At 35.9% G+C, this 144,179-nt stretch overlaps 3 protein-coding genes across 10 annotated transcripts; 1 reads left to right on the top strand and 2 right to left on the bottom strand.

Moving 5' to 3' along the window:
• Positions 1-46,625: 46,625 nt before the first annotated feature.
• LOC136038166 (lamin Dm0-like) lies at positions 46,626-113,542 on the bottom strand. 5 transcript variants are annotated; one of them, XM_065721230.1, is made up of 11 exons: positions 113,447-113,542; positions 102,424-102,844; positions 86,361-86,493; positions 80,070-80,207; positions 77,305-77,487; positions 73,364-73,504; positions 68,804-69,009; positions 67,078-67,336; positions 62,035-62,256; positions 55,980-56,184; positions 46,626-48,830 (listed from the first exon to the last, which is right to left on the bottom strand). In XM_065721230.1, exons 2-10 carry the CDS (start codon positions 102,810-102,812, stop codon positions 56,008-56,010), a joined length of 1,848 nt encoding a protein of 615 aa, XP_065577302.1. In that variant the 5' UTR covers positions 102,813-102,844; positions 113,447-113,542; the 3' UTR covers positions 46,626-48,830; positions 55,980-56,007. The 5 variants fall into 5 exon arrangements, with proteins under 5 accessions (XP_065577302.1, XP_065577305.1, XP_065577304.1 ...); XM_065721233.1 differs by having other exon boundaries at positions 56,080-56,184; XM_065721232.1 differs by having other exon boundaries at positions 56,080-56,184; positions 113,339-113,488.
• Positions 113,543-122,342: 8,800 nt separating this feature from the next.
• On the top strand, positions 122,343-128,345 carry LOC136038164 (putative nuclease HARBI1). Of its 3 annotated transcripts, none has more exons than XM_065721227.1 (3): positions 122,343-122,484; positions 126,477-126,676; positions 127,290-128,345. In XM_065721227.1, exons 2-3 carry the CDS (start codon positions 126,477-126,479, stop codon positions 128,245-128,247), a joined length of 1,158 nt encoding a protein of 385 aa, XP_065577299.1. In that variant the 5' UTR covers positions 122,343-122,484; the 3' UTR covers positions 128,248-128,345. The 3 variants fall into 3 exon arrangements, with proteins under 3 accessions (XP_065577299.1, XP_065577298.1, XP_065577300.1); XM_065721226.1 differs by lacking the exon at positions 122,343-122,484 and adding an exon at positions 123,889-123,944; XM_065721228.1 differs by lacking the exon at positions 122,343-122,484 and adding an exon at positions 123,892-123,956.
• Positions 128,346-128,839: 494 nt separating this feature from the next.
• LOC136038163 (uncharacterized) lies at positions 128,840-136,143 on the bottom strand. 2 transcript variants are annotated; one of them, XM_065721224.1, is made up of 3 exons: positions 135,931-136,143; positions 131,193-131,361; positions 128,840-129,959 (listed from the first exon to the last, which is right to left on the bottom strand). In XM_065721224.1, the coding sequence occupies exon 3, from the start codon at positions 129,865-129,867 to the stop codon at positions 129,079-129,081; it is 789 nt and encodes a 262-aa protein (XP_065577296.1). In that variant the 5' UTR covers positions 129,868-129,959; positions 131,193-131,361; positions 135,931-136,143; the 3' UTR covers positions 128,840-129,078. The 2 variants fall into 2 exon arrangements, with proteins under 2 accessions (XP_065577296.1, XP_065577297.1); XM_065721225.1 differs by lacking the exon at positions 135,931-136,143 and having other exon boundaries at positions 131,193-131,368.
• Between the last annotated feature and the right edge of the window lie 8,036 nt (positions 136,144-144,179).

The raw sequence follows: 144,179 nt of genomic DNA, 5'->3' as shown, positions 1-144,179 counted from the left end.
ATAGATACACACTTACAGAAGTATCCTTTATTTTTCACCTCTCCGTTTGTGGTAGTGCACATATTCTATTTTTTCTCTTCGGAGAATACATAATAAGAAAGTATTCAGATGGCCTATGTTCAAAAAATTCAGATTGCCCATATCCAAAACACTTATGATTTCAAATGTGCTTACGGTATGTATGCATCGTCCTGAAGATTATTCTTTAACATCCTCCAAGATAATTTACAAGAACCATTCAGATAAGCCTACCCTTACAGACGTGTTATGGAGATTTGTGTCGTTCATGATACAAAGGAGTATGTCGAGCTAATGAAAGAGAGGGAATCTGCATTGGATGCCTTAGGAGATGTAGTTCACTGCAACATCTGTACAAACTGTACAAATGAACTGTACAAATGAACAACGAATGATGATTAGTTTTCTCTGTTCTTTTCTAGACTGATTTGGCTTCTCTAAAATGGTCGATACTCAAACACACTACAGGGAAACGGAGCAAACCTAGACAAGAAGCAGGGATATGTACTGTTGAATGCTTCTAGAAAGTGCTTGGGACTTATTTGTGTTACATTCGAGACTCCGGAGGATATTCAAGTTCTAAAAGATATTAAATTAAAACGAAATGACTATGAAGACCCATTGACTGCGTTCACAAGAGAAGCTGGAACATCAAAATTAATCAAAGTTCCAGGAACACTGGATTTTTCCGAGAGGCTGATAACAAAGAATTGGAAAGCCCAAATTGCACCTAGTCCTGAAGGCATTCTCTGGAACCAGCTCTATAAAATGAAAAGTGAAGAAGATACAAAAACAGTATGGTGGGGTTCTCTAAGGTATAGTGTTCATATTGGTCTGATGAGTTTTGCTTTTTGTTTTTTAATACCGAGTTTCATCATAAACAATCTGAATCTTGCTCCTTCCGAAAAAATGAACCTGGTTTTCGCGCAGCGTCTTTCAACTATTGTTTCATTGACATCAACTCCACTTGTACGGATTCCGGTGTTGTTGTTGAGCCAAAGGTTGTCGTTTCACTACACCCGTTCCGAAGTTAACAAGTCAGTTATGGTGAAAGTTTTCATTTTTTTGTTGTTTACGGTCCTATTGCTTCCCTCTTTTGGTCTACTGAGTATGGGTGGTTTGTTTGCTGGAATTCTTGAATAGTTTTTTTCGTCACATGAGGTACCAACCCGATGGTAGTGTCTCTTCTTACCTGAAAATGAAGCCTTATATTACATGATTAATTCCCTCTTCGCTGAGACGGCGATGGATTTGATTAGGGTTGAGGATCTGATTTATTATTTGAAATGTCTAGCATTTTCAAACATTGCCTGGCTGAGTTTTTGACTCCAACTCAGGGGACATGCAACCTCTTTGAAGGTATGGAGACACCTGTATTATCACCAAAAGAGGAATTCCAAGATGATCACGTTGTCGACAACAACAATAAACTAGAGTGCTCCGAGAAACTGTTAAAAGACTTGTATTGAAATGGTGAGTGTAGAAAATGTATTTGATAATAATTACCTTATTTACTTGCCCTCTGACAAAAGCGACGACGACATCCCAGAGTGAACTGAAAAATTCTTAGAAGAATACTTTGGAGATGCGAATGTGACTATTGTCACTATTTTAACGGAAATCACCCCAGCTCAACCAAGTGGGGCCTTTGAAGAGCAGGGTATACAAGAAACTAAATAGATAACTAGAATGACACCCTAGTCTGGATACCCTCTTTTCCAGATGTTAGCCTTCACTTAAATGTGCCGACTGACGGGATTCATTAATTAATGGAGACGCTTCAATATCTCTGAGCCCAGAAAGGTCTTTACAAAAATCCGCAAAAAGGGTGGCCATAAATTTATTAGGGAAAATGGCAAAAACAGGGCCCCTCTGGAAATCAGGGGGGGGGCAAACCCGTCCCAAAGGGTCCCGCCGACTGATAGACTATTTAATTTCCAAAACTCTAAGCCAATCTACCTTAGCTCTACCCTACGATTGGTGATAGACTATATAATCAGAAGCGAAATGAACCATTTTTAAACAATTCTAAAAAGTTATATCAGCTTTGCCACTTACAGAGACTACTTCTCTTTGCTTTACTCTAAATAGCCATCGCTTTCAAGTTTTTCACCACTTCCACCAAGTTGATTTTAAATCAAAAATCAACGGAACTATATAACGTCTTCTGAAATTGTCCCCCAAACATAGTTATAATGATACGTAGGAAAAAATATATACAAGGTATCTTTTACGATCCATCCTTAGATAAGAGGAGGGAATAAAGGGTCCCGTAAAAGTATAAGTAAATAGACAATACAAAATACTTTCTTTAGGAGCATGTACATACAAACATCAGTATGGTGAGATAATACGCCCAGAGGGCACGCCCTTATTTTAGCACTATAGAATCCCTTTCTTACAGACAAGACATCTCCGGCTTGTCCTACTTAAATATCAGATGATAATAAAGAAGGTACATCTCTTCCCATATTACTATGAGAACCTTATTTGTATATAGCTTTGAGGCCCTAGTAACCAGTTAGCAAATCTATATTAGCAAATCTAATATAAGGCTGTATTTTCAACGGGATCTATATTAGCTGAGAAGTAGAATTAAGAGATAGAACAGGTTGAATATATTCTTTATGATCAAGTTTTTATTTGACAATACATCAAGAGGATCTCGACTAAGCCTTTAATAAAATGATATGTATGAAGGATATGTGATAATATTGAGCAAGTTCAAGTTGGAGGAAGAGCAGTAATGTTTTGCAGCAAAACTTGGTATAGTGCATATACATAGACTTCAAGCGGTTTTAGATACAATAGTGAAATATAGTGAAGGCTATAGTGAAGACTATAGGTTGAATCAGTAAGTTAAAATGGGTGATATAGTTTTGTAATTATGTAATACAAATGGTTTGATATCCAATTTGTTTTTCTTGTTAAATATTTTTAGTAGGTTACCGTTTCTTTAGGGTTATTCTTGAAGTAGAAGGAATCTTAGTTAGTCCGTAGTCAGCAGTGAGAGTTTTAGAATTTAAAAATGGATGGATTCGAGAAACAAAAAATCACACAGAATCTTGTGATTTTAGAAAAATGTTTGATCCTAGATAATGATTTTCGGGAGTTATCTTTTTAAAGAAAATATTGTCTCAGAGAAAGCTTAACGATATAATGAAAAATTTTTTGTGTTAAATTTTTACGTTGTGGCCCAAACGCATTTACACAATTTATTGACAAAAAAAAGGGCTTTGCGAGTACTGCAACATGGACCCGAAGGTTTTTCCAAAAAGAAAAAAATGCATTTGGGTTGTCGAAGGGACATCTAGAGTATCCGTTAACGCTAGGCAGAATCATTCTAGATCAATAGGAAAAACAGACGAAGAAAGGAGAGATACAGCTAACTACCATTCGAGTGTAATTGTTGCTGAAATTTTTATAAGGATAGAAAGAAAAAGCACTAAAGTAGGTAAACTGCAAATAGGTAGAATTGTCGACGAAATGGTTATGGAGCAGTAATGGAAAAGAACATTTGAAGAAGAGTCGTTAATAAAAAATATGTATCAAAATGAAATGGGTGAATCAGAAACTAAAGATAATGTGGATTTGGATAGTTTGGTAGATGACACTAGAATTAATATATAAAAGTTTGTGTATTGTTCAAAATAATGTTTAATATACCCAATAATATTTAATATATCGAATAATCTTTACCTCATGGCTACCGCTTTATGTGATGTGTTATATAAGATTATAAAAGTAAGATTACGGTATAACAACTTCTGAAAGCTCTGCGTATAAACATATTAATTTTTAGTTCCTTTATCATATTTAAATCATGCTATTTTTCAGATCATAGAGATGTAGGACTCTTACTTATCAAAGCTATACAAATACATAAGAGGGATGCAGCAACGCTATAATCCGACACACTCCAAGCAAGGATAATTGAAAAAGGACAGCAAAATTGATGAAAAAGGAAACAAGGAATATTAGGTTAAGCTATTGATATACACTGGAGGAACTCACCATGGGTAATATATTGCAGAAGAGAGCGTGGATGTATTCAGAAGAGCAGTATTGGTACCCTTGGGGGTTTCCTGTTCTCTTAAATTGCGGGGCAAAGGCAATACAGGTCAGGCAATTCCCTTGAAATCTTCCTTAGTTCAGCATTTTCTACTAGTAAAGTCAGTGTAAATTAAAAAAAAAGGACAAATTTAACAAACTATTTCTTTGAAAGATATGTGGAAAAGTATCAGGCACCATACGAAGGATTTTTTTCCGAATGTAAGTTTTCTCCAGCATGAGAGAACTTTCATAGGCTCGTTCATAGCCTAATTAACATCAACGGGACGTCGGCGGAGAGAGCGACATTTCTTGCATTGCCAAGACTGTTTAAGAGCACATCAAAACTTGATACGAACAAACAGTCTTTAGACAAGTGTCAGGATGTTCAAATGAAAATTCCTATAAAATACGCCTAACCCACATCTTATATTTCCAATTCGGCATACAATCCTTATAAATTACCCCACCTCCCGATGTACATGAGGATAGAGGTGACTGAAAATACTCCAACTAAATTCAGGGTCTCAAGTAGTGAGGAGAGAAATAATCTGGTCACTACGCGCCCTGGCAACCTGATCCGGTTACTGCACAACCCAGCGACCAGCGGGTGTAATTGATTATTAATCTATTGCAATCACGTGCTGTTACTTAATAGTTTGGGGGATGTTTTTTCTTCAAGATTCTTTTCTTCTGGATACTTTCCCCTCAGGGCCTTCTTCAAGACGCTAGTCAATTGGAGAACTTCAAGAAGCTAGACCAGAGTGGTTCTTCCAAATTGAAAATGAAATATCAGTGAAACTTCATGACTCAGTAAAGGAATATATTCTCCCACTCATAAGCAGACCAATTTCTAGGGAGCAACTGAGACCATACGATTAGTCCCCGCAACCGCGCCAAAAGTCGGCAGCGCGCCACCGAAAAAAATTCAGCGGGCCACCACCGAAAACAAGTCGGCGCACCGGAGTGTCGCCGTGAGGTTCGGCGGTGACAGCCCGCAAATGAACAACTGCCGCCGATTTTTATTTAGTCCTATATAGCCTCTCCAAGTGAGTACAGCTGTAACTACGGACGCTCTATTGTCTGTGCCATATGTGGGATGATTTTCAGCGATTTTGCTCAAGCTACGTTTGGCACTGAAGAGGAAGAAGAAATGAAAAAAGCTGGAGAACAAAAGTGGAAATCAGGACGACGACTTTTTTAACTACAGAAAGAGAGAGAACAAACTTCTGTAAGTACTTTATTTTTGTACTGTAAAATAGAGCTATGCTTATTTGAACTGTAACTGAAACTTAAACGTAAACAGCGGAGTTTTAGGCTAAATGGCAGGATGATTTGAGCTAAATGGCAGGATGATGAATGGCAGATGCCATTAATTATCTACTCGGCTAAGTTGTTAACTTTAGTCACAGTAAGTGCATGATTATGAAAATGGCACAGTGCAAAGTCAAAAATGTTCAAATAAGCATACTGTACCATTACTGTATGGTACATTTCCATTTCTTTGTAAAAAGGCTGTGTAATGCAGTCAGAATGCAGTCTACCCTAGAGCAGGCCTATCCCTGAATACTGGGTGGAAGTCCTCATACCTTGGGGTACTATGCCATGCAACAAGGGCAGGTTATAGCACCAAAATGATTTAATTTTAATATGTAACATGTAAAATTGCTTTCAAACAGATTGTTATGGGGGTAGTGTGGGTAAAAGTATAGCAAACCATATAACTGGCTTTCGTATAAAGTGAATACACCACTCTTTGCCTTTTTTATGCTCTTTACAAATATGATAATCGCTTCTGCCACAAGTTCAGATTTAAGCACATTTTTAGCTCTTGAAAATGGTGAATTTTCAAAAAATTATGGCAGTTCATATAACTGACTTACCAATAAAGGAAACATACCACTTGATGCCCTTTCTTATGTTTTTTACGTATAAGATAGTCACATTTACCACAAATTCAAGTTTAAGCACTTTTTAAAGCTCTTAAAAATGACGAATTTTTCAACTAAGTACGAGTTGTCCGTCATTGCCGACAAAATAATACTACATTTTCTCCGCACCGCTTTTGACAAAATAATACTACATTTTCTCAGTGCAAAATTATTTATAATAAGGTTAGGCTAAAGAGTGCTTAAATCTGAAAATGCGGTAGAAGTGATTATTATATTTATAAAGAGCATAAAAAAAGAAATCGAGTGGTATATTCACTTTATGCAAAAGTCATTTATATGGTTTGCTATAAATTTACCGTAGTAGGCCCTTGCTGCCGGGCACGGTGGCTTATTGTACAAGCTCCATGACCATACATTAGGGAATACCCGGGCATTGGAGCACCATTGCTAGAAAAATTTAGTATTTGTGAATAGCAGGGTAGTATAGCTTTAAAATATACTGTTAGTAAGAGTAAACCTAAGCATAGAAACACAAAAGTCAATGTTAATTCTTACAAGCACATGCTACAAGGCTGTTCCAAATGAATGTTTATTTCAAAATACTAGTATGAAGTTGTTTGGAAAAGGAACATGCTGATATGACTATAACTGACTATAGCAGGATTGGGTGCTATTGGAACAAGGTTAGGACAGAGGAATCCAAAGGGAGGGAGGAGGTACTACACCCCCCCCCCCCAGGAAGGTCTGATGGTAAAAAATCTGGAAAATTTTGACTGAGAAGGCGAAGCCGTGACAGTCAAAATTTGATCAATTAACCTGAACTTGATGATTTTCAGGGAATCTACGAGATTATTGCTCAGAGAATTTTTTCCAGGTAAATCCTTGACCAATTCTGGTAAAATGCGGTAAAATCTAAAGAAAATCGGTAAAATTCTGAAGCTAGACCACCCAAATCAAGAAGGTGTCAGGACGCTCCTGGGTGGGGATGCTACTGAATACTACTGCATAAGTAGCACAGTGTGAGGCACATCAAAATAAAGCATTCTGTACTATTATATATCAAGACATGCAACTTGTTCATAAAATTACTTTAAAACTACGCAGGCTATAGTTTCTAAGGTCCTTGTAATAGGCCGACTGGTAATTTTCTTGTTTAACCAGGCTTCTTGTAGTATAGTTTCTCATAGTACAGTTTTGCTGTTACTAATAGCCAATTAGCTAATTAAAGGTCCTTGCAAACACCTGAGTAAGTATGATCGGTCTCATTTTACATTTAGCCCAGAACTGTATTGTTCAAAAAAGGATAATGCTATAGATATTACTTGAGGTGAATAATGACTGAAGCTTAGAGTACTCCTAAGATTAATGTTGGAAATAGACAATGAAGAAAATTTATTAAAACGGACCCCTGGATGGAGGGATCCCTCCTATACATCAGAGAGCTGAATAGCTTTGTTTGGGGTAGGTTGGAAAGAGAAGAAGTCTGTTGAAAATGTGCATTAAAATGGCATATAGCAGCAGTAGTGGTTAGAGCTCTTCTCCACTCACCAACCAAACAAATGATAAGAGCTATCATTCCTATAATTACAATGCAACCTGCTTCCTTAATTCCATAACCAGACTTTTAATACCAGAAGCCCAAATTTAATGTCACATTCTAAATCTGCTAACAGAACCCAATTGACATTTGTGCTCACCATGATTCAGTAGTTTTTATGTGCATTGTGCTCCCATAAGTGTTAGCAGCAAATCTTGCTATTGATATGTAAACCAGATATTTGAATTTTGCTAGAAGTTAATGAACCTAGAAAAAGGCTTAAAAAAGCCAAAGTTTTGGATAATTTGTATAAGCAGGACTTTGTTTTGCATTATTCCAATAGTTTAAAGGTTAGAACTTAAATAGTGAACAGTGTAAGGTGTGCTCTAAGGAAAGTACTGTTTTATCAGTTTTTACATGTTTTGTGGCCTAAACTTTTACTTGAAACTAATTTTTATGAAGCAGAAAAAAAAATCAGAAATAGCAGAAATAATGTGCATCGCTGTAGTGATTTCAGAAATTCAGAAGCAACAACCCACACATTTTAAACCCTTGCGTTCCTGACAAAAATAGTTGACTTACAAACTCAGAGCGCAATGTTTCTTCTCATTACCATTATATTACACTTTTGCAGGTATCAATGAGTGTGCTGTCACTATCGCTCAAAGAATTTAAAAATGAACCTCGAAAACTGTTCGAGATTATCATTTGAAAGCCCAAAAAGTCAGTGGCATGGACCTTTTTGGCGAACTTATTATGAAAAAGGATTCTGCTGTGAAAATTGTTGATTCAGAACATTAAAATTGCAAAGTTTGTTTTCATCAAGCAGACAAGGAGAAGGTTCTGAAGTGTATTTACAAGGGACTAGCCAGATACAAAAGGGGATTTAGCAATGGAAGTCTCTTAACCCATCTAAAGTCTATTCACGAATCTGACGCAGAAGTTCAGAGATTGATCAAGTTTTCAGACAAAGCAGGTGGTACAAACAAAGGAAAATCTGACATTTTCAAGTCATTTCGGGACACTCCCAAATCAAATGCAAGCATTAGCAAAGAAGCAAACAGTATCCTTGGACACGACATTGTACTTTTTTGTAGTGCTGATTGTTTACCATTTAGAGTTGTGAATAGGACAGGATTTGGAGATTTCTATGTGAAACATGATATTGTAGCTAATACAGGTGACCTGCCCAGTGACAGACACATTGCAACAAATTGTCTACAGGACATTTACACTTCTTGTTTCACAGCCATTAAGGAGCTGCTCACTAAATAATCTGAGCTCGTGAAAGACACAGCTGCTGTTACTCTTGATATTTGAACTGACTCATGCCGTCACCTTAGTTACCAGTGCCACCACCTCATATATCTGAATGATGAGTTCGAAATGCGAAATAGGTCTCTTACTACCTCGTGCTTCATGACTGATCGCCATACCGCCGAAAATATCTGCAAAGACTACCGTGCTACTTTGAGGCTATTTGACATCTCAGGAAAAAACTCGGCAATGGTACATGACAGAGGATCAAATATTGTGAAAGCTTGCCACCTGGACTGTTTAGACTCCAAGTCTCGAGACTGTATTGCTCATGGACTCCATAACCTCACCACAGTTGATGGAATATTTCAGGTATATGAGGTTGGAGAGGTGGTGGAAAAGGCAAGATTGATTGTCAAGGTCCTCACATATAAAGGAGCTGATCGTACAAAGGAGATTGACTTTGAACGTTCGGAAAACTTTTAATTAATTGAAACATTTAGTGATTTGGATGTGGCTCTTGACACTGAGGCTCAGTTAACAGGTTGCTGATGGGCTGCCTCCCATTTTACCTAGTCATGAGTATTACAAATCACACAAATGGGAGTTTCCCACAAGGAGGAACTCCACTTTCAGCATGAGCCAGAGCATTTTTCAACACAAATATCCTTTGTCAAGTGTTCAATGCTAAATAGGGAAACCAGAGCTTGTGCCAGGCGACTACATAGTGGAACTTATGAGTGTAAGAAAGGTGAATACAAGCCGATATCGGAAAAGGAGGAATATATGTCCCAAAGAAGAAAAACCTCACATAAAAGGCAAAGCTATGAAGGAAAAACTTCAATTCATCCCCGAGACTAGGAATACAAGGCAGATAGAAGCAAAAACGAAGTTTATTGGCAGAAAGAGAAGAGGAACAACCTTTATTATGGCGATAAGGTTGTTACATCTGAAATGGCTCTACAGCGAAATTTGGCAACCCTCCAAAGAAAAAGAAGGGTTACCTAGGCAAAAGAAATAGTACCTGTCCTTCCAGAAGATTTTCCATTTGCAGTCAATTCTCCTTTTGGACCTGTCTACGTGTACTATTTGTCAATACCGAAGATGCAACTTTGGAGCATTAAAGAATTTGGAGGCTGGCATTTGTGCGAATACGAAGATAGCTTATATCTTTTTTATAGGTAACATAAGCTTCTATCAAGTTTTCTAATCATTTTAAGTCCTCTTATCAAATCATCTAAGTCCTCGTCCAGGACTTATACAAAGGGGCATTATTAATTGTTTATACTCATGTGCTTAATTTTATATTTACATCGTGTTTTACAGGCCTATATAATTTATCTTAGATTCCCAGTTTCAGAACAAACACCTCCATTCTCACCCTAACTCTCGTGAAAATTTATCACTGGTGTAGATGACCGATTCAATAAATAAAACCGCAGCTTAACTGATTGCACAAAACAATTTTTAAGGATAAATCATTCGGTAAGTACGTTTGTCACAATTGGCTAGCGCGTGTATATTAAGATAAATAGACTTTCGAATCTCTCTGGCGTCACTTTTTTTAGTTGTTTTATTTTTTTAGTAGAAAAGAGTGAGAAATTGTTGTTCGTTTTAGATTTTATCGTTTAAGCAAAGCCTAAGTATATGAATTATAAGTTAGTACTATTTATACTTTATAAGTTCAGGTATTAGTTACCACGCATTAAGTTATATGTAACAATTTAATTTGTTTAATTTTGCATGTTTAAATTAAAACTTTTCAACATCCGTATTAACGTCACTCTCTACAGTCATCACAAATACTTTAACCAGAAAAATAAGAAGAAGGTGATATCTTTAAGAAGAAGGAATAGACCTGCACTGAGCTAGACTGCATTCTGACTGCACTACACATCCTTTTTACCAAGAAATGGTAATGTACCATACAGTAATGGTACAGTATACTTATTTGAAAATTTTTTAATTTGCACTATGCAATTTTCATAATCATCCACTTACTTTGACTTAGGTTAACAGCTTGGCCAAGTAGATTATTAATGGCATCTGTATTTTCGATAATCATCCTGCCATTCATCCCAAAAAATTTGCGGTTTGCATTTAAGTTTCAGTTACAGTTCAAATAAGCATAGCTCTATTTTACAGTACAAAAGTAAAGTACTTACAGAAGTTTGTTCTCTCTCTCTCTGTAGTTAAAAAAGTCGTCGCCCTGATCTCCACTTTTGTTCTCCAGCTTTTTGTATTTCTTCTTCCTCTTCAAAGCCGAACGTATCTTGAGCAAAATCGCTGAAAATCGTCCAAAGATGGCAAAGACAATAGAGCGTCCGTAGTTACAGCTGTACTCACTTGGAGAGGCTATATAGGATTATATAAAATCGGCGGCAGTTATTCATTTGCGGGCTGTCATCACCAAGCCTCACGGCGATGCGCCGACATGTTTTAAGTGGCGGCCCACTGAGTTATTTTCGGTGGCGCGCCGCCAACTTTTGGCGCGGCTTCGGGGACGAATTGTAAGGACTCAGTGGGTCCTTAGAAATCGGTCTCCTTATTAACGGGAACATATATTCCTTTACTGAGTCATGAAGTTTTACTGATATTCCATTGTCAATTTCGAAGAGCCACTCTGGTCTAACTTCTTGAAGTTCTCCACTTGACTAGCGTCTTGAAGAAAGCAATGAGGGGAAAATATCTGGAAAAAAGAATCTTGAAGAAAAAACATCCCCTAAACTATCAAGTAACGTGAATTTGGTTGGCTATAAGCTGAAATTTCTGAAATGAACCAAAATAAGTACCATAAGTGATATTTTTTTAAGTTTTGTATATGTTTGTATATGCTACTTTTTTTGTATGTTTGATTTATTGTTTATTATTTTTGCTATGTTTTAAATATTCAAATAAAATGAAACTATTATATATAAATGGCTGTTAAATCAATTGTAACTGTTATTTTTTATTTTAAGCCACGTAAACACTCCCTGCGTTAACCTTTGACGAAAAAGCTATCCATCAAGGTATTACTGGTGCTTTATGTCCTGTTGCTAGGCTTAGGCCAACGGGATATCGTTGGACTATCAAAGCAGGAGTGATTAACAAAAGAGAAATAGTAACACGCATGCATTCCGGGGAGGGAAAAGTATTTGAGGAAAAAGAATTCCACGTCCATTTCCATGATACAACCAGTATGATACAAGCCAGTGCCTTTTCAGGAAATGTGGATCGATTTTACCGTGTTTTAGAAGTCGGAAAAGTGTACCTTATAAGTAACTTGGTAGTTAAGAAAGTTAAAGTGGGTGGTTATAAGCTGAGATTTTTGAAATCAACCAAAATAAGCACCATAAGTGATATTTGTTTTACTGTTTGTATATATTATTTGTTTTTTTTTTGGTATATCTGATTTATTGTTTTTTATTTTTACTATGTTTTAAACATTCAAATAAAATGAAACTATTATATGTAAATGGCTGTTAAATCAATTGTAACTGTTATTTTTTATTTTCAACCACGTCAACACTTCCTGCGTTAACTATTGACGAAGAAGCTACCCATCAAGGTATTACTGGTGTTTTATGTCCTGTTGCTAGGCTTAGGCCAACGGGATATCGTTGGACTATCAAAGCAAAAGTGATTAACAAAAGTCAAATAGTAACATGCATGCATTCCAGGGAGGGAAAAGTATTTGAGGAAAAAGTATTCCACGCCCGTTTCCGTGATACAAGCGGTGTGATACAGGCCAGTGCCTTTTCAGGAAATGTGGATCGATTTTACCGTATTTTAGAAGTCGGAAAAGTGTATCTTATAAGTAACTTGGTAGTTAAGAAAGTTAAAGTGGGTGGTTATAAGCTGATATTTTTGAAATCAACCAAAATAAGCACCATAAGTGATATTTGTTTTACTGTTTGTATATATTATTTGTTTTTTTTTGGTGTATCTGATTTATTGTTTTTTATTTTTACTATGTTTTAAACATTCAAATAAAATGAAACTATTATATGTAAATGGCTGTTAAATCAATTGTAACTGTTATTTTTTATTTTCAACCACGTCAACACTTCCTGCGTTAACTATTGACGAAGAAGCTACCCATCAAGGTATTACTGGTGTTTTATGTCCTGTTGCTAGGCTTAGGCCAACGGGATATCGTTGGACTATCAAAGCAAAAGTGATTAACAAAAGTCAAATAGTAACATGCATGCATTCCAGGGAGGGAAAAGTATTTGAGGAAAAAGTATTCCACGCCCGTTTCCGTGATACAAGTGGTGTGATACAGGCCAGTGCCTTTTCAGGAAATGTGGACCGATTTCACCGTATTTTAGATGGTGGAAAAGTGTACCTTAGAAGTAACTTGGTAGTTAAGAAAGTGAGTGTGGGTGGCTATAAGCTGAGATTTCTGAAATCAACCAAAATAAGTACCATAAGTGATATTTGTTTTACTGTTTGTATATGTTTGTATATGTTATTTGTTTGTTTTTTTTTGTATGTTTGATTTATTGTTTATTATTTTTACTATGTTTTAAATATGCAAATAGAATGAAACAAATTACTGGGTTAACTTTTGGTGCTAATCAAGGTATTGCTGGTATTATGTGTCCTGTTGCTATGCTTAGGCCAACTGGATATCGCTAGACCATCAAAGCAGAAGTTATTAATAAAAGTGAAATACTAACACGTATGAATAAAGAAGAGGAAAAAGTATTCAATGTCCATTTCCGTAATACAAGCGGTGTAATACAGGCCAATGGCTTTTCAGGAAATGTCGACCGCTTTTACAATATTTTAGAAGTCGAGAAAGTGTACCACATCAGTAAATTGCTAGTTAAGAAAGTGAGTGTTATGAAACTCCTTGTGGATGGAGAAAATTATAAGCTGGGATTTCCGAAACCAACCTAATTAAGTCCCAAAGGTGATATTTGTTTTACTCCCATGCGTAATATTGAAGGTGCAGCCATAGGTACATCTGTGGATGTTGTTGGTTTAGTAACTTAAGTTTTAGAAATTACTTTATTCGACGCAGGAAAAAGTGGTTATGTACTAGGAAAACGTGATTTGAGTATTTTGGATACAAGTGGGGCGGATATCAATCTAACCCTGTAGGGAAAATATGCTAAGAGTTTCGATATTGAAGCAACTATGATTGCCAGATTCAATCTGAGAGTCACAGATTATGATGAGAAAGCTTTATCTACCACTAAACATTCAGAGCTGACACTAAACCCTCAAATGCTCGAATCTCATATTCTCAAGTTGGGGTATGAAGAAGAAGGTAAAAATATGACCATTGGTAGTTTGAGCTATTGCTGGAAACCATTTGCCGATGCTAAGCATCGAAATGATCTGCAGCAAGAAAAATTGCAGAATAATGTTTGGAGAGTAAGGGAGAGTAAGCTTTGGGACATCGAAGTGAGAGAAAGGAAGTTGAATTTGATTGTTCATGGTCTGCCTGTTGAAAAGCATAATCAATCAGTGACTGACAAAGTAAAGTGTCTTCCTTCTGACAATTTTCAAGTTACAAAGGGTATTTTTCTGACCAAGTGTTATCTACTTACCAGAAATAGCAGCTCAAACATCACTAGTAGGAAAACTAGTGGTCAACCGCCCCCTGTTTAATATCGCTAGACACCTAGGATAGCATTCAGGTGGTTCTCAGTGACGTGAATAAGTTGAAGGGCAGTAGAATTTGCATTTGCACTGATTTCCAACCAAAGCTAAATTTCCTATGGAATGAGCCATTGTCTAAGAAAAATGATATGTGTGATTGGGGTTCGGTTCACCTTATGCGTATTAAACAAGAAGGGAGCAAATTATGGCTAGAGTGTAAAATGTCTTTGTCTTCACACCAGGTTAGGATTGACTAATTAGGGTGGTTAATAATGATATATCTTTGGTGAGATAATTTTTATTACTTAAGTTTGTGTAATATTTTACTTCTCCAAACAGGATCCTATCTTCTCTTGTATGATTTTTGTCCCTGTGTAGCTTATTATGAGTTTATATTCTCTTTTTTTGTATGTTTCCATTTACATGAAGTAATTGAGTACATTAATTCTTTTTCTGTATCGGCATTTCATCTTAAAAATGAATATGTTCCATTTCTTTCTCTTCTATCTATTTATTTTCAAGCAGTATCTATCGATCAACTAAGTTTACAGTCCTGTGACACGAAATCGATTATTAACTCTTTTAAGTCAAAATCCTTAGACTGAACCCGCCAAAGAGATACTTCGCCCCTCTAAACTTCCTTTCCCTCTTGTGAGCTGAAAATACTGGGTGTCATTTTATCAAGTGATAGCACCATTATTACCCATATTAATAGCGTGACCCGTAAAGCAAACGCATCTTTGCAAACCCTTTCAAAAATGCGTGTCTCGTCTTGGGCCCGTCAGTAATAGGAACTGCCTATTAAATGCAGGAATTGGATTGAGTCCAAAAATAGGCAAAAAGGATCATAGAGACATTTCCCACCACGAGGCCCTAGCAACCCCTGAACTCCAAAGTTTGGAACTCCGTTTAGGTGACCTCCACCAGTTGCTATCCGCCATCCATAGTGAAGACACCTACACTCGTTTAACCAATGTAATAATTTAATCGTGTCATAACAGATGTAGGAAATTGTTTGGATTAGCCTATTGGAAACCTAATTTGGGTAAAAAAAAGCTCCCTTGCGTGAGAATCTTTGTCTCGTGTTAATTAGAGTTACTAATTTCTTGCAATAAATGCGAACGGATGTCAATGCTTGTAACGACCTTCTTAATCGGTGAGAAGATTTAACCTGTGCGGCTTTTTGCCAAGTTTCATCAGTGAAAAAGATTTATCTTTTTGGACTATTTGATTAGGAACTGTGCTTAAAGTGCACTGTTGAGTGCCGTGCATATTTCGTCGCTGTTACGCCTAAAGGTCGTAACTGAAATTTTTGGCGAAACTGAGTTAATCTGTATTTTAGACTCCTAGGATATTGTGCTACACGTTTGCGACCACAGGGAGACGTAACGTCCACTTGTAGCCCAAATGGCCAACCCTCACCTGGACGTATTTGCAAAACACTGTTACGCCTAAAGGTCGTAACTGAATTTCATCAGTTATTTGTCAGTTACGCAATTACGAAATCTGAAAGTTGGGACATACACAATCATAATTCGGAAGGTTACGGGGCTAAACCTGACCAGACTACGTATCTGGAGGTAAGAGACTTCCAAATTTTCCAGTTTTTTGAAAGGTTGATCTAAGGAAAAATGCAATATGCCTGAAACCTTCCCCCTAAGAGAAAGTATATACTTACAGTCAGGGAACTTGTAATTCCATATCACTTGAAAATTGTCAAACCCTATGCTTTAAACCATATATCTTGATTGACCAAATGCCAACCCTTTACTTTAAACCACATACCTTGAATAAGACTGAATCAGGATTCAAGGTATGTGGTTAAAAGCAAAGGGTTGGTATTTGCCCAATCAAGGTAAATGGTTAAAAGCAAAGGGTTAGACTGTGTCATATCACTTTAAAATGGTCTAACCCTATGCTGTACACCATATACCTTGATTGACCAAATACCAACCCTTTGCTTTAAGCCACATACCTTGAATCAGGTTGAATTAGGATTCAAATTGTACGGTTTAAATCAAAGGGTTGGCATTTGGTCAATCCATGTATATGGTTTAAAGCATAGGATTAGAATATTTTCAAGTGATATGGAATTACAAGTTTCCTGACTGGCACAATTAGGCCTATCTGTATTTTGTTTTATAATTTTTGTGCAGTAATCTGATTGAAGTCTTGAAGTCTGGTTTTGATTTATCTTCTTTCCAATATTATCTTGTTGAATAACTTTGAATGAAACAGAGCTCTCTTTCAGGCAGCAAAATGCCAAAGAAGATTGCACTTTCAGAGGAATAGCTTTTGGAGGCTCCTAGAAGATGACAGTAATGAATATTTGTCAGCTGATTCAATTGGTGATCCCAAGGACAAGGCTAGAGTGCCAGACAAGGATGGCTCAAGCTCAGACAGTGACGGGGAAACTCTCAATCAGGAAAGTTTTATTGAAGTAGACACTAGCGACTGTTCCAGAAGTGACTGCCTCAGAACTGGATGTTGTTAATGATCAGGCATCAGTTGAAAGAAGAAACACAGAACAACATCCCAAAAGAAGGAAAGAGACCTATATTAACAGGAAAAAGAAACATACTGCCGGACAAGAATACACAGCACAGAAAACACAAAAAGTTGTTCCAGTTAAAGAACTAAAGGAATTTAGTTGCAAATGCAAACTCGAGTATAAAGCTATTGATCAAGATGCTCAAAAAGCTATATTCAACAGCTTCTGGCTGCTAGGCAAGGAGTTAAGCTCCATGGAGTCCCAGAGAATGTTCATTTTGAATTGTTTGACGAAGAAGCCAGTTAGTCGGAGAACGACCAGTCCCAGCAGTTCACGGCGGCAAAACTCACTCTGTTACACATTAGAAGTGAATAGTACGTGTAAAAAAGTCTGCAAGAAGTTTTTCTTGGTAACTCTGGGGACTTGGTGAAAAGTTTGTTGCTAGATGTGTCGAGAACGAAACCAATACTGGAATCGCTGGCAGAGATAGAAGAAACATGTCGAGTCCCAAGAATCTAGTCTCTAAGGGACTAACGGATGATCAGTTAGCTTACGCCAGAGTTTTTCTGCAGTCGAGTCGCACAAAATGTCGGGCAAATTCTACGAGACTCTATCTAAGCTCTGAACTTAACCAGTCCAAAAAGTATAAAATGTACACTGATACCTGCCTGACCAACCGAAGAGTACCTGTGTGTAAAAGTATCTACAGAAATTTTTTCAAATGGTTGAACTTATCTTTCCACACTCCCAAAAAGGATCAATGCCATATATACACCCAATACTACTTACTTATTGAAGGAGAAAAAGAGAATAAAGCTGAGTCACTTCAGCAGCACCAGTCAAGAGCAAAGCGTGCTCGCGAAGTTAAAAATACGATAAAAGATGGTATTCTGCACAATGAGGAAGGACTGGAGAGTGCTATGTTGCTGAATATGGACTTACAAAGAGTCCTTGAAACTCTCAGAGCACAGACCGGTCCTATATTTTACAAAAGAAAACTATCAGTTTATAACATGACGATTTTCAATTTTCTGTCAAAGAGACTCACTGCAAACTTTGGGAACGGACGAAAGGGCAAAGAGGCGCCAATAAAGTCGCTACACTGATGTATAACATTCTAAAAAAGTGTACGAGCTACAGGAAATTTTGTCATGGATTACTATTTTGTTACTGGTGGCTGCTGTGGGCAGTCCAAAAACTGATTTGTTGCCTCCTTGTTTTTATATGCTGTTCAGACACTGTATCATGTCCAAGAAATAAATCATATATTTCTTGAAAGTGGCCATTCTCAGCAGGAGGGAGACAGCATACACTCATGCATCGAAATAGCAGCCACAAACTTACCTGTGTTTTTTATCAAAAACTGGAGAACCAGCTGCCTAATAGCCAGAACTAACCCTGAGCCATATAAGGCGCACGTGATCGATGACTACAGTTTTTGGCTGGACTTCAAGCAAACTGCTGACATTATCTTGAGAAGCAGAAAATGCACCTATGGGGCCGATCGGGAAAGTCTACAAGTGAAATTGAATTCGTTAAAGTGGCTCAACTACTCGATTGAGCGACTAACCGAGATCCATTTCAGGTACGACAACGACTCTGAATTTTTCAGTCAAAAAAGTGAACGGGTCACGACGTAGAATGACACCCAACGAAAACTCCTTGCAGCTCGTCAGTGCATACGAGGGACCGATTCCTTTTCCTCTAGCGAAATACAAAGATCTGATCGACATATGTTGTTCTCTTGTAATGTCCAGGATTTTCCACAAGTACTACGCTGCTCTTTCTTCATCAGAATCGACCAGGGACGCCTTGGATGAGTTAGACGTCAAACAAGAGCATCTGGAAGATCTTTAAGTGTATCTGCTCCAGATTGAGGTCCTTTTATTCTGTTAGCTGAATAACAAAAGAAAAAACTTGAATCCTGTTGCACTTTATATGTTTGTATTAAAACTCTTGTCTGACATCAGTCTAAAATTTATATTACAAGTAGATGTCGTATCTACCTTGTAGGCCAATCGGTTTAACTTAGCAAAAACCTCTGTTAACGAGCGGAAAGCCCATATTTTAAATACACAAAGTTTGACTGAACATACATTTCCCAGCTGATTCTCCCTTTCAAACAGCTTAGCAAACAGTTTTGTTGAATATCTCAGAAGTGTAAAAATGTCAGTTACGACCTTTAGGCGTAACAGTGACGATTTGAAGATTGGCTGACCTCACAAAGTTTGGATTAATATCCACTCGGATGCGCTAGTGAGGCTCGGCCCTTACTTCAAGCTAAGTTGTTTTATTTTTTCTTATTTTTATCTTATATTTTTTGTGGTTTATCCAGTGGTTATTCATCCCAGTTCCCGAATGAGTCCAAATGTTCCGGTCAACGCCAAACCAGGGCATCTCTTTCTAGCTAGGTAAACAGGGATACCCATTATGGCCAGTTCGGATGCTGGAGTCTTTCTCCACTTCGGAAGTGCCAAAAAAGTATCACGTTTTCTGCTATGGAAAAAAACATGACCGCTAATTAGTTACTTCTGAGGAGCTTGTTAGCTATGAAAATAATGCAACGGAAGCTTAAGCCAAGAAACGAGAGGAGTAGATGCTGCATTTGATAAATTACGTGATTATCCGGATGCTTATAAACAGTATCTAAAGGGTTCAAATACTGTCGCTGATTGTGCAGCAGAATTGCAAAATCTTGTTACTGCTACCGAGCAGGATTTGCTCGCTACAAAGAAAACTTTATCAGAGACAATTGAAAAGAAAATAGCCGAAAAACTTAAATTGGCCGAGTCAACTCCAGCAGCTAGTACTTCCAAGTTTCCGACAGAAACCATGATCTCAGAAATACATGATGTGATCATTGTAGAATTTAGCCAAAAGTTTAATATCACTGAAAAACAGCTCAAAGGTTACTTGCATGCTATTGAAATCCTTGAGAACAGGGTAACTCAACTACAATCGAAAGTTGACGAATATGAGCAGGACGCTAAGCTTGATTCTCTCTTATTAACGGTGTGAAACAAAACCCATCGCTAAAGCTAAATCCAGCTATTAATCATGTGATACGTGACCAAATGGGCTTGTCTACTATCGCAATTCTGATATTGTGAGTGTTCATCGGTTCCGTCTGGTTTCTAGTAACTCACAAATACCAGACAAGGTGGCTCCCGTGCTCGTGAAATTCCGTTCTAAGGACATTGCTAGCGCCGTTTTCAAAACGAAGAAAAATTTTGCAAATAGTGGAATTTTTGTATCTGAAAATCTCACAAAGAAAAAGTGCGAGTTACTGAATGGTGCCAGAGATAAATTTTTGGAAACCGATGTGTATGGTCAGATCAGGGGAGAGTTTTTGTGTGACAGTCTAGTGATAGTCCCATTCAGCGTATTTGGAGTATCAATGATCTTCTGTAATACCAGTGATAGTGACAATCATTTTCATTTCAGTTTATTTTTTTCTTGTTGTGTTGCTGGAGATTACAATATCTTTTGTTTTTTCCTTATCCCTCTTCTGCATCTTTCCTTATCGCCAAATGCGGTCTCTACTATGTTATGAATGGCTGTTCAAATAAATAATGATATGCAGCAGTCCAGTTTGGAATTGCTGCAAAATTCAATGTTTCGTATTGAAAATGTTTTGTCGTTATCGGTAGCGAATGATTTTGTGGGTCATCCATTTAAGCTGCTGCGGAGTAGCGAAAAGAGATATTGAAATGCTTGGGCAATCTAAGTCTTTGACTGGGGCTCAGTGGAATTGTCATTTGAATTCTAACCACCATGAGGTCACCCGTCTGCTAGATCCTTATAAAAATACGGTAGAAGTATTAAGGATTTGCGAGTCGTTTGTAGCTCAAGAAACTTTCTTCTCGTCATATTTTTTCCAGGTTATATACTTGTATCGAAATCAAGGAGTTTAATGAAAGGAGGAGGTTTGACTTTTCCGCTAGCAAATTCTTTGGATTACGTAATTCTAAATGATTTAACTCTCTGGAATGAAGGTAAGCCTGAAACTATATCAATAAAAATAGAGTTAGAGAAAAATAGAAAGTTCATCGTTTCTTTAGTTTATCGGCCGCCCAGCACAAACCCAGATGAATTTTTTGGAGAATTTGATGGATTTCTTCAAAGGATGTCAAGTACTAAACTCCAATGTATTTTTTTAGGTGATTTTAACTTTGAGCATTTAAATCTAGGAGGAGTAAACCTTGATTTTTTTTTTTTAGCCTTATGCTTTCACATAACTTTTATCCCGCAGTTTCAATCCCAACTAGGATAACAGATCATTCGGCAACCCTGATTGACAAGATCTTCCTTTCTTCGGATGGAATTGTGGAGTTCTGTGCTTACGTTGTATTACACCCTGGGTATTTGCACCAGTATTTTTGCACTAGTATTTTGCACCATTAAAATATTTGGCTGTAAACATAAGACCACTACTAAGCTTCAATTCAGAATGATGAAAGCTGAAAATCTCTGGAAATTTAAAGAAGAAATCAGCACAGTATCATGGCAAGAAGTTATGGCAGAGAAAGAAGACCCCTCGAATGCTTTTGATAAACTTATGAGTATTTTGTCTCCCATCTATGATCAGTGTTGCCCATTAAAAACTGCAACTAAGAAGTAAAACCAACCGCAGAGGTCATGGATTACGGAAGAGATACTGGATATGATGAAGAGGAGAGACCAATCTCAGATTATCTCAATTGTGAAAAAGATGACAGTTGGGAAGAGTACAGAAAGGCAAGAAATAAGGTAAATTCTGCACGATGAACTGAAATGAGAGAGTATTTCGGAGAGAAATTAAAATAGCAGAAACGAGACAATAGAGGGACCTGGCTGACTATTAAAAGCTTTACCGGTAATGGTAAGGATTCAGCATCAACTGAACAGTTAGCCATGGATGAAAGAACTGTGAGTGGGAGGCAAGAAGTTAGTGAAGTTTTTACCAAAGAGTTTTGGCAAGAAGTTCTTTTCCAAAATAGGATCGCAAATAAACCGAGAGGCAAAAGATTGAAGCGGACAGCTGGACACTGAGGAGTTTGACGAAGACCACGGTCTTCATCACTCATTTCACTTTGCTGAATGTACTATGGATGACATTACCCAAACAGTGAAATCGATCAAATCTAATGCAGCTGGTGTTGATGGCCTAAGCATTAAACCATCTAAAGCAGTTGCTGCATATCTCTTACCCGTGATATTATATCTAGTCAATTTATCTGTTCAAAAAGGGGTGTTTTCAGACGAAACAAAGCGGGCCAAAGATATACCCCTCCATAAAGGAGGCGATAAAAAGATTTCCATCTGGAGAGCAATATCTATTCTACCGCTCTTCTCAAAAGCTTATGAAAGAGTAGTGCATAAGAAAATATACGAGTACATGAATTCGCTTGGGTTTTTGTCAGATTCACAGCTTGGTTTTAGAAAAGGTCATTCTATAGTGCATGCCGTTCATCACCTTTTAGACTGTGTAAATAGTGCGTTGTAAAATAATTTGATCCCTCTAACTATTTTTATTGATTTGAAGAAGGTGTTTGACACTGTGGATTTTGAAGTTTTACTGAAAAGAGGGAATTTTGGAATTAAAGATCCAGCATTAAGCTGGTTTCGGTCTTATCTGTGTGGAAGATCAATAAAGGTGGTGATAAGTGATATATCTAGTGCAGCTATGCCTATAAATTGTGGTGTTCCCCAAGGATCTGTCCTTGGACCGTTACTCTTCTTGGTATGAGTGGATACTCTTCGATTTTATCTAAATGATTCAGTTTTAACCACTTTCGCCGATGATACAGCTATCACAGTGTTTGCCCCGACTCAAAAGCGGCTGTGCAAAAAGCAAACCACGTCCTTAGTCGGCTTCATGTTTTTACAGCTGTAAGCTCCCTTGCAGTAAATCGAAGAAATGCGAATTATAAGGTGAATAGTATCACTGGTGTGCCTGAACTTTTTGAAAATGTACTTTAGAATGGTGTTAGCATAACACTGGTGTTTTTTTGTAAACATGTCGGTTTTTTATATTGATTGTAATTTGTTTTGGAAGAAGCATGGTGAAATAGTGTCGGGAAAAGCAGTTAGAGGATTGGGAGTGATGAGGAGGCTGAAAAAATTGCTCCCTGTAGCAGTTGTCAAACTGTTATACAGTGCTATTATGCACCCTTGCATCACGTACGGTTGTTCTGTTTGGGCAAGTAATTTATTATAATAAAAAAGAAAATAATACAGAACAAAATAATACAAATGATGAAAAATAATAAAAAACAAAGCACTGTGTCTCATTGGAGAATTTCAAAACTGTCAGGATACTGCGGAGTGTTTTAGAAGGAATGATATTTTGAACATAGGCGAGCTACGTGATTACCATCTAGCGATTATTGCTTTTCAAAGTGTAAATAAGGTAAGCCCTGAGTACTTTTATGATTTTTTTTTCTAACTAATTCGTTTCATCGCCCTTATTTTACCTGAAATTCGGAGGATTTGACTCACGAGAGAAGAAATACAACGAGAGCAGGAACATTGTTCTCAGGAACATAAGGTGTCAGCGTCTGGAATGACCTTCCAGAATCGGTCAGAGTGGTAGTAAGTCTGGTATCGTTCAAGAGTATGGCAAAATTCCATTTTTATAAAAGGAGAGAAGTGTGATAAGAGGAAAGGGTATTTATTTATTTAGTATTTAATATTCATTATTTTGTTTTTTACCCCCCCCCCCCAGGATTTTTTCTTCTTTTTTGGAGGGGGTGGAGAAAGAAATGAAGGAATGATTTAGCAGATTCACGGTGGTTAGAATTGCGGCCACAGACAAGACTCTTTTGTCTTAAAAGTAACCGTTAATGGTAAATTGTTTGCTTAATTTATATATTTTGGATGAAAATAAAAAAATGTCTATGTCTATGTCTATGTCTATGATACCCTGACAGTCAACCGTATGAGACAGAAGCTAAAACTTGACCCTGTCCGTTTTGGGACAACCCGCTACCAGAACTCTTTTGTCCCTTTTTTTTACGTCAATAGATAATAGTGCGTAATAACATGTTCTGTATTTCAACATCAAATTGGCCATTTGAGCTACGATTGTTGTTTAAATAAACCTTCTCTCTCTTACTCTGTCTCTAAATAGTTTGGCCAAACAAACTGAAAAAAAATGGACAAGATAGGCAAAGAGTTAAGAGTCCAAAACCCCTACCCCCTAGATACAGCCTTGACAGAGGCACAAGGACTGCACTGATCCTAGTCACTGTTTTCTTTTTCAATAAGAATTTTGAAAACATGCCATAGCCATAACTTCATGGCTCTTTAGAGGGACAAATTTTTACGGAGATTTCAGCAATAATAAATACATTTACCGCTTCACCGTTGAATTAAAGAAGAAGCTGCACTCCATTCCCAGAAGAAGGCGAGGGAGCAACTGACATCAAAACCCCACTTTCATCTGAGGTGTGAAATTGAAGTTGAACTTCTATGCCTGCAGTGACCATAAACGTATCATTTTAAAAAGATGGTGTTATAAAATTGCCAGATCTAATTCAGCAAGAGCAGCCTACAAAGAACAATGCTGTGTTCGATAAGAAATTGGAATGAAAGTGCCTAAAGAAAGTAGTGCAATGCAGAACTTGCACTGGTAAGAGCAAAAACTGAAGTTTATAACTCATAAAAATAACGTCATCTACCATTATCTAGAAAGATCATTAAGTTAACTATGCCAATATTAATAAAAATACTATTCGCATGGAATTTGTTTAATCTTTTTTTTTACCTTTGTCTTCTCATTAAGGAAAAGATTAAACAGCCCCCTTCTCCTAAGGGACAGAAGAGGTATGTTACTGTATCTAACTAGTTAACGTTTTGCCCACAGACTATCAATATTACTAATGCTACAAACAACTCACTATAGCACCAAGTCCCCTGAGGTCCAAACAGCTAGGCATACTCCTCTTCCATTGTAAATTATTCAAAGCCTTCATCCTTACATCCTACAAAGAAGTTCCCATATCCTTTGAATAGTTCTTACATCCTCCCATCCCGTTCAGAGACGACTTGCTTTTCTTTGAGAACTAGATGGTTGGCTGACGAGGAATATTTTTGGTAATCTGTCATCCTTCATCAACAGAAAGTGCTCTAGCCATCTCAACCTTTCTCTCATTGTAGCCCTAGAAAGCAGGATTGAACCACATTTTGAACAGCTTACTGATTGAGATACGATCAGTCAGTCGGGTACCCAGAACTATTTCAAATATTTTATAGTCAGTAGTAATTAATTTCAAGATAAAGGTAACAACGAGCTGTTAGATTTCTCAGGTTTTTCAAAAAATTAGAAAAAAAGGTAGAATATATTTAAGTTCAAGAACATTGGAAAGGCACACAGAATGAAGCTTCGAGTATATTAGGGTAGGAGAGTAAAAGCTTGGAGCAGAAAGGGTAAAAGGAGCAATTGTGCATCAGACAGCTTGACTTCTTTGTAATGAAATGCGAGTGGTGGTAATAGCAATAATGAAACTCTAATTTTGAAAACTAGCCAGAAAACTGGCTGATAGTTTATCTATTACTTATTTAGGCCCGTCAGACTTTGTTGTGGTATACTGCATGTCTATGTTTGTTAAGAATAAAGTGAAGGATTTTCAGATGGGGCTAATGAGATTAAAAACTGCTAAAGGGCTGAAAGGTAGAATATTTGGTGCTTATACAACGATATTTATTAGAGATTTATTATTAGATTTTTGAACGGAAGTCATGGCCAATTGACGAAAAAAGCCAAGACAAATTGTCCAGGTTAATTTTACCCCTTGGATGGCCGTTGTTACTGTCTCCCATTTATGCTCCATGCAAACGTGTCTTTTTACAATGACGAACTAGAGTTGTACCGGTTGGAGGTTCTCGCTGGGGAACAATCACAGGTTGACTACAAGTTGACTTGGATGAAAATTTTCCTCTCATGCATATCACTCCACAATGCTGAACTAGAGTCAACCTGTTGAGGGTCTTACGTGTTAATTCACGGCGAGTGAGACAATATATTGTAAAATTTGACAATGAATATAAATGGAAATAAGAGTCCAATTCAAAGCCTACAAGGGCCTCCTACAATTTGCCTCGACTCTTGTGTCCACAAGTGTTCATATAGTGTCCACCAAACACGAAAAGAATTGCTGGAGATAAGACGCCTTCTAATTTACAGACAAAGAATATTGCATGCCTTAAGTTATACTCCTAATCCTTTCTGTTAAACAGGATATTAATATCATTAAAGTCTCGTGGTATGAAGCAAATTCATTAATAGATCGTTCTTAAGAACCTTGGATATTACATAGTCAGATGTTTTTATTATTTTTGGTTTTGTTATGTTAGTTTAAATAGTAAAGTTCAACCACTTTAGATTCCGACTTGGCCACATGCAAAAAAGTAACTGAACAAATTGCGCCAACCAATTTTAATTAAGGGACAATAAAATTCTAATTGTCGTTATTCAATTTTAAACGACATGCCAAAAAGAAGAATCATACACTAGTGCCAGAATAGTAGAGATTTTAGGAAAACATGGGACCTCCTTTAAGCTTTATGGAACAAACCTCCCAGGATGGGAGAGAAAGGCCTCAACCAGGGGCAGCTCTCCGAAATTCCGGCATATTTCAGTTCAGGCATTCTATGAGTAACTTCTAACCAGTCTGTTTGCTTTCGTTGCTATTACGTAAAGGTGTATTTAGTTTATTTAATGAAAATAGCAAAGGATTATCAAATATTTCGGATGTTGGCGTGTTATCTACACTTGACATTTTTCCGTAATTTATGGTGTTAGCCTGTGCCCTAGTAACGGTAGGATTAATGAAAAGTTGAGCTTCGTGGAGAATAACAAGCCTTGTTAAGAGATGAGCATTACTTTGATTTTACTTGTTGAATTCATTAGTTATGGATGGTAAATTGGAGTCCAAGAATAAAAAAAGTTAAGCGCGGGAAGAAAGATCGTAATCGGGCAAGAGGGTGATACTGATATTACCACAATGATGAATTTTACGCTGCAGTCTGTTAAGGATGCTACTGTAAATGCGACAGTATAGTCTAAAGCTGACAGTATTTAAGTCTAAAAGCTGACAGTATAATGAAAATTTTAAGACGTCGTAATTACAATTTAGTCTGATATTACAGTAATGAAGGAAATCATCAACACAATGATCGGGACGTTAATATTATCAGTTGATTCAGTGAACAGCTCAGAAAATAAATAGGCAAGACGTGATATGGGTGTACAGCTTTAAGTTGGTGAGCTGACACCCGTTAAGACAAAATGAATCTAATGGAAAAGAAAGTAAAAGGTTATCAGAAAGAAATGTAGCTTTTAGCCAATGAATCCCTTTTTTATGAACAAAGGCCAATCTTGTGTAGCTTAGTGCCATATAGACGAAAAACCTTTTAAGTGTGTTCAATTAAAGAAATACTTTTGATGAATGCGCATCAGAGATTGCATGCATATGGGAAATTTTATTAGTGAAATGGATAGGCATCAATGAGATAGATATATTTACACGGAGATGCATCAAAGAGTGTATACCTGCTAGAAACCTTTTTGATATAATTTATTTAAGATAACATTTTCATTTATTTCAACATTGAAGTAGCATCTGATTGAAGGAAAAAGTCTGATAGCGTGTTTCAAATAGACACTTCTGATAGAATGGCGATTTGCACTCATAGAAGAAGACTTGATAAGGAATTAAGGCTATTCCATGCAAGTTATTTCTCAGAATTGAATCAAGACATCAGGCTGTGCATCAAGCAACATTCTCTTACTTTGGCATGTGAGGGTCGATTCTTATCCAAAAACTTTTGAATAGAATAGAAGCCTTGAAGATCGCATAATATTTATTTTGTTTCAAAAATATAGCTGTAGAAATAGAAGCGAGAATCCAGTCTCATAGTTTGCAATTGGGCTTAACAGATTGTTGGTATTGTATTTTCACTCTTAGTTTTAAAGTAGTTTTTTCTTATTTGAAAAGGAAAAAGTGAATACTAATGAATCCTATGCTAAATGACATTTAAAGAAGCTGCGAAAGACCAGGGTTGCTCATACTTTTTAGGTTTCCTGTATATAATTCGAAAATTAACTAATATTGAAAATATCCCTTTATTAGATTCAAAGTTATTTAGTCACCCACCATTCTTGTACATCTCCAATGTAAACATTCCTTACCCCTTAATGAGATTCAAAAAAAAATTTCTGTATATCCAGCAGAATGGATAAAATTTATTCTGAAAAGAATAAAACTTTTGAAACCTTAAAGACAATTAAATCTGATGTTACTGGAATGAAAGAAATCATCAACACAATGAACGGGACGTTAAGTTTGACAATCGATTGAGTTAATAGTTCAGAAAATAAACAGACTAAATATGATATGGGTGTAGAGCCATAAGTTGGTGAGCTGATATCCATTAAGGTAGAAATGAATCCAATGGAAAAGAAAGTACAAGGTTATGAGACAGAAATGAAGCTTTAAGCTAATCAATCCATCTGGATAAAAATAGGCAAAACTTCTGCAGACTCAGTTCTTGGGGCCATCTAATGCTCTGAATATCATTCTTAATCTACTGGCTGATAGATTATCTATTACTTATTTAGGCCCGTTAGACTTTGTTGTGGTATCCTGCACGTGTATGTTTGTTAAGATTAAAGTGAAGGATTTTCAGATGGGGTTGATGAGATTAAAAACTGCTAAAGGGCTGAAAGTTAGAATATTTGGTGCTTATGGCACGATATTTATTAGAGATGATGTTTCCCATCGTGTCCACTAAACACGAAAAGAATTGCTGGAGATGAGACACCTTCTAATTTACAGACAAAGAATGTTGCATGCCTCAAGTTATACTCCCCATCCTTTCTGTTAAACAGGATATTAATATCATTAAAGTCTCTTGGTATGAAGCAAATTCATTTATAGATCGTTCTTAAGAATTTTGGATATTACATAGTCAGATGTTTTTATTATTTTTGGTTTTGTTATGCTAGTTTGAATAGTAGAATTCAACCACTTTAGATTCCGACTTGGCCACATGCAGAAGAGTAGCTGAACAAATTGTGCCATCCAATTTGTAATTAGGAACAACATACCAAAAAGAAGAGTCATACACTGGTGCCAGAATAATTGGGATATTAGGAAAACATGAGACCTCCTTTAAACCTTAAAGAACAAACCTCCCAGGATGGGAGAGAAAGCCCTCAATCAGAGGCATTGACTCGATTAAGTTTGAGGAGAAGCTTAGCGATGAGATAGGGGGGCATATGGGGGTGCGTATTGAGTATTTTTTCTAGAAAATTCTAAATATTGTTTCTCGGTTGATATAGAATATTTGCACCTTTGAAAAAAGGATTATATTCATATTTTTTATTTAATTGCCAGGGTTTAAATTGGAGTTTTCAATTCGTATCTGAGATGGCTAACAAATTCATTTTTCAGGTGATCATATTAACTGAAACTCGGATGACCCCTTTTATTGATTCCTTTAGTAATTCCTTATTGGAAGTTTGCATAATCAATTGTAAATTTTCAAAGTAGGCTTTTCCGTGTTAGATACATAAATAAATACACGACTAAACATCCTCTACCGGTCGAACCCCAGATTGTAGGCTATCGCTACAATAAGACTCTAAAGAAGAGAGCACACAGAAAGTCACACTTCACAGAGAGAAGTAGAAACTTTACATTGCGGTGCAGCGGTTTTTGCCAAAGACGATTAGAGTTCTTAACACTCTTTAGCTTTCAATCTACGTTTTTTAAATATCAAGTTGACATTTTATTTTCAGGCGCATCACCTACATCATCGTCGTAAGTTTATTTACCTTAAAATTTTGGTAAAATTCATCTTTGTCAGCTGTAAGTGTGGCGGAGAAACTATCCACTGAAAGCTGTTTCGATTCGTGTACACTTGTGTTATTGATATGTGCTATGAAACTTTTCATCGTTTGACTTCTGAAGTTGAGAATTGTTGCTGTTTTAATTGTTCAAGATTCCAGGTTCAAGTTCCAGCATCAGTTACAGTTCCAGTTCTAGTTCCAGGTTCCCGCTCTAGATTCAAGTTTTAGAAAAAAAGTGAAGAGGGTCGAAGGAATATTTACGATTGTAAGTCACACATTTTAGTTCAAATGTGAGTAAGAAATGTGTTAGGTGTGTTTAGCAACAATTTTGCCTTGTTTTTACAGCTTTGACTTACTTAATTTCTTTTAACTATTTTTTCTTTTAAAATGAGCATAATTCCAATTTTAGATGCTTCAGATCCTGAATTGATAGAACCATTGCTTCATCTTTTTTGAATGAAATAAAAAGTAAAGATTTAAAGGCCCTTTTAAATTTTGATTCTTCAAGTCGGGATTCTAATCCAACTTCAGTCATAAATTTTTTTTACAGCTGTGGGTAGTTTAATGTCCAAAGAAAGTGTCAGTGTAAATATGGGAGATATTTCGGGAGATAATATAATCGACACACCTATCGAGGGTAAGAGTGACCGTAGATGCTGAATTTCGTTGGACAGGACAGGATAAAAGACTACCTCAGAACTGGACTGACGTAAAACGTGACCAGGAGAGAGGTGTTTTTTTAGTATAGGATGCAAGGGCTAGATTAGTATTTAAAACAGACAATTTAGGTAAAAAAAATACTATGAGAAATTGGTAATATATTATATGGCACTGAGCTAGAGAGGTGTAGTGTCAGATGACATGGGAGATTTTTTATAAAGCACTGACGTAGAGAGGTGCAGTGTCGAGAAAGATTTGGCTGGTGAAGCGGCGGATCGCGGTCGACCGAGGGACCAGGTGTATCATCCAGATAATTCCTGAACTATCTGGAACGTGGCTAACAGGGGAGATATGATTTCTAGAAGAGAGTTTGGTACATGGGCATTAACAGCCGAAAGGGCGGAAGAGTTCCATGCATGGGGAATTAACGGCTGACATGGCGGAAAAGAGTTCCCTACATGTGATATTAATAGCCGATAGAGCGGAAAAAAGTTCCGTACCAGGGGAATTAACGGTTGAAATGGCAGAAAAGAGTCTCGTACATGGAATATTAACAGCCGATCGGGCAGAAAAGAGTTCTAAATGATGGTGTTCTTTATTGTTATCTGCTAGGAGGCGTTGGCAAGGACAAAAGAATCCCAAGAACAGCTAAATTAGTCTTGCCAAGTGTCCTCATAGACTCCACAATAAAACTGGCTCATGATATTTTACTCATTGGTGGTCACATGTCTGTGGAGAAGACATGAGACCGAGTGACCCGTATCTTTATATTTGAGAAAATGAGCACAAGTTAGAGAGTATTACGAAAACTGCAATTTGTGCTTGCGTAAAAATAAAATGCATTAAAATATCAAACAAATCTTAGGAAAAGAAGCAATAACTTTCCAGGTTATTATAGAGAGTATTGAAAATTATTATAGAGATAACTAGAGTAAGGCTAATATAGAGATTAGTAAGGGATTGATATGGTATTTTACTATAAATGGTGTCGGGAATAGAAGTTACAGTTAAAATAAGGATGTAGATAGATCTTGCGCTGATTAACTAGACAGAAGAAACACTTTCTTTGATATAGGAATAATAGAAAAATATATGTGGCAACCGAAAGCTTTGTAGCAACCTTTCTCAAATTTTGTATTTACTTCCTTTTGATAAATTATGAATAATAAAAGAATCGGATAATTTTCGGAAAAAATTTTTGGAAGCCCTCCCGCGCGCGTAAGTCGTTACGCGCAATATTAGTTACGCGCCATTGTAGTTGTGTCCCTGTGTCCCCTGTACCTGTGTACCTGTGAATATAGATAGATTTATATATGTGTTTCAAACTACGTAAACATTGCGAATATACAACATTCTTGGCTTTCCCATTGTCTGTGCATATACAAAGCCGTATGTACTAATCCGTTGGAATCATGGGAATGCGAGGAATAAGAACAGCCTCACCCTCAAAAGGCCCTGTCAAGATTGTGGCCTCTATTAGGTATTCCATTGTTTTTGTTACGGCAAGTCGCGTGCCATTGCAAAGCTTTGGTGGGTTGATATTTCTTAAAAGTATTATTGGTACGCCTATTTTTAGTTGTAGCACGTGTGGTGGAAACCCTGAAGGATCTATGGAATTTAAAAATTCAGATGGATAATTAACCGCTTCATTTGGTTCCAAAACTGTGTCAACTGACTTGTAAAGGACTGCCTGGTCTCGAATTTTGGTCAAAACAATATTGTTGATTTCGTGGACGTCTATATTTTTGGGTGCGAGAATCGCTCTTTCACTTAGCCATTTATTATTTTTATAATTTTTTAGAATATTCGGAAATACTTTTTCAATCAATTCATTTTTGGACGTCACTAAATTACAGAAATCAGCAGGTAGTTGTATACGTCCTGAAATTGAGTTTACTGGGAGCTTTCCGTTTCCAATTGCCAGCAATTGATCTGAAAATGTTTGACCAGAGTCATCGTTTTGCAATCGGACACGTATATTTGTAGTTAATTTTAATATTTTTACGTGTGCCCATAAATTAGAATTTTTCAGGCAAGCATTCATTTCGTGTGCAGGAGTTAAACTACGTAAAAATTGCGAATATACAACATTCTTGGCTTTCCCATTGTCTGTGCATATACAAAACCGTATGTACTAATAATGACGTCATATGCAAACGCTCTTTTTACAAACAAACAAACATGCATACACACAACTCGTTTTTATATAGATAGATAGATAGGTAGATACAATACAAATTAACTGCGAAAAACTTGCGAATATACAACATTCTTCGCTGTCCAATTGTCGCTGCATATAAATAGATTGTCAGGTTTACCGACCCTCGAACATGCAACGTACAATTGTCCATGGGAAAAACAATCAGTATTAAGATCTATACCACATTTTTCTAATGATTGACCTTGAGCTTTGTTAATGGTGATTGCAAATGCTAATCGAATTGGGAATTGCAATCTTTTAAATTCAAAAGGCAGATCTGTTGGAATCATGGGAATGCGAGGAATAAGAACAGCCTCACCCTCAAAAGGCCCTGTCAAGATTGTGGCCTCGATTAGGTTTTCCATTGTTTTTTTTTATGGCAAGTCGCGTGCCATTGCAAAGCTTTGGTGGGTTGATATTTCTTAAAAGTATTATTGGTACGCCTATTTTTAGTTGTAGCACGTGTGGTGGAAACCCTGAAAGATCTATGGAATTTAAAAATTCAGATGGATAATTAACCGCTTCATTTGGTTCCAAAACTGTGTCGACTGACTTGTAAAGGACTGCCTGGTCTCGAATCTTGGTCAAAACAATATTGTTGATTTCGTGGACGTCTATATTTTTGGGTGCGAGAATCGCTCTTTCACTTAGCCATTTATTATTTTTATAATTTTTTAGAATATTCGGAAATACTTTTTCAATCAATTCATTTTTGGACGTCACTAAATTACAGAAATCAGCAGGTAGTTGTATACGTCCTGAAATTGAGTCTACTGCGAGCTTTCCGTTTCCAATTGCCAGCAATTGATCTGAAAATGTTTGACCAGAGTCATCGTTTTGCAATCGAACACGCATATTTGTAGTTAATTTTAATATTTTTACGTGTGCCCATAAATTAGAATTTTTCAGGCAAGCATTCATTTCGTCTGCAGGAGTTGATCTAGGTATTATAGGTAATGTTTGCCTGAAATCTCCCGCAAGCAATATTAATGTGCTGCCAAAGGGTTTCGACTTCCCTCTCAAATCTTTCAAGCATTGATCCAGAGCCTGGAGCGATTTTTTGTGTGCCATTGTGCACTCATCCCAAATAATAAGTTTGCATTGCGGCAATACTTTACCCATCCCAGATGATTTGGAAATATTGCACGTGGGAGTTTCTGTAGAATGCAAATTCAGAGGCAATTTCAAAGCGGAATGAGCAGCTCTTCCACCAGGCAGCAATGTTGCGGCTATTCCGGACGACGCAATTGCCAACGCTATATCATTTTTTGATCGAATTGATGCCAGACTCAGTTTTATCACAAACGTTTTACCAGTACCTCCTGGCGCATCCAAAAAGAAAATTTCTCCAACGTTGTTATCGACACAATGCATTATCGTATCATAAATGTCTTTTTGTTCCGACGTTAACTTGGAAATGTTATTTTGTACATACGACAATAGATCACTCGTACTGTAACTTTGTTCACGATCCAATTCTACACATGTCGAAACAGCAGCGATACGGTTAGGTGAAGGCATTCCCAAATCCTGAAGAGGTTTGTTTGCCATACGTACGCACAAATCTTCTATAATAACCAAAGTGTAGTTATAAATTTCTGATGTAAAATCAAAAGTCATATCTGACGTCTCTAACTGTTTTCGATGGAGTATATCTTCGGACATTTTTGACTTATATTTTTCCCATAACTCTGTAGGAGCTGATGGAGAGCAAGTTGTTAAAATGATGCCAAACAATGCACGAATTTGACTTGGGGTTGACGTTTCGCACGCGTCATTGATGCAGTTATCCCAGTGTTGGTCATTCTCCAATAAATTCAGAGTTTGGCATGCACTACGGTATGTGTCGTGTATAGTACCGTTTACAGTTCTCAAATACTCAAAGGATGTCGGACCGGGTACATTCACCAAAAGCAGGGTAGAAAGAAGCATTCATGTTGATTGGGGTGAACGGTGTAGAGTCTTCCTATCGTGGTATCTTTGAAGATGGTAGGTTGGCCGTCGACTGACTTACCCTGTTTTCGACGTTCAAATACTTTATTTTTAGTATTCCACGTGTAATACGAAGGCACTTCAGTATACAGCCGTTTTTTTACAAAAGAATCATTTTTGCAAAGCGAAAAAAAGCTGTTAATGTTGTATCCGGTGGATTCAGGGCTCTTTGTTGCACGTTGGTTTCCGTGAAATAAACACGTTGACCATTCTGTAAATGTAACGCTAAGTGAACAACAGCTGGACTACGTTCATGTATCGGAAATGAAAGAATTCGCCAAACAGCTTCATTACTGCTTATGTATCTTCCAGCCTGATATTGTACGATTTCTTCGAAATCTTTGATTTCGGGCTGCAAGCCAAAAACTGCCATGTCACTGCCTTTGTTGACGTATTTACATATGTATTTGATTGCCTTTACGGAGTTACAGTATTCAATGTTTATGTGTGCATTAAATGTTTTTGATAATAATGGGGAATATGGAACAACCCACTGGTTATCTACTTCGATGGTGGTACCGTTACGCTTCTCTATTATTGCTATTTTACCGCCATCTTCAGCAGATCTTCTTCTATATTGTGGGTAACCATCATTGCCAGTAATTGTGTTTGATACTAAAAGTCGAGGATATTGCTGTGTGCACCTTCCTTTGGCCATGCATGGTGAATTTTCGTTCAGTGCGCCGCAAGGTCCATGTATCATATTTTTTACAATAATATCATGTAACCCCTTATCGACATTTTTATCAGGTATTTCAGCGGAAATCACATCATCAATTTCGTTCGAAGTAATTTTTTTATGTAGCCAGATTAGTATATGTGCGTAAGGCAAACCTCGTTTTTGCCATTCCACTGAGTACATCCAGCATCGCACTGACCCAAACACTTCAAGTTTTACTATGTAGTTTATCAGTGATTTAAACTTTTGCCGGAAGACACGGGCCGTAATGTCATGCCTATGAACCGCCGATTGTCCTTGAAGTAAAAGCTGCAGTATCTCGTCCCAAGATTGATTACATATAAATGTAATAAATAAATCTGGACGACCATAGAGACGAACATACGCAATAGCATCTTGAGCATATTCATGCATATGACGGGGACTGCCAGTATATGACGAAGGTAAAATTGTTAATCTTCCAACGTTTGTGGTATTACCGTCATTTATAACTGCATCTCGCAAATGAATGTATTGTTCAAAGCGGAGCTTGGTCTGATTCAGGCGGATATATAGCAAACGTTCTGATTCAATTTTAGCATACATATCAACGACAAATTGGTGAAACAATTCACGGCATTTTAAAATATAATTTTCTTCATCCTGCCGAATCATTAGTCTATAGGAATAATATTGCACTGCACTGCATTTCTTATTCATTTCTTTGTTAGTGGCTGGATTCATCACTTTAATATTAAAGTGATAGCCGTCGGCTCCATCCCAAAAAATGATAGGATATTGTAGGGCATCGTACCCTCGATGAGTTTCAGCAATAAACTGAGCGAAACTGAGCGTTTCGCTTATGAAGAATAATATCTCGAGGTAAAAACTGATCACCGACCATAACGATTGCAACTTCGTCGATAGTTGGAGCATTGTATCTACACACATGTTGGCCAGGAGACGTTTTGTCAGCGGAAATAACAATTTTATGCGCATCAGTAGGCATCAAATCGATGGCTGTTTTGAACAGACGCACTAAATTATTATTTTCGTGGAAAAGATGTTGCAATTGGGAAACGATTGTCCTTTCAACGTTGGGAGAAATTTCGCAACGTGCATTCAATTTGGAATTTCTATCACTGATGAAGTACAATTGTAAAAATTTATGATTCTCGCCTGAGAATGGTAGAAGGGACCCTGCTCTATGATAAATTTGCCCTTTTACTTTGAAAGTAGACATAAATTGATCTGGATTTTCGATTTGGGCTCCAAACGACGTCATTTGGAAACATGAGTTGTATTTTCTGATTTTTGACAAAAAACGCTTAGATTCTGACGTAGTTCCAGTAAGGAAAGTCTTCAATGGCTCTGGTGGTGCAGCCAATAGAGGAAGTTTAACTTTTCCTGAGGCGCAACACATTCCCATTGTTTCACCATTGAATTTCAAGGCCTTGCAATAGGGACAAATTTTAGACACTGTCCCGATTTGAACACATCTACTCAAGCTATAATCATCGACTGGGCTGTACCTGAATGCCAGGCGATAACTTTCAGGTTGCTCTGATTCCTCGGTACGCTTTCTTTTCTTACTTTCTCTATCAGCAGCAAGCCTGATTTCTTGCTGTTCTTGTGATTCCTCGGCACGCTTTCTTTTTCTTACTTTCTCTATCAGCAGCAAGCCTGATTTCTTGCTGTTCTTGTGATTCCTAGGCACGCCTTCTTTTTTCACTTTCTCTTTTAGCAGCAAGTCTGCTTTCGCGTTGCTCTGGTAGTTCCTCGGCACGCTTTCTGTTCTTTCTTTCTCTATCAGCCTCAAGCCTGTTTCCTTGCTGTTCTTTTGATTCCTCGGCACGCTTTCTTTTCTGACTTTCTCTATCAGCAGCAAGTTTTTTGGCATAGACTCTTTGAGTATCTTCATCGGCTTTTGCCATTGTAAGTTCATCAGTCATTTTAAACTTAAACATTAATAGATTTCTACGTGAACATATATGTCTTAAATATCTTTAATGACGTCACCGTCATAGCAAAAATGACGACAACTAACTTCATGATTAAATATCTTTAATGACGTCACCGTCATAGCAAAAATGACGACAACTAACTTCATGACGTCAGTCGACACAGAAACATGACGTCACCTGACAGACAGACACACAGACAGACAACTTATTTTTATATATATAGATAGATTATGTTCAAACACAAGTTATTCTCAGAGATATTCCTATCAATTTTTTCTATCAGGTGTAGTTAGGCGAATTTCATGAGAACATAGCGTGACAATATAAAGTGAAATGAAAGTTGAAAGTGTGAATTGGGAAAATATTTTCTTGTGTCTTGTTGTTCAGTTTTAGTACCAGTATTTAATTTTGTGTTCTTATTAAGTGTACCTTTGTTTGAGGATAGAAAATCATTTTTTTCACAAAAAAACGATTTTAAAAACCCGAGGGAAAATCTGTAAACTTTGAAAGTAGGTTTTTCCGTGTTAGATAAATAATTAAATTCTCAAGTTCTATCAAATGTCCATTTCCTAGGACATTTCGATTCTGTTGATAAAAGAGCTTTAGCGAATGTATTATCCTTCTATGGTATACTAGACAGATACATTAATGTGATTAGTGCAATTTACGAGAAAAACACTGCTGCGGTTAAGGTAGGAAATGAGGTTAGCAACTGGTTTTGTACTAAATCAGGAGTTAAGAAAGGCCAAGCTCTATTCCTCTTTATATGGACTATTTGATGGAACTTGTCTTAGTGGGCACAGAAAAGGCAATGAGAGAGCACGGAATCAAATGGGGAGGAAAAATTTTCGTGTAATTAGATTTTGTTGATGATTTAAGCATCCTAGATGAAAGTATGAGGAACATCAATGAACTTTTAGAGGTTACACGAGTTCAGAGTGGTAAACACGTTTGAAAATTATTGTTAAGAAGACCAAGTTGCTAACGTAGGGCGACAAAAAGATTTATCAGGTAAATAGCGTTGCTTACCTTTGTGTAGAATTATTAGTAAAGATAGTGGGAACACTGAGGATTTTAAAAGTAGAATATCCACGGCTCACTGTGTTTTTTTTTCACAGTTGAAAAAAGTTTTGAAGAATAGGAAGATAAGTCTTTAAACCTATATTAGAATATTAGAAGCTAACATTGATGACAGTGGCCAGATATGGTTCTGAAACAAGTGCAATCCGAAATACAGATTAAGATTTACATGATATTATCAACAGAGAAATTGCCGACAGATTGTTCTGAATACGAGGCTGACTGACCAAATTTCAAACCGAAGGTTGTGCGAAAAGTGCGGTTCAATCCCGCTTTCAAGGAATATAATGACAAAAAGGTCGAGATGGGTAGGGTACGTTTTGTGAATGAAGGATGACAGACTGCCATAGATTGTCCTTTTCGGCCAACTATCTAGGGCTAACCGGAAAGAAGGTCGTCTGCAATCGGGCTAGGGAGGATGTCATAAAGAAAAATTTAAGGTAAATAGCAACTTCTTGGGAGTGTGTAGAGGGAGGATTTGATAAGATTGTGACCTCAGGCGCACTGGTACTGCAGTGGGTTGTAAATAGTAGTAGTATTTTAATGCATCATAGATTTTAGGCTTTATTGTCTGTTTTTATTTATTGGCCCTGAAGTTGAATTTGGTCTTTTAGGTTTTGTGATAACAGTTTTTGAAATGAAAATCTTATTTTGTCTCCAGCCTAGGCTAGGGTCTAGAAAGGTCAATTCAAATTGTTTAATCTGCAAATACATTGTTTGTAAGATTTCGAAGAATATATTCGTGGGCAAAGTGCATAATTGTGGAGGGTTGACATACCCAATACCCCTAGAGACGTAGTTACTGGACCGTTCAACTATGTTGAGCAAAATTAATGTCTCAAAATTTTGATTGGAAATTTTTAGAAAATTATGGGCTAAGTAGGAGGGCTGCTTTCTGTCAAATCGGTTTTGACTCGTAAAAAGGGCACTAGAACTTTTGATTTAAAATCTATTTAGCTCCTTTAAAAGTCTCAAGATATTTCTATGTAGCGCTGCTTATGAAGTTGGCTTTTCGTTTGATTCAAACTCCCTCTACACGGTCCCTAAAAGTTTCACGTTAATACCCTTAGCGTCATTAGTTACAGTAACCATAGAGGTAGCATTAAAAATATACACATAGTGTTTTCTGGCTAGTTCAAAATCAGCCACAGCTTAACCTTGTCACTTTCTGAAATTTTCAATCAATATGCTCAGTCATTAGTGAGTTATCCCCATTTAGCAACACGTGTGCACACAACGTGCATTGATTTAGTTCAACACTCACCTCAAAGTTCTTTGAAAAGCTCACCTAAATGACCTTCGTCTTTTCAGAAAGTAAAAGTCAAACATGCCGACCTTTCTAAAGAAAATATACTACAAATAAATAATGGAAGAATTTCCAAATTTACTACACTTGCCTTGAGGACTGTGGGGAGGTTGACATACCCAAAAGACATAATTACTGGATCTTTCAACAATACTGAGCAGAATGGCTCTCTAAGAATTTTGATTGAACATATTTTAGGAAATGATGGGTGTGGGAGGGGCGGTTGCCCTCCAAGCACTTTGACTCTTAAAAAGGGTACTAGAACTTCGAATTTACAATCAAATGAGCCCCAACCGAAGTCTAAACGACTACCCTATCCATAAAAACATTATATGCACTGGGGCATAGCTTACAGGTCTTACTCCTGGGCTCTGGGAAGCCGTGTCTACCCTAAAGGCATAGTTATATGTTATTTGGTCAATGTTGAACAAAATGGCTATCCCACAATATCGATTAGATGTGCTTGTGGAAAAGAGGGTGCCAGGGAGAGGGGTTGTATAGTTGCCCTCCTATCACTTTTTGACTCTTAAAAGGGGAGAAGAGCTTTCAGTTTCCAATCAAATGAGCATCCTCTAAAGTTTATACGACCACCTCTTCGATAAAACACCTTATATGCCCCCTGTGCATAACTTACAAACCTTTTGCCCAGACTCTGGGGGATTTTATCAACCCCGATGCAACTCGATAAGGCCTTTTAATTTTTTTTTTAACAAAACGGCACTCTTAGAATTTAGATTGGATGTATTTTGGGAAATGTCGAATAGTTTCCCTCCAATCCCTTCAACTTCTAAAAAGGAATAAAAAGGAAACACTTCTAAAAAGGAAACACTAGAAATTTTGATTTCTAATCAAAATGACCCCCTCCAGAATTATTACGAGAACCACTTCCACAAAAACATTGTATGCCCCCGGGGCGTAACTTACAATCCTTGCCCTGAGGGTTTAAAGGGGGGACAGTTATCATCCCCAGACATAAGTTCTGGACCTGTCAAGCTATGCTGAGCAAATTGATCATCTCAAAACTTAGATTGGACGTGTTTGTGGAAGTGATTTGAGGGCTTGTTGCCTTCAAATCACTCTTGACTCACAAAAAAGTGCTATAAAATTAGATTTCCAGTCCAATGAGCTCTTTCGAAGTTTCTATGACTTCGAAAAAATCCTTAAATTCCTTTTATACGAAATGTCTTGGTGAGAAGATATAAAGAAAAAAAAAATAATACATTGTGCCTACATCGCTCTTTAATTACGCAGCAATATTACACTGCCTATGGTTTCTGTCCGTTTTAGATTTCACTTATTTATTACTGTTGATTTATGCTACTTTATTGCTTGATCAATTATTTTACTTTAGTTTTGCTCATCTTTGGTTTAGTTACTTTCTTTTAAAGAGTTTTTTGTAGAAAATAATTCTTGTTTAATTAATGTAGGAGCAAGACAGAGAGACCTATTATCTTTGCTGTAAAAACGGGCTAGCCAAACATTTTCACAGGAGGGCAATTTGTTTCAGAAAATATGAACTTCGAGACTACTACACAAATATTAAAATGTAATAAAGGGTCTTGATTTAAAAAATTTGTATGAACTAAACACAAGCTCCTGGCCTTCCCTTTGGTGTCACGCCTATTGATTTGTTGGTTGACAAAAAAATTCCAAGTTATATTTGAAGAATGCAAAAGGATTAAATTAGGAATAGGCTTATTTTCAAATGATATTGAGTGTATTATTGGTTTTGAGTCATAACTCTTTATAATATTTAACTTTTATCATGTACCAAGCCAAAGAAAATGAATGACGTAACCTTTTGACATAATCACCATTACTTTACACTAAAATAGTACAACTTTCACTTGAATAGTGAATACAATAGAATACAAAAGAAAGCATTAGAGAGTATTACATTTTACGTGGGGACTAGAAGAAATTTCTAGACGCTAGACAGTGATAGAACAACTTTTTTAGCTGAGAGGTAAGCCTCTTTCCTTGCCCACTCCCGAATCGCCTGTTTTTTCAGGTGTTCACTTTTCATTTGAACTGTAATCAAACGAGAATTTTCAGTCAATGTTTAGTAACTTGACAAAGTTAAGGGTCACTTTTCTTTGTGACAAGCTTACCTTTAACTATGAAACTTACCAGTAATTCTAAAATGAATATTGATGAGTTGTCATTATTTTCTAACAGACTTCACTTTTTAAAAATCGTCTTCTCTATTACCTACAAAAGAAATGAACAAAGGTTCATTGTTTGCATTATGTGTAGTCTCCTAAGAATTATTTATTTAGGAGTTACGAATTAAATGAACTTGAAACTTTAAAGTTCCACTATTGGTACTGCTACTGTGACTCTAACTACCACTATAGTTACTTTTGAGTACTTGCAAGTTTCCCTACTTGCAAATTCGACTACGTGAGTCGATGTTTTTTCTTTTTGTTTCGCCCCTGTGCTCCGTGAGAGCTGTTGAAGTGTCATTTCTTTTTCCTTATCTTTATTGTTAAAGGAAACATAATGAGTTGCCTCTCTGTCTTCTTGGCATAAAATTTATGTATAGCGATCTTGTTCAATAAAATCTAGTTCAAGATTACTTGCAACCGAGACTGCGACTGCTTGTAAACCCGATTGCTTTCGACTATGACTGCTAGTGACTGCAACTGCCAAAACGAACGCAACTCCCCTGCTATTGTACTTCTTACGACTATAAGTACCTGCAACTGTGACTGCTTCCAACCAAGAATACGGCAACTCGTGACTGCAACTACTACTACTTGTGACTCTGACTACTATTTTTTAGTACTACTACTTTAACTGTGACTGCATATACAACAGCAACTTCTACTTTTACAACCAGAGCTATTACTTTCAACATGAACTATTTACCTGCATCTTGCTTGTCAAAATGGCATAATGTATCCACTTTTTTTCAAGGGCTTATATGAAGTATCTCACGAATGGCCATGGTTATTAAGTGAAAATTTTTCGGGAATATATCAAAATCCCCGGTGCATCCCTGTTGATAAAACGAAATATACAGAGCCGATCTTGGGGTGGAGCAGTTGCCCCAGGCACCAGCTTGGGGGTGTCACGGCTGGAGAATTACCCATTTTGAAATTTTTCCCTTTGATTCGACTTTTGCTTATATTTGAGTCGGAAGGTAGGCGCTGAGCTAATTTTTCCGGGGCGCAACTAACCCTAGGAACGGTTCTTGGTATAACTTCAATGTTTCAAAGACATTTAGAGAAGAGTATCAAATTGAGACATCCAGAAAAGGATGATGGGGATGTGGAACTCCAAGATAATGTTTGCATCTCTATTGTAGATAGCAGCACGTGCAATATATTAGGAATGGTTAAAATTCCGAAATATCGACTGGGATTTCGCACGAAATCAAAAGACACCATATGCATTCTGTTTGTCAAAATGACATGTCTGCAATATCTCAAGAATAAGTAAGGGTTTTAAGTTGAAACTTTCAGGAATTTCCGTGGGGAAGTCGAACTTAAAGACATTGCTTGCATCCCAGTTGTTAATGGGCGTAGCAACAATACCTCGGAAACGACTAAGATTATGAAGTTAAACATTTCGGAAAATTTCAATTGAGATTTTGCACTAAACCAAAAGATACCATATGCATTCTGGTGGTGAAACGTCTTCAGTGTCTCTGGAATAGGTAAGGGTATTAAGTTGAAAGTTTCAGACAATATTGATCGTAATGTTGAGCTGAATCAAAATACGACTATGTCTATGCTGGTTGTCAAAAGGGCGTATGTGGACTGACCCAGGATCAGTTAATGGTATTTAATACAAACTTTTAGGATATGTTGAACTAAATCAAAATATATTATGCACACCTAATTCGTTAAAATGGTGTGTACAATATCTCATGACCCGCTAATGGTATTAAATTGAAACTTTCAGAGAATGTTGAACTCAATCAATAGACAATATGGGCACTCCGTTAAAGGTTGAATTCTAGCAGAATTATCGAAACAGAAAGAAAACCTTCTTAACTACAGAGCAACATTTAAAAAAAATAATCCTGCCCGGGTGGAATATCCAAATGGTACTCCTTTATTATTCAGAACACACTTGAGAAGTGAAGTAAGGTCAATCCTGATGAAATATACCAAAATATGATGAAAATATAAAACTTTAGCTTCGATAATAATATAATTAGGCTATATAATTGCACATTAGGGGGAGGGGTGTGTGGGTAAACTAACTTAACAACCTAAACTTATCCCGACCCTAACGTGCAAATATATTGCCCAAATTATACAAGTCCAGTGCATTCTGTCACCCGTTATTTGTCTTTGTGGCTATGAAACCAGTTTTCACAGATCTTACATTCAGCCAACTTTTCGAGTGTGTTCTGAATAATACAGGAGTATAATCCAAATTTTCCAAAGCGGATCAACTAAAGGAAATTGTTCGCTAAAACGAACTGCTAATTTCCATGATCACAAGGTTTCCACAAGAGTTGCTCGATCCTAAACTTTTAAAGTTTGTACTGCCAGTTAAACACACAATTTTGTGAGCAGTCTTCGGATGCAATCAGCACCAGAAGAACAAGATACTTATATCATTGGTTTAATTAGTTTCAAACTTATTAATTTAGCCGTCCTAGCCGAGTGGTTAGCTTACTAAACTTGGAATTTTTGTCCGTGAGGACAGGGGTTAGAGTCCTGGTCTCGATGATTACTTGGTTCAGATCAGGGGTCAGCGGTGTGACTCAATAAGCCCAGCAGGAGTCGACCTAGCTGGAGAAATCTGGGAGAAAAACACAGGAGGGGTCAGAGGGTTTACCCCTACCACGCATTGCACTCTCGGCCAAAGGCAGTGAATCAGGAGATCAACACCTGCGCTGCGCAGACTATTGGTCAGCATACGACTTTTTATTTTTCAAGTTCAACTTTAAAGTTAAACTTATGAATTCACTGAGGCAGAATTGCGATATCACTTAGATCAAAGAATATGAGTAACTTATAAGAGTGGTAACCGGTGCGTGATGTCTAAAAATTACGACACCAACCAGTGTTTGATATTTTTTTTTTTCATGCTCTGTAATTGCGTTTTTTTTTCGTTTGCAGAATCTGAGGTTAGGCACTTATTACTATACTAGTTTTGCCCCATTACACTCATTTTGCCTTGATTACACACTGATAATATGCAAACTAATGTCAAACAGCAGATGGCATTAGCAGGTTTTTGCTTATTCTAAGCGCCAATTTCCGCTCTTGCAAGGTACCCATACACTTCGAATTAAGATGTTTTCTTTGAAAATAATATAACTTCCTTAAAATACTAAATCTTCCTGTTTTAACACATTCTTCAATCTAAAAACTGATCAAATGACAGCAAATTTCCGTGTAAAATTGCCTCGTCGAAAACGTAGCCCAGTGCCGCAGATAAAACTTTCACAGGTAACATCAACCTTAAGTATTAGTCTTTCACTTTAGAGACGTTGCTCAGCCTAGGTAACTAGCATAAAGGTAAGATAAATATATATTGCAATCCTCTGCCATCCAACCATAGATGATCATCGTTTGTTTTGACACAAGTTACACTTACCGACAGTTGTCCAGTCCTATATATGAAGCAAACTTAAAAAAAAGTTTTTTTTAATAGATTTAAGATTTAAATATTATATTTAATAATGTGCAAAATTCAATCAGCCGATCCGATGAATCAGTCGACACAGTTCGATCAATCAACATTTTTAGATTTCTGGGAAAATAGAACTGAAGCTTAATATTTTTTAGAATTTTTATCAGGTTTTCCATGAAATGGCTTAACCAGGATTCCCTACTCTATCCATTGAGGTTGCCGAAGCAATAACGAGGTTTATTTTATTATCATTTTGTAAAGAAAAGTATAATTTTTGTATTTCAGAGAGGATAAAGACCAAAACATACTAACCTGGCAGCATCAATCTTTCAGTGTCAAGGCAACACATTATAATTATTTTTTGAATTAGAAAATTCACAATGATGGCAATAGCTTTTGATAGAGATGGCAATATATTATATGTTCTTCTTGTTTTTGAAGCAGTCTTAATCCCAGAAATAATTTTAACATTTTCTTTAGTTGAGGAACGGACGAAACCCCGTAATAAAAACCAACATTATGTTTAAACAGTCTAAAGTAAGATTTCTTAACTTGCAATAAGATCGAAGTCTGTATATGAAGAGCTGCAAAAATTCTGAACTTTTTCTTCCTGATCCATTGAACTTGAATCAAACTGTTCGCGGTAAACTGAACGCACATTTTTTTCTTGGTGATCGCACCAAGCAAAAGGTCCGAGAAAGTATGAGATGAGTAACTGGAACGGAAATCAAAGGTTCTTGAGCAATTTTTAAGTAGCCAAAATGATTGGGAGCTACTGGCCTCCCTCCAAAACAGGTTTTCCCTAAAGACATCCGGGTAAAATTTGGAGAGTCATTTACTTCAGTGTAGTTGAAAGATCCATAAACTATGCCTTTGAGGATGACAAGAAACCCCAGTCCCTCGGGAGAAGGGTGAAAGTCACACATTTTGCCCATGTTGGCATAAGGTGTTTTTAATGGGAAATAACAGAAATTTTGGGGTGATGGGGAATTTCTAAGAGGCAAATTTTCTGGGATGAGTAAAAGTTTCAAGAGCTATTTTACACGGGGTGGGAGGGGGATTCCTTGGCATACTTTGAAAGAAGGTCAGAAATTAAATAACGAAAGTTTTTGTAATTGGAAATAAAGGCCAAATTAAAATTTAAGCCAACCGAAAATATTCTGTCTATAAGAGAGGCTGCCCCTTCCTCCACTCTCGTTCTTAGCGCTGAAGTTTGACTTTCTGCCACAATTATTACAGAGCGATTGCTCAAGCACAAGGGTCGTTGAATGTGAACGATATATATATTTTTTTTTAACTTTAAGACTTTAACGTAAAGAGCTAGGGTTGAGACAGGGACAGCCTCCCTCATATACGGAATAATTTCTGTTCGCATTAAATTTTTAAACTGCTCCTTACATTTAGTCGATTTTTTTTAAGTCTACCATGAAACGAGGGTAAATTCTGCACTTATTACAACTAGGTCTAGTACAAGAAAGAACTAAAGACATGGTCCAATATTAAATTTTAATTTCAATGAAAAAAAAAAAAAACACTACAAAACTTTTGTTTCAAAAAATTGAAATGTAACATATTTGTTATCCGCCTCTTTTTAGTCCTTTTCAGTCACTAAGTAGACACCAGGGTTTTTTCTTCCTTAACTTGGTCGCTTGTATTATCTCTAATTTATCTATATGGACAGTAGCTGAGAATAGGGGTTATCCTTTAAATCTTTCAAGCAAAAATTTAGTACCTGCAGAAAACAGGTCAACTACTTGAATTAAAAATTTGGGTGATTGAACAAAACTGGTGACTGAAAAGGTCCCGGGGCCCGAGCCCGGGCACTGCTGTTCAAAACGCGGCTGCAAACACGGACCTTGGGAGGAAAAACGGGTCAGTGTAAACTTTGTGAAGTTCTGAAGAGTGAAAATCCGTGCTTCAGTTACAAAAATGGATTTTTTCTGTTATTTTCAGCACTTTATCCTTTCTAAAACAAAAAAGGTTTTCTTTGAAAAAAAGACCGAAAAATGAAACATCATTATGATTTGTCCATATTAGATTTCTTTGTTAAAACTATTAAGCTCTTTTCCGGAAAACTTGTCTGAATGAGGAATGATAAACTGTAAGCCATAATGCAGCTTATTTGGATATGAAGATCCACTTTGTTCTCATTTCGGTCCTTGATTAATTCTGAGGCCACTCAACCGAGGTTGCGTGAAAACGGCCAATGAAGAAAATTTAAGGTTTCTAGACTAAAGCTGAAGGTTTTTGATACATCTTTATCAAAAGAATAAGAATACTTACAAGTTGCCAATTTTAGTTTTAGACCGAAGTTGCGAGAAAACAGCCAATTAAAAGAATTTTAGCTTTCTAGACTAAATTTGAAGGCTTTTTATACATCTTAATCAAAAGAATAAGAATACTTCCAAGTGGCCTATTTTAGTTTTAGACCGAGGTTGCGTGAAAACGGCCAATGAAGAAAATTTAAGGTTTCTAGACTAAAGCTGAAGGCTTTTGATTCATCTTTATCAAAAGAATAAGAATATTTCCAAGTGGCCAATTTAGTTTTAGACCGAGGTTGCGAGAAAACAGCCAATGAAGAGAATTTTAGCTTTCTAGACTAAAGCGGAAGTTATTTTTTTTATATATCTTTATCAAAAGAATAAGATTGCTTACAAGTTGCCAATTTTAGTTTTAGACCGAAGTTGCAAGAAAACAGCCAATGAAAAGAATTTTAGCTTTCTAGACTAAAGCTGAAGGCTTTTTATACATCTTTATCAAAAGAATAAGAATACTTCCAAGTGGCCTATTTTAGTTTTAGACCGAGGTTGCGAGAAAACAGCCTATGAAGAGAATTTTAGCTTTCTAGACAAAACCTGAAGTTTTTTTTGATACATCTTTATCAAAAGAATAAGAATACTTCCAAGGGGCCAATTTTAGTTAAAGGAACCACATACAACTTTCTACGTTACATTTAGAGGTTTTACATTCTCATTTATAGAACAACAAGAGTAGTTCTAAACCATATATTTTACAATCCACTATTGTTCATATCTACAATAGCACTACTAATTCAAATCTACAATACCGCTCAATTTTATCTTGAAAGGATTAAAAAACGGGTGATGGCACTGCATATATTTATTTTCAAATTTATTTTGTTAACTTCCACACTTACGATTTATTTCCACACTCAGGATACATTCTCCATTGAAATCTCAGAACAAACAAATTTAAGAAACACATTTAGATTTCACCAGTCGAGAGTCTGGGTTTAAAAAAAAAACTCACAGGGCTATTAATATCCACAAAGACTTCAGTGAATAATAACGCTGCTATTAGTGCCTAAAGGTCCTGTCTAGCATTTTCTTAATTCAAAGACAATTGCCAAAAACTGTTTGCTAGGCTACTCTGAGGGATAGGATCAGTAGTGCAACATAGATAAGGAAGATCGAACAGTGAATACATAAATTGCCATGCTGACCTTAACAAATAGCTTAGCAAACAGCTTTTGTCAGTTGCCTCAGAAGTGGAATAGCATCAGACACGAGCTTTACGCTTGACAGTAAGGTAATATCGTAGCCTCGGTTCAAAGTATAAAAAGAATTTTCACCGGGCGCTCGCCAACAAGAAGAGAGAGAAATTTATCATAACACTGAATACACTGTGCGTCCTGGTTTTACATAATAACACATTTTTCCTTCTCTGGTGTACATTCCTAAAAAATAAGAGAAAGCGAAATGAGTGAGGTGTTAAGCAGCGGAACAATATTAAAAAGCGTTTAAATCATCCATTAAAGCCTGGTCAGTTATTGCCCAATGTAATTACAAAGCAAATCGTTCAGCTAAAGAAATCAGACAGTGGGTCTAACTTGATTGAACTTTCAATATCTAGTCTCATGGGGTTTTTTTTCGCAGTAGTTCAAAAGAATCATTTCTTTTTCAAGTCCTTCAGAGGGTCGATGTACCATACATCCTCAGGAAATGACCGTCATGGCTGGTTTGTTTTAGCTTATTGTTCAGATATAGAAAGTATAAGAACCCTTACTAAATCAAAATAGGACCTTGATCCCTTTTTCATAGAGCCGTAGCCATGCATATCCAAATAAGCAAGATATTCGATTTCGAGATATTTTAGTCCCCTGTGCATATCTTGTAATTAAATAAATAGTAACCTTTTCAAGAGAAAAAGAAAAATACAATACAGAAAAAACGGAGAAAAATCTTTCTATAAATTTGATGATTTGAAAGCGGATCAAAAAAGTGAAAACAACTCTTAAGAATTTCACATAACGTCTGAAATTAGTTCTTAGTTTTCAGAAGATATGGTTTAATCCATTCAGTCGCATCTTTCGACGGAATTTTCCTTTAGGAATGCTCCATTCGACATAAGCCAAAAAACTGGATACGGAAAAAACTGCAAATACATCTCTTCCAAATGTCACCTGCAGAGTGAAGACGAGCAAATAACAATGTAAAGTTCATTTATTAGTAGTAAAATAGTCCGAATTCATAATATAACGGCTCTAAACAGTCATTTAGTTATTTTTGTTTTCAAGATGTGGGGGGGGGGGGGGTATTGAGAAATGTACATAAATCACGCTGACAAAGATTATTCAAAATTAAAAAATAAGAAAGCGTAAAAGCGCGACATTAAAAAGAAATTTTACTATAGCTACCATTCAGAATAAAAAAAAAAAAAGACAACAACATGATTTGAATGCAGCTTTTAGTGTTTACCACAGTGCGATACTTACCCCCCCCCCCACCCTCTTTTCACTCAAGCTATATTTCTCAGCCATGGCTTTAAAAATATAAGCGAACCATTCCAAACCTGTAGGAGAGCTAAGGTGGAATTTTGATTTTAAGCAAAAAGGTTTACCGACTGCCATAGGATCGGTTGCCCATTGGTTTTGTTTCGATCCAAATATGTTGATTGTTTCTGGTTGACTGGACAGTGTCAACTGTTTAAAATGTATGTATTTTGTAAATCTAAAAAAAAAACTCGGAAAAAAGAAAAACACGTGAGAACACCATTGCTCTTTTCGAAGACGGCTTGCATTTCTCAGAAAGTATCGGGATCGTCACTTTGAGGGATTAGTGAGAAAGGTACAAAACTATAATGATAAATCACAGGTGGACACAGACCTGACCTTTGGATGGAGAAGCCGGAGAACGAAATAGGCTATATTTTTTTATTTGCCTTGAAGATTCGGGGATGTCCCTACAATATCTAGCTAACTAATTTCCAAGCAGGCCAAAAAAAAAACGAGGCTTCAAACGAGGTTGAAGCTGATGGTGCAATCTCAGCAACAAGCATTACCCCAGACAGTCTCTTCAACATTAACTTAAACTCTTAAAGTTTAAGGAAAGAGAAAGGAACAGATAGCTTAGAATAACGACATATGTTATAAGTTGGCTTAAGATGTGATCAAACAACCGCAAGTCTATCGAGCTATTTACTAGCAGTGGTCTAAAGCCATACAAGAGGAAGGGGTTGTTCCCTAATAGAAGACCAAAATATAAGACTGATGGTTTATGGAATCTTATGGAAATTTTAACAAATTTTGAAATAAATAAAATATTAAATATCATACCCCCACCTTTTGAAATGTCTGAAGGCACTTTTGATAGTAACTAAACAGTTGTAATACAAATTGAGATTTGCACGAATCCCAACAAAAACCCTTCTTTTTCTATTAAATTATTACTCATGAAACTTTACATTGGATATTTCTTTGGATATATCTTGTATACCCAAATCAACTTAGACACAGGAATTTCTCAGCATGAACACCTCAAAGCCAATCTAACCTTGCTGAGTATATAAAAGACTCGTACAGCAAAAAAAAAATAAGCTTGTGGCAGAGTAAAAATCAACTGATATAGATACAGCTACATTATTTATGCTATCGAAAAAAAAAAAATCCAAATCATAAAAATGCAAAAACAAAAAATGATGAATAGGACTTTACGTAAAATCTGAAAACATGAGATAACGCAAAGAAAGAAAATGCTACACAAACAAAAAGTCTGAAATATTAAATAAGAAATCACTAAGGTTGCATGAGCATTGGGCCTCGAATTTTGTAGACATCCCTTTTTTATTTATTTTTTTGTGGGTAGTGGGTATATCTTTTTTTAAGTAAACAAACTTAATCAGTTAAAGAACTAATTTAATTTTTCTGGAGAAAAAAGCTTACGAGAGGGGGGGGGGGATTGAGAAAGAAAATATTACTGTAAAATCAAATGTGTTTTTAAACAGTAACGCGCTTAATTTAGTTAAAGCAACCACTAAACAACGCATTAAATTTGACCTTAAACTTCCGGTTATACGTAGTGCCTAGTAAAAGCAGGTCTCAGTTCAGAACAGGAGTTGCCAATTCTTCCGTTTCAAAATCAATGTTAGCAAGTTTTTACATCAGATACCAAAACCCTTTAATCAGTGAATTTATTCCAAAATTTCAAGTTAATTTTAGAAAGCAAATAGAGTTTATAGCTGAATTAACACATTTGAAAATTTTACAGTTTGATAGAAAATATAAAGAAGTAAATGAGGGATTTTCTGAAGAGAATGACCAAAGCACAATCTGTAAAAATGCTTCAGCTATATGACTAATCGCCGTCTCTAACGCAACAAAAAAGAACCACTAAAATGCCATACTGAATACTAAAAAAATACTTGATGATCCAATAAGAATCTAACTCACTCGAATATTCTTCAATTATATCTGAAGTTGAGTAAGTTATTGGGTATGTCTTAGCCAAGCCTTTATAAAGTAACTAGGCTAACCCTCTGTCCTAATATTTTGTGGTTTTTTTTTTCCATTCCTTATATTGAAGAATTTTTGCGTAAATTAGCTCCTTGTTGATTTCTTTGTTTTAGTGTTTCCTACAGTGTGTCCTCTTGTATCGAAGAATTTTTGTGTAAATTAGCTTCTTCTTTGTTTCTTTGTTTTATTGTTTCCTCTTATATCGAAGAATTTTTGGGTAAATTAGCCCCTTCTTGGTTTCTTTGTTTTATTGTTTCCTCTTATATCGAAGAATTTTTGGGTAAATTAGCCCCTTCTTGATTTCTTTGTTTTAGTGTTTCCTACAGTGTGTCCTCTTGTATCGAAGAATTTTTGTGTAAATTAGCTTCTTCTTTGTTTCTTTGTTTTATTGTTTCCTCTTATATCGAAGAATTTTTGGGTAAATTAGCCCCTTCTTGGTTTCTTTGTTTTAGTGTTTCCTCTTATATCCAAGAATTTTTGGGTAAATTAGCCCCTTCTTGGTTTCTTTTTAGTGTATCGCTATTAGTCATATAGCTGAAACGATCGCTTGGAAAACGTTAGCTGCAATTATTAGCTGCGTAAAATGTGCACTAGTTTCTTGTATTTTGCGGAAGGTTCGTCTGTTTTTAATAGATAATTAAGCGGAATGTATTGCTTTGAAAAAGTTTTTATCCAGCCAAGACATCCAATTAAGAATATTTAAACTGAGCACAAATTAACAGAAAAACACTGACTGAGAAAAACCCATCAAGAGCAAAATCTAATCCCAAAGCACAGAGCACAAAGGTCCGCCACTCAAGCTTAGAAAAATCAACAATATGAAAAAAAATTTGTGCTATTTTTGCTTTCTTACAATCTGTAAGCCACAGAGATAATTGGAAATTTAAACTGGAAAAAACCCTTACTTTATTTTAATTAATTTTAAACTATTTGGGCTATTTCCTACATATTTCATAAGCCGCACAAAAAAAGAGAAGTATTTAACCAACTTTTTACAAATCTGAAATAAATCAGATTCTTTAATGATGTTAATAAATGTGTTGATATCCCGGAGTACTAATTTTAACTCCAGTTCTTTTTTTTTCCTTCGTTGGTTAATGGGATTCTCAACTGAAATTAAACTCTATGAATCCACCTCCAATGAACAAGATCTAAAGTTTCTACCAAAACAATATGATCTATGTAATGTCATTTGCAACAATTTTTCATTTTCAGATGAGATCATCTCTTACAAATTTTTATGGATTAATGAAAAAAAAAGAATCCTAAAAGAGTTGCAAAGAGAAGAACATGAAAAATGAAAAAAACAACAACAAACAAACAAACACAGAAACTGAAACTTTTTATCCTATTTATAATATAGATATTAAGGAACCGGAGATGGAAAAAAAGGAGAGAGAAAAAAAGTAAATTTGTTTTGCGCTTTTTTTAGATTAAAGAATAGGGAAAAGGACAACAATAAGAAAAAATTAAAAAACTGATTTCTCATCGTACATATAGCAAGAAGAAAAAGGTTAAGGGTAAGACAAAAATGGGAAAAAGACAAAAAGCAAAATTCTTTTTCCTTTACATAGGATAAAGAATAAGGCAAACAATTAAGATTACGAAAACACGGGAAAATACAGAAAGCGAAACTTTTTCTCCAATTTATAACATAAAAATTACGGAAAAGGAGATGAAAAAAAGAGAAGAAATGCACAAATTAGATTTTTTTACACTATTTATTGATTAAAGAATAGGGGAAAGGACAAAAATAAGAAAAAAAACGAAAAAGCTAAAAAGGCGAATCCATATATAGCATGAAGAAAAAGGTTCAGGGTTAGACAAATGGGATAGACGCAAAAAAGCGAAATTTCTTTACCCTATATAGAGGATAAAGAATAAGGAAAATAATCAAGACAATGAACATAGGGAAAAACGCAGAAAGCGAAACTTTTTATCCAATTTATAACATAAATATTAAGGAAAAAGAGATGAAAAAAAGGAGAAGAAATGCAAAAATTGGAATTTTTTACGCTATTTATAGGTTAAAGGATAGGGGAAAGGACAAAAGTAAGAAAAAAACGAAAAAACCCAAAAGGCGAATCCATATAAAGCACGAAGAAAAGGTCAAGAGTAAGAAAAACGGGATAAACGCAAAAAAGCAAAATTTCTTTATCCTATGCACAGGATAAAGAATAAGAAAAATAATTAAGATAATGAAAACAGGGAAAAACCCACAAAAGCGAAACTTTTGATCCGAAACTTAAATATTATATATAAGGAAAATACATGGAGAAAAATATAAGGGAAATATATTAATATATAAGGAAAAGGAGATGAAAAGAAAAGAAGAAATGCAAAATTTCTAATTTTTTTACGCTATTTATAGATTAAAGAATAGGGGAAAGGACAAAAATAAGAAAAAATTGAAAAGACTCAAATGGCAAATCAATTATAGCATGAAGAAAAATGTTTAGAGTAAGAAAAATGGGATAAACGCAAAAAAGCGAAATTTCTTTATCCTACACATAGGAACAGGAATAAGGAAAATAATTAAGACAGTGAATATATATATATATATATATATATATATATATATATATATATATATATATATATATATATATATATATATATATTTAAAAAAATTTAGGATAATACGAAGAGGCGAGTTTTCTAGCGAAAAAACATAAAAAAAACACCAACCAACGCTTAATTCTGTAGGCTTTTTTTTGTGTGTGTTTTCTTACATATTCTAAGGTCTTTTTTCTGCGTTTAAAGGATTTTTTAACTCTTTATGTTTACTTTTATTAATTTTACTTGTACTATCATTCTATTATATATTTTTTATTTTGCATTAAACACAATAGAATGGCTTTTTTGTAACTGTTATCAATTTTAAGCGATACTTAAAAAGCAAAAGAGCAAAGCTTTTCTAGCACTAAATTTAAATCGGCAGTTTCGGTAGCAATTTAAAAAGTCCAGATATAATTCCCATCACCATGAACACTGATAATTCTCAAAAACAAGCAACAAAAGCAAATACATTCTGAACCTAACAATCATTCATTATTAATACATAAGTACTATAGATTCTTTTGGTTGAAGTAAACACAATCAAGATTCCAAACAAGAAGGATGTAGCCAGCGAATCAAAAATAAGTACTGAATAATAACTACTTTCATGAACGTTTATGAGGAGGCAGGATATACTTTGAAGTCAAGTAAGAAGTAGTGCAACCACGTAGCGGCTGAAACGCAGGTTGGAAGTCTATGCACTAGACTCCATGAGCTGTAATTGGCCCGACTTCAATTCAACTTTAAACCCACCATGATATCAAACATCTGTGCCACTCCTCTGCACAAAACTGTTGCAAAAGGAAATTGATTATAATTAAATGATGATAAATCATTAAATTCTTATATTTATAATCATTTTTAATTAACTGGTTTTAATTAAATTCAGTTTAATCATCAAATGTAAGTAACAAGACAACTTCTCTTAAAAAAACTAAGCAGTATTTCTCAAACTCATAAGTTGATCCTAAAATAAAAGTAAAAACAAATCCTTACCTTCCCCCACACACATACACAAATTAAAATCCTTTAGATAAAAAAAATTTGCTTTAATTCTTTGGTAAGGAAAATTGCTTCGATTTTCAGGGAGAATTTACTCTTTTGAACTGAATTGTATTTTTTTTTTCAAGCAGTTTTGTCTCTGCTTAAATGATAAAAGAACAAGAACATTCAGACTCCTTTTAAAGTCTTTAGGTAAAGGTAGAAGTTTATACCTTTACCTTAGGTAAGGGTTTCCTCTCTCACATGTTTTCCTTTATTATCCCTTAAATGTTTGGTTTCCCGAGCAAGAATACAAAATGCAACAAGCCAAAAATCAATTTGAATTTCATCAGTGATTTGTCCAAGAATTTAATTATAGCAAATTTTTTGTATAAAAACCAAACTTAAAAGAGTGGGAGACTTCTAGCCCCTAACCCCCATTCAACGTACATCGTCTGCCTGTTTTACGATGTGTCTCAAACAAAACGGTATTTATTTTTTACTTGACTTGGCATCGCTGGCTACACATAAAATTACTCTAGTTCAAATCTACACCTGTAAGCAATCAACAGTAGGGAAAGCTTTAATCTTGAATTGACGGCCTTTGGGTGGGTCCGAATCCAAGAAAGGAAAGCAAATTGCGACGGTAGCTTACAGTAGGGACGGAATCTCCGTTGCCACCTGGCAACCCGACAATCTCTCTTTGGGTTGACTCAGAGGATGAACTTTGTTCGAGTTGACAGTCCCGAGCAGCCACTTCCTAAATAAAACACAATTTGACAAACACATATAAATACAAAAAGAAAACACAATATTCAGCAAAAAAAAATAATAAATGGCTTTCTACAAGAAAACCAAAACAAAACTAATATTAACCTAACATGGTAAATGAACAGAGAAGTCTTAGGCCCTTTACAAATGACCTTAAAGACACCAAATATTATTCTACAGCAGAGCTTTAACGCTAATGTTAACAAAAATAAAAAACTTGGACATCACAACGAACGGTAATATATTCGTAATTTTTTTTTTAAACCCCCATTTTCTTTCGGGGAGGGGGAATAATAGAAACATCAATCCACTACCACATATACTGGGTGTGCTTAAGCCTTTTTTTCTCCAAATTTTCATCTTCTAACAATTTTACCGATAATATTTAGCATTTTGAATTAACTCACCTGTTTTGGAGGTTTTGACACATTTGAAATAAATTTAATTCAAAAACAAGCTTAGTTGCGATAAATGCAAATAAGTAATTCATAAAGGATCAAAGTTTATTTCAAAAAACAAAAACAACCTGATAGTTTAAGAAATTAAAAAAATTTTTTTTTTTGTCTTCAAACTATTTTATTCTTTTAGAATAGTTGCGACTAGGGACGACATCCAGAACATAGACTAATTAAGAGAAAACTTCGGTCAATGTACCAATTGAGCCCTTTCTGTATACATGATTCTTTTATTGTCATCTTCATTCAAAAATAAAAATTGAAGAAAAAAATACATACAGCTAAAACTTGTATTTAGACTTCCATAATTCACTTTTCGATTTCGTCCAGTCCTGCTGGATGACACTATTTTTATACAGGGACAGTTCTGATCATCATGTTTGACAGTCTCCCAAACAGCCAAACTCTTTGGTATTCAAGCAAATTATGATGTATTCAGCATTTATCTTTTTTAGCAATCAGTTATATTACTTTTCTACTGAGTAATTTATTTATTTTATCATTTTCATTTAGGAATTTATTCTTTATTAATTTAGCAACCATCAATTTTGAAACCATGATTCGGCACCGCAGTCTCCTGGTTTGACCATGCCTGTCAAAAAGCCTGATAATCCCTTTGTTTCTAGGGCACTTCGTTACAAACCGCTACCAAGTCGGAGAAAAAGGCGTGGAGGTCATTTAAAATCCAAGGATGAACTCCATCAAATCCGCCTTCGAACTCATTGTGAATTCAGACGATACGGCAGCCGACAGAACTCCTCCTGGCTGGTTGAAATAACTATATTTTTGCAACATCCAAAATTTTTTTTTTTTTTTTTTTGCTGTAAATAATGTCCCCAATACTCTTTACTATTTGAATGGGCTGTCAGAGTGGTTCCCTGTCGAGTCCAGTGTACGCCAAGGATGTTTACTATCTCCAATATTATTCACAATACTTATGGATTTTTTTTCTTCGAGCTTGCCACTTTAGAGGAGGCATACAATTAAGCCCCGTACGCCAAATACACGACTGCGATTTCGCTGACGATATTGATCGTGTGGCTCACTGCCAAGAGGACATTCAACATAATCTGAATGAACTAGCAGCAAAAGCGGCCCCTGTTGGCCTGAAGATTAATGTTGATAAAGCTAAAAGTATGTCAAACGCAGTTGTGACGACCATTGCAGCTGGGATTCCATATGAAGGCATTGATATAGAAGAGGTCAGAGAATTCAAGTACCTCGATAGTACAATTAGCCAAGATGGGAATTGTGATAGAGAAGTCTTGCTACGGATAGCGTGTGCAGGTGGAGCATTTTCTCAGCTGAAGAATATATGGAGATGTAGATACTGCTCTGAGATGTTGAAATTGGGATTGTTTAGGAGTAATGTACTCTCTGTTACTTTTATATGAATGCGAGTCCTGGAGCCTTTCAAAGAATGATGAGAAAAAACTACTTAGTTTCGAGAATAATTGCCTGCGCAGAATCCTTGCGGTACATTGGACCAATAGAGTAACGAATGTCCAGATTAGGGCTGATACCGAACAACCACTGGTGACCAACAAGATCAAAATGAGAAGATGTAAGTATTGGGGGCATATGACCCGCATGAGCGAAGGACGCCTCCCACACGATTTATGGTGTTGGACCCCATCCGGCATTCCAAGGAGTGGAAGACAACGCAGCACACTTGGTAGATCCCAGGAGAAAGAGGCAACGAGTCTCCGAACCTTTTTGAATGAACTTCGGTCTTTGCCACAAGGTCAGTCAAGCTGGAGGTCAGCCGTCGCGCCTCTATGCGCCCCCAGGCGTAGGAGGGTTTAAGTCTAAGTTTACTATTAATTTAATCAAGCAAGTGTCGATATACCATTGCATGGTACAAAAGAATCACGATTGAACTTACGTTAAACAATCCTATAAACCAATAAAAAAAGAAATGCCCAGGCCGCAGAGTTAATTAATAGGATTAGAGCTAATTAAACCAAATTTTTGATTAAAAACAAATTAAAGTAAATCAAAAGCATAGCTATACTAAAAAACTAACCAACTGAACTTAAAAAAGCTAACTGAGGATAAAATTAAAAGAAGCGAATAATCTACAATTAACATAAAGCTCGATTGAAAAATAATTAAAAAGCTAATTAAAAGGAAATGCTGGACTATAAAGTCAATAATTCTTAATTAATTAAACTTACAAATAAAAGTTATTTTCCTCCTTATTGCTGGAGTATGTATGCTAAATTTTTGCTTTCATTTGTCACGCTGCTATTTCGATTCCACTTAAGAAGCTTAATTTATGAAATTAGAGAGGCAAGACAAAAAAAAGCAAAAAAAAGTAAAAAAAATTTTTTTTTTTTAAAGGCCAATTCTACAGCATGTATAAAATACTTTGATTATACAATAATACTGATAATATAAAACATTCCAAAGATATTTACAAATGTAGCACAGGCTCATTAAACGGAACAAGATATATATCCCCTTAACTGCTTGATAGACAACCAAAAACAACGTATTAGAAAAGTAAAATAAAAGTCATAAAAAGTCAGTGTCTCAGGCGCGTGTTTCTTAGCAGTCATACGAAAAATTGGTCTCTCAACCATATCATAAGCTTACCCAAGAATTGTACTTAACAACAAAAACATCAGCCTGGGATAAGAGTAATCGGCTCATATGGTTTTGTTCGTAGGCTTTGTTATGATTTTTTTTTTGTCTTTTTTTTAATGAGGCTTATTACCGTAATTATTTAGTTTGCACGACCTTTGGATTGGAAATGTTCCACCCTGCTTTTGCCATTATTACTAGTTTCAATTATTACTATTTTTATTATTTATATTTATTACTTTATACTATATCATTTATTTTACAGTATACGACCAATTATCATTTATTATTACTATTTATTACTTTATACTACTTTTACTGTTTGACTTTTAGTGACCTTGCGGCAGGCATGGTACACCAAGAGAACTGCTGGGGCAAGGCTTTATCCAACCCTGTAATTGTGAAGCATTACAAAGCAATTTATCGTTGCTAAAGGTCGTATCTGACATTTAAACCAGCTGAAATAATTACCAATACATATTTTCTGAGCTGCATTCTGAGACCCCCCCCCCCCTGCAATGGGAGGGGGCTTTCGTGAGAACAGCTTAGCAAAGTCTTATGGCAATTAGCTAAGAAATGTGAAAATGTCAGATAACGGTCTTTGAAATTAACACCCTCTGACATACTTTATAACTCGGTTTTTAAACTGTTAAAACAGACCCAAGGTTTTTTTTTCTCAATACATTTATTTTTCAAGGAAAATGACAAAGAGGAATAAAAACAACTTGATTTATGTCTGAAGATATGTAAAAAAAATATAAACATAAACGACAACAGCCTGTTTTCAGCTGTTGCACAAAAGCCAAGAGGCACAATCAAGCAAACTTATTATTTTTCATAATTACAACATAATTATTACACAATTATAAACACACATATAATTAAGATACACAACATAAACACAATTATAAATTGTTCGTTTTATATTTGTTTTTCTTGTTCGTTTTTTCTTTTATTGCATGCTCCCAAAATAAGCTTAAACATTCCTTTCTGGCTTATACTTTTTTCTGGATGTCTTGTGTCGTTCCTTTTTTATTGATTAATGCTTATTACTTATTTGTTTCTTTATTATATCTTCCGGTTTGTGCTTAAACCGTTTTTGGTTAATATCTTTTTTTTTAATTAAAAAGACACATTCAACATTGAAAACAGCCCACAAAACATACTACAAATTGCCTTAAAACAAGTCAAATAAAAATAGGTCTATTCGTTTGGATATACCATTTGACTTGCTGCATAGAATAAATTATAACACAAAATTCAACTGGAACTCATTTCTCGTATGAATTTTGGGATTCTAAAAAGGGTTTAAAATTTGTTAGATTTGATTGGATACCACTCTGCCCGTGTTTTGATTCTATAACGCTCCACCCGATCACTGTTACTGGATATTATCAACCTATAGGATGCCACATCCTCTGATCAGACGGCTTTTGAAGTTTGCAAAAACATTGAAGTCTAAAATGTGTGCTAGCATCAATAGTCTGTGATATCGACTTTTGAATATCTCAATTTCAACTGAAGGCATTGCCAATAAAAGTTTAAGGTTCCGGTTTAAAAAAAATGAAAGTATCAAGGACAGTGAAAATGAAATCTGATAATCAGAATTGGCTAAATAAAACTAACAAAACCATACATTTTGCAGAATTGAGATAAATTGAGTATCCAATTTACAATGAAAAAGACTTCCATATTCAACTTTAGGTGATAGCAAGCACCAAATTAAAAAGAAAATGAATGAAAATCAGCAACAAATATGGTACTACAGCTAAAGAAGGTATTACTTTCATTTGAAGATATAGATGTCTCTGACAATCAACGGAATGTTCATATTTGAATTTTTTCTCTGACTTTCTAACTCATTTAACTTATTACGTTTTCTTTCTTTTACGGTTCGACGCGGCGACACTCCCACTGTAATGCCGACTCCCAACGTGCGGCGCAGGCCCCACCGTTGGGGCATGGCAATATATTGGTGGTTCAAGGACAGGACGTGTACCCTTCAGCTGGCTGTAATTAATAAAAAAAGCCTTTTTCAAGAAAACGACTTTACAATCATATGCGTTTAATGAACAAAAAAGATACATGGTAGTATTGCAATGACGTCATACAGTGTTGACACCTAGAAAAGGCGTTGTATTCAGACAATATTTTTCATTATATTTTCGTATAAAGTATGCCTTGAATACACGGGAAATTTGGAAAAAAAATCCAAATATCACAAGGAGAGCATCAGGATTTTAGAAATGCCTAGGTGGGACATAGCTCAAAATCGGTTGGGAGCCACTGACGTAACGCCTCTACTGTAAACATTCAACGTGGCAACAATAAAAAAAAAATCTGCTGTAAAGCCTTTAACGTAACATTTTTAATTTAGCAACTCTACCACAACGATCCAACGTGGCAACACTAAACATGTTCTACTGTAACGCCTTTATTTTGATGTCCTTGGTATTCCAACAGTAAATTTAATTGAGCTCTCTGGTAAGAATATAGCAAGGACTTTGTTGTGATAGCTAATTTACAAGAGGAAACTAGTACTACAATTACTTATTTTCTGCACATGGTTTGGATGCACTTTCCTTTTCTGTAGATTTTACTCATAGAGGTATGAAATTCTAGAGACGGCCAAGAGGTGACCACTTTTCTTGGCTTGGTCATGGTTTTCATTTAAATTGGCTAACAAATGTCAAGAAAAAAAGTTTATCACTTATGATATCATCTGTTTACGGCCCCCTGCTGTGTAAAAGAATTTATTCGCCAACAAATTCTAAACGATATAGTTATTTGTTGCTTACCTCTCCACTGCCGTTGTACAAGTGTGTAGTCATGTGATCGGCCACAAACCAGCGTTGCTCTTTCATCAACAGATCATGGGGTGGCTCATGAGCTTGGTTTGTACCAGCGGACCAAACGGTGACAGTCGAATGAGGAGCCAATTTCAGCGAACGGTTAAACTTGTACACAGTTTCATTCTCACCAGCCAAATGGGTCAATGACCAACCGCCTAAACTCACTTCCTACAAAATAAACTCAACCTTAGAACAAAGAGATTGACACAAAGTCCCAGTTAAAAGAAAACTGGGATTGACATCCTAGTTTAAAGAGACTTCAACCCATGACCATTTACCAATTCTTGACCGATTCTCTTCTTATTAATTATTTAATAGTTAATGATAAAAAAATAGAGCATAAACCAGCAACTTTACTTATAAAAAACCACCTTTACTGATGTTCAATCACACCTGTATCCTCGCAATCTACCTTGCCCTGCTGATAATTGCTACTCTTTACTAAGTTGTTCGTAAGGGACGGATCAGCAGTGAATGTATGTAAAGTCACGCCTTGATCCTCGTAACCTACATTGTCATGCTGATAATGGCCATTATAATAATTGTCGCTGTTTACTAAGCTTTTCTCAAGGGATGGATTCAAAAGAAATGTATATTCAGTCACAAATTGATCCTCATAATCTATCTTACCCTGCTGATAATTGTAACTGTTTACTGAGCTGTCCTCAAGAACACATAAGCAGGGGTATATGTTCACTCCTTGATCCTTTTGATTTACCTTGTCCTGCTGATAGTTATCACTGTTTACACCTTCATCTTCATAATTTACTTTGCCCTGCTGATGTTTTCTTTGAGATGAGCTAAGCAACTAGTTTGTGGGTATTATCTAAAGTGCAAAAATACCCAATAAGACCTTTAAGAACTTGCAATTCTAAAGGTAATACTCGACTAAAATAATACCATCTGACGTAATTTACTACGTTAAAATTGCATCTCAAGTCTAACTTCTAAGAAGAAGAAGAAGAAGAAGAAGAAGAAGAAGAACAAGAAGAAGAAGAAAAAAAACAAAACGAAATGTTAGATAAAACTTTTAAGAACTTGAGATTCTAAGGGTAAAAGTTGGCAAAAATAATCCCATCAGATAAAACCTACTACGCTACAGTTGGTTCTCAAGTCCAAATTTTCTTCTGGATGCTTAGTTTTTGTGTTGATACCGAACTACACTCTATTGAAAATAAAACCCAGCATATAATGGCCAGTTAAACGGAAAAGTTAGTAAGGGCTGTTTTAGATGTTCAACTGACTGACCGAACACCAAAGAATAAGTAGAAGGAAAAATATGGTTCAATCTTACTATCTAGAACTATAATGAACAGTTTAAACGGCTAGGAAATGTTGCAAGTGCTGACGTTGCAATTAATGACGATTGTCAATAATTGTCTTTGGTCATCCTTCTTGGTGTAAATTAAAAGCCGGCTGTTCCCCAAGTGGGTTTTCAATACATTATATGAAAGGACGTAAAGGAAGCAGAACTTCCTACGAAAGGGTAAACCGGGAGGCTTTTAAAAGACTTACCAAAACAAAACCTACAAATAAGCATACCATTTGATTCACCTTTCTATATCTAAACAATGTTACCATTTTTGACACAAATTTCGATGGTTAAGTTTGATGAAAAAAAAAAATCTGTGGCAAAATGACAAAAAAAAAATAGCAAAGAGAATTATAAAAAAATAGCAAAGAGAAAAAATAGCAAAGAGAATCGTATCTTTCGCTTGGATTCGAAAGATACGATTTCGAATATCTTCTTCAGTACAACTTCTCTAGTATAGATCTCAACGATACAATTTGACAAAAAAACAAGAGCTAAGAGCTCATATGGCACTTGTGACGAGGTCGGAAGAGCCGAGAGCTCATATGGTACGAGGTCGGAAGAGCCAAGAGCTCATTTGGACGAGGTCGGAAGAGCCGAGAGCTCATATGGTACGAGGTCGGAAGAGCCAAGAGCCAAGAGCTCATTTGGCACTTGTGAGAAGGTCAGAACCTAAAGTTAAACTTTATAGCACAAGATCCTTCTAAATATCAAATTTCATTAAGATCTGGTCACCCTTTCGTAAGTTACAAATACCTCAATTTTCAAAATTACCTCCCCCCTCCCAATTCCACCAAAGAGAGCAGATCCGGTCCAGTTATGTCAGTCACGTATCTTAGACAGGTTTCTATTCTTCCCATCCAGTTTCATCCTGATCTCACCGCTTTAAGTATTTTCTAAGATTTCCGGTCCCCCCAACTGCCCCCCCCCCCCAATTACGTTTGATCCGGTTGAGATTTAAAATAAGATATCAGAGTTACGAGGTCCTTCTAAATATGAAGTTTCATGAAGATCCGATCACTCCTTCGTAAGTTAAAAATACGTTATTTTTCTTATTTTTCAGAATTACCCCCCCCCCCGCAATTGAGCGGATCCGTTCCAATTATGTAAATTACGTATGCAAGACTTTTGCTTATTTTTCCAACCAAGTTTCATCCCAATCCCTCCAATCTAAGCGTTTCCCATCATTTTAGGTCTCCCCACCCCAAACTTCCCCCAATGTCACCAGATCCGGTCAGGATTTAAAATAAGAGCTTTGAGCCACGATATCCTTCTAAAAATCAAATTTCATGGAGATCCAATCACCCGTTCGTAAGTTAAAAATACCTCATTTTTTCTAATTTTTCAGAATTAACCCCCCCCCCAACTACCCAAAAGAGAGCGGATCCGTTCCGTTTATGTCAATCATCTATCTAGGACTTGTGTTTATTTTTCCCACCATGTTTCATCCCGATCCCTCCACTCTAAGTGTTTTCCAAGTTTTAGGTTCCCCCTCCCAACTCCCCGCCCCCATCACAAGATCTGGTCGGGATTTAAAATAAGAGCTCTAAGACACGATATCCTTCTAAACATCAAATTTCATTGAGATCCGATCACCCGTTCGCAAGTTGAAAATACCTCATTTTTCTAATTTTTAAGACTTACTCCCCCCCCCAACTACCCCAAAGAGAACAAATAAGTTCCGATTATGTCAATCATGTATCTAGGACTTGCGCTTATTTTTCCCATCAAGTTTCATCCCGATCCCTCTACTCTAAGTGTTTTCCAAGATTTTAGGTTTCCCCCCTCCAACTCCCCCCAATGTCATCAGACCCAGTCGGGATTTAAAATAAGAGCTCTGAGACACAATATCATTCCAAACATCAAATTTCATTAAGATCCAATCACCCGCTCATAAGTTAAAAATACTTCATTTTTTCTATTTTTCCGAATTAACCGGCCCCTACTCCCCCCCCCAGATGGTCAAATCGGGAAAACGACTATTTCTAATTTAATCTGGTCCGGTCCCTGATACGCTTGCCAAATTTCATCGTCCTAGCTTACCTGGAAGTGCCTAAAGTAGCAAAACCGGGACTTTAGGTTTTCCCCCTCCGACTCCCCCCAATGTCATCAGATCCGGTCGGGATTTAAAATAAGAGCTCTAAGACACAATATCATTCCAAACATCAAATTTCATTAAGATCCAAATACCCGCTGATAAGTTAAAAATACTTCATTTTTTCTATTTTTTGCGAATTAACCGGGCCCCCACTCCCCCCCAGATGGTCAAATCGGGAAAACGACTATTTCTAATTTAATCTGGTCCGGTCCCTGATACGCTTGCCAAATTTCATCGTCCTAGCTTACCTGGAAGTGCCTAAAGTAGCAAAACCGGGACAGACCGACAGACAGACAGACCGACAGAATTGGCGACTGCTATATGTCACTTGGTTAATACCAAGTGCCATAAAAAGATATAGTATGAAGGGTAAGCAATGATAATAAGAAGAAAAAATAAAAAAGTACACAAAAAAAACAGAAGTTCATGGGAGAGGAAAACTTTGATCAGATCGGTATAAGATTTTCTAAGACCATAGAATATCCCTTAGTACAGGTAATAATGAATAAACCAGGAAAAAATAGAATATTAAATCATTTTTGACATTAAAAACTAGCCTGGAAATTGGTAACAACGTTGTAATCCAAGTAGAACCAATGGTGGGTTTAAGGAAGGGATTCCTCTGACCTTAATCGAGCGCACCAAGTTTAGCGTCAACAAGACGATCTTTACAGAAGCTATGATCACGGTTGATTAGAGAGGTGTAAACCGAGCCTCGGGAAAAGGTCACAAAAACAGATTAAAGTTTGACTCGGTTATTGAGTCAGGGAAATGGTCACAAAAACAGATCAAAGTTTGACTCAAGGAAAAGGTCACACAAACGGACCAAAGCTTGACTCGGTTATTGACTCAGGGAAATGGTCACAAAAACAGATCAAAGTTTTACTCAGGGAAAAAGTCATACAAACAGATCGACGTTTGACTCGGTTATTGACTCAGGGAAAAGGTCGCAAAAACAGATCAAACAAACTATCGGAACAAATTCAAACTAGTTAATACATGTTACCACTTTTAAAATTGTTTGAACAAAAAATAACAAATTGGCAGATACAACAGTGTTATGTTTTACAATTAGCCCGATTTTTTTTTTTACAGGATCCGGCACACCTTTGATACCCTGTACATCTGGGGGTTGAATAGGGGGCTGGGTGCTTAACTTCTCTTGCCCTCTTTTCTTGGATACACCCTTGAGTAATTTTGCGGAGGAAAGCGAGTTAAAAGAAACAACAGAATTCATTTGTCCAGAAAAGCTTTAGGACTTTGATTAAAAAGGCGGAAAACAAAATGTTCACTGAATCTAATTTCTCTAATGAACAATAAAATAATACCCTTAATATTCAACAATAGAATATTGTTGAATATTGACAACAGATATTATTAACAATAGATCTCATTAACAATATATCTTATTAACAATAGATATACCCTCAATAAAATAATTTGCAAAGTTGAATTTAATATATTTAAGTTGAGTAATTCTTAAACCAAAAAAGGCATTTCAGGCTTGAATTGGCTTCCAATAAACCTGGCTTATATATGTTTGAATAAAAGGGGAAAGTGGTTGCTTTAAGTATTTTACCTTGTCTCCACGGTTGTGTACCCTCACAAACAAACCCTCAGGTGACACTTCTTCAATAACAAGGTCTCCTTTTTCATGGCTTGTAGTCTTAAAGCCATGAACTTGAAGTTCAGTGCTGTGTTCGACAATAGTTCTCTTCCTTTTGGTGCCACGCCCTGGAGTCACAGAAGTACGTCCAGAAACAACGGTCGGAGTCTGACGTCCGCTAGTATGAAGGTTGATTGCAGAAATTGAACGATTTGATGTTGACAAATTCAATCTATAAAATCAAATAGTAGGTAAAAGTGATGTATTTACAAATGCTAAAGTTTACGAATATCAGGAAAATAAACCGAAAAAAAGTTATTTGATGCTTTTTGAAGGGTAATTTGGCAGTTTCTGACATTAAAATAGCCTCCCATAGTTGAAATAAACATAAGCTGTCATAAAAAAATCTCAAACAAAAGAAATTGTACTCGAAAGTTGAAAAATTTCCCAAAATATTTTTGCATGCAAAAACGGCCAAAAGTCAACCCCATATCCATAGGAAATATATATATATATATATATATATATATATATATATATATATATATATATATATATATATATATATATATATATAATATATATATATATATATATATATATATATATATATATATATAATATATATATATATATAATATATATATATATATATATATATATATATATATATATATATATATATATATATATATGTATATATATATATATATATATATATATATATATATATATATATATATATATATATATATATATATATATATATATATATATATATATATATATATATATTCTTAACATTGACATATCAAGTGATATGCACTTTCATTCAAACCTCCACACACGGGACAAAAATTGGACCCACCTCTGACCTATCCCTCCCAATAAACTTTCTTCTTTGGTCCGATGGCAAACTATCAGCCCTCAGTTCAATTAATTATTTTATTTCCACTTTAAGTAAACCCACCTCAAAAATATATCATCACCACGAAACTCCTTCGGCCGAAAATATTGCTAGATATGAGACATAGGGTCTAAAAGGTTTGTGTTTCTGGCGAAATAACGATTGATGTTCTCAAATGATCAAATGAAGTCACATAGATGCTTAAAGAAGCTACACAGAAACTGTGGCGATAGAAAACAGATATGACGATAAGGTAGGTGAAACCGAGCGGGGGTTTAGCCTCCAAAAATAATACTATTGCTTTTATCTTCCTGACAATACCAAAAGGATAACTTTACTTCCTTTTGACAAAACCTGTGGCAAAACTGACGTAAAAATGTCTTAATGTACCACAAGCACCTCTAATGGACTTACAATCTTTCCTTATCTAAGAACAGAAAAAAGTACCTAATAAGAGGCTACTTGTACAATCATCATTTAAAATAAAAGCATCAAACCAAGGAAAACAACTGGCAAGATAAGGCAGTCTGTATTCCTTTAACTAGCCCTAGTCAGCCTGCCTCGAGGATTATTTGTAGTCTATCAGAGAATCTTACGAGTTCCAAGCGTGCTGAACAAGGGGTCTTCAAATTTGTAACGCGCCAGAATAGCATATTTGGGTCCTGAAAAGACATTCGCTGTGTTGAACACAACACTCAAAACAGTAATCCCCGCAACCCGTTTCAAACCCTGTAAAAGATCTGCGCGGCCTGAAAGCGGGGCTTTGCAAGGATCATAACATAAAAACCATACCTCGACTCCTCAGACTCGAGCAGTTTTCTGTAAGTTGCAATTTCCATATCAAGATTGCATTTGATGTCCATAAGTTCTTGATATTCCTTGGTTTGATGGGCCATCTCATCTCGGAGACGCTGTATCTCAGCTTGAGCAGCCGCCAGAGCACTAGAATGATTCTTCCTCTCATTCTCCAAAAGGGCTTCCAACCCACGAATACGATTCTGTAAACACAATTTACGTTATATCTTTTGTATATATATATATATATATATATATAATATATAAATTTATATATATATATTTCATTTTTACATATAATATTTTTACATAATATATAATTTACGCATATTTTTTTCAAAATCCGTACTCGTCTTTAACCTTCTTGCAGCGAAACTAAATCAACTTTAGTTAATTGTTTAGAATGTGGAATACCGGGTCGATAGAAAATAATAACAAAGGCGTATTTCCGAATTTTTCGATACGATTATATTGTTCCAAAATTAAACAAAAATATCATAACGCGAAAGCATACTCTAAAAGCGGTCTAAATGGAACACGAAATTTTGTAATCAATTTTAAGATTTGAAAGCTAGCATTACCTCTCTTCACAAATTCTACAACCAGCAAATTCTACATCTACAACAAATTATAATTTAATAGCAAATTGAGGCAAGAAGTGATGGTTATTCCTATTAGTTTTATCCCAAATAAGTTGTTCAGAAACAGGGGAATGAACCTAATGGTTAAAATCTCTTCACAAATTCTACAACCAGCAAATTCTACATCTACAACAAATTCTAATTTAATAGCAAATTGAGGCAAGAAGTGGTGGTTATTCCTATTAGTTTTATCCCAAATAAGTTGTTCAGGAACAGGGGAATTAACCTAAGGGTTAAAATCTCTTCACAAATTCTACAACCAGCAAATTCTACATCTACAACAAATTCTAATTTAATAGCAAATTGAGGCAAGAAATGGTGGTTATTCCTATTGGTTTTATCCCAAATAAGTTGTTCAGGAACAGGGGAATTAACCTAAGGGTTAAAATCTCTTCACAAATTCTACAACCAGCAAATTCTAAATCTACAACAAATTCTAATTTAATAGCAAATTGAGGCAAGAAGTGGTGGTTATTCCTATTAGTTTTATCCCAAATAAGTTGTTCAGGAACAGGGGAATTAACCTAAGGGTTAAAATCTCTTCACAAATTCTACAACCAGCAAATTCTACATCTACAACAAATTCTAATTTAATAGCAAATTGAGGCAAGAAGTGATGGTTATTCCTATTAGTTTTATCCCAAATAAGTTGTTCAGGAACAGGGGAATTAACCTAAGGGTTAAAATCCTACAAAAAATAGGTTCTTGCAGCGCTTTCAGGCTCACCGTCAACACATATTTCTACTCGGCTAAAGTCATCAGCGTATTCCTCATCTACTTTACATATTAGCGATAATATTTCCAGTTATGACAAAATAAAAGTGGGCCTAAAATAGTCCCTTGAAAAACTCCCCCAAAAACAGGGAGAGGATCTTACTACAAGTAAATTTTATAATTTATCATTTAAAATCAATTCGAAAAAATAAACTTCGAACAATCAAATTAGGGTTTAAAGAAGATTCTACAAGTGATTATTTTTATTTTAACCCTTAACTGGTAGGGTGGGTCTTTTTGACCCCAAGGACCCATTGAGAGTGTGTTCCTCCTATGCCGTTAGAAGCAAAGCGCTGTTTTCTCATGTATTCTCCGGAAACTAGGTGGTGTTGAAGCATACAATCAGTCGAGTAGCTGGCATCAAAGGTAGAGGAGATAAGAGTGGTCTAAGGTCATTTTGACCACACCCTACCAATAACGTTACAAAAAAAGGAAAATAAAGATTTGGTTTTTTGAAGAAATATGATATTTGTTGCTAGTATTGCACGTTTCTGTCATTGCCAAGAATAACTTATTTGCCTTTTTGTGAATTCTAGTTGGATTTCACTTTTTAATTTATGAGTTTTGACCTTTTTCACTTCTTCTTTCCGGATTTCAGAGTTGAAATATGATTTATAAGGGAAACATTTACATTTTCTTTTCCCTTAGAGAAAGAATGGATACCCAAGCTAAGAAGCGCCTTACAGAGGAAGATAACATTTAGATACTTGAAGAAGATGACGATTTATCAAGTGGATCCGATACCCCGAACAACGATGACTAAAGACCATCGAATGACGAGCATGAAATTTCATCATCAGAAGAATCCAATGGAGCTACCCCTCCGTCAAGTCAATTTAGGGAACAGCCATCACCAGCTCAAGGTTAGCCAGACCTCGATGATGAGCCTCTGTCTCAGAGAACCAAAAGATGGACCCGCAAGGATGTACTATTAGGACGTGACAGAACGACAAATTGGTCAAAAAATGCACCAATCCCGAGCCGAACCAGAGCTACAAACATCGTGACCGAATGGGCTGGCCCCAAAGGACCAGCACACAGGTCAACCTTTGCAACCAGAAAAAGCTTGGGGTCTTCTTTTCCCTGAAAATATTATTGATGCAGTGGTGGAGCTTAGCAACAGAAAAATGTCTCTGTCGTGCGAATTTTGCAGCCGATCTACTGGATATGCAAACATTTACGAAGCAAGTTGATTAGGTAGAACTTCAGGCATTTTTTTGGTCTTATATACCTTGCCGGAGTTTTCAAGTCAGGAAACGAAGATACAACTGGCCTATTTGCCAGCGATGGGACTGGCAGAGACATTTTTTGAGAGACCATGAGTCGCAACACGTAGAATACGCCGCAGCCGCAGAACACGCCATTGGCCATTGGCAAAGTTTTTTGCTCTATTAGAGGTTTCTGGTGTAAACATTTCTGTGCCTGTAAATGAAACTAGCGATCAAGAGAAGAGCATTTCCCGCCGCGAGGTCTTCATAAGGTTAGGTGTGGCTTTGGTTCGGCTATTTTTAAAATAGAATAGAATCGGTTTTATTTGCACAATCTCTCGTAGTCATAAAACTAAATGGCGCTTTTGTACAATAAGATCTTCATACAAGGTTCTGCCACAAAAACTTCGTCAACTTACATGCCAGGTTGCTGGGACTCCCTTTGCAGAAAGCCAGAACACTGGGGAACAACGTTCTGCAGCCAAACGAGCTCGATGTGGTATCTGTCCCATGGAAAAGGACCGCGAAGATACCCTATGCTGTGCCGTCTATAAAAATAGTGGCTGCAAGGAACACACAGTGGCTGTTTGCTCAGGCTGTATCTAAACAAACTTTTTAAATGTTTATCGAAACAAACTTTTCATTGGTTTCAATGGTAGTTATGTCAATATATTTGAAAGTAAAAGCTCATGTTTCCATCAAAACATTTTATTGACTAATACCCTTCAGAAAACTAGGGTCATTTTGACCACACCCAACCATGAGTATTAAAAAAACCATCCTATTAGTTAAGGGTAAAAATATGTTACCTTGAATCAAATCTTTTAAAAAATATATCTCAATGACTTAAATCAATTACTGTAGAAGTGACTCTAAACAGATAATTCGACATGCGTATGGGGCGATTCTGTCTCGCAAGCAACTGTATAAATGCCGCATTCTGGCACAAATCTTCGGCCATATCTTACATCTGTCGCCTCTCTGGCCCATATTAACTATTGATGAAAAAAAAAAAAAAAAAATCCGCAGTGCGTTTTATAACTTTGCAAAATACCTGCTAAGTCACCCCCTCTGGCGAGGAAATCGACAGATATCAGCATGTTATGAAGTCGATGATACCTTAGCTTGATCTGGGTCAAGAGGGAGAAGCTCCTGAAGTCTTTAGGCCTGACATATACTATTCACGAAGCAATAGGCAGCAGTTTCTAAAAATTGTCCTTTTCATCCACATGTTTTGCCCAAGCTTTCTTCTTTTTTTTAAGATTTTTTTTTTTTAACCTATTTTTTTTCTAGATTTTCTTCAAATGAATCTCTTAATTAAATTAATACGTTTATTTTAAATTTAACAAAAAATTACAATAGTTTATTTTAATTTTTTTAATATTAAGTTTTTTTTCTTTTTCGATCTTTTTTAAGTAGTGACGTATTAATTTAAGTTTTTTTTTTTTTTTTTTTTTTTTTTTTTTTTTTTTTTTTTTTTTTTTTTTTTTTTTTTTTGCTCCCTTCTTTACTGTCTTTTTAATGTATGGATTTGAAGATAAAATCAAGCAGTTCAATGAAGTAATATGATGTAGACACCATTAATGTAGCAAAACTGCTTAGCGGTTCAATTTTATATTTCCACCATTTTACTAAAAAAGATTTTCATGAATTTCGTTGAAAGTGGGTAATTAAAATATGACAATGAGTTTTAATACTTCAAAACAGGGCACATTACGGAGCCTTCAATTAGGCCCCAGTTACCACAAAATTAGACGACAGACCTACAACTTGTCCCTATAGAAAAGACCCCACAACCGAAACTTTGATAATTTTCAACATCCAGATTTAAAAATCACTGGTCTTTCTAGCCCATCTCTGTATTTTACTTATAAATCTTGGATTAAACTAAATGTATTTTTAATACACTTGAAAATTAATTTACTATTGTTTACCTGAAGACCATTGTTGCTTGATTCGAGTTCACTTATTCTGGCAGTAAGATTGTCTACTTGAAGTCGATATGTGGTCACTTCCTCGGCTTGAGAACCATAGTAATTTGACTGTCTTTGAATGTCGGCTTGTAGCTGGCCAATCTGAAACCAAAAAATAGGGGTTAAATGAAAAAAAACTGAAAATTAAAACTGAAACAAGCAGACTGAAAAAAAGTTAACTAAAAAAAGTAGAAAAAAGAGTAGTAAAAAACATTTTCATGCCTGTTAGCCCCTTGACTTTTAGTTGCCGAGGGGCACCTAGTTGCCACAAAGCTTCCTTATTTGCGTCGATTTTAAATGTGTATCATCATATTTTGAGCCATCCTAGCTGAGTGGTAAGCACACTAGTCTTGAAATCCGCTGTTCGATAGAACAGGAGTTGGAGTTTTGCTGTCGCTAGTTCTCTGGCTTGGAACGGGGGTCAGTGGCGTGACTCTGTAGGCTCAGCTAGAGTCAACCAAGCTAAAATTGGGTACCTGGAGAAATCTGGAGCGGACGAACCATGAAACGGAGATCAGCACCACCGGTAGAGACTGTAAAGTCCAATGCCTTAGATATTTTATATATATATATATATATATATATATATATATATATATATATATATATATATATATATATATATATATATATATATATATATATATATACATATATATATATATATATATACATATATATATATATATATATATATATGTTTGTATATATATATATATATATATATGTTTGTATATATATACATATATATATATATATATATATATATATATATATATATATATATATATATATATATATATATATATATATATATATATCATGGAACTCCATATATGGGAACTTGGAATCTTGCAACTTTAAAATTTTTCGCTTCCTGAAGTTGGTTAAATATTTTCTGTTATACAGCGCGAGCACTCATTCCTGTGTCGCTTGTACTCCATTTTTTTTATTATTGTGGGTAAAAAACAAATAACTAAATATATGAGATTGTTAGTTAAAATTTTGAAGCTAAGCGGTCACATTAGGCTAAAGTAAAAATTCCATTACCATCATCGTCTAAAATCATCACGAGCTAATATTCAAAATCATAGATGTGGAATTCAGATGGACAATCCAGTAGTGGTCGAGTGTTAAAGCTTTTCTAGAAAAAGTTAATCAATTTATATTCAAAACTTATTAATTACTCTTCTAGGAATTCTATTTTCCTGGTCCTATATTAAGAAACTTAAAAAAAAACTTTTTCGCTTGCTGACCAATGCTCTGTGTAGTCCAGATACCAATCTCCTGATTCAATGCCTTCGGTTGAGAGTACGATGCGTGGTTGGGGAAAAATCATCCGACGCTTCCCGTGTCCCCAGATTTCTCCAGGTACCCCCTAAAAGCTGGGCCAACTCTAGCTAGGCTTACAGATCCAAATCAAATAACCAGCAACACCGGGACTCGAACCACTGACTTCAGGAATTGGAGTCTGGAGTGCAAACCACTTGGCTAGGACAGCTCAAATTAGTCAATATGGTTTTGTATTGAATTTTCCAAAATGTAAGATACATAAACTTATAGAAAACAAAATTCTGCTCAGAGCTCGTATAATTCTAACCGCTGACGTCACGGACAAAATTTGTTCTGTAAGATAACATAAAGTAACCTAAACTCTATAGTTATAAGTGATGAAACATTCTACAGCGTAGTGTGATAGAACTATTACCACCTAATATATTATAATATAGAATATAGAACCTGACATAGAATATAGAACATGATATAGAATGATAATGATACCTAATATAGAAACTGAATAACTAGGAGCCGGTATATTGTTTTGGAAATGCTCACTTGTCACAAAGATCAATTTCACGTTGACAAATGTCACATTTTGTCAAAATTATTAGATGTTACATTAACAAGCATCGAAGTCGCAAAGAAAGTCGTCAACATGAATATTAAAAGAATGTGAAAGAGACAAGCGAAAAGCAAAAAGGTGAGTGGTTAGTAAAGACAAACCTACTCATGCAAACACTACTTTTTAAGACTCAAAGGGGGCATTTTGGATCTGTATGGTCAAGTATAAGTAATGAAAGTGATTTTTAAACATATGTTAAGAATTTAGAATAGTAATTCAAGTTTGTTTATGATACGTATTTTAAATGTTATATTTTATTATCTGTAGTCATTTATAGTTTGATATCACGAATATTTCAACCTCTTTGACGTTATCATACTAGCCAAAGAAAGCAAACTTTTGCAGCAGAGAAAATATATATTTTATATTCACCTATACACCCACTTTCAGTCGGAGAGAACCGACAACTGATTCTAAATCCCATAAAATCTACAACTATAAGCCAAGTTTTATTTAGCTTAAATTTTGAGCCCCTTGGTAGCCAGAAAATCTTGCACCAATGACCGGGAATATAGTAGCGTACCCCGAACTGTCAACTCCACAACTGAGCTCCAGTTAAAACTGAACTGGCCATGCATGGCAAATTTTAAGCGTCCAGTAAGAAAGAAATCACAAAGCTACGAGAAAAGAAAAACTTGAAAAAACTAGAGATAAGCAAAAATCAAGAAAGCAAACGTTTACAGCAGAAAATATACACCCACTTTCAGTCTAGGAGAACCAACAACTGATACTAAATCTCATAAAATCTACAACTATAAGTCAAGATTTATTAGCTTTAATCTTGAACCCCTTTATAGCAATAAAATCTTACACCAATGACCGGGAATATCACAATACATCCTGAACTGTCAAATACAATAAATCACAAAACTAAGCATTAAAAAGCCAGGATAATTTTCTAATTCATTTTTTCAATAATCAAGGCAAAATTAATCACAAGAAAATGAACGAATGAACCATAAACCAACTTATACACGGTAGGTGGGGGTGAGGTCTCGCACAGCATAAGCCCATAGTTTTCTCTCCTTACCCACATTTGTCTTCAGTTAAAAATTTTGAACTTATATCAGCTTACGATTTAAGTATAATGGCGACCTAGATCAAGCTAGGTTGTAGCTGTAGATACTTTTTTGGGGGAGGGAGAGGTTTCAAGTATGCTTAACTCTGTTTTTTCTCAATGATAAATTTTAAAATAGATAGTATAGATTGAAAATGTAACGAACTACGTAAAAATCAAAGGCAACCAATGAAAAAGTCTAAATCTGTTACAGCCATTTATTTATTTTCTTGGTCGGAGGGAATGGCTTTGGCCTTTTAGAAATAGTAAGTCTCGCAAATTTTCCATAACGTAGTCTCACTGACGTACTAAATTTATCGGATCGTGGGACTAACTACTACTTCAAAAGCATGAAAAAGTGGATTTGATCTCTCAGAACAACTAGGCAACTTCCAAAACGCAAAATAATAACCTTACTGAGCTCCTAGAGAGTTAATAGTTTTATCGGTTTTTTAGACTGAAACACACTATCGGTTTTTTAGATTGAAACACACTAGTCTAACAGTGGGCTTTCTAATTTTGAGCCCTTCTCAAACCCTACCCTAAGTTAAATACTCGAATCCCACCTCCCTTGGTCAAATACTCCAACCTTCCCCCTCCCAGTCTAGGGTCAAACTTTATGCAGCTAAATATAAATAATTGACAATAATAACCAATAGTGAAAAAGAACAACAATAATGCATTGATTATTCTAGCCAAGATTTTCCTTATTTATTACATTTACATTAAAACGAAAAACAACATTCGAATGATAATGGGAACGAGAGGAATTTCGTTTATGTAAAGCAAACATTTTTTTAAATTATTCGGATTATTCAATAATTTTCACCAAATTAGTCTATTTCTCAGCGGTACCACTTGGGAAAGGGGGCCTCATCTCCCTTACGCGATTCTCACATTTACAGTGTATCAACCAACAAAGTATTCAGAAAAAGGCAAAACCTTTGTTTCGTAGAGAGTCTGAATATCCTCCCGATTTCCCCGCATTTGCGCCTCATAGTTCTCACGAAGATCTCTCAATGCCTCCTGGAGTCTAGCTTCATACTCTTCTTGAAGTCGACCGTCGATTTCACTGATTTCAGTTTGCTTACGCAGGCGTACTTCAGATACTTCCCGTTCATGAACCTAGAAGAAGAGTGAATAAACAGTTAAGCTAAAAGCAATATAAAAACAAATTGAAAAAAAAATTGTATGGGAACATATTTTGTATGGCCTAGTACCTAGCAACTGGGGTTTTAATTAAGTTTTTGTATCTTAGTTACTTATAACCAAGTCATTACAATAAATTATAAATTTATATTAAAACCCCATCTCAACCCCTCACAGAGGGGTTTGATTTACGACAGTATTCCTCCTTCCTAAATGTATGCATTCTCTTCACCCTCTTCGGGTACAACGGTAAGTTCGACCCTGAACGGAGCTGCATTTTTACGGGACAGCCTAGCCCACTCTTAAGGTTCTAATGGTAAAAAATCCATGGAGCGAGGGGCATAAACGGCAAAGTTGAATTTTTATACCCAAAATTTGTTTTTTTAGAAAGAGCTCCTTCAAACACATTTTTGGGGTCTATCTTTTTCCTTACAAATTATCGTTAATTGTCAAGATGTAACCAGTTTTGGAAATAACATTGAAAATATTTTCCAAAATTCAAAGCGATTCTACAGTAAGCTATATTTTTAAACAAGATATTTTAAAACTTAGGTTCAAATTTATTATTCAAGTAAACCTAGTTTTACATTCATTATACAAATTAACTCATATTTATATTTATTGCTTATCTGGTCAAATCCTTACAGCCCACTATTCTCCCTGCGTTGATGTTTTTATAAGAACAAGATTTAATGCCTGAAAATTAAAACAAAAAATTTGCCATTCACCACTTAGTAATTGTTGCTTCTTTTTATCGATTTCTTTTTTCAACCGACAAAATTTAAAATTGCCAAAGTAAAAAAAAAAACATAAAAAGAACAGGCCTAGGTATTTTACCGGTGAATTGAGCAGCCCCATAAACTAAATACTAGCAACAAATTTCTTTTTTTTCTAATTTTCTCTTTTGTTTGTTCTATGAGGTTTATCAAATTCGTCAGTAGGATTTTTTCCACTTTTTCTGATAATTAAAAATCATTTTAGTCCTAAAGTTCAGAGTTCTTAGTAAAAACTGGAATTTTTCCGAAAGTTTAACGCGCAATCCACCAAGCAAACGCGCAATCCACCAAGCAAACGCGCAATCCACCATACTTATAGGTTAAAGCCAGTTCAGACGAAAGACAATTGTCATTCGATGTAGGATGTAATACAGCCAAAATATGGTTAAGACCTGAAGAAATTGCAACAGAAAATGATTTTCAAACCATTCGATACAGATGAACAGGAGTTAATTAACAGATCCAAAATCGGCATCGCTACCCCGAGGTGAAATGGGTCAACTTTGCCCTTGAAGTACAAAGGAGGGGGAGAAGCTAAAAGGTATATTTCGTGATAAACAGATACATTTCTTGTACCTAGATTATCAAGCACGCTTTGACTGGTTAGGAGTATCATTTATTTTCGTAGTTCTTCTCGTTTCTTCCCGGGTAGTAATCAACTTACTTCTTACAAATGTCAGAGCAAACGAAAATGAAGGTGAAAAGGTTTCATCACCTAAATTACAGGGATATTTTTCAATTTCCCTTCAGAGTATTTTAGAATATGTTCCCAGGACACAATCATACTCACTAGCCTACAATGTCGCAGTGAAAAAAAATTCTAAATCTCCTCCAACTACTAAACTACTATTGGCTTAATTTTCTATTTATTTCCCTTTTTTGTTTATTTACTACCAAAGATAAAAAAAAGAAAGTACACCACGCTGCAGAGCATAGAGATCGCCCTCTCCTGGCTCGTCCCAAATAAATACAAGGGTCAATTGTTTCATATTGGCAACTACAATGCCCGAAAGTTTCAGTGGGATGTTTCTGATATGAAACCAATTTTTACAGTCAGCAAAACTGAGGCAATACGGTGGATATATGAGCCATTTATGTTATCCATAATATATTTGGAATTAAAGGCAGTGGCACTATTTTAAGGTAATGTTGGGAAGGGTAAATATATTTTCCTAATATGAAGAAGGAGGGGAGGGGGGACAATCTCGCTGGTTTATTCAAAGTTTTCAATGAAAATACTAGATGTATTAAAAATCATGGAGAGGGGGCGAAAAAAATTGAGGGGGAGGACAACAAAAGAGGATCGAACCGAAAATTCACCAACATTAAACCACACCCTTACGGTAGTCGATTATCACTTTGGCAGCTGAATTTTGCGTCCAAGTTATGAAAGAATACATTCATATGAGTGAATATTCGCCAACGTTAGTCTAAACTCTGACGTCAATCCATTATCGGTTCGGCAGCCAACTTTCGCGTCCGTATTATGAAAAAATAGCTCCAAATGGGCGAATATCCGTTTCAGCTCCAGATCAAAGTTCAAAAATGGCCCAGTCTTCAATGAAAAGTTCAAAAATTGACTAAAAATGTACATTTTTACAAAACACCAGAAATCATTTAGCATCTTTCTGTTAAATATCCGGCAACTATTAGATATTTCTGAGGATGAAGGGGGTTCAAGAATGGGAGAGGAGCTGAGAATAAGGTGAGGGAATTGATGAAGCAGTGTCTATCTTTAAAAGAAGAAGAGTATACTCAGTTAATTTTTTCAACTTTAAATACCTGTTTTTCTAGATCCAATTCTTCTTTCAGTGATAAAAGTCTGTTCTGACAGTCAGTCCTACGTAAAATTTCGTCTTCAAGCTGAGATTTCAATTCTGGCACCTGAGACCGGAGCCGATCTCGCTCGGCAATGACACCCTAAAATAAATAAGAAAAAAATGGCAAAAAGTTTCACATTTTCACTTGAATACTAATTGAATCGCTCTTAAACAAAAATTAAATAATCCTTAAGAATTCAAATAATTTAACGCTCAATAACAAAATAATATTATTGGAGAGCTCAGATAGTCCTGAATATAGATAGGAGTTCCCCATGCTATAAATCTATGTACAGTTCTTCCGCAGCAGCTTTATTTTAATAAAAAATATACATTTATCCTTAAGAGTCTACAGAGCTAAGAATACAATTCATAAAGAAAAAAATAGAAAAAGTGAAAAACATAGAACAAATAAAAATTACATCTGAGAAATGTAAATCATAGAACCTAACCTTATCTGGAGGGTGACAAAAGCTTTTGGCAAAAAAAAAAATTTAAAGGGCTTGAAAAAAAGGGAAAACTACTCTGTGTAGGTTAAATTTGGTTATAAATATCAATAATGGGTTAAAAACCTAGCCTAACCTGTCATCATCAAACCTTGCATTTAATAGAAAAAGGTGACTGGCAACGCTGATTAAATCCTAGGAGAAAACAAATGTATTTCGGACACTAACCGGTGAATGTCGACATTCACGGTAACACATATATATATATATATATATGAAGAAATACAAAAAACGAGAAAATTTGCAAAAGAAATACAAAAAAAGAAGATTTCCAGGACTTCCCGGTATTGATTTCCCAAATATGACATAACTACGACACAAAGATTAATTTTCATTAAAGGTTTAGGCTTAAATGTTTTAGGCTTTAACATATTATACGTGCACTGCTTAAAACATCTTTTAGTCGAATTTCTTTCGTACATCAATTTTCATACATTCAAACACATAAAAATTGGATGAGTTGTAGTGAAGAAAAAAACGGGATTATTTTCAAACCCCATGTTAACACCCTGAAGAGACCCAGGAGAAGAGACACCTGAAGAGACACCAGGAGAGTTTTTCCTCCCCGTTTGATTTCGTGCACTCCATTGCCTTTCCAGTGCTTCTTAAGGCAAGTTCATCAAAATTATCCATATAAAGGGGGATAAAAAACAACCCTTCTTAACTCCTGATTCAATACGAGACCAGTTACTGATCTCACTTCCTACCTTAACCGCAGCAATGTTATTCTTGTACATAGCACTAGTCACGTTAATACATTTGTCTGGTATCAAACAGTTCGTGGTAACGAACTGTAGTAAGGAGCGACCCGGCTCAATAGTAACCAAAACTCTAAAAAATTGAATTTTGATATCAATAGCTACATCAAAAGAATCGCATTTTGATGCTGATTTTAAATATATAAGTTTCATCAAGTTTAGTCTTACCCATCAAAAGTTACGAGCCTGAGAAAATTTTGCCTTATTTAAGAAAATAGGGGGAAACACCCCCTAAAAGTCGTAGAATCTTAACAAAAATGACACCATCAGATTCAGCGTATCAGAGAACCGTACTGTAGAAGTTTCAAGCTCCTATCTACAAAAATGTGGAATTTTGTATTTTTTGCCAGAAGACAAATCACGGGTGCGTGTTTATTTGTTTGTTTTTTTTTTTTTTTTCAGGGGTCATCGTATCGACCAAGTGGTCCTAGAATGTCGCAAGAGGGCTCATTCTAACGGAAATGAAAAGTTCTAGTGCCCTTTTTAAGTGACCAAAAAAACTGGAGGGCATCTAGGCCCCCTCCCACGCTCATTTTTTCCCAAAGTCAACGGATCAAAATTTTGAGATAGCCACTTTGTTCAGCATAGTCGAAAACCATAATAACTATGTCTTTGGGGATGACTTACTCCCCCACAATCCCTGGGGGAGGGGCTGCAAGTTACAAACTCTGACCAGTGTTTACATATAGTAATGGTTATTGGGAAGTGTACAGACGTTTCCAGGGAGATTTTATTTTGTTTGGGGGTAGGGCTGAGGGGAGGGGGCTATGTTGGAGGATCTTTCCTTGGAGGAATCTGTCATGGGGGAAGAAAAATTCAATAAAAGGGCGCAGGATTTTCTAGCATTACTATAAAAAAAAAACAATGAAAAATAAACATGAAAACGTTTTTTCAAATGAAAGGAAGGAGTAGCATTGAAACTTAAAACGAACAGAGATTATTACGCATATGAGGGGTTCTAAAAATACTTTAGCATAAAGACCGAGGTATTTAGGAGGAGATATATACCTAGTAATTCAAACTATTTATTCTACGGCCTTTCTGATTCAGGGGTCATTCTTAAAGAATTGGGACAAAACTTACGATTTAGTGTAAAGAGCGAGGTATTAACGAGGGTACAAACCCCCTCGTATACATAATAAAAATATAAGATTATAAAAGTTTGTTACGTAAGTTAATTCTTAAGTTACGTATATTTTTTACTAATAAAAACGTTCGTTAAAAATTAAAAGTTCTAGTTGCCTTTTTAAGTAACCGAAAAATTGGAGGGCAACTAGGTATCCTTCTCCACCCCTTATTTCTCAAAATCGTCTGATCAAAACTAAGAGAAAGCCATTCAGCCAAAAAAAGAATTAATATACAAGTTTCATTTTAATAATTTATGTGCGGAGAGCCAAAACCAAACATGCATTAATTCAAAAACGTTCAGAAATTAAATAAAAAAAAACTAATTTTTTTTAGCTGAAAGTAAGGAGCGACATTAAAACTTAAAACGAACAGAAATTACTCCGTATATGAAATGGGTTGTCCCCTCCGCAATCCCTCGCTCTTTACGCTAAAGTTTGACTCTGCCACAATTCTACTTTTTAAAACAATTAAAAGCTTTAGCGTAAAGAACGAGGGATTGCGGAGGGGACAACCCATTTCATATACGGAGTAATTTCTGTTCGTTTTAAGTTTTAATGTCGCTCCTTACTTTCAGCTAAAAAAATTAGTTTTTTTATTTAATACCACACAAGTATAAAACCTTTGCTAAAGCTCTTCTATCAACATAACAGAACGCTTGCTTATCATCTACAAAACTGAGAACCAAAGGTGTTTGATAACTCAAGCACTTCTCAATTATTAACCTAAGAGTGCAAAACAAAGCAAAAGAATGAGAAGGTTTGTAAGAATTCCCGGCGACACAAAGATTGATTTTCATTAAAGATATAGGATTAAATGTTTTAGGCTATAACATATTATACGTGCATTGCTTAAAACATCTTTTATTCGAATTTGTTTCCATGCTAGCATGAAACTATAAGCAGGTAGCTACTTGATGTCCGTCATCCACTCGAGAACAAACATATGTAAGGGAGCTGAGTTGCGTGACTTCCGGTCATGAACTAATGCCAATACTCTTATATTACACGCATTTCAGCCTAAACCAATAAAAGATATTACTTTTTGTTTGTACGAGTGATAAGACAAAAATGGGGAAATACAAAAAATGCTAATTAATATCGACTGAATTTCTCATTCATGTATTTCTCACACAACAAACATCAACTTATGGTCAAAATGAAGAAATTTATAGTTTGTGAAAGTTTACATTCGTGTGTTAAAAACTTTACAACATGGAATAATACCGGGATAAAACTCTGGAATAGCATACCCATGGTATCCAAGAGGAGAGGGGGATACCGGGTTTGAGCCCACCCGATGTTTTTGTCTGACCTTTAAAAAATAACGGTACTTGTGTATTATCCCAAACACATTCGACAAGTGAAGTTAGGTTAATCATGATGAAATATACCAAAATACAATGAAAATATAATAATTTAGAGCCAATATTATGGAAACTACGACAAAGCATTATGGAAAGCAGGCAGCCCAAAACACATTATATTAAATAACTAAACTAACCCCTAACTACCTCTATACATTAAATGCTTAATTAGAACACACCTGCATGGTAGTTTTTCTCACTCAGAATAAGCTAATTATAACCGGTTGCAGACAGACAAACGGGTTTTTCCCAGATCGAACAGAGGAAATGCCTCAAGTGGGTTCGGGATAATAAATAAGTACCAAATCAACAAATTTACATGTACAAAAATTTGGATACGGTGGGGAAATTTTTTAAAGCCTCCCTCCCGAAAAACACCCCCCCCCCCAAAAAAAAAAAAAATAGATTCACCCTTGCCCATGACAGCAATTTTTCAGTTTTTCAAACAAGTTTTCAGAATACACCATTATTTTTTTTTTCATGCATTATTTTAATTGTATAAGCAAAAATTCCCTTTCAGTTCCGCACACGGAGATTATTAAAAGTGAATGCCAAACCCCGCAGGAGATCAACAAAGAGAGAAAAAAGACCGGTTCGCCCACACTGCGCATGGTAAACGGCAAAATACACTAAAGGCGGATTATATGGGATATTTAATCAATGCCAAAATTACGTCATTTTTAGCAAAGCTTTCAACATCAACAGCCAACAGTGTAAATGACACAGCAACAACTACTATCAAATTGGGAATTTCGAGCTACAAAGATGATTTTTTTTTACCATAACCCCCCCCCCCTAAAATTCGACAGTTCAGTTCGAACAGTTCTTCGGCCGTTTCACTAAAAACTGTGTGTTTGGCATTGTTATCGAATTAATAATAAAATTACCCCATCTAAATTTTGAACAAGACATTTCGTCTTTCCCCTCCCCCATACGTTTTTATGAATTGACGCCATTGCTTTTGGTGCTACTAAAGATATGCTTGAAACTAAGTTAGTTATAGATTCCTGCTTTTACTACTTGTCAGTTTTGGATTTCAACATATCTATTTTTGTAAGTTCACGTAATCGGAAAAAAGAAAAATACTTAAGGCACAGTTCTTAGAAATTAAAGGTTAAAGTAGCCTACCTAGTTTTTTTTAAAGAGATTAAATAATACAAGATTTACAGTTGAACTTGTTCTTAACGGTCTAACAGATAAACAGAATGAACCTGAAATCTAAAACAAGTCAATAAGTTTTTCACATTAAAAAAGGCTCAATGAAAACACACTTTAGCGCCTAAAATTTTCAATTGCTAAAGAGTAAAATAATTAATCTTATAACTTTTAAAAATATAAAGAAAAACCCCAATTATTTTGAGCCATAGAAGCAAATACTCAAGAGCAATTCGTGACAAGGGCCTGCTGGGGGGGGGGGGAATAATGGCTCACCCTGTAAAAAAGGCGGAAAAATATACACTTCACCTTGAAATATGTATATTTGATCCTTTTTGTGCTTTGATCTACCAAGTCATATCCCCTCTAACGAAAAGATTTATACCAAGTAACACATTTAAGAGTAATTACTGTCTCACTTAAAGTGTTCTAGGAGCCGTTGGGTTACACGGACACTGTAAGAACAGGCATAGTCATGGATCAGAACAATCCATGTCAGAATCCCTATATTGTTACGAGCAGCTTTCTGTAGGTGTTTCGAAGTTTCGCCACAGAACCTACAATGCTTGTTGAGACCCTGCTTATACCAGGTAATCCTTATTATATACCAAGTTTACACCCAGCTGCATTAGCTTGACAAGTAATACCCAATTTTACTTATATAAAAAACTTGCCATAACCTCACAGTCGTTGATTTTTTTTTTTTTTTTTTTTTTTTTTTTTTTTTTTTTTTTTTTTTTTTTTTTTTTTTTTTTTTATCTATAGGCTGTTCACATTACTATGCATCTATGGTAGTGCATTTTCAATCACCTAACACTAAGTCCGCATAAGTGCCGAGTGACGTTTTTCCTGAATCTAAGAAGTGTCTTGGGGGACAAAAATTTTCAAAATGAGGAGGAGTTGAAGGAAGCACCACAACCCCACTTCAAATCATTGGCTGCAACATTTCATAAAAAGTGTTACAAAACTTGTTCACAGATAAAACAAAATAAAACCATAACACCAACCACAAAAAAACAAAACAAAAAATATATAACACAGATAAAACCGTCAAGGTGACACTACAGAAAAGCAACCATAGTTGTACATTACTTTTGGTAATAAAATCCATTTCTTTTTATATTTACTAGTCCTTCCTTCATGGCCAACAAGAAGTTGAATAGAAAAAACAAACCTCAAGCATTCAACACTAACACAAAAAAGTAGCGTAAACAAAGACTATTTTAAAAAAAAGCAAGAGAATGTTATCGACATTAGCCTATAATGAACATAAAAAGGTCTATATGAGTTTCAATACTTTAAGAAGTTATTCCCTGTCCAAAAAAAAGAAAAAAATAACTTGCCTTCATTTCATCTTGCAATCTCTTCAGCTCACTTCTAACTTGAGTCAACTCAGATTGATGGCGATTAGCCAAGGCCTCCTGATTTGAAAGACTTCTCTTCAAAGATGTGTTTTCATCTTCAGTCTGAGAGAGCCTAGAATTAAAAATAACATTGACTAGACTTCTAATGTGTAGAAATATTTAAATTAAATCTAATATAATACATTCCAGTGCATACCTCATGCATTGAAAGTTGGAACCTATTTAGGGGGAGGTCCCGGGACCCAGTACCCAACGAAACCCTCGCTTTTCCCAAACTTCTTGATGCAGTCAGAATGGGGGTTTCACAATTTCCTAGGCAGCCAATAAAATCGAAGAGGAAGGACCAAAAACACAGATATACTGCACATACGAGTCAGATATGTTACCTCTTATACCATTTCTGCATCTCAAATGGGACAAATGTCTCCGTATGTAGTTTTTCAGTGTACATTGTCGTGTAACCCAAAATAAAACAAAAAATATTTGAAAAAGATATTACCAAACCATAATTTTTTGTAAGTAAGAAGTAGCGAACCTATCATAAGTTAAGCTTGCATGCGTTGTGCTTGGGTCTCCATCTCGCCCTTAAACTGACATCTTTGAATAATGATCGTTTTTTCCTTCATATTCATGGCCAAAGTAAAGTATCATCTCAACCAGCTTTAACTTCCTCGTATTAGTTCAACTCCATTCAACTCAGCCTTATTTAACTAGCCCCGTTCAACTTAGATTGGGCTAAAACTCAACATCGCGAGGGGTTAGATAGGTTAAGTTAGTTAAATGAAGGTCGAAATTAATGGCATAGAGTTACAAGCACACCAACCCTGGCGTAGCCTATGTAGATAAAGACACTATTTTTTTTTCTTTTTACTTAATTGCGAAAGCTCTTTTTTTATGCAAAAAAAAAATTCAAAAAAGGGGCTGAAAGCTTCTGAGCAATTAAAAGCTATAATCAATCAGATTCACTTTACGTCAAATATTTCACCTTCCTACTAAATTTTAATGCTCGCACCTTAGTTCAAAAAGTATCCGTAAGCCAAATCTAAAATATAATTTCCGAACGGTAAAAACTGTCTCGAATTACAAAATCCAATCAAAGGGGAAACACTATACCACCTTCAATCGCTCGTTAGCGATTAATTAAAGATGAATTGATAAGTAAGTAGTAATTTTGTCAGGTTTCCAGAAACTCATAAAATAGTTGTTGTCACTAGTTAAAATTTTAATCCACCAGGTAAGTATATTTCTAAGTAATGCTACCAAACAAAAGGATAAAACTAAACCAAGTAAAGCCTTTGAACTTTTGTTGCTAGTTGGTAAGATAATGATACTACTATTACTACTACTAACAACTCACCACTGCACCAAGTTTCCCGAGGCCAACACAGCTACACGCAATCTTCCTCCAACAAAATGTGTTCAAAGCTTCCCTCTTTACACCCTCCCCAAAAGTTTTCATTTCCCTTAAATCTTTCCTTACGATACCCTCCCACCTGAACCGAGGACGACCTGCTTTACGTTTAGCCAAAAAGGACAATCTTTAGCAATCTGTCATTTTTCATTCGCAGAATGCACCCTAGCCATCTTTCTCTCATTAGAGCAATAGAAAGCGGGATTGAACCACACTTTTCGTACAGCCTACTTTTTGAAATACGATCGGGCAAACAGTCTAATTAAATTTAATTTCCTAAACAAGTTTTCACCATTTACGATTAACAAGTCTTTCAAAATACTCAAAATGTTTTTGCAAGACTTTTACCATTAAATTAACCCTATATAACAATTGTCATTCCTGAAGTATCTTTAATTGAAAAAAAATCTCATCATATGCTTATTTAAAAACACATTTTTAAACTCTCGGTTTCTACGGGATGAAGTATTTTTATTAACTAATTTCTTTGGCTTAATTTTCAATGAATGACAATGCACTTTGTGTTATCATATGTGAATCCACTCTTTAATAAATTTTATACGACTTTTTGTTTTAAACTGTCCGTGGTTTATGATATCAAATTGTTTCTCTTTTCTTCTAAGTTTATTGGCCCTTTATCCTTTATGACTGTTTTTTTTTTTTTTTACTTCGAGTTGCGAATTCAGCCCATCTGACTTGTCCACTTCTTTTTTCAAATAAAAATCATCCTTAACTTATTACCTACCCCTACTATGTAATTGCCTGGTCATATTCTGAATTAAGTTAACCACAGACAAAACTAACACTATAGCAATTTTTGCCGAAACCCTGCGTAATTCACGGCCAAATTATTTATACAAAAATTTAAATTATAATTTCCATTTAAAGTCAAATTTTGGGTTTCGTGGATTTTAGCCCTCAGCCATAATTTAAGGATAACCAATTAAATTGAGCACGAGGGCTAGATGGCGATCCCATGGGCACGAAAAGGAAATTGGACAGTTATTGTATTTTAGTATCACTTCTTTCATCATCAATTTAAACAAAAAATACGTCTTCAACCGCTCTTTGTAGCAAATAGGAACAAACATAAATTAAAACAAAAAGTTTGTCACAAAAAAGGTCTAAAATATAAACAAAATATGAACGATCAATTATCGGAAACTTTGAATAACATTTTTACTTCTACGAATTAAGCCTCTGTCAGCCAATATTGCTGCACAAGCTATTACAACCTACATTTCTTCATATTTATGAATATATTTATTTAAGCACTTGTACGGGAATATTCTATGGGAGGAGGGGATAATTAAACACTTAGTTCGATAGTTTGACTAAAAAGTACACACAAATTCGTAAGAATTTAGCGTGTTGGAGGGGGGGGGGCAAGGCCATCCTGAGGACATTGGAATATTTACTGCAATCTCTAAAGCTTTGACAAAGGATAGTCAAGCAGGAATAAAAAAGATATGTGAAGGAGTTATGGTGTGAATGGGTTTCTTTGGACATGTTATCTATTTTACAGGTTCTACAAGAGTTAAAAGGTGCTTTAAACTTAGAGTTAAAAGGTGGGGTATAAACCAGTGTTTACTGGTTTATACCACACTCAGCAAAAAAAAGTAGGTGTAGTCACGTTAATTTCTAGTATTTTCTAATCACATTATAAAAATAAAATTTGAACTGCTATTGTCGTTTAATTCATGGGAACACTGTACTTCAAAGCACAAGTACTCTTCGGCAGCAAAATGGACCCCTTCCAAAAATAAATCACTTCCTATATTATTTAAATGTCCTGCCCAAACCCCTTTAAACTAAAACTTTGAACTCTTTTTGATTTTACAGTCATTGCAACAGTGAACTTTGAAGCAAAAGCACTTTTAGGCTGTAGAGGATCTGACCTGGAATGGGGAGGAGTCGAAAGCCCAAGAATACTTACCCCTTAAGTAGGTAAGAGCGCATGGATAAGTAAAATGTAATCTTGTTTTTGCTTAAATAAGAATACACTAAATAAACTAATGCAAAAGTAACTCACTCAGGATCTGATTCACTTTTTGATCTGGGCCTGGCTTTTCGCTTCATATTTAAATAATTAGATAATATTAAAAAGAGCCGAGGAATAACAGAGGAACTGAACTAGTAACTACTTTGAATAATTCCGTCTTTCTGCATGATCAATAGGGTGAAACAAAAACTCGTCACATGGGACCAGTTTCTTCCATAACAGGTCAGTATCGAATATCAATTAGGCTTTTACCCAGCATCAGCTACTTTTTTAATTCATCTCCATGAAATTAATCGGTCACATCTAAACTTTTCGTCGCTGTCTCAGCAAAAGGTTTCGTCGCTGTCACGTTGACTTCACAAACCATTGTTGGCAATTGTTTGGCATAGACGTTAATTTGTCGAAATTTCGTTTAATCACTGTCGCGCCAAAAGGTTGCATATGCCATTTCCAGACATTCAAGATTATTGCTTAAAACGTTCTCTAATTGTTCTCAGGAGAGTAATCACCAGGGCAATGTGTATTTATATGTTTATTTTTTTGGTTGCCTCGGCCATCTGCTTTTTTTTTTAGCGTCAAAAATACTACATACTACTATACTATGAATCAGAAGCTGTATACTCTTTATCCTGTCAGTCCTCCCTTAGATAATGACAATTTTAAAACAATTTTAGGATTTTTCTGTCAAAATTACCAATTTAGCTAAGTTTCTCAGATGATTACCATAAACGTCTTTAAAGTCGTTTTCAAGGAGAAGATCAAGGAGAAGGGCAGTGTAGCCATAGAACTGCTGGTATTCTAATCAGAACAAAAAAAAAACAAGAGCTAAGAGCTCATATGGCACCTGTGACGAGGCCGGAAGAGCCAAGAGCTCATATGGCATGAGCTCTAGCTAAATTCTAAGAATCAATAGATTGATTTAAAAGGAAAATCAGAGGCTTAATGCCGGTCAGAATTTAAAATAAGAGCTCTGAGACACGAGGTCCTTCTAGATATCAAAATTCATTAAGATCCGATCACCCATTCGTACGTTAAAAATATCTAATTTTTTTCTAATTTTTCGTCTCCCTTCAGCCCCCAGATGGTCGAATCGGGGGAAACGACTTTATCAAGTCAATGTGTGCAGGTTCCTGACACGCCAACCAATTTTTATAGTCCTAACACGTCCAGAAGCACCAAACTCACTAAAGCACTGGACCTCCCCCCCTAACTCCCCCAAAGAGAGCAGATCCAGTCCGGTTACGTCAATCACGTATCTACGACATTTGCTTATTCTACCCACCAAGTTTCATCCAGATCCCACCACTCTAAACGTTTTCCAGGATTTCCAGTTTCCCCATCCAACTCCCCCAATGTCACTGGTTCTGATCGGGGTTTAGAATAAGAGCTTTGAAGCACAAGATCCATCTAGATATCAAATTTCATTAAGATCTGATCACCGGTTTGTAAGTTGAAAATACCTCATTTTTTCTGATTTTTCTTAATGTATCCCCCCCCCAACGCCCCGAAAGAGAGCCAATCCGGTCTGGTTATTTCAATCACGTACCTAGGACTTGTGCTTATTCTTCCCACCATTTATCATCACGATCTCTCCACTCTATGCATTTTCCAAGATTTCTGGTTTCTTCCTCCAACTCCCCCCAATGTCACCGGATCCGGTCAGGATTTAAAATAAGAGATCCGAGTTATGAGGTCCTTCTAAATACTTCATTAAGATCCGATCACTCCTTTGTAAGTTAAAAATACCTATTTTTTTAGAATTACCCCTCCCCCCCCAACTCCCCCAACGAGAGCGGATCCGTTCCGGTTATATCAATCACGTATCTAAGGGCTTGTGCTTATTTTTTCCACCAATTTTCATCTCTATCCCTCCACTATAAGCGTTTTCCAAGATTTCAGGTTCCCCCTCCAACTCCCCCAAACGTCACCAGATCTGGTAGGTATTTAAAATAAGAGCTCTCAGACACAATATCCTACTAAATATCAGATTTCAGTAAGATCTGATTATCCGTTCGTAAGTTAAAAATAACTCATTTTTTCTAATTTTTTCGAATTAACCGTCCCCCAACTCCCTCAGATGGTCGAATCGGGAAAACAACTATTTCTAATTTTCTGGTCTCTGATACGCCTGCCGAATATCATCCTCCTAGCTTATCTGGAAGTGCCCAGACTAGCAAAACCGGGACAGACAGACTGACCAACAGAAATTGCGATCACTATATGTCACTTGATAAATACCAAATGCCATAAAAACATACCACTGATATTATAATCATTTTCTGATGATTATGTATTACGTACTCATATCGTTTGCAATTCGTAGCAATTTGCATTAGGAATATTTACATAAGAAAAAGGCATGCCTTAGAAATCATTCTTATGCTATTTTTTTTTAAGTTTAAATTCAGACTCTGTAGCATTAAAAAAAGAAACTTGAAATACGAATAGAATGAATATTCATAAAAGCCAATGAACATTCATTGCTCTGTGAATCCTTTCTTGGAGAACAGCCAAGCAAATAATTTTTGAACTTTTTTCCAGAGGGATAATGTCAGATAAGACCTTTGTGAGTGAGGTATTTGAGTACTATAGCAACCACAGCAATATTTGGACAGCGTCACTTGGAATATAGCCATAAAAAGTGAAGTTAAGTTAACCATAATGAAATGTACCAAATAGATGAAAATATAATGCAAAATTATGGTAACTGCAAAAAAGAATTATGGAAAGCAACTTACTCCATATTATAAATATTTGATTAAAATATACCTGCATAGTAGTTTATCTCACTCAGGCTAAGCTGTATATCTCTGAGTGTACACAGAGAAACCGGTTTTACAACATATCAAGAACAACAGTGTGGTCACTATAGTACACCAAGTACCGTGAGTGACACTAACTGTTTTACAAAGATTTATGAAATACACCAGACTCATAATCCTATATTTCCAGTCCATTTTAACTGTTTGCATTTATTTTCAAGATATTTTATACCCTAGATAATGCTATCTGGCCCCTTTGTCCCGGTATGGCAAAAATAGGCAAAATCCCTAACCAGACCTTTTATGAAATATCTTAGGCAGTGCAATAGCGCTGCCCAAGTAAAGAGCGAAGTGGGCACAATGTATTTATTTTTTTATTTTTTTGGTTTTAAACCAGGGCACTTCGTATCAACGGAGTTGTCGTAGAAACTTCGAAAAGGGCTCATTCGATTGGATATTCATGGTCGAAAGTGATTGGAGGGCAACTGACCCCCTTCCACATCCAATCAAAAATTTTTAGATAGCAACTTCGGAGATAAACTTCGGGGGGGGGGGCTCATTGAATTGGTAATCAGAGGTTCTAGTGTCCTTTTGAGATTCAGAGTTATCAAAGGGTGGATACTCCCCACGCCTAGTATTTTTCCAAAATGTATCTGATAGAAATTTTGAGATGGTCATCTGTTGTCATAAAAACTTCAAAAAAAGCTCATTCGACTGGAAATAGAAAGAGCCAGTGCCCTTTTTAATATCGAAAGTGATTGGAGGGCAACTCATCCTCTTCCAAAGCCCATTGTTTCCCCAAACACATCCAAATTATGAACAAAATTTAAAACAAAATTTTGAGATAGCCATTTTGTTCAACGTAATTGAAAGGTCCGGAAATTATCTCTTTGAAGATGACAACTCCTCACAGCCCTTAGGGCAAGGGTTGTAAGTTGTGCCCTGGGGGCATATAAGTTATATAAAAAGGGTGATCGAATAAACTTCGGAGAGGCTCATTGAATTGGTAATCAGAGGTTCTAGTGACCTTATTAAGATCAGAGTGATCGGAGGGTGGAAACTCCCCCCCCCCCACACCTCGTATTTTCCCGATTTATATCCAATAGAAATTTTGAGATGGTCGTTTATTGTTGTAGAAACTTTGAAAAGAACTCATTCGATTGGAAATTGAAAGGGCTGGTGCCCTTTTTAATAGTCGAAAGTGATTGGAGGGCAACCAGCCCCCCCTTCCAGGCCCACTATTCCCCCAAACACATCAATTCAAAATTTTGAGATAGCCATTTTGTTGACGTAATTGAAAGATCCAGAAATTTTATGACGATTATATAGAAAGGGTAATCGATTAAACCTCGTAGGGGGCTCATTGTTCTTTTAAGTTCTTTTTAAGATTGAAAGTGATCAAAGGGTGGATACCCCCCCCCCCCCAAACCTCGTATTTACCCAAAATGCATCTGATACAAATTTCAAGATGGTCATTTGTTGTCGTAAAAACTTCAAAAAGGGCTCATTCGAATGGAAAGTGAAAGGGCTAGTGCCCATCTTATTGGTCAAAAGTGATTTGAGGACAACAAGCCCCCCTCCCACGCCCATCAATTCCTAAAACACAACAAATCAAAATTTTTAGTGACCATTTTGTTCAGTATTGTTTAAAGGTCCAGTGTTGAGGATGTCAACCTCCCCACAGTCTTCAATACAAGGGTTGTAAGTTAGGCAATTTGTTCATTGTTCACATATCGTATATGGTATTGAGAAAGGTATGCATGTTTGAACTTTACTTTCCCAGAAGACGAAGGGTATTCATATGAGCCTTTCAGAGAATGTTGAGGGGAGTGTTGAACAGTTGTCAAAAGGGTACAACACAGGAATAATTGAGCATATTAATTAGGGAAATTCATGAAATGATGAGGGAGGTGATGAAAAATTGCATACTATCAATACTACTACAACTACCACCCCTACTACTACCACACTACTTCATTTACTGAATTAAGGAGAAATTTGAACTAAATCAAAAGACGCTATATAATAATAACATAATATAACAATATTTATTTACAACCCACAACATACATAAAACTGCGGAGCAAACACAAAAAAAGAAAAAAACAACAACCATGAACATACGAATCTATAATACAACATAAATAAGTTAACTCAAATCAAAAAAAAAATGCCAAATAGGGTCAAAAAATTTATATAATAGGGTCATTTGCTGAGTTTTTTAAAAAAAAGTTATTTTTCAAAGTTGGCAATTAGGCTTCGTTTGGTCCGGCTAAGAAGCAGGACATCATCAGCATAAGCAACGTGACTAATGTTAAATACCATTTAACATTTGATAAAAACTAATTCGTTAATGTTAAAAACTAAGTGGTTAAATACCAGAGCCATTACTCAAATCCTCTCCCTATCTACAATGGCATACCCCAAGGAACTCTTCTAGGCCTCCTCCTTTTTTCAGTCATGATCAACAGCCTCGCGAAGGAAGTTCCTGACAGTTGGAAATTTGTTGATGACCTAAAGATTGTTGAAAGTTGATTCAGAAATTTAATAAGCGACCCTATGAATATCCTCAATGAAATTGGAAGTGAGGCTTTGGACTTAGACATGACAGTAAACCCCTCTATGTCCATGATAATGCTAATTTGTTTCCTCAAATCCTCGCCCTGTTTTCTTAATCCTATCCCTCCTAGAATTTATGTGTCCTCGGTTAAATTACTTAGAGTCACAATTTGTTCAAATTTAAAGTGGGATATCCACGTTAAAGACATCATCCATAAAGCTAATGCGTCTATCGCCCTCCTTAAGCTCTTAAATAAATATAACGTCCCCCCTTCTCACTCCTTAAGGTTGTACACGTCTTTTATCCACCCGCATCTTGAATATGCTTGTCCAGTTTGGCACCCTGGCATCTCTCGTGCATCAGACAAAATTGAGTCAATCCAAAAAAGAGCACCGTATTGCAAATAATTTTCAAAGAAGGCAAAGTGCCATACTCTCTGTTCCTGAAAAAAGCTAGTTTGGAAACCCTTGCGCGAAGGAGGTTGTCGCTGTGCCTCCGTTTTTCAAAAAATGCAATAACAAACCCTCGGATGACAAGTGTTTTCCCCAAAAGTCACTCCCCATCTAGATTACGACAGCCCCGAGCTACTTCTGATCCCATCCCAGTTGTCCCCATTCGCTGCGTTACTTCCAGATATGAAAAAACCTTTGTCCCCTTCATCACAGAAAAAATGAATAAATTATCCAACTAGTTCCTCCCCTTTTTTTGGTGAGGTGCTGCCCAGATCGTTGCACTTATTTGCTTGCCCCCCCCCCCTGTTATGGTTTAGCTTCCCTCTTAATTTTTATGCGTTTTTCGTGTGCTTTAGGTTTCGTTCTTTTTCTGTGCGTTTTTGGACCTTTTTTAGTGTCCCTTTTAATTTGTAGATATACATATTTATTTCTTGTTCTTTTCTGTATTATTTGCTTATTTTGTCCCCTTCCTTTTTTCTGACTTGTATTTGTTCAAGTTTAGTTTGACCGATTTCTTTTTTTTTTTTCTTTTTAACTTTTTAATTAACTTATTACAGTTTTTTTTATTGACTCATAATTTGATTTATTCATTATAATTTTCGCTTTCGTTGTTTTTTCATTGCTTTTTTAGTGTAACCATGTATTTTGCCGACTCCAAAGTTCAAATTCGGCCCTTTGAGGGCTTGTGATAGAGATCTTTTTGAAATAAATATCTTATCTTATATCTAATGCCTAAACTATCATTGTAAAAAACTGACGGTTCAAGACGTCAGAGACACGAAGCTAAAACACACTTAAATATACTCGGAGACAACACGGCACCTTGTCTAACGCCTTTTTTAACAGGAATATGCTCCCCTATAGTACCATTCCAATTCACCCTAACTTAAGAATTAGCATACCAATAAAAAGCACGGAAACAACAGAAAGGTAAACATCAGACGGTGAGGGAGAAAGCATTAGAACGAATTACCCTTTTAAAAGCACTGGATATATCAACAGTCAAACAATACAGGGGACTTTTTTGAGCAACAGCTTGTTTCACGAGCCGACAGACAATTTGGTGAGCTTGAACGCAGGTGGAAGGGCGTAAAATCGCACTTTTAAGTTATTGGCTTGTAGCAGCACATATTCAAATAACTTACAAACAAAACACGACACAGTGATAGAACGGTAATTAGAGTAAGCGCTGGGGTCCTTGCCCCTTTTAACAATGGAAGATATACAACCGGACAAAAAACTATTTGGGACAATGGACTATGCCAAGCACATCTGAAACAATAACTGCAAATGCTTCAGCAGTTCAGGACAATCATAAGCAAAGACCATCATTATTGAGAGACTCAGACTTATTCTCTTGCTTAAGTGCCCTGGTTATAACACCAGATTCCCCCGATAGCACTTGAGATTGGTTGATACGAATTGGGAGGATTGAGTTAACAAGTTTTGTATAATGATTTTGGAGATTAACATTAAATGAAAGCAAAATATTTGTATAATGGGAAACGAAATCACATATCCGAAGAGAGGAATGAATTGAAGGTGAACGCTTTACACTGTTTATAAGATGATCCCAGCATTTCTTGTCGCAGGGACCATCCCAGGCATTCAGTCTCGCTCTACACAGGGAATAATTGTACTCTCGTTGGGTTTTCTGCTTTATTTGATGGACTGAACCAGAAGGAAGACGATCACAGACTATCCACATGTTCTGGCTCCACATGGAGCCAGAACTTAGCTTTTTGTTTAGCCATCTTCACTTTAGGATCAGCCTTCCGCTAAGGGTTGTGAGTACCCGTTAACACGCGCTCAGAAGGGACAGCTTTTTTAGCGGCAGACTTGAGACAGAACACTATTTGCTGATAATACGAGTTGATATCTATCCGAGTTGAAGTTGTATGTACATATATATATATATATATATATATATATATATATATATATATATATATATATATATATATATAACTATATATATATATATATATATATATATATATATATATATATCATGAAAGGAGAAATCACCCATGCAACAGCACACACATAAAAAAAAAGAGAGACAGAAGGAGAAAAGGAAGACTGTTTTCCTAAATTAGTGATTACTATAGACCAGCACTTGAATGAGGCCTTAACCCTACTCATCCATACAATCACATAGGTCAAACAGCATAGCCAAACACAATCAACCATAAAGAATAATCCATGGACAGGCAGTCATGTCGTCAATAAGTATAAGTCGTCATTTACCAAACAATAGAAAAAAATAATAAAGACAAATAATTCAGAGGCAACAACCCAACACAAGGGCTCAACAGGAGAATACACTGGCCTACAGGGTTTCGCCACTTTAAATTCTCTACCTAGCCAAGTGTTGTGGCTACCAAAGAATATCCATGGCATCCCCGTGTCATATATATCCCCGTGACATATCTATATATAAAAAAAGAAGTATATATATATATATATATATATATATATATATATATATATATATATATATATATATATATGTTTGCAATTAGTGGAATTGTACTTTAATAGATGATATTAACTAGGACAATGTCAATACATAAAGGGGAACATTGGCATTTTCCCAATTTATCTCTGAGAACCACTTGGGAGAGTTATGGCGCACGGATCTTGCCATAGAGCAAGATAGTTGGCATGTGATTGATAAATGATTGTCCTCGATTTTAGAGTCGTCCACATGAACGACTGATGAAAGTGGAGTTGAATCTGACACAATTACATGATCAATGTTGGAAGTAAGACCACCACGATTGTTTAAAATAAATAGATCTTTATCAGCCAGATGAAATCCTCCGGGCAGTGAAATGAGAAAAATTTCAGATCGGTCAGAATTAGACAATAAGTCAGTATTCATTTCGCCGGCGAAAACCCATTTGGTATTTTGTTTTGAAAGGTCGCTAAGTAGTATTCGTAGGCGATTTCTTGCTTGCGAAAAACGTGACAATGACTGCACAGTTTCTCTATTACAGGAGAAATAAACGTGTATACATACAATATCACCACATTTTATCGCTCAGATGTTAGCAATACTGCAATAATATTGGCTGAGTGTTTATGTCTGAAATAGATGGCCAGACCTTCTGATGGTCTACCACGGGTTTTCTGGGTGGCTCTTAAGAATGTTTTCACTCTTTTTATTTTCATAAATAAAAGATTATCAAAGCTTTTAAGGAATAAATATCCGTATATGTCAATTAAATTGACAATCCACGGTCTTTTGATTTTTGCTGTTGTTTCTTTTTTAATAAAGCGCAAATTGTGTTCTGGTCATGAGAAGGCATGGGGTTCTCAGCCTAACTCTTGTTAATTTTTGCTCGTTTTGAGTTTGACTTGGCAATTTATTGTGATTTCTGTTCGTTTCGATTTTCATTTATTTATTGATAGCGATTTGTAGTAGTTTTACGCTTGGAAGATTATTTGACTTGGTTTTTACTCATTTTGGGCTTAATGGAGATATTTACTTTCCTCGAAAAACTTGTATTGTAGAAAGTTTTTTTTTTTTTTAAATTGATTCGAAGACAAACCTGAAAAGAAACTAGGTACCTAATTATTACTGCATTTTGATAGCAGAGCTTGCGCTACAAGTTATGTAGAATCTGACCTGTCAAATCATTGCTACTTGAAATAACATGATCAATGTTGTACAATTTCATGAGATATAGAATGTCTCCTGAAAATGGAGAGACAACAATTGAATTCTTTCCTTATTTACCATATGCAAATAGCCTTTATAATACATTGGAAAAAAACGCCCATGTCGTTTTCAGATTCTAGCTATCTTAACCAAATATTTGCAGTTGCATCATTCAAGGTACGTATGACATCATAAAAGCACTTAAACCATTCTTAGAATTTAAAGTACTCTCCATAGAGCAGAGGACAATTATTAATGAACGATATAATATTTATTCGTAACTTCAATTCGCTGATGAGTATACCTGTACAGGAGGAGAGGGGGCCCTCCAAAAGCTAAAACGCGCTGTATTGGGGGGGGGGGGGTATGAAATACTATACTTAAGGCATTCTTTGTTCCTCTTTCATTGGCCCATAGAACAAAAATCCAGAAAATGTGGATTGTAGAATAGAAAATCATTCCAACAAATACATCACAGCGAAAACTGTAGTTCCAACTAAGTTGTAGTCCCTTGTAACTTCAGTAAATACTATTTCCTTTGATCACACTCAGGGCATATATTATATTAGGCAGACCCTGTAGTAGCACAATGGGTTTGATCTCAGTTTAGAAACACGGGGCCCAGAGTTTAGACCTAGCTATGGCAACCAGGGTTACCCCCTGTAACACCAAAGTACTATTTTGGTACTATTACAGTCAACTTTCTGACTACAGCATCAAAAATCGCTGTGTAGCACGCAAATTTGGGAAATTTTAGCCCTTGAGAAACTGACCTGGTGGCAGTTTCTACTCAACTCATGTTTCTACTCAAACGGAGGTTCACAATACGTAAGGCACACAACCTGAAAGAGGTACTATTTCACTTAGACTAGCACAAGAACTTTTTTTTAAGTAGAACCATCAAATGACAATAAATAGGGTCGTGTGTGTATTGTGTGCTCAAACTCATTCAATCGAACATAACCAGTTGCAGGAGTTGAACTGAGTTAGGTTTGAGTTAAATAGGGGTTAAATATACAACCTAACCTCACCTGTTGAAAGGTTTGAGTTGATCGAGGGTTCAACTGAATTTTAACCTCCATATAAATAGAGGTTAAAATGAGCCATGGCTGAGTGAAAGAGAGGTTGAGTAACATGGGACTCAATGTTGTGTTATTTCTTTTTTTAAGTCAAATAGAGCATTCAGAAACAATTTTTTATATTTTTGGATCAGAATAGGACAGACAAATAAACTTAAATACTTGGTAGGTGAATCATTACAAGACTAAGAAATTTTCAAACTTTTTCCATATAATCCATATATGACCATATTTGTCCTATATTTACGTAGACAAAACTCAATTTTCATGTAAAGAGAAGAAAAGGGGTATCAAAAAGCCTTCTCAACGTGGATATTGCTACGATTTGAAAAAATGCATTTAATGCCAACATTTGATCCAAAATTCCTTTGCACCTTAACTGATGACCAGGTGTTAAGAATTATGTCATCAGTTGTAAGTGAGCATTTTCTTGATCTTGTAATATCATTGACTCTCTGGACACTAGAGTCATTACATTACTAAAACCAAGAGCAAAAACCCTTGACAACTGTCCAAACTTCACGCCATCAATTCTATACATATGCACCTGCACAAAGTGGAGGTAAAGTTTTCTTCTCCTGAGACTGGTCTGAAGAACACCATTCCCCAGCAAAAATACTTATAAATCCACCTTTTTCATCTCTTTGAACCCTTCTCCTAAAGGGAATTCTCTGATCTGCCACTAAAAATTGGGCGTAAACTATTAATTGCACTTAATTCAGGGTACACGCTGCTTGGCACTGCTCTCTGTCACTACAATTATCAAATAAAACCTTGTCAAATCCAATATGGTTACATTCCTGGGCAAGATGAGTTCATACTGAGACTCTTGACGATTGGACATGAACATACAATACACATTTACCGGACAGGGCCATTTCTGGGGTTGGTGCGCATTGACAAAAATTAATTACCCCCCCCCCTTTTGACTCAAAAATAAGCAAAAACAGCCCAATCAAAATGAGCAGCTGCCTAGCCAGGCTACCCCTTCCCCTAACAATGGCACCCAGGACAGCTTGCACCAGTCACCTCCTCCCCCTTGAATGGCTATGATACTAGATACCAGTAAGTTTTTCTAATCAAGAGAGAGGTCTCTTGGACAACCTGTACAATTGATACATCTAACGATTAAAAGTTTAAAATGGTAATTTGGCAGATATTTACCAATTCCTAATGCATTGAAGATTTTTTTTTACAATCAACATTTAAAAAATGTTAGCTAACCAAAGACTGATATATTGCTGAACGTTTTTCCTTGATTCCAACCTATTAGATCTTTTGTTTTCATGTTTATCAAGGAAATCACCATTTTTTTTTTTTTTTTTTTTTGATCCAAGGATAAAATTGGGAACCTCTCCCCCGCCCTTCAATAAAGATATATGTCAACACCCTTGATCATGGCAATGTATTCACAGCCAATTAAATTCTAAGCTTTTCATTTGGTCTCATACTTTATTATAGTATTCTTTAAAAACAAAATCCAACATTATAAGATAATAAAAATCTTGAGGCATGTAGTACGCAGTAGGCTGAGATTAAATCCATATTACCTGATTTTAGATACATTTGTATTATGTCAATACATTGAATACATTCATTGTAAAATTACAAGTGGTACTTATCAGTTCACTCGGCTTTTTGTCTTAGCATGTCAATTTAATAGAAATTTATAACTTCTAAGACCAGAATTGGGATGAAACCATTTTATTGACAGTGAATAGATATTAAATTATTTAACTGGATATTTCGAACACATATACAGTGTTCATTATCAGCAGTAAAACTAAAAACTCAAGTTTTTACTCAAAGTAAACTCAAATTTTTTAGTTTTACTGCTGATGATGAACACTGTATATGTGTTCGAAATATCCAGTTAAATAATTTTATATCTGTTCACTATCAATAAAAAGGTTTCATCCCTATTTTGAACTATTTTACTTTCGTCATAGAAATTATTTTTTAACCATAAACTAATTAACTGTGTCTTGGTAAATAGTATCTGAGAGAATTGTTTAGCTCAGAACTTAGCTTGAATACATTCCCATTTTTCTCAAAGTATAAGCATTAATTTTAATAACTAATTTTGGTATATATCAATGAATAAAATACCTTAGTCCAAGTTCTTCTTTTTCAGCTGTAAGACTCCCAACTTCAATCTGCAATCTGGCTTTGTCCCGGGAGATATCATCCAAAAGTCTCCTTGCATCACCCAATTCCCTTTCATAGATGCTCTTAATAGATGTAACTTCTTTGGTGACAGTTTCCTCAGTAGTCTGAATTTGAGTAACCAATCGACTGTTCTCATTTTCAAGGTAACGTACACGGTCAATATAAGCAGCCAGCCGATCATTGAGATTCTGAAGTTGCTCCTTCTCCTGAAGTCGAGTCAACTTTGTTGGACTTTGGGGTGTTCTTGAGCTATTCATACTTGCTGGTGTGGATGTTGATGGACCCACTGGTGTTGGAGTAGCTGTTGATTTCCTCGTTTTTGAGGCCATGATGATAGTAGTAACAATCAATCAAACGCCCTCTAAAAAAAATAGTTCTTTGAGCTTCAACTTGAATAACACAATGCCATTGATACAAAATTTTAGTTTATATAAATTAAATATGTGTGGGCATTAAACATATTAGTTAAGAATTTATTTAGCATTACATTAAGATGACATGCTGCCATCAAGGATCATCATATCTGATGTGTTATATTTTTTTTTCCATTTTGCATGGCCAAACTATTCAGATTTGAATAGGTGGTCCTGCCATAGATTGCAGAGCTTGGAAAATAGATCCAAACGAATTGCAAAAAAAAACTAAAAGGCAACACCTACTCTCCCCAGAATCTCATCAAAACCATCTGATTTCTTGTGCTTTGTGCAGAATAATGGGATATTCAATTCTAATGAAAGTTACATTATCAGTAAAATTGGTAAAAATAAGGTACTCCTTAGGAAATATAGGGTAAAATTGCTGTTTTGGAGTTGCCCTGTAGTAAATGACCGGTTGAGCATTTTTTTTTTACTGTAATTTTTCAGCTTTTAATGTACATCTTTAAAGATTTTGATTTTCCAAGGCTTAAAAAAGTAATACCCCTTCTCTATTTTGAAAACCAATAGGTAAAAATTTTCTTGATGTGGATGAATTCAAGTTTGGTTAAAACACTATTAAGTTTAGGGCACATAAATTGGATTAGCACTCATTTTATTTATTTATAATAAATAGGCTTATATTTGCTTAGGGTCAAAGGCAGAGGCTAATTTGGGTCCCGTCCTCTGGTACTTCAAATTTCTTTGGATTTCTGGACCCTCCCTAGTAAAATTATCTAGCATTTTCTTCTTCTTTTTACAATTGTGCTCTCCTTCCCGGATAAAAAATCATTTGTGACAGTCAAATCTAGTTTTTTTTTTAATATAACCTCAGCAAATACACTCATTTATCAGCAGTAAAAAAGAAAGAAAAAAAAAACACCGAGTGTGTCCCTTTTCATTTCGTTCAGCTTCAATCTCAGTGTGGACGTTAAAATAAGCGGTAGTTTATTTTGCCCTTTGTTTACTGTAGTGACAATAGATGGAGGCACTGTTGCCGTCAATGTTTGTTTTCCCAAGCGTTTTTTTATTATACATTTTTTTTTACTACCAAATGTGTCCATTACAATAATATCCTATACACCTCTAAAACGCTCAGCAAAATAAACGATTGGTAAAAAAATACCAAGCGTGTCTAGAGGCTAAAAGGCTGTCTGACTTAACAAAGCATATTAAAACGTTAAAGTTCCCAGTTCCAAAAATTGTAGGGAGGTATATGGACTAACAACAAGTCCTTTCACCTCTTTGACTTCTTCTTCAGAAAAACTAGCTACTGGAAGCGCTATTCTGCTCCAGTCTGCGAACAATGGATATATACGATTATGAACAATAATACACTGTTATTGATTGTGGGAAGTGCGAGTACCTGAGCTACCTGTCCCCAGCAGTTTAAGGCACTAGGCCGGCCGGTACCAATACGGCTCTTCCTACTCATTCCCGCTCTCTTCTGCACAATCAAAGACTATGGATAAATCGCGTCCCATTAAAAATTGACTTCTTCAAGCTTTAATCCTTATTAAACAATATTTCTCTTCTTTAAGGTATCAATTGCTGCCTTAAATATCTTACGATCAATTTCCCATGGCAGGTTAGAATCCAGGATAGCTGTATAAGTATTTGGAATCTTAGCCAAGGAGCAGAAACGCTTAAGAGCAACAGTCTCCTCACTCTGAGCCTGGCAATCAAATAAAATATGCTGGATTGTTTCCTCTGTTGAAAAGCAGATTCGGCATAAATGGGAATGATGTAGCTTCCAATTAAATAACAAGCTATTTAGAAGTAGGGAACCTGATTTCAGTCGGTAATATAGCACTGTATTTAATCTTGTATGAAATGGAGATAACATTAATGTACTGTGATTAACTTTGGATCTTTGCCTGATAATATCTCGTGAATTGAGGTCAGAGGAAGGACTAGGAGATAACATGGAAGCCTTTGCTGCTAGAGAATCAGCCATATCATTATATTTTATACCTTTATGACTAGGAACATGTTGAAAATAAACTTCATTTTCCTTGATCTTAAGATTAAGAAGCTGTCTTCTAATATTATATAAATCTTTGTCATTAGCAATTCTATTAATATTTTGGATCAGTAGTAATGCTGATTTAGAGTCAGAGAGACAGAGTATATTTTCAGATTCAATGTTATAATTTATAAGAGCATCCAAGGCCAGGCGGATGGCACATAATTCAGCAGACAGGATAGAAGATCCCAATGGGAGAGGAGAATAAATATTCAAATTCAGGGATGGGATACATGCTCCTGCTCCAGCTCTTTCCCTCTGGACGGATCCATCAGTATATATTTTTCTATAGTTGGGGTAAGCCTTAGAGATATGTTCAGCCAAAATAGTCTGGATCTCATAATTAGGAATCAAATCTTTACTAATATAGATAAGTTCTACTTGACAGCTTGGAGGACTCATTTCCCAAGGGGGGGACTCAGTAAAGGGATATGCATGAAGCGAATGTTGATTCCAGTTTGGGACCTCCAGTTGAAACTGATTCCATGATGAATGGGCATTGGGACAGGCTGACTTCTCAGCAAAGGTATGTGCATATACAGCATGCTTGGCTCCATAAGCCTGGATTTGCGAGAAATACTTTATCCTTAGACTAGATGCTCTTTCACTTAGGGACACCAATCCTGACAGTGTTCTTAACTTTGACAGAGGAGTATGCTTATGCACACCCAAAGCTATTCGAATAGCAGAATTTTGTAAAGATTCAAGGATTTTGAATGAGGATGGGGGACTAAAGTGTATTAACATAGAGGCAGTTCAAATTTGTGGATATTGGATTATTACCTGGAATCAAATTCTATGTGCAGTCAAAGATAACCTACAGTCTACAGTCTTTAAGTGCACATATAATTTTATTTCAGGCAATTCTAACATTTGGAAATACCATGCTAAAGAGAAGGAAATTGACACCAATTTGCCATATTGGTGTAAAAAAGCTGCATGTGTTCTAGGCTCTAGACTGGGCAATATTACAACAGATCCACAGGTCAAATGATATTGCTTTCTGACTTTTTAGAGGAAAGATTACTAACTGTTCATTAAAAGAAAATAAGTATGTGCACAGAAGGTGATGTGCTTTAAGAGAAGGGCTAGTGAAATACAAATTTATCTCTTAATTATAAAAACTTTACAATAAAATTAATAGGTACAATTAACAATTATATTACTTTCTTTAACCCTGTTGTGTATTCAGTAAAATCACAATAACAAAATCCCATCCAAGCCTGTTTACCCCAGCCTTTGGGTAGTTTTGCACAACAGTAACTACAAGGCTCCATAAGAAATATAAAGTATTGGTAAAATATGTAAAATATCAATTTTACAGGGGTCCATAAAATTACAGTAAAATATGCAAAATGCCCAATTTTACCATTTACAACACTATCAAAGAAAATAGCATTTGATCAATTTGGCTACTTCAGGAGTTCCTTATGGTGTCAGGTGCTTTGATTGACATGCTCAATGACAAAAGGACATAAAATTACAAGTCAAACCACAAATTCTTGACAGCCAGTCCCCCACAAAAATTCACTGATTGGTCGTGTGTCTTTGTAATGTTCAGTCAATACTGAAGTTCACAAAATAATTTTTACAGTACAAATATAACTTAAAACTCTTTTACCATAATAATTCTAGTAGGTGCACCAATAATAAACAAAATTAGCAAATTTTTGGTCAAATAAATTATTTAAGCAGAGAAAATATCCCTCCTCAATGGCTGAGAAGTTGAATAGCTCCATAAACAGAAAGGTCAACGCAAGAAAAGGAATCAGAGGATTTTGTAGTACAGGTGGTGTGAATCCAAGACTAAGCAGACATCTATTCAAGATATTGCTTCCAAATAAGGAGGAATATAGATTTGACAGAAAAGCAAAGAAGGGGCAACCTTTTTGAAAACTATAAATATTTATAAAAATTATAATTAAAGGGACATGAAACTGCTACTTCTACACACAAGCTTCCAAGGTGGATTTTATACCCAAATGCCTTTTATATTTGCAGATTCAGAAACTTACAATTTTCGAAACATGACAAAGACTTCTAAAAGAGAGGCATAAATCTTCCTTGTCCTGTCGTATAAATGATATGAGCTGGATATACCATTAATATATTGTAAGGAAGCTCCTTTAAAACAGCATATATTAAGGATCCTAAGGTAGTGTATGGGCAGGAGTTTCAACTATTGGATACAGCTTAGAGATATATACCAAATCAATTATAGCAAGATCTAAGAGCTTTGACAATAAGAAAACATATATAGCCATCCCATGGATTTGCCTTCTTTGCAAAGAGGAGAATGATGATCTGTGACATTAAAGGCTTTCTACGAGAGTATCATTCTATTGTTGTAATGGAGAAGATTGCTAATGTTCGGTTATTTGATTGCAGACATTGTTATACACTTGGCATCTTTATTACAATTTATATTGTCCCTCCTCCATTCAATGTTAAACCTCCTCCATCCACATGTTTAAACCTTATGCTTTGTCTGATCTTGCCGGCTTCCCAAACAGTGAGAACTTTGAAAATATAGCTAAAATTGATGCAAATGCAATTGAAAATACAGTAAAAATTGTATCTTGTATGCTTATGTTGACTTGACAGAGTTAAGAACAGTTAGTTACATATGATATTTTCTTTCTTTTTTTAATTTTTGTTTTAGCAAATAATGTGTAAATTGTGTTTCTTGTTAAAAAATAAAATAAAAGAGATATAAAAACAACAATAAAGAACTTCAAAGGTACAACCATCAGGATGAATGTTCCTGGGAAATGGACTAAAAATATGATAGAGCACATTAAAGGACCAAAATTTTTGAATGTTTTAGGACTCTTCTGTCTTAAGAGTGGCCGTTAATGGTAAATTCTTTGTTTAATTTATACGTTTTGGATGAAAATAAAAATGTCTATGTCTATGTCTAAAACATTGTGTAGCTAGAAAAAGGTTCTTTTACTGCCAAACCCCAATTTACAGGTAATCATGTTTTGTGTCTTCTGTGCTCATCCTGTGGGAAAACTGTCTCCCGTTTCTAGATATAAATATGGCAATATGGAAGAAGGGAGTACCATAGAATGGACCCATTAACCTATAAAAATAGTAAAAAATGAGAAATTTATCCAAAATTAGTTTAATTTCCAAACTTATTCATTTATTTATTACCAACAATGATAAAATGCATAGTTTGTTGCATACACAATGATGAAGATTCAATCATGGAAATGTTACCACTATCAAGATATCTGATATCAGAAACACATGTCACAAAATTCCATACATTTTGCACTGATGAAACAATTATTTATGCTTTTGTACAACTGCCACATCACACTATGGACAGGAAAATATAATAGAGCACATTAATGGGGTAGACCCATTTAGTATACCTAAAAAAATAATAAGAAAGATTTATCCATAATTCCTGGTAACTTTCCAACTTTATATTCATATATTATTACAAACAATGATAAACACATTGCTTGCTGCATGCACAATGATAACAGACCAATCAGAATCAATCATGGAAATGCACAGAATGCTACCACTGTAATGATAGAATATTTAAATTTTTTCACTAAAATTGATACATTTCGCAATGCTGAAGCAATTCTTAGTATTCTTGTGTAGCTTATAAGTGCCAAAACCCATCTCTATTCATTTTAAATTCGAAAGAGAAAATATTTCTTCAAGAAATGGTTTACATGCAGGTGCAAAAAATAGTCAACTTTTATATTTGAAAAACGCAATGAGATTTATCATATATGAAATTAAAATGTATTCATATTGGAATACTGAAAAAATATTACAGAATGCCTGTGTTATTTCTTTTCCAAGCCAAACGTGAAGAAAAAATCAGGCTCTTTGTAATGATCAGTCCCAGACTAGAAGCATGCTCAAAAAAGCTCACAAGTGTCACTTTGTAACTATTTTGCAGACATGGATATGGAAGAGAAAATTCTTTTTTATAATGCTCAACCCATGAGGAAAGTGGTATACAAGATGGTATTTGACTTGCCATATCTTTTACTAGACTGGATCACAACTTATTTGGTGGAGACCAAACTTCTTCCAAACAAGACAAAATAACTGAACACTGATGCAGAGAAAGCTGCTTTGCAAACTGGCATTTTGTATAAACATACAGTTTTCACAGCCACCCATCATGTGGCATTTTGTATAAACATACAGTTTTCACAGCCACCCATCATGTGGCATTTTGTATAAACATACAGTTTTCACAGCCACCCATCATGTGGTTTATCCACTTCAATCCAAACTGAAAGCCAAAACTTTGCAGAAAAGTAAGTATTTCGCAAATTATAATTATTTGACCAGTTAGGCTCTTCATTTCCAACTTTTACTCACCTAATAGGTACTGTTGATTTTTCTGCAAGAGCTAGGGCAGGAGTAAGTTCACTACAATAAATGTTCATTCTAACTTGAGTCACACATATTCTTTCTTGAACTCTTGCATCAACAAATCAAATGGTATACAAACGTTTGCAAGGACTTCATTGCATGCATTCCAGAAAAACACCCTGTCCCTATCATTAGGATAAAATACAGATTGCTTTTTCAGAAGCTGGTTAGAAGAAGGGGCACAATCACCAATCAGAGCAAGAAAAGACAGAGGAAAGTGATCTGACATAAAATTGGGATCATTAACAACCACTTTTGTGATAGTTATGGATAACATATGACAAACATGGTCCAACTTAGATGTACTACCCAAATTATGGATGTAAGCAAAACTCTCACTCTTCTGTGCAACTCCATAGTCATCATTGAACAGACCAAAAAAAAAAACATTTAGATGAACAAGCAGCACTAATGGCAAAAAGTCTTTCAGATTGGTCATCATGGTAGTTTGTGGGCAGATAAATGTTTAGCACAAAAAAATCTGGATTCTAATTGCCAAAAAGTCACTTGCTGAATAAAAAATAGACAAAGGAAAACAAGACTTCACAAAGGTTGCTAGACAACTACAAGGCTGGCCACGAGACTGAGAGCACTGTGCAGCAACCAAGAACACTTTATGATTGGTTGGTAGTTCTAAAAGGCTCAGGCTCAAAGTAGTTGTAAAGTGCTCTTGAATACACATTATGTCACATTTAGATAAAAAGTCCTTTAAAAACAAAGGCTGATTTAGCAAATTTCCACTTAAATTCCATAAGACAATTGAACAAGAGATAGAGGATCCTAGGTTTCTTTGTTCATTGCATCTTGAGTGGGCAGGTTTTAGACACATTTTGATAGGGGTTTAACATTGTTTATTGCCTTATTAGCTGGACACATTAAAGTGTAGCATGCATGGCCTTTCTTTTTGCACAAAATGCAGAACATATCTTTTGTGCACCTATTAACCTTCATGGAGGTGTGGCAGAAGTACTGCAAAGACCAGAAATAGGTGTCAGTACACAGTTGGGTGCTATGTGACCAACTCCATGACAGGAAAAACACCTTTTTGAGAAAAATTTGAACTCTACCACAGGCAGCTTCTCATAGCCAACCTGAACTGATACTGCAAGAATATCTTAAATATCCTTCCTGGTCCCAGAATACAGCTTAAATACTTTGGATTGACCAATTTCTATTGCTAGATTTTTAAAGTTACCAATTTCTATTGCTTTTGATGCACTTGGAACAAGGGATTCTACATCAGTATGAGTCATGTTAGGTGAAACCTGCTTCAGGACAGCAATAAACATTTTCTCTTGTAGCATAGCAGCAACCTCAGGCTTACTAGTTTTCATCTTCTCAGCAGACAATTTAGATTTGATGTATAATTTCCAGTCCTGTTTCAATATTCTTAGCTCACTCATTTCCACTGATGTGGGACAAACACTGTCCAAAAATTGCTCACAAGCATTGGGGTTATTGAGAGATTTTTGCATTTTGCAAACAACAGCATAAGATAGCTGAGGACTGACAGCTACTGGATTAGCAAGGCCTGGGATCAACTCATCAAGGGACAGCATAGACCTGCACTTTAGCTGTAGACACAATATCCTTGAATTCTAGGCATAAATTGTTTAGATTTTGGTTTAGCATAGTGCTTGCCTCATCAATAATTGTAGGGACTTCATCTGGATCATATATAACAAACTTAGGTGTGCTCACTGAATTCTTACCACAATAGTCAGGAACTTTCAAAATGTCTGCAAAAGTGTCAGCAACTTTCTACCTCTTGGTTTGCCAAGTAGCATACTTTGTCATAAACCTAATAATTTTTTTTGCTTTGCTTACCATATCCTATGTGAAAAAATTGCAACCATTTTAATGATATTGGTGTTGGCATTTCCTCTTCATTTCACCCTTACAGCAAAATTCAGTACAATATTCTCTACTAGTCTAACTGGCAGCATCCTGGGACAAACCCCAATAGACAAGGGACACATCAGCCTCTGTTCCACCTGATCCCTGCAGTTTAAAGGAGGCTCTCTTGACAGGTACAACAGCACTTGTGACAGGGAACTGCCCCTCTTCTGCTTGTCAATTAGAGTTACATAAAAAATGAATGTGCCCACTTAAATTGAAACTGGTATAAATCTATTTTTACAAAATATAAATAAATGTCCAGAAACTAGGTCAGTAGATGACAGCATTTTTAATCCATATAAAAATGTTTTGAAAGAATGGTCACACAATTAACACTGGTCATGAATTAATTTAATCAGCAGCTTTTAAGTAGCCTTAGCATTGTTGATTAGCCTAGCCTATCTCTCACAAACAGGTCCATCAATGGTATCAAGCAACTTTTTCCTATATCAGGTCAGGAAATTGAAACTTTCAGGTATGGATCTATAACCTAAAGTTTCTCACAGACAGGTATTTTGACACACCAAATCTCAACTCCTTCTCTCTGAAGAAAGCACTAACATTTTAAACTCTGTGTTATAAAAGTAAAATCTTGAAAATAGATATTCTGCTTAAATGAAGCACAAAAGCAATGAAGCTGAAAAAATATTTTCAGCTTCACAACTTTGTTTAATGCTAATTTAAGAGGTTTTATAGGTATTTCAATTCACAAAGATTTTTTATAATAGGCCTATTTTCAAATAGACCTACAATAATTGTTTTACTTGCAAATTTCCCATGAATTAATTTCTTCCCAATTTTGTCACCATTAATTCAATTTACAGGGTAAAAAAACCAGTATCCAATTGAGCAAAATTATGTAAAACAAAAACCCTCATATCTTGTCACCAAATAGGCATTGAGAAGAATTGTATAGGCTAGGCTATATCAATAGAAAGCTTAAAAACTTAAGCTATGTATCAATATGGTTATTATTACATTTATTTTTGAAAAAACCTTATAATAGCTACAAACCTAATCAATATGGTTATTATTAAAATTATTTAAGATGAAATAGCCCACTTCAAATTATCAGTTTATTGGCTAACCCTGAAGGACCTCTTTTTGGAAATAATAATTGGCCTATTCTATTTTGATGTAGGCCTAGCCTATATATCCTTTAAGTGTTTCAGTTTTATTCACACATTAACAGAAAGCTGATTTTTTTCTGATTCTAAAAATGAAACTTTCATTGCTTGATAGGCTATTTATTGAAATGAAAATGAAAATAATGTTCTTTTCAATTGCTTGTCAAAACAGAGACTTCATATGCTATTTCACCAAGACAGCAGGGCTCTTGTTAATATCTGTACATTTTATCATGCTTTAGTAAAATTGGGGTGGTCTAAAAACCCATCTCTAGGCCTATTTTTCTGAAATGCCAAAGAAAAGTGATCTTTCCCATAAAGAGGTCTTTTATACTAGGTGAACCATTTTTAACAAGATTGATGCTAATAGAGGTTTTCACCAGTATCTTAAAAAATGGGGAAAAAGTGTCATCTTTGAAAGTCTGTAAAGGCCATAAAATTGAATTTCTAAGCAGCCTAAAGTAGGCCTAATTACTATATTTTGAAAGAGCATGAACCAGGCATAGATGGTATGTTCAATTTACATGTAAATCATTTATGTGAATTGCTCATTCTAGGTTATTCAAATAACAGGAATTATATTTTCAAAATTAAAACAAGAGAAAAAGTAACTGAAAATTAAGGTATAATCTTGTTTTTTCAAAATTCCAATAGATAGGCTAATAGACCTTTCAATTAGGCTAGGCCAGTTTCTATGAACTAGAAATCAGAAGAGGGTAAATATAGCCTAGTAGCTTGGCATTACCTTCCTGGTGTGTGGTTTTGGCCCTGGATTGATTACTGAAAGTTTCATATTCCTAACTTATGCCCTTTCCACAGTAGTAAAAAGTAAATTGTCTAAAATGTTACCCTATCAACATGTCGACAGTAAGCTTTTCATTAAAAAAAAAAGTCAATGAAACTAACCTAAAACTGACACCGGGAAGAAGGCTAGCCTATAAACCTCAATCATCATAGTAAAAGATTACTCTTACCTAGCTATGTTTTAAAAAACAACAACAAGCTATGGTCAAGTTGTTTGAAGTTAAAATAATCCTGACAGTTCTTCAAAACACTACAAATGACAAAGTCAAAGGACTGACCTATCAAGACCAAAATTCCAAAACCCAAAACAAAAGCGGGAAGATGAAAATGACGTAGAGATAGGCGTTGGCTACAAAATCTAAATCGCCCTCTATGAATTGTCTTTAAAGATGCCATAAAAAAACGAAAAAACAAAATGCCTTTGCATCTAATCTTTAGATGTCTTGCTAATATTCAAATAAAAGCCAAACACTATGACAGGTATTTTACTATTTTCAGTTTTTATTTAATGGATAGAACCCTGGATCAACAAAAAATTAATAGCCCATTTGCCGTGTGCCCTCTTGAAAGAAACACTTTATTCATATTTTCTTTAGTTCATTAACCCTGTGCTCAATAACCTTATTGCCGCTCCTAGAGTTGGTGATGCCCGGGGAAAAATTGATTGTAGTATCCCCTCCCGATATTAATATAAGCAAAAAAAAGTCGAATCAAGGTGAAAAATTTGGTCAAATTTGACAATATCTGAGTCGTCCCTCACCCCCTAGTTGCGGCACCCAGAGCAGCCAACCTGATTGTCCCCTCCTTATTGGATTAGGTCTTCTTATTTCAATTGATTTTTGTGACTCTATTTTTCAATTGCACGCTGCAATTATTAAACTGCGTTCAAAATCATCTTTCAAAATCTATTCTGCTTTAAAGATCAATAAGCACTAATTCGTCTTTTTATAGATAGAAAATCCTTGGAATATTTATCTATTTACATGAATTGAAAATATTTTTGACTAGTTTCTAGGCTTATTTTGAATTACGAGACTATTTTTGAGAAATCAATTAAATTTTCATATTCAAACCGCATTAGATAACGAACAATAAATACCCCTATTCTACAAGTAATCGTAATTAATTGCAAGGTGTTCTGTTTAATATGGGGTAATTTTAATTTTTGTCTGTAAAAAAACAAATAAAAACGTGGCAGTAGGTATTTTTAAAAAGAAAAGCAGAATATAATGTTATCCCAGGTAATCAAATTGTTTTTTTTTTTTTTTTGCCAAATTGAATGCAATGATTGTCTTTTAGTAAAGTTGTTTTCTTCCCTCGAGGGCAAATATTGACCTGATATATATGCCTTTTCCACAAAATATCAATTTTTACCAGTACTTTGACAAAGATTGCAGCAATATTAAAATGTTGAACTAAATATCCTATTATAACTTAGCAGAATTTTTATGACTATTGATATTGTCGTGCAGCACGAAACCACATGAGGCCAAAGTTAATGCTTAGCTTCCTTTCTCCCATTGTTAAGTCTAGGAATTCTCTCTTTAGCCCTTAAAAAGATATATTTATTCCTTTAAATATTTTCTTCCAAAGTCTTCCCATTCTACTTGTATGATTTGTACCAAAACGAACAACTTTTGGCAACCTTTCGTCATACAAATATATGTTTGTTTGTTTCATAATTAGACTGTTCCTTTTTAACTTTTTTACGATTAGACTTGCCTTTTTTGTCAAATTTTGACAACCTCTATGCAATAATTCTTCGACATTTCCTTCAGAAAACCTGTAACTCCCCTTCCTCAAACTTTTCAGTCACCGTTGTCTTAAGGCTGAACTTTACCATACTAACAATGCCAGGAATCTTAACATCCTAACCATAGTTCTAGGATTTAAACATGTTTTCTGAAAAAATTATTAATACAAATAAAAATCTTATACCCTTGCTATTTTTATTTTGACCCATCCACTTATCGAAGACTAATCAAAGCTTTTTTTGAAGTATGTCTTACTATCACTGAATGTTTAACTTCAAATAACTTTATGATTTTCTGCTCCTTTCTGAACATTATCTTCAATATAATTTGCCATTTAAAGCAAGTGGGCTTAGAATCAAAATTAAGAATTGATGAAAGTAGATCTGTTATGAACTTAAGAGTGTAGAAATAAGTGCTTATAAGAAAAAATGTATTTTCAAACATTGAGGAGGTCAACAAACCTTTCCACAAGTTGTGAATTCAAGCTGAAATTGTTTTTGACCCTTATAAAAAATAAAAAAACTATGAAACATAATATATAAAAATAAAAAATTATGCTAACAATGAGGTCTGTTCAAATAAACCATAAAATAATAAATATAATAAAAAAAAACAATGAATGATGAAGATAAAATACATTAAAGCTACATTAGCTTCTCGGTAATTCAAACAAAGATTCTGAACAGGACCCAGTGTGACGAAGTGAGTTTGAACCCAAATAAATCAACAATTGATCCAGCATCTTTGGGATAACCCTGGTACCATTTCCCTTCTTCAAACACAAGAATAAAACGACTTGTTTCTTGCAAATAGCTAAAAGTAACTTGATTTATTATTAAAATATATACATACACACATTATCATACTGCCAACATACCAGAGACTATAAAAATTCCAGTGCAGGAATTTGAGAAAACGGTCACTTACCGAAAATATCACGACGAACAGGACACCTACCTTATTCAAAGAACTTTAAGAAGAAAAACTAAACAAACAATCCTAAACAAATGACAAACAAACAAAAACTAAGCAACAAGAACAAATATACTACTTTTTTATCCACTCAATAAGATTTTTAATATTGTCGGTACAAGCTTTGTAAAATCAACTCTTTTATATAATCGGGCAATGTATTCCGCAATCCTACACCATCATGTCATAATCACTTTTAGAATTTTAGCTGCCCATTTTTTTTTTACTTGGATTTTAAGTGAGTTGTAATTAAACGAATTAAAACAAAAAATGCATCCTTACTCTAAGTATGAAGAAACTAGAGTGTAATATAAATTTTGAGTGCTTTATGAGAACTAAAATGCTTTAGTCTATTCAGAAAACCCGTCCCTCGGTATATTTTAATTGAAAGCGCCCTCACATGATCTTTCCACATAGTCATATCATCAACAGTTATTCTTAAATACTGGAAATTATTCACCCTTTTAACCATTACGTTTCCAAATGAGAGTATCACATTTGTTCCAAGATATTGGATATTTGAGAATATAGTATATTTTGTTTTCGAAAGATTTATTGATATAAAAATTTAGTTGTTAATAGCTTAACAATTGAGCTAAAGTGGTCTCCATAATAGCAAACAAACCACTAACTGTATATAACTTGAAAACATAACTGTGTTGTCGGCATAAGTTATTAGTACGCAATTAGATATGAATTCTTTTATTTCGGTTCTTGATATAAAGGTTTTTCGAACATTTTGGTTCAACCCAACAACATGAACCCATGCCTTGAACAATCCATTTCATACATCATCCATTTAATGTACTTCTTCGCAATCTATCTTTGAAGTAAAAGTTTTTAGTTTCTCACAATTTCTAGTAGAAAAATAAAAATATTTCCTTCCAGGTTATTGCTGGTTACCTTTAAACTGTGGTTATTATCAAAAGTTTGTTCGTGTGGGCTTAATACAACACAAAAAAGATGTGGTCCTGGAGAAACAAGGACTCACAAAAATTTTATTCACTCATACGCACTCACTCAACGGATTTATATGGGCTTAAATGGTAATTAAGGGTAAAACGCACCCAATAGCATAGTACTCACAAATTCTAAATTCCTGACATTACTTAATTCAAGAAAGTAAAATTCAAATTCCCAACTAAAATAGAAGGTACCCTAAAAAAATTATTACATACATTCTTTATATATGCTATATATATAATTATATATGTGCTAATGGCTCTGATACTGGAGAACTAGGAGGTCTTTATACAGTTGCAAGTAATATCTCTACACTATCTTTGCACACTCGAATGACACGTAATCCAAGTAGCCCTTCCTTCCAAAACTTGAATCTAACTAATTTAGCAACAACTGAAATTTTTGTAACTGTGAAACAAATTCAATTGTTTTTCCGCTTTCCACTTTTGTGAGTGACGTTACCGAAAGGGGGCTGATTAAAGATCCTGTTACTTGAGACTGTTAGATAAGATAAGATAAGATTTATTTGCAAAAGAACTATCACAAGCTCTAAAGAGCCGAATTCGCTTTATATGTCACTAAAAGCTAAGAAAAAAATCAAAATAGTACATTAAGTCAAACACTTAAAATTAAAAGGAATTAAAAAAGCAAAATCATCAAAGATAAAGCAAATTCAAAGAATAAATCATCAAAGATAAACTTAACAATTAAATTACAAAAACATTGCAGTAAAAAGGGGAATTTGGCAATTACATGATCATGAATTATTATTAAGGTGTTTCAGAATAAATGGTATAAAACTTTTGCGAAACCTTTCTGTAACAGTATGAATCGGAGAGTAAGTTGGGATTGCTAAGGAGGCTGACCGGGGGAGTCGGAGTCTAATGGGATTGTGAAAATCAGGGAGTAAGTCCTCAGTGCGGGGATTGGAAATGACTGATTTAGCGAAAAGCAGGCAAATTTTTTCCCTCCTTTCTTTTAAGGTGGTAATGCGCGCAGCTTTAAGGAGGAAGGAGTATGGAATTTTGCCTTCTTTGTAAATGATCCTGAGTGAACGCTTTTGGACCGACTCGATTTTGTCACTAAGTTCATTTGAAAGTTGCGAATGCCAGACCGGACATGCATATTCCAATAACGGTCTGATAAAGGATAAGTATACACGGAGGGAATGTATCTTAGGACAATTAAATTTGTTTAGTAGCTTAAAAATGGATAGTGAAACATTTGCTTGTTTAACAATGTTGGATACATGTGTTTCCCACTTAAGATCATTAGAAATTGTGACACCAAGAAGCTTAACATGTTTCACTAGCATTTCGCTTGGGATCGGATCGCAAAAAGCAGGAGTAGATTTCAAGAAGTTTATTGTCATTATCTGTGATTTAGTGGGATTTACTGTCATATTTAGATTCTTGGATTCATCCGAACATTGGGTTAGGATTTCAACAGGGTCACTTTTAATATTCCTATGACATACTTCAAGGATCGACAAGTCATCAACATATTTCCATCGTTGGGGGAACTCCTTGCCAATTTCGTTAATCATGACAAGAAATAATAGTGGTCCCATTAAGGTTCCTTGAGGTATTCCACAGTACCTAGGGAGGGGGTTAGAGAAGGTATTTTTGTATTTTACAACTTGTGATCTGTCTGAAAGGAACGATATAACAATATTTACTAAGAGTGGGTCAATTTCAAAGTTATCATGTAGTAAACGAATTAGGATAGTGTGGTCAACTAAGTCAAACGCTTTTTGGAAATCGACTAAAACAAGGTTTAGCCAAACATTTGGTTTCTCTAGTTCACTTAGGATCGTGTGAATCAAGTGTACAAGGTAATGGGTGGTGGAGGTTTTTCTTAAATTACCAAACTGTCGGATGTCAATGCGTGGTATAATTTTAATTTTAAGCCAGTCACAAAGGAACCCTTCGTAAAGCTTAGAAAAAACTGGAGTAAGTGTAATAGGACGTATGTTGGTTATAGTCAGACTGGAAGATTTCTTTGGGATGGGTGTTATAAAACCAAGTTTCCAGCAACTTGTGAATTTACCAGATTTTGTAATTTGGTTAAAAATATCAGATAAAGGTCCAGCAATTGTGTCTGAAAAGGCTTTAATCAAGTCAATTGGGATGTCTAATGGGCAAGTACTTGATTTTTTGAGCTTTTGGATTTTATTTATAATATCAGAGGGAGAAATTTGGGGGAAAGAGGTGGAGGGAGGAATAGTTTGACCTGAGCCAGTGAAAGGGGGGGGAGACTTTGAACTATGGACGCAAGATGCAGGTTCAAATCGTTGGCTATCTTGGAAGGGGGCTCAGGGAGATGAAAATTAACTTCAACAGGGTTTTTTCCGCAAATCTCTTTGATTTTCCTGTACCATTGTTTGGGTTTGTTAGAATACAAATCCTTAACCTTACTATTGTAATACCCAGAAGCTGCCTTTCTCAATTTTCTCTTCAGGAACTTTCTTAGATCATTAGCCTGTGAGATATGTCCTTGCTTGAACAAATTGATTTTTTTCCTTATTAGTTTTTTAAAAGTCGCAGTAATGTAAGGTTTATCGGTAGAGCATATTTTAATTTTTTTCACCGGAAAATGGGCTTCATAATTATTCCTCAATAAACTTTGGAGGGACAAAGCCTTGAAGTCGACATCATTTGTTTGGTACACAGGGGACCAATTTTCACTAGTGATCCAAGAGCCAAAATTGTAGAGTCCTGAGTCAATTAGAGGTCTAAAGACGGTTTCAGTAATAGTAAAGGAATGTTTAATTGTAGCTAGTGGAGATAGGAGTAGGCTAAAGTGGTAACTACCTCCGAGAGGGGGAAGAATGGTGACGGGTCTGTAGAAATTTGACATATTGGTGCATATTAAATCAAGAGTAGAATTGCCTTTGGTAGTAGGGACTTTTACAATTTGTTTTAGACTAAAAGTATTACATGTAGACTCAAGTTTTAATTCATTTGCATCACCTAAGAGGAAAATTCCAGCATTTGGGTATTTAGATAGTACATAGTCGGCACTACCATGCAATTTTTCAATAAAATTAATTTTTTCAGTCGCTCTCTGCCCAGGAGAGTAGTAAAAACAGCACAGGACAATCAAGTTGAAAGGACGTGGTAAGACTTTAGGTCGAACACAAACCCACAAAATTTCATCAAAGGGAGTAAGACAAGGAACTAATATTTCTGAAGGATAAAAATCATTACGGACAAAGAAAAGAATTCCACCCCCTTTCTTACCCAGAGGGTGGGTTTCGGGTCTGAGTTTAATAAACTGGGTGAAATTATTCATTTTTAACATGTGTGTATTTTGAGCGTGTACTTCAGTAATAGCGATTATGTCTGATCTATATATTTTAGAAAAGGAGTCTAATTCATTAAGTTTGTCAAAATTAAGACTTTCAGCGTTGCTTAACAAAAGTGTGGGAAATTTAAAACGACCTGCAAAGGTACCATTTTTACACTTAACTTTATTTAAATTACAAATGGGTACAGGGGGCGTGGTGGGATTCTTAGCGGGTGCCAGATTAATGTAGTCAGAACAGGGGACCAAGGGAGCACATTTGACTTTTATGGGATGACTATTAGGGTCAACATCGAAAGATGAATTATTAGAGTAAGAAAAGGATTTATCTTGGGGATTTGGGGGTGGGGGGACGGGCAATGATATGGATGAAGCACGAGGAGAACAATTAGGATTCATTGTAAGACAATTAAAAAGTCTCAGACCTGAGTCACGTTGACAGGGTAGGCACGAGGGATAAAACGAATGGACTGGGGGTGGGGTTTCGTAAAGTGCTGGGAAAGGGGGCCTGGTTGGGAGTAGTGATTCATGTCCGTCAAGAAATTGTTGGTTTGTGGCAGAGTAGGGAGGGTACAGGGCAGCATACTGTGAGGGGGGAGGAAATAGGACTTCTGTGTGCGGGGTGGGGGAGGAGGTAGCAAAGGATAAGGGAGGAGAGTTCGGGATCGGGAAGGGTTTGTCAATTTTTGAGCTGTGCCTGATGAACTTTGATGAGGAATTTTTGCTTGAGTGCGGTGCACTAAAAAAGGACGGCGGAAGGGAGATGAGTGGCTCTTACAATTTTTATCTTTGGACAGGGACACTGGAACAGGGCCCCAGGGAGAAGAATTAACATCATTTAATTTTGGTGCATGGGCAAAACTACAATATTTGTTATTACAAGCTAAAACTGGACAAAGCTTCACATGGTCAAAACTGCACTTAACGGAACCACAACTACCTGAAATAAAATTACGACATATATGTAAAAATTTGCACTGCTTACTAAATTTACAACGATTATGATTAAAATGTTTGCATATCACATTTTTTTTTTGTTGGTACTCTTTTGCTGGAACTTTGTTGGTGCACTTGGCTGAAAATCATTGAGCTAATTTTTTTTAGTGTAATTTGCCTTAATTCTATTTTCGAAAACACTTTTTGGCTGGAGCTTGGTTGAAGAAAAAACGTGTTCAAATACACAATTGTCTCCTAATTGGCAAGAACCTGCCAAGATTATATTAGCACATTTTAGTTTATTATCAGAAGAGACAGTCTTATTACGCAGGCTATTCACCTTGTTAATATCCACACGTTTTTGAGCATCTGTAATGTGGTAATCAAGGCTACCATTATAATTAGCCTGTATCAAGGGTGGATTGAGTTCAATGAAAATTTCCGGATTTGTGTCACTTGTTGTGACAGGTATCACTGGATTTAATCCTCTAAGTCCTTCATCAATATTCATTTGGTTTATGGACATTGCACTTTTTTTATGGTCAGAGATGAAAGTGTTATTAACCACATTCAAAATGGAATTATATGCAGGTTGATTTGCTAGATCGCTTTGGTGAATTGTCAAAAAATTGGAGATGAAAGTTAATGCATCCGTTAGCTTTTCTTGTATAACCAAGATTTTGGTAATATCTAGTTGTAAGATGGGGGGTGTAGGGACAGTGTCCGTTTGAACTGATTTATCAATGCTACAGTCAATTGTTTGACAAGATGCATTTGTTTTCCCTTCAGAACAGCCTCGGCGTTGGGGAGGGACAAGGGAAATTGTAGGATCACACAAACTAGTGCCAGCCTTGTTAGAAACGGTTGGTTCTTCAGTTAATAGAGGAAACTGGCTGAGCGGAGTGTCTGGAAAATGTTTAGGGCTGCTGAGATCACTTAGAATGCTAAGAATCCTTCTTCTTTCAACAGGGGTACGGGGTGTCGGAGAAGTTCCGGATGAGGAGATAGAAAGCACTGGAGAAGAAGTACAATTTACCTTAGACTTAGTAGAGCAATCTAGGCACATCCAGGAGTTATTCCAACTAGTGATTTCTATCCTAGCACACTTTTCAGTCCCTGCATGGAACCAAGAACTGCAATTAACACATTTGACTGCGTTTGAAGTAACCCGTAATCTGCATTCAGGACAAAACTGTTTTGATTTCATCATTTAGTCTTGCAACACAGGTTTATGCCTTACTTAATTGAAAGGTCTTAGTATGTCTTAACAGGTCACTAATTATTAGAGCAAGCGAAATGCGACTGCATTGAATGAATGCTAGATGCGAACTGTTGAGGCTACTCACCAGGAGGATTAATTAGATGCTGCTAAAAGGAGATGAAAGGTTTATTGGCACCCATGCCTTATTCTTTTCCACATAATTTTAAGTTTCCTTTTCATTAAGATCAGGATCTTTTGAATTAAATGAAGCTTGTTAAGCAGCCTACCCTGTCCAGAGTCTACGCTCCAGAATCATCAACACTTTGAATAAACTCTCTGAAAAAACTGTTACTGCTGAATCTGTGGACATCTTTAAGCGAAGATTGGATGCTGAGTGGTCCTCTAGAGAGTCTAAACTCAATTGGGAAGCTATAGATCAGCACAACATATCTGGTCCACTAAAGAATCCTGAACTCATTAAAATCACTCCTAACAAGGGGCTAATAAAAATTACTGGGTTGTTTGAATATATTAAATCAATTTATGATAGGCAAGTGTCCATCTCAAATCTAGTTGAGGTATTCTTTTATCTTAACATATTAAAAATTGAATCACTAGTATCAAACTAAGTTGCTGCGGAGAAGCAAGTCCTTAAACAAATTTTAATGGGGGCACCACCAGGTACCACAGCCAACCACAAATCTCTGATTTTTGGATACCCTTATGCCTATTGCTGGACACCCTATGCCAAACGCTGGATACCTGTTGGTACTCTAACCCTGACCTATCTCACTACAGGTACTGATTGGTTTATTTCTGAGCTGCAGTAAAATCATTAATATTTTGTTGGGAACAGTATCCAACGTTTAGCATAGGGTATCCAGCATTAAGCATAGGCTATGCCAAAAGCTAGATAATATCCAGCTTTTGGCATAGGGTAATAAAAAATCAGGAATTCGTGGCAGACTGGGGTACCATGCCCTTGCTGCAAGGCATGGTACCCCAGACTATGAGCACCATGCCCATACATTGGGGCTCCATGCCTCAAAATTGAGGATTTGTGTATGACTGGTTGCTAGGACTGAACCAAAATTTCCTTATAATCTTTTTAGGCCAAGTTCGAGGTTGCATACCCCTCCTATAATTATGCAATTAATGAAGCCGATTCATGTATGAGTATTAATTTTCATTAGCAGTTAACAAGGACAACAGTTATCGACAATGAACAGTTTGTTCAAGTGCAGTCTCAAAGCACAATTAATTTTGAGTAGTTTGTTCAAGTGCTACTCTTCTGGTCTACCCTGCACTGAACACACATTATATTAATAAACCCCACATTATACTAATAAATAAAAAGATAAAAATAAAACTATTCTGGTGGATATCAAGACCTCCTTGATAATTGACACTTCTACAAATTGTTCTGTAACAAATTCTGCAGCAAATTCCTGATTTTAATGAAATAATGTTTGGGGTTCAAAATGTGTTTTTGCAGTTGTCAGGGTATCTGATATTCAGGTACCACAGTCCAACTGGGGTAACTGACCATGGTATCTGAGAAAGTCATCTCACTTTCATCATTACCAACAAAAGAGCCGATGATTTTATTAGATTGACCGTAAAGAAGTTTGGACCTTACAGCAGGTTTGATTCCTGGTATTGCCAGTTTATTTGTTTTGAATGGGGGTCAGTGATGTTACTCAGTAATCTCAGACAGATTTAAACCAGCTCTAAATGGGCAAATGGAGAAATATGGGAAAGATAAGCAGGGAGGGTGTGCAAAAGCACAGGATTTCTGGCCCCCAGCCCTTCATTGCAACTCTTGGCCAAAGGGTCACCAAGTGGAAATTAGCACTGCCAGTTTAGACCTTGACATGTCAGTGCTGCCATACTTACTTACTTGCATATTGGTGTTGAGTTTGCACACATTTTATCTCATTGATTTCCAAAATCATTTAGACAATCAGCTAGCAGTCTCAAAGCACAATTAATTTTGAGTAGTTTTTCAGGCCTAGCTGACTTTCCCTTTATAGCAAATGTTTATTGTTGTGTATAATGTAGATATTTTAAAATAATTGATCATTAAGAAGTCCCTTTCTCAGATACCATGGTCAGTTACCCCAGTTGGACTTTGGTACCTGAATATCAGATACCCTGACAACTGCAAAAACACATTTTGAACCCCAAACATTATTTCATTAAAATCAGGAATTTGTTGCAGATTTTGCAGAATTTGTTACAGAACAATTTGTAGAAGTGTCAATTATCAAGGAGGTCTTGATATCCACCAGAATAGTTTTATTATTATCTTTTTATTTATTAGTATAATGTGGGGTTTATTAATATAATGTGTGTTCAGTGCAGGGTAGACCAGAAGAGTAGCACTTGAACAAACTACTCAAAATTAATTGTGCTTTGAGACTGCTAGCTGATTGTCTAAATGATTTTGGAATGATTTTATTGTCTGATTTCTAAGTCTTAGAAAATTGCTTACTCAACAGGTCTATACCTAATCTATTGAAATTTTGACAAAACAAGTTTTACCTTAATTTTACATTATCAGTTTCTTTATACTGGCTTTAGCTCTTTAAATGCAATTCCTTTTATTTGAGTAGCATTTTCAGCCATATCAATGTTTTTTTTTTTTTAATTCAGGAAGTGTATTTGCATATCTTTAAAACCTTATAGTGGGATTGAGGAAAGCTGTGAAACTGAAACCAGTTTCTTTGTATTTCATGTAAGCAGACCTTCTCAGGACATACTTTTAGCCTTTAGACCCATCCCTGAAAGTTTTTTCTAATCTAACCCCCTGGTGCTCTTTTACGCATTGTATAAATTGTGAAGAAATGCCTGGCCTCTTATTTAACAGAATTGGCTAAAAGTCTTAGAAGTATCTTATATCAAAATACATCTGATACAGTTTAATTTTTTTTAGAGATGACAAAGAACAGCATTAAAGCTGAGTATTTGCTTTGCAAGACATGTGTCCCTTCTGTTGTAAAGCATTTTAGATAGATCCTAACCATGGGCGTATTGCTGTTGCAAATGGTTTTGCTTAATTGAGTGTTTGGAAAACAAATAGCAAATGTAAATTTGTTTTTTTATTATTATTTTAAGACAAGAATATCTCAAAGCTAAGCATTCACCATGCTAGTTTGCATCTTAAGTAAATGCAATCCCTGCTGGAGCTTTGTAAAATATAGTGTGTATAGAAGATTAGTGAAAATGGCTGTAAATCCATCTTGGCTTTTTTTCAATATTTTCTTTTTTGAAATAGTTGTTTTACTCTGGTCATAATGGTGTTCCTGGCTAAGTGGAAAGCACTCCCAGTTATAAATCCTTTGTCCATGGGGTACAGGTTTGATTCCTGGTATTGCCAGTTTATTTGTTTTGAATGGGGGTCAGTGATGTTACTCAGTAATCTCAGACAGATTTAAACCAGCTGTAAATGGGCAAATGGAGAAATATGGGAAACATAAGCAGGGAGGGTGTGCAAAAGCACAGGATTTCTGGCCCCCAGCCCTTCATTGTAACTCTTGGCCAAAGGGTCACAAAGTGGAAATTAGCACTGCCAGTTTAGACCTTGACATGTCAGTGCTGCCATACTTACTTACTTGCATATTGGTGTTGAGTTTGCACACATTTTATCTCATTGATATCCAAAATCATTTAGACAATCAGCTAGCAGTCTCAAAGCACAATTAATTTTGAGTAGTTTTTCAGGCCTAGCTGACTTTCCCTTTATAGCAAATGTTTATTGTTGTGTATAATGTAGATATTTTAAAATAATTGATCATTAAGAAGTCCCTTTTAGTTTTATCAAGTTTTTTGGGTAATAAATGAGTGTTGTCGCTTTTATCTCTTTAGAAACTGTCAAATCTCATTGCTCTCTAGTTTCTAAAGGCTCTCTAGTTTGAATTGAGGGCACTTGGTTGATAGTTTTTGCGTTTCCCATTTTCCCAACATAAATTTTGCATTGTGTTACTGCGTGTCCAGAAGGCAATCTCGCCAGCCTTTTTTAATGGTTAGTCTGGCAAATAGCTGATTTTATTTTTGTGATCTTAGTAGTGACAACCAGCTTTGTCATATTAACCATCAGTGTAGGCAATGCAATAATGTTGCCTCACAAAAAGATGGTATTAGGCTATACATTAATGTTTTTTTGTTGTTTTTTAGATGCGAGAGAAGCATGGCATGTATGAGGCATTAACAAAAGAGATGGAAGCTTCCGACGATGAGCTCTTCTTTCAGACTTACAGAATGTCAAAAGAGCAGATGGACTTTATTGCGTCATGTGTCAGTTCACTAATAGAGAAAAATGACACTGTTATGAGGCCTGCTATTGTTGCCAAGTGTAGACTGGCAATGACTCTCAGGTAACAATTTCTGACTGACAAAGTTTTATCAATAATAAAAATTTTCAGAGCTATTTCAAGTGTGTTTGCAGCTATTATAGGTGTAAACACCTAAGTTTGATTATGATTCTGGTTCTTAGATGATCTCCTGTAAGCGTGCTTAGTATTGCCACTTTGTTAATATTTGTACCGCCATGTCTCCCATTCTGTAACGTTTGAGGGTTAAAAAAAAATTATAGTTTGTAAAAAAACTCAAATTAGATGGCTAGCAAGTTCTTGTCTAATAAACCTTACTTACTACTTACTTAACTTCCTCGAGCTTGGGTGTATTTAATAATTACACTTTTGTGTAGCTTGTTCATAGCAGATTCCTCATTTATTTGGATAAGCCTATATTTTGTAAAAATTGACATTATTTCTCACTAGTTGTCAGTACATTCTGCAGGTTTGGAACGTTTTCAGTTGAGGAAGTTAGGCTTTTCATATAGAATTTCCTTGATACAAGGTTTTTGAAAGCTGAAATGCTGCAGCAAATGTTACTTTAATCATAGCTTTCAAGTACTATTTGTAGTAGCCTAGGCCTGCTCCACTCTAGAGAATTAAGTTCTGGGTCTAATTTTTTTTTTTTTTTTAGATTCTTGGCTAGTGGAGATTCAATGTTCAGCTTATCAATAGCCTTCAGAGTCTCGAGAGCTGCACTTAGTGGCATTATTATGGAGACTTGTCAGGCATTATGGACTGTCCTTCAGCCTCTTTACATGAAGCCTCCAACTGAAGAAGATCTCAAGCTGGTTTCAAGGGAGTTCAATGATCTGTGGCAGTTTCCAAACTGCATAGGGGCAGTTGATGGAAAGCATTGTAGGATTCATAAGCCCCCCAATTCTGGCTCTGATTACCACAACTTTCACGACTTTGAAAGCATAGTGCTTATGGCTGTCGTCGATGCGCGAGACCGCTTCTTATACATAGACGTTGGTGCAAAAGGTAAAGAAAACGACAGTACCGTTTTCAAAAGGTCCAGCTTTGGAAAGGCCCTGGAAGTGAACAGGCTTCCAGTACCAGGTGATAAAGAGTTGCCGAATACCTCCTGCCCTTTGCCGCACGTCTTTATTGGCGACGAGGCATTCCCGTTGAAGACGAATTTCTTGAAACCATTTTCACGATATGGTGACCTAACCACAGACAAAAAAATCTTCAATTACAGACTGTCTAGAGCCCGTCGTGTCGTGGAAAACACTTTTGGAATACTCGCCTCTCGATTTCGGGTGCTTAAAAGTACCATGATGGGCAAACTCGAGACCATCGATCACATTGTGAAGGCCGTGTGCGTTCTTCATAATTTCCTAATGGTGACGAATGCTCAGAATGGAAACAGTTATTTCACACCTGTCTTGGTTGACCGTGAAGCAAATGGACAGATAATTCCAGGTTCGTGGCGGCGACAGAGCATACCTGTATTGCCAAGTGGTAACATTTCTGGAAACTTTTCAGGCAGAGATGCATTGAAAATTCGTGAGGCTTTTAAAGACTATTTTTGTGGAGTTGGTAGAGTGCCATGGCAAGACGAGGCTATTCTACGTGGAAATTTCTGATTATTTTTCTTTAGTGGATGAATCGCTTATTCATGTTTTAGTGTATGTTTGTGCCATTTTTTAAGATTTACAATTATTTATCATGGTTAAAGTCTCAGGCCCACCTTTGGCATCCTGCAAATTTAAAATAATGCCCGGGCCCCACTACGGACACACCTATCACAATTCTGTTTTTAGATGTTTTTAAGGTGGGGTTTTTACACGTTCCTCTCTCAACCCGTTCATAAAATCTGGGATGGAATAATCCATCTCCCGTTTTTAATTTGTTATGAACAACAAATGAGAGAGGAGCGTCCTAAACGTCTTAAAAACTTCTTAAATACCGAATTACGAACAGGTGTGTCCGTAGTGGGGCCCGGGCATAAAAGACGTTGGAACAGAGCTTTTGGCCCTCCTCCCTACAATTTAGGCCTAACTTAGCAATTGGGACACGGCATGTATAGCTCATTGTTTTCTGACGATATTTCTCATGTAGGTTTGCTTCATTATATCTATTAAGTGGGCCCCATATAACCTGGAGTTCAAAACTTTGCTATGTATGCCTCAGTGGGGCACCCCTAACTCTGGACTAGGAGCTCTGGACTAGGAATCCTGAGATGTATTACAAACTCGTTATACTGAGAGAAAAGTAAAAAAAAAAAAAACTAAACTAAAAATGGAATTATTTATAATAGCAGACTAACTTAAATCTTCTCATCTGACGTTCAAAGTCACATGAACATTACAAATGCACTCGAACTAAAGGAAGTTATAATGTCAACTAGAATCTTGAAAAAGCCAAATTCAAAATCTACCACTTCTCTAACCAAACACTTAATATTAGCAGGTCTTTTAATGTTTTTCAAGCTTTTCCATCTCTTCTAAAACGATTGAAGCAAACTTTGCTTTGATTCTTGCCTGCACAAGAGGTGTGAAGCTGTCTAACTGGGCAGCCAATGACTGGCAGTATCCAAAATTCGGCGACTGGTTTTGGTTCATTGGGGTCTCAACGATACTACGCGGGGCTTTTGCAGCCTCCTCAATAAAGGCATCTGCACTTGACTGTCCTTTAACTGGTTCTTTTTTTGTCTTCTTGACTGGGGGCTCTCGTTCTGGTAAGGCTTTATTTCTAGTCTGCTCGGAACTTCCGCCCGAGTCATCTGCCCCTTTGCCTCCTTGTACAAGAACATTGGGATTGGCATTGCCTTTGGAAGCTCTCGGTGAGGCTTCACTTCTCTGCTGCGGCAAGTGCAAGGCCTCTGTCACTTTAAGGCCCTGTACTTGAATAGGGCTGACAAAGTCCTTCGAAGGTCTAGGAACGGGTGAGGCTTCACTTCTCTTCTGCTGCAAGTTCTTGTGCAAGACCTCTATCGCTTTAATGCCTTGTACTTGAATAGGACTGGCAAAGCCCTTTGATGGCCCAGGTGAGGCTTCCCCTTTTTGCTGTGGCAAGTTCTCTCTCCCTTTGAAGCCCTGCACGTGAACAAAGCCTTTTGAAGTTGTGCAGTAAACTTCTTGCAGATCATCATCGCTTTCTGGCTCCCTTTGAGCTCTTTTGAGGCCGTTCAAAGTTTTGAGCACTGGCAGATTCAATTTCTTGCCCTTTCCCTTGTCTGACAGTTTTACTCTTGATTCTTGCATCTCTTGATTCTTCTTCACTGTACTCACTGCTTTCCCCAGTTGCCGCCACAACCACAACTTCCTTGCTCATATCAGGAAGATTTCCGCTGGTCCTGAAAAAAGGGAACCTATTAATCACAAGTCTCCTCCCCCCCCAAACATCAGTGACGGGATGACTTCATTAAGTTTTGTCCGACTGCTAGCACCACAACTCTCGAAAGGGTTGAAATATTTTGTTCAAACTTTGAGAGGATACAAAAACAAGACCAAAGGTTACGATGGGATCCCAAAAATTCAATATTTGATCCAGACTCAACCTTACTCTTGACCCATAGAATCCTCACACCAAGTTTCATGAAAATATCTCATTCCCTTCGAGAGTTATCGTGCTTACAGACGGACGGACAGACGGACAACTTTTGCGATGTCAAAGGTATCCCTCCACTTACGTTTTGGGATCCCAAAAAGTCATATTTCACGATGCATGTAGCTGAGGTATCCGGTTTACAGCGTCAAATATGATTCATAATCAGCTAGGTCTGAAGGAATATTAAAAAAAAAAATCCAAGCTGACGTGACAGTCGATTTACAGATAAGAAAAATATGAAGACGTGAACTTCCTATTCTCACCGGACAGGTAGTTTGCCCAGAAGCAAATCCCTGAAAAAGATTGTTTGCCCCGAATCCAGGCGAAGCCCAGGAAAATATTGTTTTATAAAAAAAAAAAATAATGAAAGAATACTATTTGTTCTCGCCTCAGAGGGATAGTCCAACTGGAACCATGACAAAACAGGATGTGTATGGATGAACCAAAAAACTGCAAGGCACGACTTTCTGTATTAACACGACTTCCTCTTGCTTATTCTGCCTTTTATAATTTAGTTTCCATATGGAATTACAAGCTTACTTCTTTTATACTTTTTACTTCTTATTTCTTTTATTTGTAAGTTTTCCCACATTTTAACCACGGCTCGTTCAGTTTTTCAAATGTTTTGGGCCCAGCCGCCGCGTCGGAGAGCAGGAAAGCTGGACATAGTCGACAAGCGCTAACAAGAAAATCGCTATTTTCTCGTGGACAGTAATGGTGTTTCCGAAACAAATTTCTACCCATTTCATAGGTTAAAGATCATTTCTAGGCAAGAGTTGTGCTTTAAAAAAAGTCAAGAAAATCCACACAGAAGACAGAATAATTGTAGCCTGTATGATGTAATGCTGTAGTCTGTTTTTCTTAAAACAGTCGTTTTCTCAAGAAAAATAGTCAATAAAAATGACAACCCAGTCGGTAAATACCTTGACCCCCCAGACATTTTTGCTAGTATGGTAACACCTCTGCTCATGATACTTACTTCATTGGGTTGTAGTATTTGATCAGGAACATCAAGTATCTGAACAACGGCCAATTAATATTCTCATCCTCTTCTCCATCTCCTCCACTGAGCCTTCCTTCTTTTCTCGCAGAGTAGCGCTTCACGAATTCTCCGCGAACATATGACCATGATTTTCTACACCAGTCCTCTGAAAGTAAGAATTTCACTATTAAGAACCAGTAACATATTTCTTAAGTAAACTCAGGAATGTATATTTGAACAGTTTCTTAAATGTAAACAGTGCAGTCTCGGACTAAATGGTAGAATGAATATCCAAAATACAAATTCAGGTGTTTTCAGAGGCTCTTAATTACCAATCTAACTTCTTGTTAGTTTCATCACAACAAATGCTTGAAAATGCCAAAGTTTAAAGTCAACAAACATTCAAATAAGCATACCTCTACTGCAGACTGACGGCAACACCCAAATATAGATGTTAGCTAATCAGATATCACTAGACAGTCAACCACAAACCCCTGATTTTTGGATACCCTATGCCAAACGCTAGATATATCTAAAATTTGGCATAGCCTATGCCTAATGCTGGATACCTGTTGGTACTCTAACCTTGACCTATCTTACTGCAGGTGAATTCTGATTGGTTGATTTCTGAGCTTCAGTAAAATCATCAATATTTTATTGAGAACAGGTATCTAACATTTGGCATAGGGTATCGAGCGTTAGGCATAGGCTATGCCAAATGCTAGATATATCCAGCGTTTGGCATAGGGTATCCAAAAATCAGGGGTTTGTGGTAGATTGTCACTAGTTGCATTTTGCAGATACCATGTTATCTGTTATCATGCTAAATGGATCTGCAGTTAGTTCTTTCTGCGGTTGTCCTTCAAAAATGACAATTGCCAAAATTGCATTTTGAATTCATCCCAAAACATAAACTGATATTCAGTCACATCACTAAGGTCCAAACTTCTTTACGGCCAATCTAATAAAATCATCGGCTCTTTTGTTGGTAATGATGAAAGTGAGATGACTTTCTCAGATACCATGGTCAGTTATCCCAGTTGGACTGTGGTACCTGAATATCAGATACCCTGACAACTGCAAAAACACATTTTGAACCCCAAATATTATTTCATTAAAATCAGGAATCTGTTGCAGATTTTGCAGAATTTGTTACAGAACAATTTGTAGAAGTGTCAATTATCAAGGAGATCTTGATATCCACCAGAATAGTTTTATTATTATCTTTCTATTTATTAGTATAATGTGGGGTTTATTAATATAATGTGTGTTCAGTGCAGGGTAGAGCAGAAGAGTAGCACTTGAACAAACTACTCAAAATTAATTGTGCTTTGAGACTGCTAGCTGATTGTCTAAATGATTTTGGAAATCAATGAGATAAAATGTGTGCAAACTCAACACCAATATGCAAGTAAGTAAGTATGGCAGCACTGACATGTCAAGGTCTAAACTGGCAGTGCTAATTTCCACTTTGTGACCCTTTGGCCAAGAGTTGCAATCCCATATTTATTATCTTTCCCGTATTTCTCCATTTGCCCATTTAGAGCTGGTTTAAATCTGTCTGAGATTACTGAGTAACATCACTGACCCCCATTCAAAACAAAATAAACTGGCAATACTAGGAATCAAACCTGTACCCCATGGGCAAAGGATTTATAACTGGGAGTGCTTTCCACTTAGCCAGGAACACCATTATGACCAGAGTAAAACAACTATTTCAAAAAAGAAAATATTGAAAAAAAGCCAAGATGGATTTACAGCCATTTTCACTAATCTTCTATACACACTATATTTTACAAAGCTCCAGCAGGGATTGCATTTACTTAAGATGCAAACTAGCATGGTGAATGCTTAGCTTTGAGATATTCTTGTCTTAAAATAATAATAAAAAAACAAATTTACATTTGCTATTTGTTTTCCAAACACTCAATTAAGCAAAACCATTTGCAACAGCAATACGCCCATGGTTAGGATCTATCTAAAATGCTTTACAACAGAAGGGGGTCTTGCAAAGCAAATACTCAGCTTTAATGCTGTTCTTTGTCATCTCTAAAAAAAATTAAACTGTATCAGATGTATTTTGATATAAGACACTTCTAAGACTTTTAGCCAATTCTGTTAAATAAGAGGCCAGGCATTTCTTCACAATTTATACAATGCGTAAAAGAGCACCAGGGGGTTAGATTAGAAAAAACTTTCAGGGATGGGTCTAAAGGCTAAAAGTATGTCCTGAGAAGGTCTGCTTACATGAAATACAAAGAAACTGGTTTCAGTTTCACAGCTTTCCTCAATCCCACTTTATAAGGTTTTAAAGATATGCAAATACACTTCCTGAATTAAAAAAAAAACCATTGATATGGCTGAAAATGCTACTCAAATAAAAGGAATTGCATTTTAAGAGCTAAAGCCAGTATAAAGAAAGTGATAATATAAAATTAAGGTAAAACTTGTTTTGTCAAAATTTCAATAGAATAGGTATAGACCTGTTGAGTAAGCAATTTTCTAAGACTTAGAAATCAGACAATAAAATCATTCCAAAATCATTTAGACAATCAGCTAGCAGTCTCAAAGCACAATTAATTTTGAGTAGTTTGTTCAAGTGCTACTCTTCTGGTCTACCCTGCACTGAACACACATTATATTAATAAACCCCAAATTATACTAATAAATAAAAAGATAATAATAAAACTATTCTGGTGGATATCAAGACCTCCTTGATAATTGACACTTCTACAAATTATTCTGTAACAAATTCTGCAAAATCTGCAACAAATTCCTGATTTTAATGAAATAATGTTTGGGGTTCAAAATGTGTTTTTGCAGTTGTCAGGGTATCTGATATTCAGGTACCAAAGTCCAACTGGGGTAACTGACCATGGTATCTGAGAAAGGGACTTCTTAATGATCAATTATTTTAAAATATCTACATTATACACAACAATAAACATTTGCTATAAAGGGAAAGTCAGCTAGGCCTGAAAAACTACTCAAAATTAATTGTGCTTTGAGACTGCTAGCTGATTGTCTAAATGATTTTGGAAATCAATGAGATAAAATGTGTGCAAACTCAACACCAATATGCAAGTAAGTAAGTATGGCAGCACTGACATGTCAAGGTCTAAACTGGCAGTGCTAATTTCCACTTTGTGACCCTTTGGCCAAGAGTTGCAATGAAGGGCTGGGGGCCAGAAATCCTGTGCTTTTGCACACCCTCCCTGCTTATCTTTCGCATATTTCTCCATTTGCCCATTTAGAGCTGGTTTAAATCTGTCTGAGATTACTGAGTAACATCACTGACCCCCATTCAAAACAAATAAACTGGCAATACCAGGAATCAAACCTGCTGTAAGGTCCAAACTTCTTTATGGTCAATCTAATAAAATCATCGGCTCTTTTGTTGGTAATGATGAAAGTGAGATGACTTTCTCAGATACCATGGTCAGTTACCCCAGTTGGACTGTGGTACCTGAATATCAGATACCCTGACAACTGCAAAAACACATTTTGAACCCCAAACATTATTTCATTAAAATCAGGAATTTGTTGCAGAATTTGTTACAGAACAATTTGTAGAAGTGTCAATTATCAAGGAGGTCTTGATATCCACCAGAATAGTTTTATTTTTATCTTTTTATTTATTAGTATAATGTGGGGTTTATTAATATAATGTGTGTTCAGTGCAGGGTAGACCAGAAGAGTAGCACTTGAACAAACTACTCAAAATTAATTGTGCTTTGAGACTGCACTTGAACAAACTGTTCATTGTCGATAACTGTTGTCCTTGTTAACAGCTAATGAAAATTAATACTCATACATGAATCGGCTTCATTAATTGCATAATTATAGGAGGGGTATGCAACCTCAAACTTGGCCTAAAAAGATTATAAGGAAATTTTGGTTCAGTCCTAGCAACCAGTCATACACAAATCCTCAATTTTGAGGCATGGAGCCCCAATGTATGGGCATGGTGCTCATAGTCTGGGGTACCATGCCTTGCAGCAAGGGCATGGTACCCCAGTCTGCCACGAATTCCTGATTTTTTATTATCCTATGCCAAAAGCTGGATATTATCTAGCTTTTGGCATAGCCTATGCTTAATGCTGGATACCCTATGCTAAACGTTGGATACTGTTCCCAACAAAATATTAATGATTTTACTGCAGCTCAGAAATCAACCAATCAGTACCTGTAGTGAGATAGGTCAGGGTTAGAGTAACAACAGGTATCCAGCATTTGGCATAGGGTGTCCAGCATTAGGCATAAGGGTATCCAAAAATCAGAGATTTGTGGTTGGCTGTGGTACCCCCATTAAAATCTGTTTGAAAGGTTAATTTCCATTTCAGATCCTGGTTCTAACTGACAATATGGAAACCCGCAACAACCTGGGACCTCTTTCGGAATGCACAAAGTTTCCTTGTAAGATCTTCAGGCCAAGTTTGAGGTCATATAAATTTGTGGTTGGATACCCCTCCAGTAGAACAATTCCTTTTAAGTAAATAACCTAAACCCCTACCCCAGCCAAAAGTGTACACGAGGGGCCTCCAACCTTAATTTATATAACCTTGAACTTAGCCTTAAAATCTTACGAGCAAATTTCTGTGCAGTTGTAAAGAGGTCTTAGGTTATGATCTTGACAGTTTAAAAGCTTTCCTTATGTCCTTTTTAGGGCAGAGTAAAGGGGCCATGTAAGTTCAAAATTGCATACTCCTCCTTATAGTTTTTTCAAAACACTAACCTGGTTCATTCAGCTGTTCTGAAATCTCAGCCCAAAGCAAGTCTCTTAGCTTTGTTTTCTTGTAGTCTTGGTGAGCAGTGTCATAAAGACAAGGTTTGTCCTGCACCAAACAGATTAAATCAGTAATTTTGGGATGATTCTTTACTGACATGTTATTTGTTTGTCGGCCAAGGGTGTGTTCAAGCTGACGGTTTTTCAGTAACTGCGCGGTAACTGCCCATTTCTAACTGCGGTAGAGCCAGTGGGAACGGCACAGTAAGCTGACTAGCAGTAGCGTCATTTTCGAATTAAATGCATGTGTTTAAATTTAAGGGACAGTTTAATGCTGATTAGTATAATTTTTTTATTCCTTCTGTTTCGAAGCATTTAGAGAGGTTCTAAGCCAACCATGGGCATTTGGCTGTCACAAATGATTTTGCTCAAATGAGCTGGTGAAAAATAAATAGATCATATACTTTTTCTCTTTTTTTATTATTTGAAGACTAGAATATCACATAACTAAGCATTCAAATAGCTTGATTGTATCTTAAGCATATACAATCCCTGATGGAGTTTTGTTGATACCTGTCTTAAATTGATTTGTCTAAATAAAATGGGCCTATAGCATTTACAGGATAGTAGTGGGAAAACTATAGCAAGTTTTGTTTTTCAATATTCTACTTTTTTTTAAATAATTATTGTTCTCTGGTCAAATTTGTGTTCCTTGCTAAGTGGTAGGCACTCTGGGCTGGAATGCTTTGTTAAAGGGGTACAGGTTTAATTCCTGGCATTGTCAGTTTATTTTGTCTGGATAAGGGTTGGTGATATGACTAACCTCAGCTAGAATTGCCCTAACTTTAAATGAGTACAGATGGAAATCTAGGGACAGTAAGAAGGAAGGGCATGCAAGAGCATAGGCTGGCTGGTCCCTAGCTTCCTATTGCACTATCTGGCTAAAGGACCACCAGGTCCTTTACTGGCCTACTGACTTAGCCATAGAAACTTTCTTTCAAACCCATTAAATATAAGTAAAAATGAAGAATACCAGTATGATGGTCCTTCTATTTCCCTGAAATGTGGATGTATGGACAAGAGTGTGGGTCATGAGAGATAGCTTGTGAATATAATTGGGGTGAATGTTCTGCAAGATTAAAAAAATTTATGACTGTTGCTCAGGTTGGCAACTGAACACAGAAGTATAATTTTGTTATTTGTTTTTCTTTATGACTATCGTGCTTATTTAATGTCCAGTATTTTAAAGTTAATCTTCTTTAATTTGTCTTTAATTGCCATGGCCCTAGGGCTTAAATACAATAAAACCTACTTATATCCATTGATTTTCTTTAAATAGATAGTAGCTCTATGTTTCCTAGCTTCAGTAAATTTAAATGTAATTGTGAGACCAGGGATTACAAAGTAGGTGAAAACTTGCAAATGCCTCTTGCCTCTGGTATCAATAAAAATTTGTAAGAAATGGATATCAATTTAAAGATTAAAAAAACTGTTAGAAAATAAAGAAGACAAATGAATAAACAAAAGTACCCCTTTGCAACCATTTAATGAATTGTCACAAATATAGGTCACCCTTAAGACTGAAATGAACAAAGCTTCAATTATGAATCCATTTTCCTTTAAACAGACTGAAGGGGCAAACCTCCAAGCTTTGACAAATTCAATCTCACTTTTGGGCATTCTCACCTTTCCTTTTCAAAAGAAACTTTCTTTGGATGTTTCCCATCCAACTAAAAACAACACGGACGGCATCAGGTACAAGTGACCTTCTACTTAGCCTACATACCAAAGGGAAAAGCATGCATTTCTATACTATAATTTACCTCCAACCTGCCTAATGTGCAAATATATAGCCAAAATTATGTAGTTCCAATGTATTCTGTCACCTGTTACCTTTTCCCCCATTCTTGCTTTGTTTACAGTTGCTTCAATTAACAGGGAGTTAAAGGTTGAGGGATAGATTGGCAGAATCAATGGGAAACATGTAACTTTTGCTATAAATATTTTTGAAGGTCATCAAAGATCAAGGCCCTCTAAAGCAAGAATGAGTAGAGATGTGTACTTTGAAATACCTTCCCAGGACATACTTTAGCCTGTAGACCCATCCCTGAAAGTTTCATTTTCCTAACCTAACCCATTTCAGTGATAGCAAGAAGTCAATCAACTAGAATTTTACTGGATAAAATTACCATCCTTTGGAATAGACTCTGAATAGTCTACCCTAGCCTACTTCTTCAATAGGATTAAAGACAGTCTCAGAATAATGATTTGGCAGCCCATAAATCCTCAACTTATCTGTAATACTTCACCTAGGCCTGTTTACAGAGCCTAAAAGGAGTTAATGCTTAAAATGCTACCATGTGGCAACTTAATGGAGCCTCAATGTTACCTGGAAGAAGTCAATCCTTAGAATGATTCCAAATGGCAATTTAAGGTAATAATTTTGCCTGGATATGCCAGAAAACATTGAATTAAATAATAAGTTTTTCATTGATTTAACCTACTTGCTAATATATAGCCTACTACTCAGGGTGTCCTTTAATGTTGATCCCAAAATATGGTGATTTACTAACCTGGCTCAGATCCCTCTTTCTTTTGCAAAATCACTGTCCCACCTTCTTCCAAGCAAATAACTTCATATTCCATTACTTCATTCTTGTCCATATTTATTTTTTGTTGAATGAGATTTTTATTGAAGAAGGTGAATTATGTACTTACTGCGCTAACCATTCTTTTGAGCACGGTAAGAAAATCACTTACTGCGGTTACTGCCGGCAGTAACTATTCTCGTTCCCAGTGGGTTGGGCAGTAACCATTTTCCCTCTAGGAACGGAAATAGTAACCATTCGGTTACTATAGTAAGTCCCAAAATCAACAAAACTGTAAATATTCTCGTTCTTCCTGCCTACAAATCAAGCAGAATTGGTCAAAAACGGTCTCGGTGAAAGGAATCCTTTCTGGTCGCTAGACTTTTTTTCTACCCGGATTCACGAACGGAACCCTTTCAAGTGGACCAGAATTCCTTTGTCCGCGACGGGAATTCCTCTCCGTGTAAACGAGGCATCACTCAAAGAAGATATATTGGCTGGGGGACCGGATAACTGCCGCATATGTTTATCACTTATAGATTTTAGTCCATCTTCAATTTGAAAGTGGTGCCTGCCTGCTTGCCTCCTTGAACGGAGCTTTCCACTCGAAAGCAGAAACATGGTTTGATGAAACGAAAGCTTGGCTGCACAACTTCAGATACTCCTCTCTGACATAGGCTATATAACTTCACTTCACTTCGTACACCATAGGCTCTAGCTCGTGGACAAGCAAAAACCATCATTTGTGGCCCCAGGCAAAAGTTCTGCGGAGCTTTCCAAAATATTATGTCATATTCATCAATCCAGCCTGAGGTCCACACTTTTCATAAAAACCGCACAGGTTAGACCCTTACCAGTTTCCGGGAATAAGCTGAGGTCGGCGGCATAGGAAAAAAAAAAAAAAAAAATCGGGACAAAACCAAAGTGCTGCTCTTGCAACGAAATGAACAAAAATTATTACTTCACAGCCTATTTTACATGTATCAATAAAATTAATACAAATGAACCAAATGGTAATATTTCCTCATTATAAAATACTATCGTTGTACTGCAAACACACAAAAATAAAAGGGTTTTGGTACAGTAAATGCAAACCATTTGAGTATACTTTTAGCAACATAAAAATAAAAAAATTAGGATTGTTGCTTGATTTTTTTTTCCTTTGATTTGGCATCACTTCTGCACAATGAGCTTTGTTCAATGACTGACTGTCGTTTTGGATCTAAATTAAATAAAAAAAACTAATTTTTTTAGCTGAAGGTAAGGAGCGACATTAAAACTTAAAACGAACAGAAATTACTCCGTATATAAAATGGTTTGTCCCCTCCGCAATGCCTCGCTCTTTACGCTAAAGCTTTTAATTGTTTTAAAAAGCAGAATTGTGGCAAAGAGTCAAGTTTTTAATTGTTTTAAAAAGTAGAAAGATGGCAAAGAATCAAACTTTAGCGTAAAGAGCGAGGGATTGCGGAGGGGACAAACCATTTTATATACGGAGTAATTTCTGTTCGTTTTAAGTTTTAATGTCGCTCCTTACTTTTAGCTAAAAAAATTAGTTTTTTTTATTTAATTTCTGAATGTTTTTGAATTAATGCATGTTTGGTTTTGGCTCTCCGCACATAAATTATTAAAATGAAATTTGTATATTAATTCTTTTTTTGGATAAATGGCTTTCTTTTAGTTTTGATCAGACGATTCTGAGAAATAAGGGTTGGAAAAGGAGGCCTAGTTGCCCTCCAATTTTTCGGTTGCTTAAAAAGGCAACTAGAACTTTTAATTTTTAACGAACGTTTTTATTAGTAAAAATTATACGTAACTTATAAATTAGCAACTTACGTAAAAAACTTTCATAATCTTATATTTTTATTATGTATACAAGGGGGTTTGTATCCTCGTTAATGCCTCACTCTTTACACTAAATCTTAAGTTTTGTCCTAATTCTTTAAGAATGACCCCTGAATCAGAAAGGCCGTAGAATAAATAGTTGAAATTACTAAAAATACTTTAGCATAAAGAGCGTGGTATTTATCTCCTCCTAAATACCTCGCTCTAAATGCTAAAGTATTTTTAGAACTCCTCATATGCGTTATAATCTCTGTTCGTTTTAAGTTTCAATGCTACTCCTTCCTTTCATTTGAAAAAACGTTTTCATGTTTATTTTTCATTGTTTTCTAATTGTAATGCTAGAAAATCATGCGCCCTTTTCCTTGAATTTTTCTTCCCCCATGACAGATTCCTCCAAGGAAAGATCCTCCAACATAGCCCCCTCCCCTCAGCCCCAGCCCCCAAACAAAATAAAATCCCCCTGAAAACGTCTGTACACTTCCCAATAACCATTACTATATGTAAACACTGGTCAAAGTTTGTAACTTGCAGCCCCTCCCCCAGGGATTGTGGGGGAGTAAATCATGCCCAAATACATAATTATTATGGTTCTCGACTATGTTGAACAAAATGGCAATCTCAAAATTTTGATCTGTTGACATTGGGAAAAAAATGAGCGTGGGAGGGGGCCTAGATGCCCTCCAATTTTTTTGGTCACCTAAAAAGGGCACTATAACTTTTCATTTGCGTTAGAATGAGCCCTCTTGCGACATTCTAGGACCACTTGATCGATACGATGATCCCTGGGAAAAAAAAACAACAAATAAACACGCACCCGTGATTTGTCTTCTGGCAAAAAATACAAAATTCCACATTTTTGTAGATAGAAGCTTGAAACTTCTACAGTAGGGTTCTCTGATACGCTGAATCTGATGGTGTGATTTTCGTTAAGATTATATGACTTTTAGGGGGTGTTTCCCCCTATTTTCTTAAATAAGGCAAATTTTCTCAGGCTCGTAACTTTTGATGGGTAAGATTAAACTTGATGAAACTTATATATTTAAAATCAGCATTAAAATGCGATTATTTTGGTGTAGCTATTGATAACAAAATTCAATTTTTTAGAGTTTTGGTTACTATTGAGCCGGATCGCTCCTTACTACAGTTCGTTACCACGAACTGTTTGAAAAGGACATTTTATGATTATTTTGTAGACAAGTTCAAAGTGAAGCAATCTTGATAAAATTAGGACAAAAGACTCGTTTTAGAATTTGTATCATAACTTGAAGTATTCCGCTCTATAGAGGAAAATAAACGGATTTCTGGAGTTTATATTATCATTTATTTGTTCTTCATTTGAAGTAATACTGCGAGAGACCAAGATGATACCTGATAAATTATCTATTATCTTTGTATGCTGTTTAATGACCTTGCACCTCTTAAAATAATATTTCTTTATGCCTAACTTTTTCAAATAATTTCAATTGTATTTTGAAAGTTATTGATATCACAGCTGGTTTAAGGTTATGAAAAGTGTTACAGATTAGTTTGTTTTTGTGAGATTACGTACTCACATTTGACTCCTAAATCAATATTCTTATTTTTATAATTTGCTTTTGTTTTTTCATCGCTGGCGTGGGAATTATGTGTCCAAGGGGCATGGGTTCAATCCCAGTTGTCACCAGTTATTTAGTTTGGGGCGGGGTCAGTGGCGTGACTCTGTAAGCTCAGCCAGAGTTGACCCAGCTTTAAATGGGAACCTGGAGAAATCTGGGGAAAGTAAGCAGGAAGGGTGTCTGAAAGCACAGGATGGTTGGGCCCCAACCCCCCATTGCGCTTTCTGGCTGAAGGGCCATGAAGCGGAGATCAGCACCGCCGGTTTGGACCTCAAGGGTCTAGTGTCGTCTTACTTACTTACTTACTTTATGCTTTTATTATCAACAAACATAAGAAAAATATCACCAGTTGGTATATTTGCACTAGTTTAGTCGATATATGTTAGATAGTCTACGAAGTAATAGTTTTTTAGTTTTTAGTTTCAACTTCGCGTTTTACTTCCCTCAGAAAAACTTTGCTTTTAAGTTAAGCTTTGTCAGTTTTTAATAAAAAAAAAAAATCATATAGAAGACACAAAACCATGATTAAAAAAAACGATACCGATACGCCCGATTACGATACTAGAGATACCAATAAGCCTGATATCACAACCAGTCCTTTCTCTAGGAAATATGAAGGGTAATTTTATCGCCAAAAGCATGTTTATTGGACCTTTGAACTATTTTGAACAATGTGGCCATCTCGAAATTTTTGTCGAACGAATTTGGGGTAGGGGAAAGAGCACAGAGGTGGGGGACTAGCTACCCTTCAATCTTTTAGGTCACTTGATCTGGGCACTAGCAATTTTAACTTATATCCGACCCTTTCGGGGTACCTGAATGACTAGGGACCTTCCAGTCAACTCTATCCCCACTTGAGGAGTGGCACCTCTTGAGGACTTGGCACCCAAGTAAACGACACAGCATTCGCAGGGGATTCTGATTAATGGATAATTTTCCTGGGCTTTGTCTGTTTTTATTGGCGTTTCCGATTGAAAAACTTTTCCCAGCTAGAATTGCCTTCCTGTCGTAACATAATATTAGCAAGCATGAATATATAATGAGTTGGAGGTAATAGGCATGAGACTGTCTGTGCAGGTTTTCGACTCTTGTCTATAGAAGAGCATCGCCACGAGCCTTAAACCATTTTGTGACCAAGATGGGCCAAGGATTGCACAAAGTTTCCATATTTACTGAAGGTCCCAGGATTTTATTGTTGTCCGGGTCAAAGCCGGCTTAAGCCCTTCGGTATATACTCGAGAAGACCACTCTCTCTCTCTCTCTCTCTCTCTCTCTCTCTCTCTCTCTCTCTCTCTCTCTCTCTCTCTCTCTCTCTCTCTCTCTCTCTCTCTCTCTCTCTCTCTCTCTCTCTCTCTCTCTCTCTCTCTCTCTCTCTCTCTACATATCAACCCACAGATTATTTATAATAGAGTCAAAGTAGGAGAACAAAAAGCATAGAAAATGCTGAAATTACTAAAAATACTTTAGTGTTAAGAGCGAGGTATTGCGGAGGAGACGAGTCCCCTTGTAAATGGAATAATGTCTGATCATTTTAGGTTTTAATGCTGCTCATTACTTCCAGCTGAAAAAAAAATTGGTTTATTTTCTCGTCGTTTTCTTAAATAATGTTAGAAAATCCTGGCCCCTTCATGGAAATTCTTTTTCCTCGTGATGTATTCCTCTTTGGAAAGATCATGCCAAGTAACTCCCTCCCCTAACCAGCCTCAGCTCCCCTCAACGCGAAAAATTCCCCTTGAAAACGTCTCTACACTTCCCAATAACCATTGCTATATGTAAACAAAAGTCAAAATTTGTAACTTGCATTACCTCCCCCAGGGACTATGGAGAATTCAGTAGTCCCGAAAAGCATAATTATTAGGTTTTACGACTATACTGAACAAAATGACTATCTAAAAATTTTTGTCCGTTGACTTTGGGAAAAAATTGAACGAGTTGCCCCCCAGGTTTTTGGTCACTTAAAATGGGCACTAGAGCTTTTAATTTCTGTTAGAATGAGCCTTCTTGAGATATTCTAGAAACATTAGGTCGATGGTAGCTGTCTGCTCTGTAGCTCCATACTCTTTACTGTGAAGTTTGGCTTTTTCCGAATATTTAAGAAATACCTAACAATACTGTTTATTCTTCCTGAAACTTCAGATAAGTGTTGAAAGAGGTAGGGAGGGGGCAAGAATTACTTAAAATGTTTCTCTATGCAGCTAAAATGTTACAGTCCCACATCTAAAAGCCCATAGGC

The sequence above is a fragment of the Artemia franciscana genome, chromosome 17, assembly GCF_032884065.1.
Source record: "Artemia franciscana chromosome 17, ASM3288406v1, whole genome shotgun sequence".
NCBI classification, from domain to species: Eukaryota; Metazoa; Arthropoda; class Branchiopoda; order Anostraca; family Artemiidae; genus Artemia; species Artemia franciscana.
Note: the sequence above shows the minus strand (reverse complement) of the source record. Positions and strands in the feature narration are given on the sequence as shown.

Coding starts and splice junctions, on each gene's coding strand:
- LOC136038166 (XM_065721230.1), bottom strand. CDS start 102,812: ATGGCCTCAAAAACGAGGAAATCAACAGCTACTCCAACACCAGTGGGT. Junction 67,337..68,803: donor CTCGAGTCTGAGGAGTCGAG/GTATGGTTTTTA, acceptor TTGATTTTATAG/ATTGAATTTGTCAACATCAA. Junction 62,257..67,077: donor TACACAACCGTGGAGACAAG/GTAAAATACTTA, acceptor TTTATTTTGTAG/GAAGTGAGTTTAGGCGGTTG.
- LOC136038164 (XM_065721227.1), top strand. CDS start 126,477: ATGCGAGAGAAGCATGGCATGTATGAGGCATTAACAAAAGAGATGGAA. Junction 126,677..127,289: donor AGACTGGCAATGACTCTCAG/GTAACAATTTCT, acceptor TTTTTTTTTTAG/ATTCTTGGCTAGTGGAGATT.
- LOC136038163 (XM_065721224.1), bottom strand. CDS start 129,867: ATGCAAGAATCAAGAGTAAAACTGTCAGACAAGGGAAAGGGCAAGAAA.